This window comes from Anomaloglossus baeobatrachus, chromosome 10 (assembly GCF_048569485.1).
Source record: "Anomaloglossus baeobatrachus isolate aAnoBae1 chromosome 10, aAnoBae1.hap1, whole genome shotgun sequence".
Lineage (NCBI taxonomy): Eukaryota > Metazoa > Chordata > Amphibia > Anura > Aromobatidae > Anomaloglossus > Anomaloglossus baeobatrachus.
In genome coordinates, this window is record NC_134362.1 from 162,642,281 (window position 1) to 162,786,459 (window position 144,179).

Below are 144,179 nucleotides of genomic sequence, written 5' to 3' on the forward strand. Positions count from 1 at the left end.
CCTGCTGGTTTCTGTCGTGACAATGTGTCAGTTCAGTCTTTGATTCCTCTTTCTTTTGCAGGATATCACTGTCTGACTCTTCCGTAGCAGGTGTTACTAGCACCATGTTTTCATTAACCAGGCATATCACTTTCTCTGCACCCTCAGACGGCCTACACTGTGCCCCCTCTCGGCGCTTATTACGTCTTCGGCGTCGGGAGGAAGTTTTGCCCTTCTCGCCCATCTGTACCACACTGTACTCGTTTGTCACCTTACTAGAGTCAGTGTCTTTACTGGAGTAATCATCACTCCCCCTGGTATCCTGGACTATCATGTCCCCACTTAACCAGATATCTGCCTCCCTTTCTGGAGCTACCCCGTTTTTAACGGTCACACTATCGGTTATTCCCTTAGTCCTTATGTCACTAAGTTGGGTCCGTCCATCATTTTCTTTGGTCACCCCTAACTTAGGACAGTCAATTTTAGGAGGTGCTATCTCCTCCTTACCACACATAACTGCACAACAAGGACCCCTTTTCACCTCCCAATGTGGTGGGGTTTCCTTTGGGCTGTTCCGGCTCTTACACAAGCAACCGTATACGTCCCCCTGCTTCCACAAGTGCACAAATAATTTAGAGTCCCAACCTATAATAATTGGGTGCAGTAAATCTGAGACTACACCAACATCATGAGAACCACTGTCCCAGGCTGTCTTAATGACCACTCTGGAGACCGGGTATTCTGTCTCATTACTGTGGGTGCAGCCGACGTGGATCTTCCTTCCAGGAATCAAGTGGACATCAGAGGTGGCCCTCACCAGAGTCACCAAGCTCCTTGAGTCTACGACTCCTGTTACAGATTCCCCATCCACTTCCACAGAACACAGACGTGGCTTCTCATCGGATGGGTGGTCTATATTGCAAACAGGACACTTAAGACATGAACACTGTTGTCCCTGGCTACAGTCCATCTGCACCACTTCACCCTTGGATTTGGGATGCTCCGCTCTCTTTTGGGGGACCACCGCTTTCTGGGACTCCACCCCCTTATGGGCAACCACCCCTTTATGGGACTCCACCCCCTTATGGGCAACCACCCCTTTATGGGACTCCACCCCCTTATGGGCAACCACCCCTTTATGGGACTCCACCCCCTTATGGGCAACCACCCCTTTATGGGACTCCACCCCCTTATGGGCAACTATTCCCTTCTGGGACTCCGCCCCCTTTTGCGGTTTCCATGCAATGTCCTTAGCCCCCAGTTCACACCGTTTGCCCTCGTCTCCCTGGGCACCCAGTGTCCATACTGGCCCCTGAAGGGAACGCTCAAACTGGTCCATGGCTGTGACATCGCTACACACCGACAGCTCCTGCTGTCCCCGGACCAGGAACTGGTACAGCTCCTCCACAGCGTCCGCAGGGACCATTCCCTCTTTTTGGCTTTTAGCCCCCACTGCTGTCACTGGACCTCCAGGCACATGCTGCTGGCTCTGCAGCAGCTGGTTCAGGAGCTCCTCCATGCTGCAACGAAAAGAGGAACAGGAGGGGCGCTCCAATGGGTAATACCCGGTGGTCAAAGACAGGGGGTGTTAGAGAACCACTAACCTTTCCGGGTTGTACCGCCCGTACAACCAGGATCTCCAGCCTGTGGTGTATCACTGCTCACCAAGCAGGGCCTTGCAATTCCGGCTGGCCTGGAACCTCCAGTCGCTGGACTCTCGCCACTGCCGCACGGGTCCCCAACGACCTGCTGATTCACCACCAGGTGCTTGAGAGCGCTGTCCCTGTTCGTGGACCCGCCGATCCACCGCCAGCTGCTTGAGTGCGCAGACAATTTTCGTGGACCCGCCGATCCACCGCAAACCGCTTCAAAAAATTTTCGTGGACCCGCCGATCCACCACAAGCAGTCCGTATCCACAGGAATATGTCCTAGGCCGTTGCCCCTAGCAACCAGGCTGCGTTGCCCCTAGCAACCAGACCGCATGCCCGCATTCTCCACCATATGTAACGTTGCGCCCTGCAACGTGGGGGGGTTTCACTCGCTTGCAGCGGTGTGAGGTAGCTTCAGCAACACACGTACACAGTCTCTTCATAGAAATTCTGGCAGTTTATTAAAAACACTCAGCATAAACTGCCCTCAAACATAAACAATAAGTCCATAATGGAAGTTTAGCAACTTCCCCACTCTCTGGCTCCTGCCAGCATACAACTCTAGCCAAGGTTCCTTCCAGCACCCAGGGCCCTCTGCAGACCCCTGTCTGTCTCTCCTCCTGGAGAGATTCGGCCCTACAGCCCTGGCCTGGCTGCACTCACCTCAGACTCAATATCAGAGCCTTGTGATCAGCCTCCATGCAGGCTGAAACACCCAGAGCTCCTGGCTCTGCTCTAACTTGTTTCCAGTCCACACTGGACATCTAGAGCCAGCCTCTCTCTAGACTGCCCTAGACACACTTCTCCCAGGTTCAGAGACAGGATTGCTTTAACCCCTGGAGCCACACCCACAGGCGGTAAGGAGTGTGTAATCAGCATCACACACCCTTCCATGGCTCTGCATGTAATGCAATCCTGTGGAACCACAGGTCCCAGCCAGCTTCACATTGCAGAGCACCCACGCTTCTGCAAAACATACCGGCCCTTTGTAATACAGCCGGTTGATACCTCACAGTATGTATAGCACTGTTGGGGTTCATGAAAGGAAATCTGACAGTGGGAACTCGCACACCCTCTCAGCGCTGCCCTACTCACCATGGTTAGTCCTCGGGTCTTTTCACCTCGTTGAGTTGCCTTGTGCAGTACTACTCAGCACTGCTGCTTCAGCATGTAGCTTCTATATGGTCTTAGGGGTGCACAATAAGTGTCTGCAGGAATTTAATCTTGCAGTGTCCTGCAGAGAATAGTGTCCCTGACAAATTCTGTGCTAGCTGGGTCTATTTTACCCCTCTTGGTGTTGAATATTGGGTTCTAGATAGTTTGTCTTCTAGTTGTCACACTTGGTATGGAGAAATACCACATATACGGCGAGAGGGACGGGAAGGGAGACCCTGTGTTTAGGAAAGGTAGAGATGGTGACCCCTGACCAAACCTTCCGATGGACCCTGGCTCCCCTGACTCCCCTACATAGGTTCCGCATCTATGCTCTGAACAGGATACCTGGTCCTAGTTGACTCTGAACTGGACCCTAGGTAAGGAACAGATGGGATGAGCACTTAGTCAACCCCACTAAACGCTAAAGTAGACACAGGGACCACAACAGAAAGAATGAACAAATAATTTTTCTCCAAGAACACTCGAAGAGAAACAGCAAAAATTGACAATGTTTCATCAGATGATTGCAAGCCAACTGCTTGCATCCAAGGCCTGTACAGGAATATAACTCTATCACCAGGGAAAATGTGAGTATTTAAGGACAAAAGAGGAGGTGATGATGAGTTGCAACTGAAAGGTTAGGATATCCACAGGGTCCTAAAACGAAAGGGATTAACCCCAAGCATAGAAGATTAATAGGATACTATTTACACCACAGCAGGAAAAATAGAATGTCAGGGAGCAGTTTGTGTAGTCAAACAATGTGACCTTCTACAGCCTGACACCAAGGAACAGTCTATCAACTGTGACACTAATAAGCTGTTTATCCCTTTGTTTGATTCTCCCATTACTGACCCAGTTTGTATACCCATCCATTCCGACCTCTCCATTCCTGACCTCAGCTTTATACTCTGAACCTGTGCTGCCTGCTGTGATTCTAGTCACTACAAGCAGTATGAATAGAAGGATAGTCAGACAAGCCGGGATCATAAGCCAGGAGGTAACGTATAAGGTTCAGGAAGCAGACAGAGACATGGTCAGGAAGATGTCTGAGGTCAGAAGTCGGGAGGTAAAATATCAGGTTCAGGGAGCAGAGATGTGGTCAGGAAGATGTCCAAGGTCAGAGGTCGGGAGATAACGTATAAGGTTCATAGAGCAGAGATGTGGTCAGGAAGAGGTCCGAGGTCAGAAGCTGGGAGGTAACATATAATGTTCAGGGAGCAGACAGAGACGTGGTCAGGAAGAGGTCCGAGTTCAGAAGCCAATATCAGAACACTTACACCAGACAGGAGCCAAGATCACACTGAGCAAACAGGAAGTACAATTTGCAAAGTTCAGACAGAGCATGCCCAGTAAAGAAAAAGAGCAATCACCAGGAACAAGGTGCATCTGTGAAGGCACCTCCCAAAACCAGAGTGGACCCTAGTGTTGAAAGACAACATGTCAGCAAGTGCATTAGACACATAGCAGAGCATTTCCAAATACAAAATGTTCCGCACATCGGAGCCATGACAAAAGCATCCAAATGCTTAATGCTCCGCACAGCTAATACGTGACACCTGCCTTGACTTTTGATTATCAGGCTACACCTCAGTCTTGCCCTCCTATACCTTGTTCCTGTACCTCTGACCCTCCAGTCAGCTACTGCAGTCCCAGGGACTGCCCTGGAGTGGTACCTGGTGTCCCCCGCAGTGGGGCACATACCACCATTACAGGAAGTGTGACCACAGGATCTGACTATACAGTTTGTTTGTTGTCTTTTGTTGTGTTTGTTACCATGGAGACACACGAGTTCCATTAAAGCTATAGAAGCAAAACTGTTTTAAATTTCAAAATTGTAACATTTATAAATTTAGAAAAATAAAAATTGATTTTACGAAGCTGGACACAACCTCAAAAGAAACATAAAAATGTGCGGAGGTGCTAATAGATTCGAGAATATAGAAAAAGACATAAAAGTGTAGGAATATTTGTATTTCTTACAAACACAAAATTATTACAATATGTCCGAATCCCATTTAATACATTATAAAAAAACATATTTTTTTTATTTAACGTGATGGTCTACATGAAATACTTTCACTTTTCGCACGGTAACATAATAGATTATTCTAATGAGAGTGTCACACCATCAGCTTACCAATGCAGAATGAGATATTTCTGTAAGTCAAAGGAACAAAACAATTGTCATTCATTGTGAGAAGCTTTATGGACCATCGCCAGCATGCAAAATAATAGGAGATGTTGACCTTTTTATGATAGACTTTTTCTATCTATTTGCCCTCTTTTCATATGCAGCTCTCCGCACACCCAGCCCAGGTCTCAGAGCTGTATGTTATCTCAAATAATTACCCCGTTCTTGCGCACGTCCCCAGTGACTTATGAAAAAGCTCCTCATTGTCAATGGGAGAAAGAATTTAAAATCGTCTTCCAGTAGGCTAGTGGATCTTAATTAAACCACCCAGGTATTGAGACGCCCCGCTGATGCCCATATGGCAGAACGAGGTTTGTAGTGGAAATACATATGGGAAATCTATTTAAAAAAAAAAAAAGATTCATAGTTATCATTTTCTAACATTTTAATTTATTTTTATGGAAATTGCAGTGTGATCTCATTATTATAATACAATGTAAATCACAGAGTATAAAAGAGCGCTGATGTCAGAGAACAATTACTTATCATGTTACCGGACTAAAAACATTCATTTTTCATGTTTTGCTCAAAGAAAAACAAGTTTTTTTAAAAAATGTTCTTACATTGTTAGTGAGACTGAAAAAGACACAGAGGGTCCGATTCATCATTTGCATTTTTTTTTTGTATCGTGGAATTAACATTTAGAAATTTTACGCAAAATAAAAAATGCTCTCATTTTTCTCTTTGACCTGTTTTGGGACAATTTTGGCACGTTTTCCCTTAAAAAATTTTTAAGGGAAATTTAAATTTTTTAAATTTTCTCTTAAAAACACAAAATTTGCACACAAATAACTGGCGTATACGAAATCATTCAAAAAAAGGGACTGGAGTAAAAAAGGGACAAATTTTGCGGCTAATAAAAAATGCTCTAATTTTTCTCTTAAGGGTGCTTTACACGCTGCAACATCGCTAGCGTTTTCTAGCGATGTCGCGCGCGATGGCACCTGCCCCCATCGTACGTGCGTCATTTGGTGCTCACTGCCATAGCGAACATTATCGCTATGGCAGCGTCACACAAACATACCTTGTCAGCGACGTCGCTGTGACCACCGAACAATCCCTCCTTCAAGGGGGAGGTGCATTCGGCACCACTATTGTAGAGTACTGAAACCCCCCCTTTAAAGTAGTTGGAAATTAAAAGAATTAGGTGCTAATGAAAAACACCAAAAAATAGGTGCAAATGTAATAATGAATTAGGCACAAAGATGGAAACTCAGGCTCAATGCTAAGCAATGATAATAAATTATGGCAGTAAATTAATATATGTAGGGTGAAAATGGCGAGGAAAAAAAGAGACGAGAACAATATAAGTGAAAACTTGGTTTCGTAAGTGTAGCAAAACAGATGGTTGTTCATCTTTTAAGTTGTGAAAGAATAGGTAAAACACTTTTAAGTTGCATATACAGTATATATGTTAATAAAAAAATCATTGTGTATTGCCAATACTAGCATCCCTCTAGGTTCAGGGTACCATCCTTGTGGGGGATGAATTGTTATCAGAAGAAATGTGGTAGTTCACCAAAAAAGGTTGAGTACCAAACAAGTTGGCACTAAACATCCAAATCAATGGTTGTTTAGTCCAGTTTATATAAAGCATCCTATACAATGCATTTCGAGGAACCTAGTCCTTTCGAGTTTTCAAAAGGTGATGCCGAAGCAATGCGTTGGATCGTATTCACTCACTCCTTAAAAGTCTTATTCTGCAGATTGGTGTAGAACCCAATGGTCAACCCTCCACTGACTAGCAGGTTATTATCACCTGTACTCAGGATAGGTGATAGTTTGTTTTCACTGGACTACCCCTTTGAAGATAGTCATTTTGTTTTGCTTTCCTCCAGACCAATGCAAGACAAGACAATAGGGTGAACCTTATGGAGCTGGTCTACATGATGAGATCCCTTTTCGGTTAAAGACCTTCATATACATTAGTCTCAAATCTGCAGGTTTGGACGATAGTCTTATGAGTTTGGGGACCTCACAACTTTTATTCGACAATGATGTCGGGGAGAGAAGGATCTAGCCTGTTGGATTTTTAATGGCAGACTTTCTTGGAAGATAAGCCAGAGGTGTTTGGCAGAAACTTTTATAGAGAACACAGGAGCACCAAGAGATCCGCACAGTCCTGTGCATGGGGGACTCCGGTAAGATTGCTTATGGTTGAACCACCACAGCTTTTCAATGGGAAAATAGGAGGCTTAATTGTATTGGAATATGAATCCTGAAACTTTGTGCCTTGTAAGAAATAGAAATAGAACAATAAGATTTTTCTATGTGGAGATAAGAAACAAGGTTTTAGGGTTTCATGATGGTCCATCCATGTATTTACAATAAGTGTAGGCACACAGTTATAATCGAGAGCTTTACTGAGAAGTCTCGTGAAGTCTCCTAAAGCCCTGATAGACATAAAAATCCCTTAAAACACACCAGGACTGTGCCTACTTGAAAATATAATTGCCTTAGGCTAGAGGCTTCAAAGATACAGCTCCTTTTGAAAAAATTGCTTATCCTTAATAAATATGCCATATTTGCTCAGTCTATAAGTAGTCTGCATATCTATATGTGTCACACTCTGTTATAATTTGCATTGGTAACTTGCCTTTATCTATATATATATATTTAATATAACCATATGGAAGAGTCAAACTTGTTGGGTATCTCCCGAGAACAGCTTCAAGCCAAGAGGCAAGTATTTATACATCCTAATGATAGTTAACATTTCTCTAGTGGACTCTTTTTGATCTGATGAATATAATCAAGGCATCCAAAACATTTTTAGTATCTTTTACAATTTTTTTGCTTTTATTAAAGTGTTTAAACAAGTTTTATACATGAAAGGCCATTGATATTTTAGAACAAGTTGAACGATTTTTGCAATTTATGTATGAGGACAGTGCACTACCAAAGAATTGGCAATGTGGTAGGTCCCAAAGTACAATGAAGACTTCTTTTTCATTAACTAATCCATGACTGTCCATCCAACAATTATTATTCTCAACTTCCCAGACCAAATAATGGAGGGAATATTTTCTGAATATCTTTCCTTAGGTATAAGAGAGATTTTACAAATTCTTCTTGGGAGTAAATGTAGAAGGTCCAATCTTAGGCCTTGCATTTTTCTTGAGGTCAACTCTAAAGTTTACGTCTTCTTTGGTGTCATTACTTAGATGAGATGTCATGGTACTGGATCATGGTACAAAAGTTTTCTATTTTCTAATCTTTCTCACTGTTATGAACTTTGAATATAACTCTTTAGGTGTGAAGTGAAATAAAGAAGATAGCTTAGTAATAAACTTGAGATAACAAATACGTCCTGATTAGTGTTGAGCGGATCCAAACTGTAAAAATCCGGATCCGCGTGGTGTCAGCGTCCGATCCGGGTCCGACCCGGACGCGGGAATCCGGCTGCACGATCCGGATTTTTTTTTCTCTCTCTCTCTCGCTCTCGCTCTCTCTCCCCGGATCCGCTCCCCATTCACATACATGGGTCTGGATCAGATCCGGACTTCTTTTCCAGCCCGCGACAGATCCGCCGGACCCGGATTATTAGAAATCCGCTCAACTCTAGTTCTAATCTTCAGGTATCAGCACCAGACCTGGCAGCTCCACTGTTGGCATGCCATCAGTGAAGTGTGTTAGGTGAGCTGGTTGACTACTTATTGAATTATATAGCCCAGTCCTCTTTCTCTGCTTATGCATCATCCTTGACAGAGAAACCGGCAGGCTTTCTAGTAAAATGAGCTGACTAGCCTTTTGGACAAAACACAGGTTATGAGCCAACACGTTCACCTATGTCAAGTACAACCAGTAGTGAAGCTACCAAGAGCCAGCACCACTGCTAATGTGTAAGATTGTCATACCTTTGTGGAAACTGTTATAATATATTACATTACATTTATTTAAGCAGCTGATTAATGAGGCCCAAGCCATGGGCAGCATGAATCAGAGACTGGTTCCAGTAATGCTTCCAGACTTTAAAACGCTGCCAAGGCATTATGACACTAAGGGTACCGTCACACTAAATGACGTACCAGTGATTCCGACCTGGTCAGGATCGCTGGTATTTCGCTACAGGGTCACTAGTTACTGTCAAACAGTCAGATCTTCCCAATGATGCAGCAATGATATGGCGGTCGCTGGGACCCAGTCACATAGCACAATTAAAATCTTGATTAGTAACATAGGCGTTCATCTACATTGCCTTTTCCGCGCCCCCTCTGCTCCGATTGGTGGTTGTAACTGCGTTGTGACTGGGCGGCCTTGCCTTTAGAGAAGGCAACATAATAGCACTTCCATCCTTCTCCATCCTTGTCCATCCTACGGTCCTGATGCAGAATGGACTGTATTACGATCTGGTGCTACACGCGGTCCGGGACAAGTGAATTCAGCCCTCTGAAATGTTCTGCGATCTACAAGCCAGAACAGATGATGGAAGTGGCCAATCCAAACACAGTAGCAATCACCAATGGGAACAGAGAGGGTGCGGAAAACAACGAAGATGCATGCCTACGTGAGTCACGAACGAGGTCATTGGGTGAGGTGTCAAACACACCGATGCATGCTGCCCTGCGGGAGCCTGACAACCAGAAAATGAACCAGAACAGTGTGTAACAATCAGCGATTTCAAAGCAGGGGCCAGGTCGCTGCTTAGTGTCACACACAGCGAGATCGTTGATGAGGTCACTGGTACGTCACAAAACCTGTGAGTCAGCAGTGATCTCGCTAGTGCTCTCGCTATGTGAGAAGTACCCCTAAGTCCAAGGAGGAATTCTCCCGAGACCACTACATTTGAATGGTCTTTTCTTATGCATACACATAGGAAGGTAGTAAAATCTCTCAACCTTAGGGAGCGGATTGCGGAGAGATTGCAAGAAACCTTGCACATATCTGTGCATTTCTGCACCAAAACACAAAGAAATGTCAGATGTTGATCTAAGTCAAAGCTCAAACTTGCCAATGCAAGTCTATGCGTCCGTGAAAAAAATCAGACAGCATTTGGATGCAATTTGTGTGCCAACCATGTGCTGTCCAATTTTATGCTTGTTCAGTTGTAGAAGCTTGAGAAAATGCTCGGATAACAAAAACTGGTGAGTATCTGATGGTAAAATCTAGACATGAGAGAAAAAATTCACAGAACCCTAATCTAGTGTCCAGATCAGTAGTCCATGGCTGATGAATGAGAACCATGTGAACAGCGTCCTTTTACAGAACCCTCGTCAAGCGGCCAGATCAGTAGTCCATGGCTCCTGGATGATATTCATGTGAACAGCTTCCTTTTACAGAACCCTAGTCCAGTGTCCAGATCAGTAGTCCATGGCTGCTGAATGAGAACCATGTGCACAGCTTCCTTTTATAGAACTCTAGTCCAGCTGCCAGATCAGTAGTCCATGGCTGATGGATGAGAACTATGTGAACAGCTTCCTTTTACAGAACCCTAGTCCATTGGCCAGATCAATAGTCTATGGCTCCTGAATGAGAACCATGTGAACAGTTTACTTTTACAGAGCTGTAGTCCAGCAGCCAGATCAGTAGTCCATGGCTGATGGATGAGAGCCATGAGAACAGCTTCCTTTTACAGAACCCTAGTCCATTAGCCAGATCAGTAGTCCATGGCTCCTGATTGAGAAATATGTGAACAGCGTCCTTTTACAGAACTGCAGTCAAGCAGCCAGATCAGTAGTCCATGGCTGATGGATGGGAACTATGAGAACAGCTTCCTTTTACAGAACCCTAGCCCAGCGGCCAGATCAGTAGTCCATGGATGATGGATGAGAACCATGTGAACAGCTTCCTTTTACAGAACCCTAGTTCATCAGCCAGATCAGTAATCCATGGCTGATGAATGAGAACCATGTGAACAGATTCCTTTGGCATTCCCAACTCATCTTTCGATAAGCGTAGTGCAATGTCATCGCTTTGGAATCTTGTTCCTATACGTCGGCTATCAAATAAATACAAACCTGTCCGATGGACCTAAGATTCGATTCAATCATCTTTGGAAAAAATTGAAACTCTGAACAAATCTGCTCTAAAACACTAATTAAATTCATCTGAATGACCCCTGAGATCTACCATTGGGTAGTGCAAATTAGTAATAGACAGTAAACGCTCATTTTCATTTTGTGGCATCACCAGGCCATTGGATATTGAAGTCATGGAAGTACATAAGACCAAAACATGAGTCAATTCTTTATCTTTGTTTACAATTTATTCACATCTTGGGATAGACTTGACCCGATCTACCAATAAACCTAAAAATACATAGGACAAGACCATCCATTTTTGACATGATGTATACTCCAAACTGCTGACAACATATCAGACTGGTCTTTGTTTAGGATCAACCCTAAATGCTAATTCTCCTCTTCTTTTATGCTGTCAAAATGTATCACTGTGCTTAAAAAAAAATGAGAAGTTCAGAACCCGTTACCACAGAGTAAGGTTCCTGTAACAGCTTCTCTCTGACAGTGGCTGGGCTGTCACATCACAAGGAGATTTTCCTGCGTATCAAGGTGGGTTAGATGTGTGATAATGAGGGGAGAGCATACACATGCTAATTTAACTATTCATGCGAGCGGGCCTTGTCTTCGTTAAGCAGACCCAGGTAGCAGCTGCAAACTGTCAGACTCCTCTGGGCCTTACGCTTTTTGATTCCCATTTAAGTTCAGATTCTCTCACTGTCTGTCAGTGAACTCTCCTCTCCTAGGAGGCTGCGAGATCTCCACTGATTTGCTGCCTTTTGACATAAGTAAATGTCAGGCGAAGTTTAACCCCTTCTGATTTCAATGAACTTGTATGGGAAAAATAACTAAACAATGTTTCCATGTTCAAATTCATATAAATATTCAATTATTTAAGGAATATAATAAGGAATGGAATCGGTGTCGGAATGGAGTGCCAAGGGTCCACCAGTGCCAATGATTCCGAGGACCCACTGTTCAGCTACATGCAATTTTATCTGACCCTTGTTCACTAATTTGTCTCTGCTTGTTAAATGAATGGTGAGACGCTTCCCATATATATATATTTTGCATTAGATGTAAAGTGACAAACACTGTTTTGAAGGGGTTGAGGGACCTACCGGTGGATGCACCTGTTCCCCTGTTAGCCAATCCAAGCCAGTATGGAGTTGACGTGGACTTTTTGATACATAGTTGTTGACAAAGACATGGACCGCACCTCCAAAAATCATAAGTTGATCTAATGTTTAATTTAACATTCTGATCAGATTGTATGAAGCCCACTACCACGTCACGGCTAACCTCTGAGTAGGTCCCTAAATTTGACGCTTTAAAGGTGGGGCGCCGTGTGTCAACCACTGCCACAGCGACAATGCACCACCAGGGTAGGTGACTTGGTGCCTCACAGCGCCCATACTGCAAGGCTGAGTCCTCAAGACTTCAGGCCACGCTGCCCCTCTTAATACTAAATCACCGCAACAATGGCTGACACACAGCACATGGACTTTTTGATGTTAGTATTAGTTGTTGGTAGTAGAGGTGAGAGAACCCGAAATCCGGTTTTCGAACCTCACACCAACCTAAAAAAAAAGGGTTCGGAGTTCAGGGGCTTTAATAACTTCTGCGAGCAATGCTGTGCTCAGGTACACTTGGTGCTCAGCCCTGTTCAAGCCACTTGAAGTGATTGATCGGCTCGAACTTGGGATAACAACAGCGTGATCGGATGTAGTGTTTAACAAAAAACAAATACATTGAAAAAGCCCTTATGGCTAGCTGTATTTGGGCGGAGACTCAAACTGCCAATCAGTGTTTACGAACCTCCTCGGGGCAAGAACGGAACAGTGGAAGTCTCCAGGGTATGGTAGAGTTGCTGGGCTCTAGTAAGCCCAGAACAACATGGGGCTGCTGTCCCCTATAACTAAAGTGCCTATGGATGCCCAACTGTGGAAAAGTTAAAAAAATAGAAGATAAAAATAATTTCAGTAGAAATTTTCCATGGGGACAAAAAATACAAAAATATCAGATTTTTTTTAAAACAAAGCACATTCTGTTACATACATATGAAAATAATGTGTACATCTTAGGTATCCACACGACTGTAATAAAATGCAAAAATTCATTCAATATGTTATTTTGTGAGAAACATGAACAGCAAAAAAAGAAATAAAATTAAAGTAAACCATATATTTACATTGCAAAAAAAATACTATATCTAACTACCGTTAGATATAAAGTTTTGGCTGATAGTGTTGGCCCCCTTGAAATTGTTCCACAAAATGAAGTATTTCTCTCAGAAAACTATTGCAAATACACATGTTTTGTTATACACATTTATTTTTTTTTATGTGTACTGGAACAACTTAAAAAAACAGAATAAAGGTAAGTTGGACATAATTTCAGAGAAAATCCACAAAATGGACAGGACAAAATTGTTGGCACCTTTTCAAAATTGTGGGTAAATAACTTTGTTTCAAGCATGTGATGCTCGTTCAAACTCACCAGTGGCAAGTAACAAGTGTGGGCAATATGGAAATCACACCTGAAATCAGAGAAAAAGGGGAGAAGTTGAATCAATATTTGCATTGTGTGTCTGTGTGTACCACACTAAGCATGGAGAACAGAAAGAGAAAAGGAGAATGAGGGCTTGAGAACCAAAATTGTTGAAAAACATTAACAAACTCAAGGCTACAAGTTCATCTCCAGAGTTCTTGATGTTCCTTTATCCATAATGCACAACATAATTAAAAAGTTTACAACCCATGGCACTGTAGCTAATCTCCCTGGACGTGGACAGCAGAGAAAAATTGATGAAAGGTTGCAATGCAGCATAGTCCAGATGGTGGATAACCCGCCCCAATCAAGTTCCAAAGAAATTCAAGCTGGGTCCTTCGCTCCCTGGTGCTGCGATCCCCGCTGCCCTGTGCTTTGCTCCCCGCTCCCCGTGGGCAGTGGAGCTGGGGAACACGGCGCTGTGTACAACACTCTGCTCCCTGCTCTCCCTGCCTTTTACTCAGCCCCCAGACCACTTTGTAGGGTCCTGCAGACAATTACACACATTTCCCATTGACTTGCATTGGACTCGATACTCATAACAAGTATCCGAGTATTAGGACCTACTCATTATGAGTATAGCGAGCCCGAGTATTTCACTACTCGCTCATCCCTACTAATGGCACATCCTACCTTTCAAATATGAACAGGTGCAAACTGAATATGAAACATAGTAACAAAAAAGAGACAGTTGCTCTCTGTAGTGCTAAGATATGTCCACTCCTAAATTGTAGGTTTTTTGATCCAGAGAGAGGCAATAGTTTGATAGGGACCCAAGAAAAGAGGTTGCCTTGCCGTTGGCTGTTGGGCTCACATAAAACTGGCCATTTTTGTGTGCTAAGTATATACATTTTTATGTTTTCCATAGCAGTAATGCATGTCTATATTCCCATATTCATTGTTCCACATATCTTAGCACTGCAGAGTGCAACTTTCTCCTTTTTGCTATTATGTTTTTATTTGTACATGTGTTATTTGTGTATATGTGACGTCCTGGCCTATCAGGTCGTCAAAGGGTATTGTGCAGTCTGCCCTTCTGCACAGTATCCAATCCTCCTTGGTTACGGATCCCTGTTCTTTGGTGTTGCAAAGATCAAAGCCAGTCAAAACCCTAGGAACACTTTGTATCACACCCACCAGAAACACCATTGGGGGTCCTGAAGGGAATAGGACTGTCCATTTGGGGGGTGGTAGGGGAAAGTGAAAAAGTGAAAGGAGAAGCGAGAAAGGAGTGGAAGGAGTAGGAGTGTGGAGTGGTGGCTCTCTGAGAGGGAGACGTCACCGTGTTGGAGCAGGGTTCCTCCAGACTACTAGGTGGCAGACGTTGGTAGGAGCTGGAACCCCGGTCGCAGGGGATTATGTCAAGGGACACGGATTGCCGAGGAGGGCAGCCGGTGGCCTTGAGCCATCTCCGGGCAGGGGCCAGGGCACGACGGGGTACGCGGACCCTAGGCTGGGAAGTAGCTTCAAGCGTCCTGGTAATTTACCCGACCGGGGTGAAGTCTTCACGATTCATCCCTCACCCGCTCCAAAATCGGGGTACTAGCGCAACAAGGGGATAGGACTTTTCCCAAAACACAGTCCACCAAATCCCAAGCGTGAACCCTGACAGCAAGCTCACTCCGTTAGCGATACGGGTGAGCGGAACCGATTAGTTCCACACTATAGCATCTAACAGTGAGAAGGTGCCACGGAAAAGGCCACAGGCTAACAAGCAACACCAAGGGCACGGGTCCAAGCGTGCTCCCTCCTTGCTGCAGCGGTGCTCAGAATTCTGGTTTACAAGCTGTTGGTGTCAGTATTCCTGGACTGAGTGAGTACGCAGAAAACCCTTCCTTTTCCCCAACGGCATCCCTTTCACCGCCACCACCGGGTCCCGGGGCACAACCCCTACCCACGGAGGGGTTAGACACCTTGCTGCTATACCACCGCCATCGGGCTCCCCCCCAACAGCAGCGGTGGTACTTCATCTTACCACGCACCGTGGTGGCGTCACGAACTTCTAACTCCCCTGTACATATTCCCTTTTTCATACTCGAGTGTCTGCACTAACTCCCGGGTCCGGAGACCCCTCAAGCCACCGCAGTTCCGGATCTGAGCGGCTCGACCACTGACACGGGGGCGGTACATATACATTTCATATACTACATGTGTTAATCAAGTATTATTCTTTTATTTTAGGCTTTGATCAAGATCTGGGAAATATCAGAACTTTTTCTGTCGTTAAACACTGCACCATAAATTGCTTGAATCTGTCATATGTAGTGCAGTAAGTGAGACCTGACTCCTGATAAATATATAATTAATTGTCAATCAGTATTATTATCATTGAGATTTTTGTAAATTAGCAATGGATAAATATATGGATCGGAATTATGGTGAAAATTATCTTAATGGTATCAGAAGCCTCAACCTAAGATATCTACCGGTAACAGAGAGTGGTAGAGCAGGGTATTTCCAAGCCGCGCCAATGACTACCAGATCATGGAGATTTGAAGATTAATGTAGCTTTATTTGTGCACTGGTCAACACGTTTCGGGAGACTCTGCTCCCTTCCTCAGGACAGTCAGGCAAAGAACATTAAATCTGCGGCAGATTTAATGTTCTTTGCCTGACTGTCCTGAGGAAGGGAGCAGAGTCTCCCGAAACGTGTTGACCAGTGCACAAATAAAGCTACATTAATCTTCAAATCTCCATGATCTGGTAGTCAATGGTGCGGCTTGGAAATACCCTGCTCTACCACTCTCTGCTATCTGCCGATTTGGGGACCGCTGCCGTGACTCGGAGTTACTTACATGCTGTCATAGGAGTTGTGACTTTCACAACCTCTATAGGTGAGTTTGACCACCCCTCTTCATACCCCCCCTTCCTACTGGGGTAAGACCCTATTGCGCTCTTTTTTCCACAGTTTTTTCTTCTAAGATATCTACCGGAGAAGGGATCTTGCTGTTAAGTTAAGTAATTGGTTGAATAAGTTCTTAATTTAAAGTTGGGTCTTGAAAATTTTAAAAGTCTCTTGACAGCTTTAAGATTTTAAGGAAAATCTACAGAAGTATTTTAATCGTCTTTACTATTGTGATTCATATAAAATTATAGCGGTACATTTAAAATGAAATCTATCAACCAATCACACTGCAGTACCGCCCTCATCCAGCAGCTGTTTGAATTGTAAACATTCCGCATGCCATGTGATGCTTTCTTTTATTGGCATCTTGTTTTGCTTTTTGTTCCTCAGGGAACGTGATATGTAAGAAAACGCTATTAACTTGCAGATATGGGGTTAATCTATAAGTTATTAGCATGCTAAATCTGTCCAGGTGCCGCACTGAAAGTACAGCTAGAAGGAGAAAATTAACATAATTCTTCCCAGCAGCCTCCGGCTTTCAGTCATAGAGATGTGACTTCAATCACTGCTCAGTACATACTGAGCGGTGGCTGTACCCTGCCACTGATAGGCTGCCAAACTCTGTACAGATGTACTAAAGATCTGACCGTCAGTCTTGACCAGGCAGGTTACAGGTGCCGCTCACTATGTATGAAGCAGTGATTGAAGCTGCGCCTCTTTAACTGAAAGCTGGAGGTGATCTAATATTACTTAGTACCTACAATGAACTGAACCCGATCTCTGGTATATTGCCTTGACATGAATATTGGGCAGATATAGAAATGGTCATTTTTGTATGCTGAATATTTCAATTTTTTTTAGATTTCCTTAAGCAGTAATGCATTTCTATATTCTTACATGTATGGTTTGTATGTTTTAGCATTTCAGAGTGCAACTGTTTTTTATCATTATATGTCATGCTCAGCTATTCACAAGTTCACACTGCATGATAGGGAGTGCCATCAGTCTTTTTGTCTAGATTATGGGGTCATGTCTTCTGACTGTACACCCCTCCCCCATTAGCTACAGGTGACTTTATTCTCTATAGCAGGCTCCTTTTCACTAATACACATGGAGGTTTCTAAACCAAGAGAGAAGGTACAGTTAAGTGTAGGTACCCAGTAATATGAGATTGGCTTAACGTGGCTACTGGACAGATATAGAAATGGCCATTTTTTGTATGCTAAATATCTCAATTTTTCCATAGATTTCCTTTAGCAGTAATGAATGTCTATATTTTTACATTCATGGTTCGCATGTTTTACAACTCTCTTTTTCTGTCATCAATGTCTGATCGGCCAGGGTCCATCACCCGGAACCCCTGCCGATCAGCTGCTCTCAGTGCCGGTGGCTGCAATAGGCAGCTGCAAAGCTCAGTTCCCGCCACATCAACTGATAGGGCTGCAACTGGGTAATGCACATCTACCTCTGTGTCGCCCAGGGTTACTCGGTCCCGGGCAGTGTATTTCTGGCGAATGTCACTTTGATGGCCGTTGCCCGGTTCCGTGCCCTGGGCCCTTTTTAGAAAAGGGGAAATATTTACAGGGATTATAATAGTGTACCATCACCCATTCCCTGTAGACTGTGAGCCCTCGCGGGCAGGGTCCTCTCTCCTCTTGTACCAGTCTGTCTTGTACTGTTAATGATTGTTGTACGTATACCCTCTTTCACTTTTAAAGCGCCATGGAATAAATGGCACTATAATAATAAATAATAATAATAATAAATAATAATAGTGTTTACATGTGACGCCACTTGCGGATTGCGGCTATGTAGATGGAGCTGCAGCTGCACAATGTCCACTACTGGGGCTGGTGTTAATGGCAGCCTGGATGTTAGACCCTCTGCAAGCAGGGCCGGGCGCCAGAGGGTAGGCGAAATGACGGGTGTCAGAAGAAGGTAGTCCACACAAGGGGTTCAGTGCAACTGGTTTCTTCTTTCTGGTGGTAACTGGGCAGCCGAGGCCGGCTGATTTCACCTTCAGGTCCCCTTTATCCCAGTGCCAGTTTAGTAATGTGGTGCCTTCTTCCCCTGCACCTGTCTCTGGTTGGTGGGTACCCATGGGGTAGAGCAACTAGGGGTCCCCATCTGGTGGTTTTCCACTGCAGTCCGTATGACGGTAGCGTGAACCCTGTGGGGTTGGAGTCTCCAGTCATGTCCATAGTTCCCCCTTTGCTGAGTCTCGGATTTTTAAAGTCAGCGAGGTCCTTGATAGTTCTCTCGCTGTACAGGTGTTAACAGGCCTGCCTGGAGCTTCTGCCTGTCCTAGGGTCCTGTACCCCGTTGGTACGTAGTTCCAGGAGTACTCCACCGTACTCCACCGGCAACTACCCTCCTGGACACCAGGTTACTGTTCACTCCAAGTCGGTGCGTCTGCTCACGTCCACAGTCACTGCTAGACTCTCTTCTGTCTTTCTGACTGTCCACAGTCTGCCCCTCCCACCTGGTCAACTAGTGGACTGGACTGGCTCCACCTCTAGGCGGCCATCCATTGGTCCAACCATAGCTTTGTACCATTCTATGGGGGAATGTTGGGGAAAAACTGGGATTTTGTGAACTGTTTGTGTGACCGACACTGGTCTTCCGGGGCCCTATGGGGTAGGCCCTGCATCCTGGTGAGGATGCAGAATCTTGTAGCTCCCTGATGGCTTCAGGGGCGCTACACCTCCAATTCAAATCAATAGGACACGGATGTGCAGTACCCAGCCGCGGCCACTATAACAAGATGGGGGAGCTACAGAACTGAGCATTTTTGGCCAGTTGCATGACGTTGCTGGCACTAAGTACAGCTGATTGGCGGGGATGTCGAACCCTGGCCAATCAGAAAAAACAACTTAAGCACTGGTCATCAATGTAAAAAGTAGTGGACACACTAATCCAATAAAAGTAAATATTCCAGAATTTGAGAATGTCTTAATAAGTTCAAGTAGAAAACATGAAGGTATGAATATAGAATATATTTAATTAAAATTATATATTTAAAACTTCATATTTAGTTAATTAATTTAGGGACGACATGGACAACTTTTCCAGATCTATTCATGAAAAACACAAAGATTTTTCAAATGTTTATTATGTAATAGTAAATAATAAAAACCTTGAAAATTCTGACATCTAACAACTATAAATCGGATCCTTACAAATTGGACTTTGTTTTTTACATTCATGGAACGGCCGCATGATTTTATTAGGTGAAGTATATTTTGCTCCATCGAATGTCTTATTAAACATGGAACGGGGAAGCTCTGGAGTATTTCTGCCTGTTTTGTTTTCTTATTAAAATACCAGGTTAAGCTTCTGTCAATATCCATGTCGGCGTAGGTAGGTTATCACCACAGCAATAATTTGATTTTAAAATTCCTTTCATACCACTATTGACCAGTTAGTGATAAAACTAATTGGTCAAAAAGTAGGTGGTATTTCTGCAAAGCCTTCTCTTAGCTCTCTCTAAATTGGATTTAGGGCAGTATTGTATGTACCATTCTGACTTTTTGGTGCATAGACATACGAGGGGCTGCTGATAAGTCTTTGGCTTTACCCAAAAAGAAACAAGATAGAATGATGAAACTTTACATTTATTCCACATACTCTCCACTGATGTCACTTCTTACATCGATATTCCAAGTTCTGTAAGCCTAGCAAAAGGAAGGATTTCGATTGCGCCTCAAACCAGGCATCCGTAGCAGCCATGGCATCAGAAATGGTGTGAAATTTGGTGCCCTTGAGATGTTTCTTCAGGTTTGGAAACAGATGATACTTGGAGGGAGCTAGATCTGGTGAATAAGGTGGGTGGTTAACCAGCTGGAAGCCCAGCTCTGCCAGGTTTGCCGTGGTCGCTTGTGCAGTGTGAGCGTAGGTGTTGTCTTGCAGGAACAAGATTCCTTTGGACAGCTTGCTGCTCCTTTTGGCCTTCAGAGCTGCCTTCAATTGGTCCAAAAGTTCAATGTAATACCTTGCATTGATGGTTGAACCCTTTTGAAGGTAGCCCACTAGCAGCACGCCCTTCTTATCCCAGAACACAGATGCCATCACCTTAGCAGCTGATTTTTGCACCCTGAACTTCTTTGGTCGAGGAGAACAACTGTGCCTCCACTCTTTTGACTGCTCCTTGTTTTCAGGGTCATACAAATAAATCCAGGTCTCATCCATAGTGACCAGTCAATCCAGGATATTCTTATCAGTCTGGAAACACTGACAAATGGACCTGGAAGTTTTCACTCGCATGCTTCTCTGGTCTGTTGTCAAACATTTGGGGACCCATTTTGCAGATCGCTTCCTCATGTCCAAATGTTCATGGATAATGACACAAACACGTTCCCGGGAAATCCCCATGATGTCTGCTTTGCTTTAGCTGAACTTCGTTGATTCTCTAGTATGAGGTTGTGCACAGCATCCACGATCTCCGGAACAACAACCACTCTCGGTCGTCCAGGATGTTCCTCATCATTGGACCTGAAGTGACCCGTTTTAAATATGGCAACTCAGTTCTTAACTGTGGAATATGAAGGCATTGATCCTCCAATGTCTGCGACATATCACCATAAATATCCTTCATGGATTTTCCTTGCAGAAACAAGAATTTTATCACTCTTCTGCTCTCAGTTGCTGTGAATATCGCATTAGACTCTGCCATTTTGTTTTCAGCACAAAATGTGTCTAATATATGTATTAAAAACATATATTAGACACATAAGGCTTTCATGTGAAGTAACATTCGTTACCATAGAAACAAAAAAAGATCACAAAGAGTTATCAGCAGTCCCTCGTATATTTTGCATCTTAGTCAATAGTTACGAAGGGCCATTTCTGATGTCTAGATATATTACTACTTGTGTCGCTAAATGTATTTCGTTTATATTGAAATTCAAAGCTTTGTGGTACTTAGAAAGTCATCAAGATCACATAAAAAACCGGGCTGAGCTCCACGAGAACATCTGCAGTGCCTTGAAGGACTTTTCAAAACCCTTACATTGCGTTGTCTTTAGAAAGTTTTCTTGGAATAGCTTCTTGGCAAGACTCTTTCCAACTCATAGAAGCTAGTAATACATATCAAGTAATGACAGCTTAACAATAAGTTTATAAAGTGTATAAAAGAAGTTAAAACTTGTGCTCCCAATGTTCCCATACACATTATATGAAAATCTTTTGAACCCTCCAATAGGGGTAGGATGTGATGACCATCGGATGTGTTTGGGGCCTCCAAACTCTTCCCCAACTACATTGGTCAATCTTTTTGCTTTCAGGGGAGATATGCAGCTTCCACAGGTGTCTGTATTCATCTCCCTTCTTCCTGCTGCAAACACATGCACGTTCAGCTGGGGAATTTAGAAAGATAGTTGTCAAATGTTCTGCTGACAGCTATCTAATGTTCAGTGTATGGCCAGCTTAAGACCACATCTGAAATACATTAATCAATTTTAGGATACACATTCTAAAAAGATGTTGGAGATGAAGATCGTTTAAAGAGGACTTGTCATCAGAACAAAAGTGGCCAGTTTTTGCACTATTTTTCTCATGCTACACCAATGAATATTCAGATTTTTTGTCTTTGTTTGTTTTTCAAATCCACCATATGGTTCCAGAAATATGGGCCCAATTGTTAATGGTTTTTACCAAGATGTGTGAGTCACAGGATCCTCAGGGGTGTGGCTTTAGGCTGCTCTGCATTATTAACCTTTGAACCATGCCTCTGGGGAGCAGTGTGAATAAAATAAGAGTAAAAACAGGACACTTTTAATCTGGTAAATGGTTCTCTTTTAGGAGGTTGAATTTTGGGAAACTAGATAAGTTATCTCTTATAATGAATGACTGGAAAAATTGGGCCTGTTCAACATGTAAATAAAGAGTTTATTTTATCTACATTTCTAAGTATACAATATGTGTTGTCAACACAAATAAGTGACACTTGACACCAAGAATTATTACTTTGCAAAGAACCCAAAAACATTTATTACATCTGTCTTGGAAAGTATTTTTTACATTTAGGCTGCAGATACATTAGCATATGGCATCCGATACGAGAGCAACGGATATGATATGCTAAAGACCCTCATCTCAGGCTCTGCTGCAAGTGTGAGCCGAGTGTCAAGCAACTGTGACCGGATTTTGCGATCGGGTCACAGCTGCGAAGCTGAGGGTGGGCGCTGCGGAGGAGAGAGAGGGGTTAATCCTCCCATCTCCTCCATTGTCAGCCTGTGTGTATATCGCACTGCACTGGGATATCATCCGAGTGCAGTCTGATGTTTCTCTCGCACACATTCACTTGAATGGGTGTGAGCGATACGGCTCTCGCAGAAAATCTCAGCATGCTGCAATTTTTTCCTCAGTCCGATTAGGGCTGAGAAAAAATCGCTGATCTGAGCTGCAGCATTGTCTAACATGGGGCCGAGTGCAATGCAAGATTTTGTCACATTTCACTCGTCTGATTTATATGCTCGTGTGAGTGTACCCTTAGCGTGATCATGCTGTGGAATTCTCTACCACATGAGGTAGTAATGGAATAAATTTTGTCAACATTTAAAATAGGCTAAAGGCTTTTCTCATAGCAATGGTTTCATGGGTAGAGATGAGCCAACCTGAAAGGTAAAATTTGGCATTCGTACTGGTCACTTAGTGTCCATGTCTTGAATTCGAACAGGAACCTAAAAATCCAAAGGTAAAGCAAACAGCTGGAGGCTATCAGGCTGGGAAGGGGTCAATATCCATGGCCCTTCCCTGCTTGCTTCATAATACCGGAAACTGAATAGGATAACTGAAGTGAGCACTAATATATATATATATGAGTGCAAGCCAAAAATACATACTATATATAAGAATAAGGCTGCACATCAAACTTAGATAATGGTATAATGCCTCAAGCATATGGAAAAATATTGGAATATACAATGAAAAATGCTACTTGCTAATTTGAACATGTGAATAATGAATTGCATACCTGCTATGAATATTAGGAAAAAGGAGATATTTAGCAATCGCATTGATCAATGTAACTGAGCCCCAAGGCCTCGTCAAGGCATATCTCTATATTGGGGTCCCTAGCTCTGTGACCCTAACTGTGTGTCATCTCATTGCAATTAAAAACTGCTATGGGTGGAGAGGGGTAACTAAGGACTTTCTTATATAGGAGATGGAAAAAACATGGCCGAAAGGGGCGGAGCTGTGTTCACATTCAGAAAAAAAACTACATATAACTGAATAGGATAACTGAAGTGAGCACTAATATATATATATATGAGTGCAAGCCAAAAATACATACTATATATAAGAATAAGGCTGCACATCAAACTTAGATAATGGTATAATGCCTCAAGCATATGGAAAAATATTGGAATATACAATGAAAAATGCTACTTGCTAATTTGAACATGTGAATAATGAATTGCATACCTGCTATGAATATTAGGAAAAAGGAGATATTTAGCAATCGCATTGATCAATGTAACTGAGCCCCAAGGCCTCGTCAAGGCATATCTCTATATTGGGGTCCCTAGCTCTGTGACCCTAACTGTGTGTCATCTCATTGCAATTAAAAACTGCTATGGGTGGAGAGGGGTAACTAAGGACTTTCTTATATAGGAGATGGAAAAAACATGGCCGAAAGGGGCGGAGCTGTGTTCACATTCAGAAAAAAAACTACATATAACTGAATAGGATAACTGAAGTGAGCACTAATATATATATATATGAGTGCAAGCCAAAAATACATACTATATATAAGAATAAGGCTGCACATCAAACTTAGATAATGGTATAATGCCTCAAGCATATGGAAAAATATTGGAATATACAATGAAAAATGCTACTTGCTAATTTGAACATGTGAATAATGAATTGCATACCTGCTATGAATATTAGGAAAAAGGAGATATTTAGCAATCGCATTGATCAATGTAACTAAGCCCCAAGGCCTCGTCAAGGCATATCTCTATATTGGGGTCCCTAGCTCTGTGACCCTAACTGTGTGTCATCTCATTGCAATTAAAAACTGCTATGGGTGGAGAGGGGTAACTAAGGACTTTCTTATATAGGAGATGGAAAAAACATGGCCGAAAGGGGCGGAGCTGTGTTCACATTCAGAAAAAAAACTATGTTTTTTCCATCTCCTATATAAGAAAGTCCTTAGTTACCCCTCTCCACCCATAGCAGTTTTTAATTGCAATGAGATGACACACAGTTAGGGTCACAGAGCTAGGGACCCCAATATAGAGATATGCCTTGACGAGGCCTTGGGGCTCAGTTACATTGATCAATGCGATTGCTAAATATCTCCTTTTTCCTAATATTCATAGCAGGTATGCAATTCATTATTCACATGTTCAAATTAGCAAGTAGCATTTTTCATTGTATATTCCAATATTTTTCCATATGCTTGAGGCATTATACCATTATCTAAGTTTGATGTGCAGCCTTATTCTTATATATAGTATGTATTTTTGGCTTGCACTCATATATATATATATTAGTGCTCACTTCAGTTATCCTATTCAGTTATATGTAGTTTTTTTTTCTGAATGTGAACACAGCTCCGCCCCTTTCGGCCATGTTTTTTCCATCTCCTATATAAGAAAGTCCTTAGTTACCCCTCTCCACCCATAGCAGTTTTTAATTGCAATGAGATGACACACAGTTAGGGTCACAGAGCTAGGGACCCCAATATAGAGATATGCCTTGACGAGGCCTTGGGGCTCAGTTACATTGATCAATGCGATTGCTAAATATCTCCTTTTTCCTAATATTCATAGCAGGTATGCAATTCATTATTCACATGTTCAAATTAGCAAGTAGCATTTTTCATTGTATATTCCAATATTTTTCCATATGCTTGAGGCATTATACCATTATCTAAGTTTGATGTGCAGCCTTATTCTTATATATATATGCTTCATAATACCAGCCCCCAGTAGTTTGCTTTATCTTGTCTGTTTAACAATAATAGAGGGGATCCTAAGTCTCAAATAAATAAATAAATAAATAAATAAATAATTGAAAAAAAATGCCCCTATTTTTTATAACCAGCCGAGGTAAAACAGACAGCTGGGGGCTGGTAACACCAGTCTGCGAAAGTCCATGGTTATTTGGCCCTTCCCAGCCTAAATACACCAGCCCACAGCTGCCTCAGAAGTGGGACATCTATTAGACACGCCAATCCAGCTTTTCCCAGCTCATCCCGATGGCCTTGGTGCGGTTGACTATTGAAGAAATTAATTTTGGGTTAATATCAGCTTTGTAGTGTCAGCTGGCATTTTGCCCAGGGGTTAGTCATGGATAGGTATTTATCATACATCCCAATTACTAATCTCGTAAGTGTAAAGTTAAAAAACACAGACACAGGAAAAAATATTTTATTTAAAAAAACATTTCCAACTCCTTCGTTTACCAATTTATTTTAAAAAAAGACAAAAAATAATAAACAACCATGGAGGTCAGACATAGTCCATGGAATCAGATATGGTCCAATAATTGGAACCTGAAAGACATAAAAAGAGAGAGGTTAGACAAAAAGAAGACAGGTCCCTCAGTCACCATTTTATTAGCTCCCAAAAAATATCCCGCAGCACAGACATAATCCATTGTGAATTGTGATCCCATGACTTCTGGTGATTCTCTAATAAAAGCTTTGGAGCCAGGTTCTGAGAACAAAACTCCATAGGTTACTCCTGGTCAATGTCAGCCATGGATTTTCCCACCGATGCTGATCTCACCGCTTTTTTGAAAATCCGGGTCTGGCGCTGCCCTCTTTGACCGCGATACCCGTTGAGAGTGGTGAGGTCATGTAAGGTTAATAATGTCATCACCGCTCTCTCTCGGGGGCAATGCTGCCCACTGGCAAGAGCAGTGATGACACCAGTAACCTTACATGATCTCCCTGCAGTCACCGAATATTGAAGAGGGCATCACGAGACCAGGAATGTCTCAAGAATGGTGATATCAGGGAAATACTGACATCAACTCTTATGTGAAATGACTGGGAGTAACCTATGGAGCCTGGTTCTCAGAACAGGATCCATAGCTTTTATTAGAGAATCGACGAACATCGTGGGATCACTATTCACAATGGAATATGTGAGACCAGTGGGATTTTTTTGGGATAAAATAGAGGGATTGTGTCTTGTTTTTATTTATTTATTTATTTATTTATTTATTTATTTATTTAACCTCTCTCTTTTTATGTCTCTCAGGTTTCCATTATTGGACTACAGTATATCTGATTCTGTGGAATACACCTGCTCTTCCATTACAAACATAAGGGCTTGATGCGAGCTTACTCTACACAGCTGACATAAACCCCAAGTACCATTAACCCCATTGCCATCGCACCAGGGTAATTAGGAAGAGCCCGGTAAAGCGCCAGAATTGGTGCACCTAACGGATGAGCCACTTCTGAAGTGACTGCGAGCTGCTATTTATAGGCTGGGAAGGGCCCAATACCATGGCCCTCCCCACCCTGATAATACCAGCCTGCAGCAGTGTTCTTTACCTTGGCTGTTTTTTTTCATTTATTTATTTAAGATGTGTGGTCTCCTCTATGGTTGATGACCAGCAGAGGTAAAGCAAACAGCTGCATGCTGATATTATCAGGCAGTGAAGGCCCACGGATATTGGCCCCTTCCCAGCCTGAAATCAGCCCCCAGTTTTTTGCTTTACATTTGGCTGGTTATCAAAATAGGGAGGGATCTAAAGTCATTATTTTAAATGATGTATTTATTTTTACACTGCCTATATGCCTGCTCTGATCTAAAGTCTTCCTCTTACATAAATGTCTTACATAAATGATAGGGCCTGCCAATCACAGTAATGCCAGTAGCCAGCATGGCTACTGACATTTTTGTGATTGGCAAACACGCAGCTAATCAACAAGCTTTTAGGCTGTGGGCACTTCCTGTGCCATCACAGATTTGATAAGTATTGGCATTGCTGTGATTGACTAGCACACCTCGTGACCTGACCTGTAAAGCCACCAGATTACAGGTGGCACCGTTATTCTGCTCTAACTAGTGTAGGGACAGGACGCAGCTGGAGTGAGGGTCAGAGCTAGTATTCATTATACAGGCCTTATATTACTTAGTCAATTTTTGTAAAAAAAATAAATAAATGAGAAGAGCATCAAATAAGGGCCCCGTCACACGCAGCGAGTTATCTAACGATATATCGCCGAGGTCACGAATTCCGTGACGCATATCCGGCATCGTTAGCGATGTCGTTGCGTGTGACACCAACGAACGGCCGTTAACGATCAAAAATACTCACCTTGTTGATCGTTGACACGTCGTTCACTTTCAAAATATCGTTGATTGTTGAGGTTTCAGGTTGTTTGTCGTTCCCGAGGCAGCACACATCGCTACGTGTGACACCTCGGGAACGATGAACTGGAGCTTACCTGCGGCCGCCGGCAATGAGGAAAGAAGGAGGTGGGCAGGCTGTTACGGTCGCTCATCTCCGCCCCTCCGCTTCTATTGGGCGGCCGTTTAGGGACGCCGCTGTGACGCTGTACGAACCGCACCCTTAGAAAGGAGGCGGTTCGCCAGCAACAGCGACATCGCTAAGCAGGTAAGTACGTGTGATGGCTCCAAACGATTTTGTGCACCACGGGCAACGATTTGGCTGCGTGTAACACCCCCTTTAAGCATGTGACTGTGGTGCTGCTGCTGGTGGTGGTGGAGCTCCAGCATGGAGAGGACGTGGTCAGTCTGTGCCTGCTTTGTGCCTAATTGAAACACGTTCCTCTGATGCATGGAAGCAACAGGGTGTTGCATGTTATTTTGGAGCCCTGAATACCACAATTCAAATTGCTGGCCAGAACAAGTTGAGGAGGTTGTAGCTTGGATGGCTGAGAGTGACTCCAATTCATTCACCATGTCTTCCACCCAAGAGTGGCCAGGTACACAACTGTCCAGCCTGGGGACAGTTTTGGAGGATGAGAAGGAGAAACTGTGCTCACAGCAGGGTGGCACTCAAAGCAGCATTGGAGCATGGCTAGGGGGATATGGAGGACACAGATGAGACACCTCCCACCAAGAACATCTTGTCATTGCCTGTGGGCAGCCTGGCACACAGTCAATACTTGCTACAGTGGAATGACAGCTGAGTTACCCATATTCTTACCAGTGGTAATAATTGTGGCCGACCTGCTGCATCCCCATAGGAGAACAATCAATCTGTTCTTCCATCACTGGAGCGTCATGGGAAAATGTGCAAATACAATGTGTCGCCCTGGGCAAGCCAGGGGACACAGGTCATCACACCACCACACCCTACATCCCAGTTAGGAACACCAAGGCTAACCAAAAATCCTTGTTGCCTTCCTCCAGAGGCTGATGATTCACACCAGGGGGTGGGCCAGGCGGTTGGCTCCGCCCACCGAGGAGTTCACAGCTCTGGAGGCGGGGAGAACCAGGCAGATTAGCCCATGCAGGGCTCGAGTGCAGAACAGCTCAGGGGGAGCTAGAGTGAGGAGCTAAGTGAAAGGAGTAAACAAGTAGTGAAAGTAGAAAGAAGTAAAGTGGTAAAGGAGGAAAGCAAGAGTGGTAACAGAAAGAAAGCCTGAAGTAGTCCAGCTGTGTGCAGGACAGGTCAGCAAGGTCAGCAACGGCGGTGACTGTCTGGAGGGGGACCGTTTGGAAGTTCCTAGAAGGACCGCGGACGGGTAGTGGCCCGGCGGTCTGGAGCAGTGTACCGAAGGACAGTCAGCACCAGGGCAGGGGCCTCTCGGACCCTGGCAAGGCTAGGAGTCGCCATAATTTCCCAAATCCGTCAGTGAAGGGGACGTAGATCCCCCAACAACCAAGTCCCGATTGAAGGCAACAGCCCAACCAGAGTAGGAGAGACACCGCCACCGCCAAGGCACCAGTCTCTCAGGGCCAGCGCCTGCGGGCAAAGAGTAGAGCTCCTCCGGTCCAGGTTGAAGCTGGGGAGCGGGTTACCGGTGGGAATCCATCGCTACCAACACAGAAACAAAGGTGCAAGGAAAAGGGACATCACCGTCACCTACTGGGAGAGCAAGTGCAGCCGTCCGTGGGAACCGTCTTTCCAGCCGTGTGGTTTACCGTAAAACTGTGTCAACGTCTCAGGCTGAGTGAGTACCACAGTGCCGCAAGGCACAGCGCTGCCCCCACGTCCCTGCGCCAACCAGGCCCTGCACCTCCCTCACCATCACCGGGCCCCGGGATCACCAACCCCTACCCACGGAGGGGCAACACAACACCTGGCTGCTCCGCATCACCATCCCCGGGATCCCCATATCGAGCAGCGGTGGTGAAATCACCACAACCGTGGGTGGTGTCACGGACAATAAACTACTCCCACACCCAACAACCCCCTTTCACTCACGGGTGAGGAGTGCCGCTCGAGAACCCCCGGGATCCGGCCCACAGCTCGAGCCACCACTGAGCAGCAGCCGCCGGACCCGAGCAGAAGGGGTGAGCGTAGTGTGCTGACACCCTCCTCCCCACCCGCGACAACAACGCATATTGGTAGATGCACTACTGATGGCGTTCAATAGATAAATAAGTAAATAAATAACCTGGGGTCCATCCCATTTTTGATAAATAGAGAAGATAACGCAAACAGCTGGAGATATTATCAGGCTGGGAAGGTCCATGGTTATTTGGCCCTTTCCAGCCTAAATGTGCCAGAACACATCAGCCCCAGAAGTGGCGCATCACATTAGATTAGATGCGCTATTTCTGTTGCTTTGTTCTGGCTCTTTCGATTGCACTGGTGTAGTGGCAATTGGAACAATAGTTTATGGGGTTAATGTCGGTTTTCTAAGGTAAGCTGGCATCAAGCCCAGGGACTAGAAATGGAGAGGCGTCTATCAAACACCTCCATTACTAACTTCAAAAGTAAAATGAAAAAAACACACGTCGCGGGCGGGGGGGGGACGCCACTACGCTCCTCTCGCTAACGCTCGGGTCCGGCGCTGCTGCGATGGCTGCTCGGTGGCTCGAGCGGTGGGCCGGATCCGGGGACTCGAGCGGCGCTCCTCGCCCGTGAGTGAAAGGGGTAGTTGGTTTGGGGGATTTAGTCCGTGACGCCACCCACGGGTCGTGGTGAGGTTGGGCACCACCGCTGCTGGTGACGGGGATCCCGGCAGCTATGGTCGGGAGCAGCTGGGATGTTGTTTTCTCCCTCCGTGGATAGGGGTTGGTGGTCCCGGGGCCCGGTGAGGTGACGGGGAGGCAGGGTTGGCAAGGTGCAGGGTCGTCTGGACTGCGCAGCGCGGTGCCGGATGGCACGGTTGTACTCACTCAGACACAAATGTACGCAAAGTCTCTGGTAAACCAAACGGCTCGATGGACGGGTCCCGCAGCCGGCTGCTGTGGTTTCTCCCGGACGGTTGGTGGTGGCTGCCTTTCCCTGCACCTTTGTGTATGTTCGGTCCCGATGGCTTCCCAACGGTAACCCACTCCCCAGCGTGTATAGGTGCCGGAGGAGCCCTTCTGCCCACAGGCTCTGTCCCTTGGAACTCTAGCTGTGGCGGTAGCTGTATTTCCTTCTATTGGTCGGACGGTTGCCTTCTATCGGGTCTTGGCTGTTAGGAAACCCCTGGGGTTCCGGTCACTAACGGATTTGACCTCTTAACGGCGACTCCAAGCCTGGTCGGGGTCCGCAGGCCCTGCCGGTGTGTGCTGGCTTCACTTCGCTCCCTGCTTCGGTACCGGCGGGCCATCGCCCGACCCCGGTCCTACGGTTCCGCGTTGATTCGCCTCTCCTGCAGACGGCCACCACCGTCTGCCAACCTTGCTCTTAGTGCCCGGGCCACACACCCGGACACGGTCAGTTTACTCCTTCTCACTCCTCACTTCACTCCTCTCACTTGCACTTCCCTAACTGAACTCCCTCCCTTCTCCCGCATCCAGGACTGTGAACTCCTAAGTGGGTGGGGCCCACCGCCTGGCTCCACTCCACCTGGTGTGGACATCAGCCCCTGGAGGGAGGCAACAAGGATTTTGTGTCTGGCTGATGTGCCTGTCTCGGGGTGGGGGTGTGTGTTGCAGTACCTGTGACGACCTGGCTAGTCCAGGGCACCACACACACACCACACAGTAAAACATATTTTATTTAAAAAACAAACAAACATGAAGATCAGACATAGTCCACATAATCAGATGTAGTTGTGGTGCCACTGAGGCACTGGTAGCCACAGGGTACTGCGCCTCAGTTAAGGTGCGGTATCCATCTCAGGTAAGGGGTGGGGGTTAATCACTGGTGTTCCACATTCACACTATACATACAGTTTAGGAGCCTTCACACAGGGTGGGATGGCTCAGGGTAGGCAGGGGGGTGGCCATCACGATACATGTGACTTCCCCGGTCACTGAAGCCAGTCAGCTGGGGGGCGGGTTCCACTGGGGGTAGAAATAGGCGCAACACACTCACAAGATCAGATCCGTCGGGACCAACGTTCTGACAAGACATCACTGGAACTCTTGAACTTTACTAAGCCCGGGGCTTGGATTGGGAGCTCAGCCAGGATACCTAACTGCGGAGGGGGACATCCCAGGAATAGTACATTCTCTCTCCTTCTCTCTTCAAACACTGGTGGTGGCCCCTTTACTTGCCTAAGATTGACCTGAGCCCACGACGGCAGAGATCAGCACCTGGGTGCAACTTTAAATCAGTGAGTAAAAGTGCCTGGAATCGCAGTTGCCGACTCAGACTCTGATTACCGATGCTGTCGCCCCGCGCCCGGCGGTCCCAAGGGACTGCCAATTCCCGTTATCCACCTGGGGACCGCTCCGCCTGTGGGGAGCGACATCATCCCGGCTGCCATAACACCTGCCCCAGAGAGGAATCCTTCAGTGGCGGCTACTCCCTGGCCGCATACCACAGGTGGCGTTACGACAAACTTTCTCCAAACACACCGCTCTCCCTTCATTTCCTGTACGCCTTGGAGAAACGGAACTGGGCAAGGCCACCCGTGACATCGCCTGACCCAACCCCTGACTGCCTGGCGATGAGTAGGTTAACCACCTGCCCCGTGGGGAGCTACATAGTCAAATAATGGGAATTTAAAAGACATAAAAAGAGACGTTGAATAAGTAAAAGGAAGACACAGTCCCTCCTTCACCACCTTATTAGCTCCCCCAAAAATCCCACAGGTCTGATGTAATCCATAGCAAATAGCAATCCAACAATGTTGGTGATTCTTTAGTGGATGCTATGGAGTCTGGTTCAATGATCGAAGCTCCACAGGTCATTCGCAGTCATTTCTCATGAGGATGATGTCAGTTAGCTTAAATGACCATGTAAGGTTACTGATGTTACCACCGCTCTCGCCAGGCGCTGACGTCAGTGAGTTACTGATGTCACCGTTCGTGTGAAATAACTGGGAGTAACCTATGGGGCCTCATTCTCAGAACCAGACGCCATAGCTTTCAATAGAGAAGTATCGTGGAATCACTATTCGCAATGGACTACGTCGGACCTACAGGATTTTTGGAGGGAGCTAATAAAGTGGTGAATGAGTGACTCTGCCTTATTTTTATTTATTTAACCTCTCTAATTTTATGTCTCTCAGGTTACCATTTTTGAATGTGAAAAATTTATTTCGGTCTAATATAGCTCAATAAGGATATATGCTGATATTAGTTATTTAAACTTTATTAATTAGGCGCTCCTATTATTCCAACGCGTTTCAGCGGAATTGCTTTCATCAGGTAAAATAGGAGCAGGTGGTACTTTACCATTTTTGGACTACATCCGATTCCTTGAATTATGTCTGATCTTCATGGTTTTGATTTTTGATTTTTTAAAATACTCTCTTTCCCTTTTTGCATCTTTAGATACTCTCATTCCCCTTTAAGTCCTTAAAAACTACTATTCCCCTTTGTGTCTTTAAATACTCTCATTTCCCCTTGCTCTCTGTTGATGACAGGTTTCACAATCCTTTACAATTCTTGAGTGCAAGCAGGTGGCTTGCATTCATCTGTAGAAACTTTGTTGTTGTTGCAGTTCCTCTTTCTGAGTCAACCAGACAAGGGTTAAAGCAAGATTTGGAGGACTCCATATACGAACTGGTTAACCAATGAATATGATGTATAGTATTATGTAACTCTGTGCCACCAGTTTCCGCGGGCACTAAATGTTCCTCATTGGGAATCTGGACAGCAGAACTCTCATGAGGGACATGGCATCAATGGTTGTCATTAGTTTGCATAATAAATATAACCTTAGTATGTCAACCTATGAAGTTTACGCAGGCACAGGGTGTCCCTCCATAAATGACCGTCGTGTTTCCCGTCACTCATCTTTTTAGGAAACCGAATTGTGTTGGAAACGTGGCAAGTAAAGATCCGTAAATATTTGTGCACAGGAAACTTTTGCTGTCATGGTTTGACACAGGAAGGGTCTCTGATAGTACAATCTTGCGTCTGGAAATTATCTAAGGACCCCCTAATGTGCCTCATTGCAGCGGAGTGTCAGAAATGTCAGAATCTGGCAGTAATGAGAGGCTGACATTACCATGGGAGGGAGATGTTAGAATTACTGAGGTGGTACATGCATTTTCATGAGGGAAAGCACAAGGCGGCAGTCAGATCTCCCCGCCTGTCACTCTCCCTAAAAGAAAACATTGCTTATACCAAAGCACAATGGACAGGATTCAAGACTTTCTATGGGTAGCAAGAACGTGTACTATGTACTGATTTTACAAAAGTTGTAATGGAATGGAAAATTGATTGTTCGCTTTTTTACAATTGGAGCCGTAAACTATTTCCTCATTGGAATATGTACTGATGATTTCTCCGTTTGATCCTCCTAAAATATGCAAGAAGGGTTATAAATTCTACATTAGTGGCATAAATGCTATGGCGTTTTATTATCACCCGGTGCTTTTACGCTTTTTTGTTTTATTGTGTTTTATGTTTTTATTTTAGGCTTTTTTTTTCATGTTGCCCTCTATGGATAAGGAAAGGCATAACCAAGAAATAAGATCAGCAAGTCCCTACCGCGGAGACAAAACGGTAACCTTCTACAAACAGGATCCAGCACCAGCGAACACATAATGAGATAGGAAAAATGGCCGAGGCGTCATGCAGATGTCACTGTGGCTTTGAAGACGCAGCACTCTCTGCAATGAGGCTTTTATCTGTGCATCCCCTTCAGTAGATGATTATGGGGGGTGCTGACAGGCCAGCTCTATTGGCCTCGAATTATTGTGTGACACGTTGGCTTCTAGACACCATTTTTGGCATAGAAAGTGTCGCATTGGAAATTTGTTGCATTTTTTTGATAAAAAAAAAGGATAAAAATAAAAAATCGCACATGCACTGCATTTTGCACTGAAGATGGTTGCGGGAAAAAAAAATCTACATTTTTCAGCAATATGCCTAATATTGCAGCTTATTCCCTTCATTTAATGGGGTTGTGCCATTTAATAAAAGGCAAAGCTAATGGATAATTATTAAGGATGATCGAATATTACAAATGTTCGGCAATATTCGGCTTCGCGAATATCCGATGAATAGTTCGCCGCTATGAGAATATTCGATGCACAATGTAAGTCTATGAGAAGCCCGAATAGCTGCTATTCGGCAACTATTGGGTTTCCCATAGACTTACTTAGCGCATCGAATATTCGCAAATAGTCGAATAGCGGCAACCTATTCGTCGAATATGGGCGGTGCCGAATATTTGAGGTATTCGATCATCCCTAATAATTATTATTTTAAGAATTCATGCAAAGAGCAGAAGCACAAAAAGTATGAAAGAAATTTAGCAATATATATATATATATATATATATATATATATATATATAGCGATAGTCCTTTAATCTATATCTGTTAATCCAAACAATCATGAATGCAAAGATCCAATATAATTAGGAAGGAGAAGATATCCCATTGGGAAACTGACAAGTGTACAACAAATAAATGCATGTAAATGAGATATCAGACAACCCCGGGCACATGTAGCAGAAAAAATACTGTATGTTGCAGGGTTGGAAAAAAATCCAAATGGAAAATTTGTAGTGAAATCAGCCTTAAGGCTTCCTTCACACATCCATGGTGAAGGTGCATACTGTATGTGTGTGTGTTCCATGTGATGTCCATGTGCTATCAGTGTGACATCCGGATAGCATATGGACAGCTTGAACTTGTATACTTACCTGTCTCCGGCGCTGCTGTCTCTGCCTCTGCTGTTGCTTCCAGGTTCCACTCATTATGCTCATGAATATTTACTGCACTCACCATGAACCTGGAAGTAACAGCAGCGCTGGAGACAGGTAAGTATACAAGTTACTTCTGTGTTTGTGGTGAGTGCAGTGAATATGCATGAGCATACTGAGTGGGCCCGGAAGCAACAGCAGAGGCAGAGGCAGAAACAGCAGCGCCGGAGACAGGTAAGTGTACAAGTTCATGCTGTCCATATGCTATCCGGATGTCACACTGATAGCACATGGACAATATTTACTGCACTCACCATGAACCTGGAAGTAACAGCAGTGCTGGAGACAGGGAAGTACAGAAGTTACTTCTGGGTCTGCGGTCAGTGCAGTGAATATTCATGAGCATAATGAGCAGGATCCGGAAGGAACAGAAGAGGCAGAGACAGCAGCTCCGGAGACAGGTAAGTATAAAAATTCTTTATTTTTATGTCTCCTGTATTTTCTTCGATATGTGTCACACTGATGTCACACAGATCACATCAGTATATGGTCCTTGTGACATCCACGCTGCTGGAACAAATGGAAATGTCACCGTGCGAAGCAGGCGGACATGCGTGTGCACCACATGGACACATGATCTGTGTGTAAACAGGGATGTGGGACCAAGCCCATTAATTTTTATTGGGTATGTGAGTCCGTATCTCCAGTACATGTGAAGATGGATGTCACACGTACCAGAGACATGGATGTGTGAAGGAGGCTTAAAGGGCATGCAGTTTATATTGAGGATTTTGGTGCAATGTTTTAGGATGGTTTCAAAGTGTAACTTTTATGCCATATATAAAGTTTCCTCTCATGTACAGGTACTATAAGGGATCATGCAGACAACCATGCAAAATAGCAGTCAGTGCATGGCCGCCATCATTTATGGTGATTCTGATTAACCGCATATAAAGTTTAGCTGTTCTAGGAGGATTTTCCTGACATTTCCTTAGTTTACATTTTACAGCATAAAACAGCTTACAACACAGCAAAGGGATATCATTGTTGAAAGTTATTAGTCTGGACGAGAAAGTTTCCATTTTTTTCCAAAACATTATATCATATAACAGTGCGAAGACAGCATCAAGAAGTGGCTTAAATTTGTCACATCAGTGACATTATCTAGAGCTGAAAGTCCCTCAGAAGTGATGGAAAAAAGAACATAGGTCTGCCACACTTTTAAGAGGCCTACAACAACGTTAAAGGAGCTACAGGAATTTCTGGCAAGTACTGGTGGTGTACTGTGTGTGAAAAATTCTCCCAAATTTTTCATATGTCTGATCTGTGGGGTAGGGTGGCAAGATGGAAGACCTTTCTTACAAAGAAAACATCCAAGTCTAGCTATGTTCTGTCAAAACCTACATCAAGTCTGTATAAAGCACATGGTTAAACATGTTATGGTCTGAGGAGACCAGGGTTGAACTTTTTTTTATCATAATTCTAATTGTTATGCTTAAGGAAAAGCCAACACTATAAACATAAGAACAGCATACACACAGTGAAGCATGGTGGAGGCAGCATTATGCTTTGGGGCTGCTTATTGGCAGCTGAAACTGGGGATTTAGTCAAAGTGGAGGGAATTGTGAACAGTTCCAAATAGTAGTCAATGTTGCATCAAAACTTTCAGGCTTCTGATAGAAAGATGAAGAGGAATTTCATCTTTCAGCATGAAAATAACCCTAAGTGACATCCAAATCAATAAAATAATGTCATTACCTGAAAGAGAATAAAAATTTTGGAATGACCCAGCCAGAGCTCAGATCTAAATCAGGTTGAAAAATTTTGGGTGACCTGAAGAGGGCGCTATACAAAGGAGATCCCTCAGAGTGTGACAGATTTGGAGCTTGTGCAATGAAGAGTTAGCAAAGATTTAAGATTTGCTATACTGATAGACTCCAACCCAAAAAGCCTGAATGCTGTCAAAAATTCAAAAGATACTTCAAGAAAGTATAAGTTTAAGGGTGTGCATATTTATTCAACCACATATTTTAGTTTGATAATTTTTTGTTTTATCCGAAAAGATTTAACCCCTTCACAACCAAGAACGTACTGGTACGTCCTAAGGAGGAATCACCGCCAGCTGCTGCAGTGAGCCTGCAGCTATACCAACATATTTGAACAGCTGACATGTGTGCCTCACAGGCGTTGGTGGATCTGCGAACCACCTGCACCTGTTAACCCTTTAAATCGCGCTGTCAAAATGTGACAGCACATTTTATATGCCCGGAGAAAGGTAACGCACACTTACCTGCCGCCATCAGAAGCCCCGTGAAGTGATCACAGGGAGCCGATGGTTGCCATGGTATCACAGGGTCATGTGATGACGCCTGTACTATTATGACTCCCTTCATGTTTCAACCGACAAAGCTGGCTGTTACAGAAGATGAGCATTTCTGGTAATCTGAGCTGTGCAGATCTGATCTACAAAAATAAATGAGCGATCAGACTGCTGATTCTTATAGTTCCCTTGGGGGACTAGTAAAATAAAATAAAGAAAAAAAAAGTTTTATAAATAAAAAATATAAAAGCCTAAAGGTTCAAATCACCCCTCATTCGCCCCATTAAAAATTAAAAGGTTAAATAAAATAAAAAAAAATATACATGCATTTGGTATTGCTGCTTTCAGAAATGCCTGATCTATGAACATATAAATACAATTCACCGGATTGGTAAACGACGTAGAGGCAAAAAAATTCCAAATGCAAAAATTACATTTTGCGTAAAATGCAATAACAGGCAATCAAAATGTAGATCTGTGCAAAAATGGTATAATTAAAAATGTCAGCTCGAGATTCAAAAAAGTAAGCCATCACTGAACCTCAGATCCTGAAAAGTGAGAACGCTAAGGGTGGCGGAAAATGGCGCAAAAAGTGCGCCTTTTTTTGGGACAAACTTCTGAATTTTTTTTAACCCCTTGGATAAAAGTAAAGCTATACATGCTGTCTACGAACTCGTACTGACCTGAGGCCTCACACTGACACATCAGTTTTACCATATAGTGAACACTGTGAATAAAATATCCCAAAAACCATTATGCAATCACATTTTTTTTTCAACTTTTGCGCACTTGGAATTTTTTTGCCGCTTGCCAGCACTCTATGTGGTAAAACTCATGATTTAATTCAAAAGTACAATTTGTCTCACAAAAAACAAGCCCTCATATGGCACAATTGTTGAAAAATAAAAATGTTACGGCTCTTGGAAGATGGGGAGCAAAAAAAAACACGAAAAAATGAAATTATTATTATTTTAATATTGGTTTAATAATTTTAAATCTCATAAAAATAAGGATATATAATAATAATAATAAGAAGAAGAAGAAGAAGAAAAATATTTTTTTATTATAATTGTTATTATTTGGAAAATCATAAGAATAATTACATATAATAATAACTATTATTATTATTACTATTATTTAATATTTATTTAATAATTTCAAATATAATAAGAATAAAAGTATAATAATAATGATAATAATAATAATAGTATAATATAATATATATATATATATATATATATATATATATATATTATACTATTATTACTACTACTACACTACTACTAATAATAGTAATAATAATAATAATAATAATAATAATAATAATTATTATTATGCCCTTATTGTTATCATATTTTAAATTAGTAAATCAATATGAAAATAATAAGAATAATAATAAATATATTAATAATAGTTATTATTATTATATTCAATTATTCTTATGATTATATATATATATATATACATATAAAATCATAAGAATAATTGAATAATAATAGTTATTATTATTATATTCAATTATTCTTATGATTTTATATATATATATATATATATATATATACATATATATAATCATAAGAATAATTGAATATAATAATAATAACTATTATTATTATATTTATTATTATTTTTATTATTTTCATATTGATTTGATAATTTAAAATATGACAACAGTAAGGGCATAATAATAATAATTATTATTATTACTATTATTAGTAGTAGTAGTGTAGTAGTAGTAATAATAGTATAATATATATATATATATATATATATATATATAATCATAAGAATAATTGAATATAATAATAATAACTATTATTATTATATTTATTATTATTTTTATTATTTTCATATTGATTTAATAATTTAAAATATGACAACAATAAGGGCATAATAATGATAATAATTAATTATTATTATTATTACTATCATTAGTAGTAGTAGTGTAGTAGTAGTAATAATAGTATAATATATATATATATATATATATATATATACATATATATATATATAATCATCATAATAATTGAATATAATAATAATAACTATTAATTATTATATTTATTATTATTTTTATTATTTTCATATTGATTTAATAATTTAAAATATGACAACAATAAGGGCATAATAATAATAATAATAATAATAATAATAATAATAATAATAATAATAATAATAATAATTATTATTATTATTATTACTATTATTAGTAGTAGTAGTGTAGTAGTAGTAATAATAGTATAATATATATATATATATATATAAAAATATATATATATATAATCATAAGAATAATATATTCAATTATTCTTATGATTTTATATATATATATATATATATATATAATCATAAGAATAATTGAATATAATAATAATAATAACAATAATATTTATTATGATAATGCCCTGACTCTTATTATATTAATTATTAAATCAATATTAAAATAATAATAATAATAATAATATTTTGCAAATTATATTTCCCAATCATTTTGTATTTCTATATTTATTCTACGTTCCATCTATATTTTTCAGTCTTTATTTATAATTATTTTACGCCTCTTTCGAGCATCTTGTAAGTAAAGATCTACAGGTATATTTTTCCAGGTGTAATTACCAGCAGAGACTAATGTAAGGTCGATCTACTACGATAGGGACATCTCATGACTTTTCTAGAGAGGCCACTTGCTGCCCAAAAACACTAAAAAAATACACCAGGCCTCTTGATTTATATAGATTTGAAAGAGTTCCCCCGCCATTTGAAATCCCAAACACCCCTTCTTGCTAATCACCCTGTTTCTGAAAAGGATTGTAATTCAGAGATGATCATCAGTAAGTCTTTCACGTTCCAATAGGCTGACATGGTCTTTTTTAGGGGAGAATCACAGGAAAGGGGGTGGGGGCTAACACAGCTTGTCTGACCCAAATTAGAGTGACGCACAAAAGCAGAGGGGTAACCCCTAACACCCTCTCTTCTTTAGGACTAAGAGGGGTGGACAATAGAAGCAGCCGTGGGAAGACGAAAGAAACCCCCGGCTGCCCCATTCTAGAGGACCATATGGAAGTCTTGTTTTGTGTATGCGGAGAGCGCGGCGTAACACCGACCTTTAATGACATCTGCATATGGTACACTAAGGGAAGTAGCCTAATTCCTGACTCATAGCATATGTAATCAAAACAGCTATTCTTGCCACATCTAGCCTATTTAAACCCTTTTGGCTGCCACTCAGAGTTACACTAAGCTGCAAGTTTCGCCAACAGCAAGAGTAAAGTCTCCCATTTCCATTTCTTGGAAGACGAGAAATTCACACACAAACCGCATTGTACGGATCTGCGATCAGACAGAACTAATATATGGATGATTTCTTAAGAACTATTAAGGTATTTTCCTAACCTGATTTTCTTTTTTCCTGAGGAAGAAGTGAGAGCTTTAAGCAGTCGTCCTCCTGAATAATAAATATAGCAAATATTACATGGAACACTCATACACTTTAATTAATAAGAACTGTTTCAACAAATATTTAGTTGTAATTATTAAAACATATTTATCTGAATATATGTCTGTCTATACATCTGCTTTTACATTTACCTATCTAGATGCAGGGCTGAATTTACAGCACATGATGCCCTAGGCACAAAGCCTGAATACGCCTGTCACGCTAGATACGGGGAAGTACCAAGCGAGTGGCAAAAGGGAAGGGGACCCCTGTGTCTAGGGAATGGAGAGATGGTGACCCCCTGACCAAACCTACTGCTGGTCTCTGGGGTCCCTCACCACTCTAGATAGGTTTCAAACCTATACCCCGAGCCAGATCCCAAGTGCTGGACACTAAATAGGGAACGGGTGGGATTAGCACTTGGTCAACCCCACTAAACACTAAAAGAAGACACAAGGAGGACACATGGGAGGAAAATGCATGAGCTATTTATCCACAGATGACTCAGGTAGAAGTTCAGCAACAATACCACAGATGAGTGCAAGCCACCTGCTTGCAACCAGAGCTAGGATGAGCTGAATAATATCACTAGCACCAGTACAGGGAAGAAGGGAGCATTCTAGATAGGTTTCGCACCTATGCGCCGAGCCAGATCCCAAGTGCTGGACACTAAATAGGGAACGGGTGGGATGAGCACTTGGTCAACCCCACTAAACACTAAAAGAAGACACAAGGAGGACACATGGGAGGAAAATGCATCAGCTATTTATCCACAGATGACTCAGGTAGAAGTTCAGCAACAAAACCACAGATGAGTGCAAGCCACCTGCTTGCAACCAGAGCTAGGATGAGCTGAATAATATCACTAGCACCAGTACAGGGAAGAAGGAAGCATTTAAGCACCAAAAGAATACTGATGATCAGCAGAAGGGTAGAAGGCAAGCTCCTGCTGGGTCCAAAAGGGGTAGAGATGAAAATCCAGCAGGAAAGCTACCTATTACAATGAATACTGACAGCAGGAACACAAGAACGTCAGGGAGCATTTTGCAAAGCCTTCTATTGCCAGAAACTATATGATTGTCTGTCACCCATGACAATGCCCCCGCTCAACCACACGTTAAAGGCACATATACATTTGTCAATTATCATCATGATTAGCTCATTTCTGAGCATTTACAGTGAACATAGGTCAGTGATAATAAAGAAGATCAGTGAGAAAACTTGTTTTACGTTGATTATCAATCAGTGGCTAAAGATTATCAAATATTTTAGAGGGAAAGTGAATTCTACTTGAATTCTCCAAAATTCTGCAATCAACAATATGCGACTTTCATTGTAATTCTGGTATCGACGCACAGACTTGTAGTTCGTAGGCAGGCTAGCAAGAGTTAATCTCTGCTGGTCTGCTTGTTGATCTGTTTTAGTCACATGCTATGGGAGAGCTACTCATATTGACTCCCCTCTAATACAGTGCAATGCAGAAGTTTGAGCACCACTGGTCAAAATTACTGTTATTGTGAACAGTTAATCAAGTTGAAAATGAAATGATCTCTAAAAGGCATAAAGTTAAAGATGACACATTTCCTTTATATTTTAGGTAAGAACAAAAAAAAATATTTTCATCTTTAATATTTTAAAAACTACAAAAATGAAAATGGGCCAATGCAAAAGTTTGAACACCCTTGGAGATTTGTGTGCTCAGATAACTTTGACTATCATTTCAGACCATAATACGCCTGTTAGGTTTGTGGCTTGTTCTTTATCATAGTTAGGAAAGGGCAGGTGATGCAAATTTCACAGCTTTATAAAAACCCAGCTTCCTCTAACCTTGTGCAAATAAAACAACAGCCATGGGTTTTTCAAAGCAGCTGCCTAGCACTCTGAAAATAAAAATGGTGAAGGCCCACAAAGCAGAAGAAAGCTAGAAGAAAATAGCAAAGCGTTTTCAAGGTGCCCTTTTCTCAGTTTGAAAAGTAATTCAGAAATGGCACTTACAGAAACAGTGGAGGTCAGGATAAGGTCTGTAAAACCAAGCAAAATTTCTGTGAGAGCTGCTCATAGGATTGCTAGAGAGGCAAATCAGAACCTTCACGTCACTGCAAAAGTCCTTCAGGAAGATTTAGCCGACTCTGGAGTTGATTTACATTGTTCTACTGTTCAGAGACACCTACAGAAAAATGGCCTTCATGGAAGAGTCATCTGAAGAAAACCTCTCCTGCGTCCTAACCATAAAATGTAGCATCAGAAGTATGCAAAATAACATCTAAACAAGACTGATGTATTTTGGAAACAAGTTGTGTTAACTGATGAGGTTAAAATAGAACTCCTTGGCCACAATGATCAAACCAAATGTTTGGGAAAAAAAGGAGACAGAATGTCATGACAAGAACATCTCGCCAACCATTAAGCATGCGGCTGGATTAATCATGCTTTGGGTTGTGTTCTGTCCAATGGCACTGGGAACATTTCACGGGTAGAGTGAAGAATGTATTCAATTAAAGTTTAACAAATTCTTCAAGCAAACATAACATCATCTGTAAAATAGCTGAAGTTGAAAAGAGGATGACTTCTACAAATTGATAAGGATCCTAAACACAATTCAAAATCCACATTAGCCTATGTCAAAAGGTACAAGCTGAAGGTTTTACAATGGCCCACACAGTTCCCTGATCTGAACATCATTGAAAATCTGTGGCTAGACAGTGTAGAGCAGTGTATGCAAGAGGACCCAGGAATCTTACAGAACAAGAAGACTTTTCCAAGGAAGAAAGCATGAAAATCCCTCAAATAAGAACTGAAAGACTCTTGGCTGGCTACAATAAACATTTACAAGCTTTCATACTTGCCAAAGGGGGTGCTGCAGGGTACTAACCATGCAGGGTACCCAATATTTTGCATTGGCCAACTTTATTTTTTGTTGTGAATTTAAAAATGTAAAAAATATATATATTTTTTTGTCTAAAATGCAGAGGATATGTGTTATCCTTCACTTTATGGCTTTTACAGATAATTTCATCTTCAATTTGCTTAATTGTTCAAAATATCAGTAAACTTGACCAGGGGTGCACAAACATTTGCATGCCACTGTATATGCTGGCTGGACACTCCCATTAGTGCCAGCTATAGCTCATCTATACTAGTCTAGAGAGGTAGTTTGATCCAGACTTATCGGTAGTTGCCATGCTATATTTTTTTGTGTGCAGTTGTGCTACTAACCCCTATTGTTATTTGAGGGGCGGCTCAAATTATTGATCAATCATTTGCTAAAAATCTCAATTTGCATTCTAGTACAGTTGGAATAATTGTGAATTTACACTAAAAAAATTTTTTTTTTGCATGCCATTCTCAGGCAGTTCTGGCTCCCCCTCTCTTTGTGTATAGGGGAGGTATAGGGGCTTCATACTGTGTATAGGTGAGGTATAGGGGCTTCATATTGTGTATAGGTGAGGTACAGGGGCTTCATGCTGTGTATAGATGAGCGGTATGTGGCGTCCCTGAGGTTTCAGGTGCCACAAGGTACTGCGCCTGACTTAAGGTACGGTATTCATTCTGGGTTCAGAGGAGGTCAGTGCTGGTTCCACACCATTCATACACACATACACACCATTGCCCTTTTCCAACTGGGGACCAGGCTATGGTCAGGTCTTATGGATGGCAACCTAATGATAAGGCCTTCCCACCCACTAGTCTAGGGACCAGGGAGGGGGAGGTGTGATGTCCGGGGGGGAGGAAGTTAGTCGGTCTGAGAGAGGGAGACAGTGAAGAGCCATCCTGCGACACAGATAGGCTGGAGAGAGTGCAGTTCCATACAGAAAAACAGCAACACCGGTGGATCTGGTGGGACACAGGAGAACACATTCACTGAGGGAATACAGAGTCAGTTCCCCCGGGACCAGCGTAGACGGGGTGCAGAGCCCTAGATTAAGGGGAACTTCAAGTCCTTTTAATAATTCTCCCGGGTAAGGAGATTTCAAGTTTCCTTTGCCCACCTCAAGTGCCCGGGGCACAACTGCACATATAGGCAGAGTTGAGACTACAATCCAGCCCCATAAAAGGACTCGCGCTGCCTGCTAGACGGGACGGTACCTAAAAACCACAGAGAGGTGACCCTGTATAGCTACAGGCCACGGGGACCCATTACAAACCGCGGAAATAGGAAGGGCTCACCATCCACAACACCGGCACTGGCTTCCGAATTATCCGGGATTGGCTGGAGCCCATCTTGGTGAAAAACGGCACTCCAGGGGCTATAATCTAATAGTGAGTAAAGAAATTCAGCCGCAGACCATGTGTTGTCCCTTGCATTGCCGATGCCGGCGCCCCTGCGCTCCAGCGCTATAGACTACCACCCTCATCATCCTCCCTGAGGCGAGCTCTACCTGTGGAGAGCTGAAACGCCTGAGCTGTGTCACACCATCAGCCCCAGAAGTGAGCAACATCCCGCAGTGGCAGCTCTCCTCATAGCCGCAGACCACAGGTGGCGTCACGAAAGACAACTACTTCCAATATTGCCATCCTCAGCCATCATTGTATTGACACCTCTGGGCCACAAAGCTGGGCGAGGCCGCTGTGACATCCCAAACCACCACCGCTGGCCCGGCAACGAGTACAACCCCTTGCCCCGTTGGCCGTCATGTACATGGAGGGACATTATTAACTGTTAAGTGGACACTTAAGAACCATTATTGTTATGGGGCACTCAGGGAATTGTGACCGTCACAGGCACACTGGGGGAATCATTACTTTCTAAGAGCAAAATTTGGGCACATTTCTAGGGCACTTATACAGGGCATTAATATTTTCTAGGGGAAATTCTACCATCTAGAGGGCTCAAAGGAGGCATTTTACCATGTAAAGGGCACAGTGGTGGCATTATTATGTGGGGGCACAGTGGTGGCATTATTATGTGGGGGGCACAGTGGTGACATTATTATGTGGGGGCACAGTAATGGCATTATTATGTGGGGGCACAGTGGGGGTATTATTATGTGGGGGCACAGTGGTGGCATTATTATGTGGGGGCACAGTGGTGGCATTATTATGTGGGGGCACAGTGGGGGTATTATAATGTGGGGGCACAGTGGTGGCATTATTATGTGGGGGGCACAGTGGTGACATTATTATGTGGTGGCACAGTAATGGCATTATTATGTAGGGGCACAGTGGTGGAATTATGTGGGGGGCACAGTGGTGGCATTATTATGTGGAGGCACAGTGGTGGCATTATTATGTGGGGGCACAGTGGGGGTATTATTATGTGGGGGCACAGTGGTGGCATTATTATGTGGGGGCACAGTGGTGGCATTATTATGTGGGGGCACAGTGGGGGTATTATAATGTGGGGGCACAGGGGTGGCATTATTATGTGGGGGCACAGTGGTGGCTTTATTATGTGGGGGCACAGTGGGGGTATTATTATGTGGGGGCACAGTGGTGGCATTATTATGTGGGGGGCACAGTGGTGGCTTTATTATGTGGGGGCACAGTGATGGCATTATTATGTGGGGGCATTAGTATGTGGGGGGCACAGTGGTCGCAATAGTATGTGGGGGGCACAGTGGTGGCAATAGTATGTGGGGGGCACAGTGGTGGCATTATTACAATGAGGGGGCACAGTTGGGGCATTACTATGTGGGGCAGTAAGAGGAGCGTGGTTTTGTGCCACACAGCAGGTGCAGTAATAGGGACGCATACAACAGCAGCGGCTCAGTATTGGGGTATCAAGAAGATGAGAAGGTTGTGCAGGTTGAGGATAGATGAGGACGGTGCCAGAAATCTGAGAAGTCAAATGTGTCTTTGTTGTAATCTCTGTAGACGAGTTGTGGCTAGAAGAAATTGTCATGTCGGTCTGGGCCAGATAGAAAAGATGGAAAAGGTCAACAATTCCATCCGAAAGCACTCCAGCTGTAAAGGCTGCTTTACACGCAGAAACATCACTAGCAATGTCGCTGGTGCGTCACGGGTAAATCGTTGACCGTGGCGCACAACATCGCTAAGACCCGTCACACGAACTTACCTGCCTAGCGACGTCACTGTGGCCGGTGAACCGCCTCCTTTCTAAGGGGGCGGTTCGTGTGGCGTCACAGCGACGTCACACAGCAGGCGTCCAATAGAAGCAGAGGGGCGGACAGCAGCCGCATTATTGATACGCCCACCTTGTTGCCGGCAGGATGCAGGTAAGCTGTTGTTCGTCGTTCCCGGGGTGTCACACGTAGCGATGTGTGCTGCCTCAGGAACGACAAACAACCTGCGTCCAGAACAACCAACGAGATTTTGAAAATGAACGACATGTCAACGATCAACGATAAGGTGAGTATTTTTGATCGTTAAGAGAGCTGTTTCACGCAACAACGCCGGATGTGCATCACGAATTCCGTGACCCCGACAACATATCATTAGATATGTCGTTGCGTGTAAAGCCCCCTTTAGTCTTCATCTATATCTGCACTGGGATCTCTTGTATGTGCTGCAGGACTGATATCTATTACTATATAGTCACCACATAGCAGTAATATAAGTGTCATCTGCTGAGATTCCCCTATACCCTACGATTAGCCTGTGCCACCGTAGTTTTTATGGTTACCTGATTAGGGGCCAACTCAGCTGTTTCACCCCCCTTGATCTGAACCCTTAGCTACGCCACTATATTTACTGCTTGTTGAATGACATTAATGCACAAACCTCAAGGTTCTAGAATAAATGAAATTATACTCTAGTAATATGCGGTATTTTTAGGATATTTCAATTTCTACTCTTTCAGTCACGACTGGAATAATTTTCCCACCTCACTGTGAGGTTCAGCCTGCCATCACTCATAATGAACATCTAAATGACGCACAAAGCATGTTAGAATAGATTTGGAAATTCGAGATGTGGCAAGTTATCCCCAGGGGGCTGGTGAATCCTAGTGGAAGAATACTCCCATGCACCTCCACCCAAACAGGAAGCTATTCTCTACTAAATTGTCGGAAGCCGTTTTATGTGCTATATTAAAACATTTCTATCCTTCCTATTATTATAGTGTTTGATGTTAAACACCACACATGGCAGATAAACCTCGGAGAACGCATACAGTAGACAGTGGACTCAAGAATGAAAGAAATGAGCATCGAAGAACCGAGCCATGTGCAGAACATAGGCCTTTGTCCTCTTTTGACCTCTATATATGTTTCTCCCATCCACCTTTTCCAAAAACCAGCCCTTTCACTCTCTTACTAAACCCCCGAAGGATCCTGCCCTTGCACGGCCCTGAGTGTCCACAATAGCAATGGGTGAGTTGTAAATGCCAGGCTCCGTCATGTGCTATTTTTCTCACAGTCAAGGGCGTGTTCCACATTGGACTCATTTTTGAAAGTATGTATTCATTCCCTGTGTTATTTTCCTTTAGAAAGGATAAAGAGACTATTTAAATGGCATTTTACTAACAGTAAAGACAATAATTACATTGAGATGTAAAGTAAAACACTTAGTGTAATTGGATTTAATATTTGGAGGTGAGAAAATGCCGTAATGCTACACCCACCAGTACCTAGATGTATTGTTTCATGTGTTTGGGTGAAGATAAACCTGAGAACATCATTGTTGAACGAGGGAAATGTAACAAGGAAAATGTCAGGACCAATATTACAGTATTCTGGTAATGCTGAAATATATACAGTATACAGTATACGCGAGGAGCTGCTGATAAGTCTTTGGTTTTACCCAGAAAGAAACAAGGCAGGATGATGAAACTGTACATTTATTCCACATACTCACCACTGATAACACACGTCTTACATCGGTATTCCAAGCTCTGTAAGCCTAGCAAAAAGAAGGATTTTGGTTGTGTCTCAAACCAGGCATCCGTAGCAGCCATGGCATCAGAAATGGTGTGAAATTTGGTGCCATTGAGGTGTTTCTTCAGGTTTGGAAACAGATGATAGTGGGAGAGAGCTAGATCTGGTGAATAAGGTGGGTGGTCACCAGCTGGAAGCCCAGCTCTGCCAGTTTTGCCGTGGTTGCTTGTGCAGTGTGAGCGGAGGCGTTGTCTTGCAGGAACAGGATTCCTTTGGACAGCTTGCCGCACCTTTTGGCCTTCAGAGCTGCCTTCAATTGGTCCAAAACTTCAATGTAATACATTGCATTGATGGTGGAACGCTTTTGAAGGTAGTCCACTAACAGCACGCCCTCTTTATCCCAGAACAAAGACGCAATTACCTTAGTGGCTGATTTTTGCACCATGAACTTCTTTGGATGAGGAGAACCACTGTGTCTCCACTCTTTTGACTGCTCCTTGTTTTCAGGGTCATATAAATAAATCCAGGTTTCATCCATAGTGACCAGTCGATCCAGGAATTTCTTATCAGTCCAGAAACGCTGACAAATGGACCAGGATGTTTTCACTCACATGCTTCTCTGATCTGTTGTCAGACATTTGGGGACCCATTTTGCAGATCGCTTCCTCATGACCAAATGTTCATGGATAATGACACAAACACGTTCATGGGAAATCCCCATGATGTCTGCTATTGCTTTAGGTGAATCGGCGATCTCTGGAACAACAATCACTCTCGGTCGTCCAGGATATTCCTCATCATTGGTGCTGAAGTGGCCCGTTTTAAATTTGGCAACCCAGTTCTTAACTGTGGAATATGAAGGGCATTGATCTCCCAATGTCGGCGACATATCACCATGAATATCCTTCATGGACTTTCCTTGCAGAAACAGGAATTTTATCCCTCCTCTGCTCTCAGTTGCTGTGAATATCGCATTAGACTCCGTCATTTTGTTTTCTCGCGTGCGTAAAACACTTTTACCGTAAGCAACAAACACACAATTTTGAAAACATATATTAGACACATAAGGATTTCATGTGATGTAACATTCATTACCATAGAAACAAAAAAGATCACAAAGCCAAAGACTTATCAGCAGTCCCTCGTGTATATATATATATATATATATATATATATATACACACACATGCTGCTCAAAAAAAAAACTAAAGGGAACACTTAACAAGGATTTTGTATTTTGGTGCTCCCTTTATTTTTGAGCAGTATATATTGGCATATATATATAAATATATATATATATATATATATATATGTATATATATATATAGTACTGACCAAAAGTTTGGATACACCTTCTCAAAACTATGAATTAACACATGTGGAATGAAATACTTAAAAAGTGTGAAACAACTGAAAATCTGTTTTATATTCTAGGTTCTTCTAAGTAGCCACCTTTTGCTTTCATTACTGCTTTGCACACTCTTGGCATTCTCTTGATGAGCTTCAAGAGGTAGTCACCGGAAATGGTTTTCCAACAGTCTTGAAGGAGTTCCCAGAGATGCTTAGCACTTGTTGACCCTTTTGTCTTTATTCTGCGGTCCAGATCACCCCAAACCATCTCGATTGGGTTCAGGTCTGGTGACTGTGGAGGCCAGGTCATCTGGCGTAGCACCCTTCTTAGTCAAATAGCCCTTACACAGTCTGGAGGTGTGTTTGTGGTCATTGTCCTGTTGAAAAATAAATGATGGTCCAACTAAACGCAAACCGGATGGAATAGCACGCCGCTGAAAGATGTTGTGGCAGCCATGATGGTTCAGTATGCCTTCAATTTTAAATAAATCCCCAACAGTGTCATCAGCAAAGCACCCCCACACCATCACACCTCCTCCTCCATGCTTCACGGTGGGAACCAGGCATGTAGAGTCCATCCGTTCACCTTTTCTACAAACACACGGTAGTTGGATCCAAAGATCTCAAATTTGGACTCATCAGACCAAAGCACAGATTTCCACTGGTCTAATGTCCATTCCTTGTGTTCTTTAGCCCAAACAAGTCTCTTCTGCTTGTTCCCTGTCCTTAGCAGTGGTTTCCTAGCAGCTATTTTACCATGAAGGCTGCTGCACAAAGTCTCCTCTTAACAGTTGTTCTAGAGATGAAAAGGTGTGTCCAAACTTTTGGTCTGTACTGTATATATATGTATATATATATATATATATATATATATATATATATATATCTATATCTATATAGTCATATGAAAAAGTTTGGGCACCCCTATTAATGTTAATCTTTTTTCTTTATAACAAATTGGGTTTTTGCAACAGCTATTTCAGTTACATATCTCTTAGGCTCTGTGCGCACTGGGAAATGAAATTTCCTTGCGTAAATTCCGCATGCTCTCAAAGATTACCGCACCCGCGGTAATAAACCGCGGGAAACCGCACCCGAAAACCGCATGCGGTTTGCCGCGGTTTGCTGCGGTTTTACCGCGGCATTGTTCGCGGTATTGCCGCGGTTTTGCCGCGTGCGGGTTGGGATGTGCTTTATTGCATTCAATGCAATAAAGCACATTGAAGAAAAAAAAAAAAATACATTTAATTCTGATAGTGGATAGACAGAAGAATAGATAGAGGGATAGATAGATAGACAGACAGAGGGATAGATAGCGAGATAGATGACAGATCGCTGCATTTCCCACGGTCGGCAGTGAGTTCACATTACCGGCCGTGGGAAATGACCGGTAATTACCTCTGCTGTCTGCTGCTTTCATTCAGCCTGTGTCTGTGACAGTCGCGGCTGGATGTCAGCAGTGCAGGACGCCGGAGCCAGAGCTGTGGACTACGCCGGAGCTTTGTTTGGGAGGGGTTAATAAAATGGTGAACGAGGCTTGTTGGTTTTATTTAAAATAAAGGATTTTTCTGTGTGTGTGTTTTATTCACTTTACTTACGGGTTGATCATGTCAGCTGTCACATAGACGCTGCCATGATCAAGCCTGGAGTTAATGGCGGTGGTCCCCCATCACCATTAACCCCTTGTATTACCTTGCCACCACTGCTACACGGTGGCAAGAAGAGCCGGGGACACGCCGGTATTGCCGCATAATGCATGCGACAGTCCCGGGGCAGCTGCGGCTGATATTCTCGGCTGCGGGAGGGGGAGTGAGGCGGGGGACATTATCCCTGCCCCTCTCCCTCCCCAGCCTGAGAATACCGGCCCGCCGCTGTGTGCTTACCTCGGCTGGAAGGTAAATATACAGCGGAGCCCACGTTCTTTTTTTTCTATATTTCCGTTTTCTTTCTATGTGTGTTCTATGTGTCTGTGTCTATGTGATCTATGTCTGTGATGTCTGTGTGTGTCTGTGATGTGTGTGTTTACTCTCTGCACGACTTCCTCTTCCTGTAATGACATCACTTCCCTGCAAAACCGCAGACAAGCGATGCACATTACCGGAGGTAAACCGCAAAATACCACAGGGAATAACGCAGGAAAACGCAGTGAACCGCACAGAATTTGCTGCCTGCGTTATTCCCTGCGGGATTTCATGATTAACATTGAGTCAATGGAGTGAAATCCCGCAGCGATGTGCGGAAAAGAAGTGACATGCACTTGTTTTTGCTGCGGGATTCCCGCAGCAAAACATGCAGCTGTCAAATTCCGCCTAGTGCGCACAGCATTTTTTTTCTCCATAGGATTTGCTGGTGATTCACTGCAGAGATGTTATGAACATTTTCTGCAGCGAAACATGCAGCAAATCCGCGGAAAATCCGCGGCAAAATCCGGTAAGTGCGCACATAGCCTAATAACTGATGGACTGAGTAATATTTCTGGATTGAAATGAGGTTTATTGTACTAACAGAAAATGTGCAATCCGCATTTAAACAAAATTTGACTGGTGCAAAAGTATGGGCACCCTTAACAATTTCTTGATTTGAACACCCCTAACTACTTTTTACTGACTTACTAAAGCACTAAATTGGTTTTGTAACCTCATTGAGCTTTGAACTTCATAGGCAGGTGTATCCAATCATGAGAAAAGGTATTTAAGGTGGCCACTTGCAAGTTGTTCTCCTATTTGAATCTCCTATGCAGAGTGGCATCATGGGCTCCTCAAAACAACTCTCAAATGATCTGAAAACAAAGATTATTCAACATAGTTGTTCAGGGGAAGGTACAAAAAGTTGTCTCAGAGATTTAAACTGTCAGTTTCCACTGTGAGGAACATAGTAAGGAAATGGAAGAACACAGGTGCAGTTCTTGTTAAGCCCAGAAGTGGCAGGCCAAGAAAAATATCAGAAAGGCAGAGAAGAAGAATGGTGAGAAGAGTCAAGGGCAATCCACAGACCACCTCCAGAGACCTGCAGCTTCATCTTGCTGCAGATGGGGTCAATGTGTATCGGTCAACAATACGGCGCACTTTGCACAAGGAGAAGCTGTATGGGAGAGTGATGCGAAAGAAGCCGTTTCTTCAAGCACGCCACAAACAGAGTCGCCTGAGGTATGCAAAAGCACATTTGGACAAGCCAGTTACATTTTGGAAGAAGGTCCTGTGGACTGATGAAACAAAGATTGAGTTGTTTGGTCATACAAAAAGGTGTTATGCATGGAGGCAAAAAAACACGGCATTCCAAGAAAAGCACTTGCTACCCACAGTAAAATTTGGTGGAGGTTCCATCATGCTTTGGGGCTGTGTGGCCAATGCCGGCACTGGGAATCTTGTTAAAGTTGAGGGTCGCATGGATTCAACTCAGTATCAGCAGATTCTTGACAAATATTTTGCCCCATCCATTTTATCAGGGTGTATCCATAGTTATGGCCCACCCTGTATATAGGTCGAGTGAAATAAGTATTGACATGATTCTCTCAACCTCCATGGCCAGTATGCACGCTCCTGTATGCAAAAAGCATGTTCCAGCGCATTTCAATTTTGCACAACAGCATTTAGAAAAGCCTGTGAAATACTGGGGGAATATAGTCTGGTGAAATGAGACCAAAACTGAACTTTTTGGATGCCATAATACACATCATGTTTGCAGGCCAAAAGGCAAATCACTAAAAAAACACCATACGAACAGTAACGTTCAGAGGTGGGAACATCATGGTGTGGGGATGTTTTTCAGAACATGGCACTGGCAAATTAATTGAAGAAAAGATGAATGGACAAATGTACTGAAACATTTTTAATAATAATCTGCTGCCATCTACCAGGATGATCAATATGAAATGGGGGTGGACATTTCAGAAACACAATGATCCCAAACACAGCCAAGGAAACTCTCATTTGGTTTCAGAAAAAAAAAAATAAAGCTGGTAGAATGACCGAGCAATCACCGGAGCTTAATCCAACAGAAAATGTATGTAAGTAACGACTAAAACTCAGAGTTTGTAGAAGGAGCCCAAGTAAGCTTTAGCATTTGAAGAATGATTGTGTTGAAGAATGGGCCAATATCACACATGGGCAAAGCATGAGACTAGTTTCTCCATACAGGAGGCGTTTTGAGGCTGTCATCATCAACAAAGGCTTTTGTATGAAGTATAATATACATTTCACTAAGTTTGCTGAATACTTTTTCTCCGTATTATTTATCATTACTACACATAAGCTATGTCATGAACATCTATGCTTTGATTTCTTTGCCTGTTTGGATTAAATGGGTTGTTATCGACATCTGGTGAGAAATTCATGCCAATAGCACAATTAGAAACATATTTACTTGGAAAATTGGTGGCGTGTTTAATAATTATTCCACCTACCTAAAATGTTAGTGCATGCCCTCATAATCTCCCGCCTGGATTACTGCAACATCCTCCTCTGTGGCCTCCCTACTAACACGCTCACCCCTCTCCAGTCCATCCTTAATTCTGCTGCCCGACTGATCCACCTCACTCCTCAATACCAACCCGCTTCTCCTCTCTGCAAATACCTCCATTGGCTCCCAATCTTCCATCGTATCCAATTCAAACTACTAACACTGACCTACAAAGCCATCCACAATCTGTCTCCTCCGTATATCTCTGAACTAATCTCTCGCTACACTCCAAAATGTAATCTCCGGTCCTCCCAAGATCTCATTCTCTTCTCCTCTCTCATTTGTTCATCATGGAACTGCCTCCAAGACTTCCCCCAAGCATCCCCTGTCTTCTGGAATTTGCTGCTTCACCATATCAGACTATCTGCTACACTTGCAAGCTTCAAACGGAACTTGAAAACTCATCTCTTTAGGAATGCCTATAATCTTCAATGACCCCACTGCTTCACCACCACCACATCTACTGCCTCACCACCATGCGGAGCTGCCGCTGCCTCACCACCATGTGGAGCTGCCACCGCCTCACCACCTTGCGGAGCTGCCGCTGCCTCACCACCATGTGGAGCTGCCACCGCCTCCCCACCTACTGTCTCCTCCCCAAAATCCTATAGAATGTAATCTCGAAAGGGCAGGGTCCTCCTCCCTCTGTACTAGTCTGTCTATTGTAACTTAGATATCTATTCTGTATGTAACCCCTTCTCATGTAAAATCAATGGTGCTCTATAAATAAATATTATTAATAATACTAATAGAGAGAGAGAGAGAGAGAAAGATTTGAAGAAATGCTGTAAAGAAAACTTTCAGAAATAGAAGTGTTAGTGTCGCGGGCGGAGGAGGGGACGCTGCGCTCTCCCACTGCTCGGGTCCGGCTGCCGCTGCTGCTGCGGCCTGCTGCTGCTCGGTGGCTCGAGCGATGGGCCGGATCCCGGGGACTCGAGCGGCGCTCCTCGCCCGTGAGTGAAAGGGGTTTGGTTTTTTGGGATAATTTATTGTCCGTGACGCCACCCACGGTTGTGGTGATTGTGTGGACACCACCGCTGCTCTGTCTGGGGATCCCGGGAGTTGTGGTATGGAGCAGCTAGTTGTTGATTGACCCCTCCGTGGGTAGGGGGTTTGGTGCTCCCGGGGCCCAGTGATGGGGTTGGGATGGTGGACAGGCGGGTTATGGGGCCTGTGTAGGTGCAGGGACGCAGAGGCAGCGCTGTGCCGCACGGCACGGAGGTACTCACTCAGCCCAAGGATGATGACACAGTTCACGGTAAACAAACGGCTGGTTGGACAGGTCCCTCGGACGGCTACGGTGCTGATGTTCCCTGCAGTTAGCGGTGACGGTCACTTCCCTGCACCTAAGTACGGTTCTTTGGTAGCGATGGATTCCCACCGGTAACCCGCTCCCCAGCTTGGATTTGAGCCGGAGGAGCCCCTCTCTTGCCCGCAGGCGCTGGCCCTGGTAAACTGGTGCCTTGGCGGTGGCGGTGTCTCCCCTTCATGGTCAGACTGTTGCCTTCAATCGGGACTTTGCTGCTGGGAGACCCGAAGGTCCCCTTCACTGACGGATTTGGCAAATTATGGCGACTCCTAGCCTTGCCGGGATCCAAAAGGCCCCTGCCAATGGTGCTGGCTTCTCTTCGTATACCGCTCCGGTACCGCCGGGCCACCACCCGTCCACGGTCCTTTCGGCAACCTCCAAGTAGCCTCTCCTGCTGACGGTCACCGTCGTCTGCCAACCTTGCTGTCTCAGTCCGGGGCACACACCCGGACTAACTTCAGGCTTTTCAACTGTCTCTTTCTCTGTCACTACTCTCACTGTTTACTCCTTCACCTCTCTAACTGATCTGCCTGGTTTTCCCGCCTCCAGAGCTGTGAACTCCTCGGTGGGTGGAGCCAACCACCTGGCCCACCCCTTGGTGTGGACATCAGCCCCTGGAGGAAGGCAACAAGGATTTGTGTTCTGACCTTGGTGTTCCTGCAGGGAGTGTGGGGTGCGTGTGGTGTTGTGACCTGTGTCCCCTGGCTTGCCCAGGGCGTCACATTAGTAATTTATTTTATAAGTCATGGGAGAGCGTGGCTGCCCCTGCTCGATGCTCAATGAAACAGTGGGGGGCTCATGAACCCCCGGTACTCACTTGAGTATCGCGAATGCTCGAGCACCATGGCCGAGTCACAGCCTTGCATATTTTGCTTCTGTTTTTCATTCACTTAACATGTTGTGATTGCCTGCCAATTATGGTGATGCTGTAGCCATGTTGGCATTTTTTTTTTCTTTTACCACTAGAGTTGTGGTTTAAACCTTAGTCTCCTGTTCCTAGTCTTAAGGCCACTTTACACACAGAGATAAATCTTTGGCAGATCTGTGGTTGCAGTGAAATCATGGACATATTGTTCCATTTGTACACAGCCACAAATCTGGCACTGATTGTCCACAATTTCACTGCAACCACAGATCTGCCAAAGATTTATCTCTGTGTGTAAAGTGGCCTTTATACTCACCCTTCAGTATCTTCATCTTCTATCAACGCCAGTCCAGTCGTTCTTCATCAGTTTATGACCTGTCAGCTGCGCCAGTGTTTCATGGACCACACCAGAGGTCACAATTCAGTGCAAGTCTATGAGAGTCTGATTCTGGCTCCAATCTGGCTTTCATAATGTTACATTGAGCACTTGTGATGTAACTTCTGACTTCTGGCAATCCAGAAGTTACAGTCACAACATGGCACCAAAGGACTGGAGCAACGCCAAAAAAAGATGAAGACGCCGGGGGGCACGGGACTTAAAGCATCACTCCAGCCCTGAAAAAAAAATGCTTGAGTGGTACTTTAAAAAACAGAAAAGATAATTATGTAACTTTGAGTTTGGATGTAGACCTAAATAAACTCTATGTTCCTAAAGCTTCTTCTCTTGAATACTCCAAGATGATCTAGAGTTGGCGAGAATTTGTACCCACTTGCCTGTCCTCCACTCCGACTCCCCATTTTGGCCAATCAAATAGCTGCAACAACCTATCACATAGATAACTCTCCACAACTCTTCATAAACTCTCACATAAGCCTAAAAACAGTTGAAACATGATTTCACTGCCACTTGCTGTAATATTCACATCAAAGCTTTATTGTACCAATTTCCTTACAATTTTAGCCAACCGGGCTGGCACGCTGTGTTGATAGTAAAATTTTTCCAAAATCAAATCAATATTAATTTTCATCCGTTGCGTGAGGTCCCAAATAACGTAGGGCCCATAGGTCGGTGGCTTTAGTGCCTAATTGGTAATTTGACCCTGAGAATGATTGAGAGATAGGTTTCTTTCACAGGTAAGGAAAAGGCCATGTGAATTTCAATAGCTGTTCATTGCTTGAATTAATGATTATACAATGATCAAGAAAATAATACAAAAACACCAGAATGGGACTTTAAAGGGAACCCCTCACCAGGTTTTTCCCTTATATGCTGTGGCCACCACCAGTGAGCTCTTATATACAGTATTCCAGAATGCTGTATATAAGAGACCAGGCCGCTGTATAGAACGTAAAAAACACCTTTATTATACTCCCCTAGCCGTCGATCTGGCCCGATGAATGTCACTGGTCTCAGTCAGGCTCCTCCTCCATATTGTTTGATTGACGTCCTCCTTCTCAGCCCAGTTTGGATGACACGTCCTATGTCATCCACAGAAAGGCCACCGTTGCGGTCCTGCGCACACGCACTTTGATCTGTCCGGCTGAGGGCAGAGCAAAGTACTGTAATGCGCAGGCGCGAAAAAAAGATCAAAGACCACCCGCGCATATGTAGCACCCAGGGGGAAGGGGGAATCAGGCATTGGGGTGTCTTGTACCTGAGTTACTCGTCGCCGGGCTGATGTGATAATCTCGATTGTCGCGGTGGCCTGCCCGGCTTCGTACCCCAAGGTGTACACCAACAAGGAGGGAAGACGATGGGGATAGTAGTAGGATGAATGTCGTGACGCCACCTGTGGTGTGCGGCCTGTGTGTGTGGGTGCCGCGGCTCTTCTCTTAAAGGGCCAGCACATCATTCCTGGGAAGTGCCTCTCAACCTATTGCTGAGAGGCACTGAATACTTAAGGCACTCTCCCCTAGGTTAGGTGCCTGTTCATCATGTTCAGTTAGTGGTTCTGTACCCTAGCCAGCTAGTTGTCAGGTCCCCTTGTGCCCTGTGCTTCCAATACAGTGTACAGTACCCTTGCCTGTTTCCCTTGCTCATCGGTACCCTGTGTCCATCCACCCCTGCCATGCCTCCAGCCTTAGCTACTTCGGAGTCCCTTGCTATACTAGAGACTGTGTCCATCCACCCCTGACCTGCCACCAGCCTTAGCTACCTCAGAGGACCTCGCTATACTAGAGACTGTGCCAGTCCTGCTCGGCCATGCCACCCACCTCAGCTGCCCCAGAGGTACTTGCTATACTAGAGACTATGTCCAACTACCCCGGCCATGCCACTAGCCTCAGTTATGCTGGAGATTCTTGCTACACTAGTGACTGTGTCCGCTTGTCCCCGTGTCCGTCCCTGCCCAAGGAGTCAGCTGCCACAGTTTTGGTCAATGCCCTGGGGGTGCTACCCGTTGTCTATATCACGGTGGGTGCTTACCAAAGCTGCTCCTACTAAGGGTAAGCCCGGGTCCACCTGTTGTGCAGTGGGTCCACTCCTGCTCACCACTTTACCATCTCCTGTGGCAAGCGTTATAGTGGCTAACTGGAGCATAAAAGAGACCAATTTTCCTACAGATGTAGATTTCACTTTCAGGATTCCAATCTATCAAAGATTTACTTTTGATTAATATGCCATTAATGTCACAGATAGTAATCTACCTTTTAGTTATAATTTGGCTCTTGAGATTGTTTTGATATGACAATGTGGCCCTTAGATCAGACAAGGTTGCATATCTTTTGTGTAAATCCTTTGAGTATGTTCCTTTTCACATATTGCTTCCCCACATCAGTGGGTATGTTGGTGCCTCCATCTGAAGCCCTAAAAAACCCTAATTTATGATGAACCACTGGTGAGACTATTGATTTTAAAGAGGCAGGCTACGTCATTTTGAGCTCCGGCATTTGTTTTGTAATTATCCATTTCGAGAGGGGCACAAAAGCGTGGTCAACTGCACTTCTGTGCAGACCTCCAGAAGGCAGGCCCTACCGAAATGGAGATCAAACAATGTACAAAGTCACTGCATCTGCCTGATAAAAGTCAATGGCTCCATCAGGAGTTACACACAAACCAGTTTTTTTAGGGCATCAGACGACACACCCAACAGAGCCACTAACGTGTGTACGTGTGTGCGGGAAGGTGTGGATGCCGGGCCATCGACTCCCACATCAGAAAGAGTCCGTGCCTGTGGATTACTTCTGGCGTGGTGTGTGGCACTTACTGTTCTCATCAGGGTGGTATCTATCACCCCACAGCCGGTCACTGTCATAGATGTAGTAATGAAACACTTGACACGGGAGTTCTTTTGGCAACCATAACTTGAACAGTTTGTTTCCTTTTCACCATTATGACAGAAATGGCCTCACTCCTACGGTTCTGCTGTATTATTCCTTTTGGTACTCTCGGCCTATCTCCGCTATCTTGGAACTAAGCTGCCGGGCACCTGTGCCTCCTTTCCCCCACCTTTTTTACTGCTGTCCAATTCTCTGCCCTGACAGCTCTCTAATCGCTTTGACTCTATAAGCCCGTCAGGGTGAGCTGTAGGCTCCGGACCTTGCAAAGATACCTCCAAGTTTCCTGACTGGCTCGAGTACATAGCTACCTCCTCCTCTCTTGATCCCTCACAAGGCCCGTCTTCCTGACCAGCCCACTGGCCATCTGTCACTCCTCCCCTCAGTGAATTGACCCTGACACAAACTGTTTCCGTTACCAACAAAATCTATTTAAATAAAATTCCAATGCTTTACTGTCACGGTCACCTCTAGGTGAGATTAGTGACAGTCTCGGGCCCTCATTTATCATCTAAAGCCTTACACATGAAACATATGTTTCTCCTTTTGCTGTCGCAGAGTTAATGTCAGTTTTACTTGCTAGCAGCAAGCTCATTAACTTTGTCGAGGTGACTTTCTTATTTAGAACACTTTCAGCATGCATAAAAAAAACCTGCTCACAGTAAAGCATGCTGGTCATTCAGTTCAGTCTGATCCAGGCCAGGAGCTGTGAGGAGGTTCTTTTTGCTGCTACTGCTGTCTGTTGCATTGGTGTGTGTGATGGTAGCTTGTTTTGTTATTTTCTTCTTCTATGTTTACCATCCCTGTACACATTTTGTTGTCCCCTATTGTTGGTATTAGGTGTGAGTGAGGTTTTTTTTTGTACCCCTGTCTGTCAGTTTTGTCTGTGAGGTTCTCCACTTCTGTCCTTCCTTTTCCCCCAGGTGGTGGGTTGTGAAGTGGGGGTCTTACCATCAGGGTCAAAGACAGGAGACAGGGTGATGTTGGGGGCCCAGGCCTTGCTACCATTAAGGGTACCCCTGAGTTGAGGGAAAGCATAGGTTACACTTAGTTATAGGGTCAGCCAGGGCCGGCTCCAGGTTTTTGTGGGCCCTGGGCGAAAGAGTCTCAGTGGGCCCCATCCACACATAGACATGCACAGATACATACACATACAGGCATACGTACAGATACATATTTAAAGAGAAATTCACAAAAACACATATAAATAGACATAAATCTATACGCAGTCATATACACTGACACACAGACACATGATACACAAACACACAGACACATTAGAGAGATTTCTAATATTGGGAAGCCAGCAACAGCCTCATTTACCTCCCCCGCTTGTCTCCATCCAGCTCCTCCTGGGCATGTGTCTGTGCCACGCTGATTGGTGGCCGTCACTAACAGACATGGCCACACATAGAGCACACTGACACTGCTTGTATATACATCACAAGAGAGGCTGGGGACATACACATTATTGAGAAAAGGGGTATACAGCAATGGGGGGAATACAGCTCCAGAGGGGGACAAACAGCTCTGAGGTGGGGGGGTGACATGCATCTCTGGGGGTATACAGCTCGCGGTGTATACAGCACTGGGGTTGAGGTGACATACAACTCTGAGGGTATAGTAGTATGCAGCCCCCATATTCCTCCATATAGTGTTATGAAGCCCCCAAAGTCCTCCATATAGTATTATGCAGCCCCCATATGGCACTATGCAGCCCCTATATGGCACTGTGCAACTCACATATGGCACTATGTAACCCCCATATAACATTAAGCAGCCCGATATAGCCCAATGCAGACCCATATAGCATTAGGCATCCTCATGTAGTATACAGCCCCCATATAGCACAGTGCAGACCCAAATAGCATTAGGCATCCTCATGTAGTATACAGCCAGCATATAGCACAATGCAAACCCAGAGAGCATTAGGCACCTTCAAGTAGTATACAGCCAGCATATAGCACAATGCAGACTCAGATAGCATTAGGCATCCTCATGTAGTATACAGCCCACATATAGCACAATGCAGACGCAGATACCATTAGGCATCCTCATGTATTATACAGCCGCCATATAGCACAGTGCAGACCCAGATAGTATTAGGCACCTTCATGTAGTATACAGCCCACATATAGCACAATGCAGACCCAGATACCATTAGGCATCCTCATGTACTATACAGCCGCCATATAGCACAGTGCAGACCCAGATAGCATTAGGCACCTTCATGTAGTATGCAGCCTGCGTATATCACAGTGCAGACCCATAGAGCATTAGGCATCCTCATGTAGTATACAGCCAGCATATAGCACAGTGCAGACCCAGAGATCATTTGGCACCTTCATGTAGTATACAGCCGCCATATAGCACAAAGCAAACCCCGAAAGCATCTGTCACCTTCATGTAGTATACAGCCCACATATAGCACAATGTAGACCCAGATAGCATTAGGTATCCTCATGTAGTATACAGCTCACATATAGCACAATGCAGACCCAGATACCATTAGGCATCTTCATGTATTATACAGCTGCCAAATATCACAGTCCAGACCCAGAGAGCATAAGGCATCCTCATGTAGTATACAGCCGGCATATAGCACAGTGCAGACCCAGAGATCATTGGGCACCTTCATTTAGTATACAGCCGCCATATAGCACAGTGCAGACCCAGATAGCATTAGGCACCCTCATGTAGTATACAGCCTGTATATAGTACACTGCAGAACCAGATAGCATTAGGCACCCTCATGTACTATACAGCCACCATATAGCACACTGCAGACCCAGATAGCATTAGATATCCTCATGTACTATACAGCCTGTATATAGTATAATGCAGACCCAGATAGCATTAGCCCCCATATCATTTAATGCACCCCCATGGTTGTCTGGCCACCACGATTACATACATACTCACCTTTCCTCATTCCCCCGCTGCTCCGGTCTCCTCTGCTTTTCCACTGCTGTCGCTCTGACCTCGCTGCAGGAGTGCAGTCCAGGGCCCCGGCATTTGATCGAGTTTGCCAGGTACTGACGCCGGGCCTGGGGTCAGCGTAGGGTTCCCCATCCAGTCTCCCCCCCATTCCTGTCATTCTGCGTGACATTTACATTCTTGACCTTAATATATCTGACGAATACACATTGTTAACACATGTACATCACATAACACATTACATAAACAGACGCTTTACATTTTTGGGCATTAACGTTAGGTGGCGCTGGCCGCTATACAGCTCTGGCTCTGCTACATCAAGAAAGCCCATCATACTAGCAGCAGTATGACAATTCAACGAAATTTGCAAAACAGAGGACAAAGTAGGGGTGGAGGTGAATGTGACCATCAAGGTGGAGCCGGCCGCAATACAGTCCCAGCTCTGCTACATCCAGGAACTGCAATATACTAGCAGAAGTACATTATGACAATTCAATGACATTTGCAATATGAGGGAATAGCGTAACACAGTAGGGGTGGAGGCCAATGCAATCACCTTGGGAGCAGCATGGTGGCTATTCAGTCCCAGCTCTGCTACATCAAGGAGCTGCATCATAATAGCAGCAGTACATTCTGACAATTCAATAATATTTGCAATATGGGAGAATAGCGTAACACAGTAGGGGTGGGGGTGATATGGAGGAATTGCGTAACACAGTAGGGGTGGGGTGATATGGGGGAATAGTGTAACACAGCAGGAGTGATATGGGGGAATAGTGTAACACAGTAGGGGTGATATGGGGGGATAGTGTAACACAGTAGGGGTGATATGGGGGGATAGTGTAACACAGTAGGGGTGATATGGGGGAATAGTGTAACACAGCAGGAGTGATATGGGGGAATAGTGTAACACAGTAGGGGTGATATGGGGGAATAGTGTAACACAGTAGGGGTGATATGGGGGAATAGTGTAACACAGTAGGGGTGATATGGGGGAATAGTGTAACACAGTAGGGGTGATATGGGGGGATAGTGTAACACAGTAGGGGTGATATGGGGGAATAGTGTAACACAGTAGGGGTGATATGGGGGGATAGTGTAACACAGTAGGGGTGATATGGGGGGATAGTGTAACACAGTAGGGGTGATATGGGCGAATAGTGTAACACAGCAGGAGTGATATGGGGGAATAGTGTAACACAGTAGGGGTGATATGGGGGAATAGTGTAACACAGTAGGGGTGATATGGGGGAATAGTGTAACACAGTAGGGGTGATATGGGGGAATAGTGTAACACAGTAGGGGTGATATGGGGGGATAGTGTAACACAGTAGGGGTGATATGGGGGAATAGTGTAACACAGTAGGGGTGATATGGGGGGATAGTGTAACACAGTAGGGGTGATATGGGGGGATAGTGTAACACAGTAGGGGTGGGGTGATATGGGGGAATAGTGTAAAACAGTAGGGGTGGGGGTGATATGGGAGAATAGTGTAACACAGTAGGGGTGGGGGTAATATGGGGGAATAGTGTAAAACAGTATGCGTGGGGGTGATATGGGAAATAGTGTAACACAGTAGGGGTGGGGGTGATACGGGGGAATAGTGTAACACAGTAGGGGTGGGGGTGATACGGGGGAATAGTGTAAAACAGTATGCGTGGGGGTGATATGGGAAATAGTGTAACACAGTAGGGGTGGGGGTGATATGGGGGAATAGTGTAACACAGTAGGGGTGGGGGTGATACGGGGGAATAGTGTAACACAGTAGGAGTGATATGGGGGAATAGTGTAACACAGTAGGGGTGATATGGGGGGATAGTGTAACACAGTAGGGGTGATATGGGGGAATAGTGTAACACAGTAGGGGTGATATGGGGGGATAGTGTAACACAGTAGGGGTGATATGGGGGAATAGTGTAACACAGTAGGGGTGATATGGGGGAATAGTGTAACACAGTAGGGGTGATATGGGGGGATAGTGTAACACAGTAGGGGTGATATGGGGGAATAGTGTAACACAGTAGGGGTGATATGGGGGGATAGTGTAACACAGTAGGGTTGATATGGGGGGATAGTGTAACACAGTAGGGGTGATATGGGGGAATAGTGTAACACAGCAGGAGTGATATGGGGGAATAGTATAACACAGTAGGGGTGATATGGGGGAATAGTGTAACACAGTAGGGGTGATATGGGGGAATAGTGTAACACAGTAGGGGTGATATGGGGGGATAGTGTAACACAGTAGGGGTGATATGGGGGAATAGTGTAACACAGTAGGGGTGATATGGGGGGATAGTGTAACACAGTAGGGTTGATATGGGGGGATAGTGTAACACAGTAGGGGTGATATGGGGGAATAGTGTAACACAGCAGGAGTGATATGGGGGAATAGTATAACACAGTAGGGGTGATATGGGGGAATAGTGTAACACAGTAGGGGTGATATGGGGGAATAGTGTAACACAGTAGGGGTGATATGGGGGGATAGTGTAACACAGTAGGGGTGATATGGGGGGATAGTGTAACACAGTAGGGGTGATATGGGGGAATAGTGTAACACAGTAGGGGTGATATGGGGGGATAGTGTAACACAGTAGGGGTGATATGGGGGAATAGTGTAACACAGTAGGGGTGATATGGGGGGATAGTGTAACACAGTAGGGGTGATATGGGGGAATAGTGTAACACAGTAGGGGTGATATGGGGAATTGTGTAACACAGTAGGAGTGTGGGTGATATGGGAAAATAGTGTAACACATTAAGGGTAGAGGTGATTTGGGTGAATAGTGTAAAATAGTAGGGGTGGGGTGATATGGGGGAATAGTGTAACACAGTAGGGGTGGGATTGATATGGGGAATAGTGTAAAACAGTAGGGGTGGGGGTGATATGGGAGAATAGTGTAACACAGTAGGGGTGGGGGTAATATGGGGGAATAGTGTAAAACAGTATGCGTGGGGGTGATATGGGAAATAGTGTAACACAGTAGGGGTGGGGGTGATACGGGGGAATAGTGTAACACAGTAGGGGTGGGGGTGATACGGGGGAATAGTGTAAAACAGTATGCGTGGGGGTGATATGGGAAATAGTGTAACACAGTAGGGGTGGGGGTGATATGGGGGAATAGTGTAACACAGTAGGGGTGGGGGTGATACGGGGGAATAGTGTAACACAGTGGGGGTGGGGGTGATACGGGGGAATAGTGTAAAACAGTATGCGTGGGGGTGATATGGGGAATAACGTAACATAGTAGGGGTGGGGGTGATACGGGAGAAAAGCGTAACACAGTAGTAGGAGTAGGGGTGAGCGCAACCACCACCTACATGCAAAAATGCCTACTAAAAAAATGCTACTACAAGGTAATATAATAAACATTTTGCAGATGCAAAGGCTACTGAGAAAATGTGGCAGCTCATCTCTATAATAGCAATCAGCTCTCTGGGTCTTCGTAGCCTCATAGTATCTTTAAGTGTCACTTTTGGGGGCAATTTTGTTAGAAGAACATATGAAAATACTTTACTTTTATCTCCCTGACCTCAGGATGAATAAACCTTTGATGCTTCCCAGTAACAAACAAGTGGCCGGTTGTGAAAACTGATATTGCGATGACAGAAGAGGCCGAGCAAACTCACTAAATCTGTCATTACAGGAAATGGTGGAAGAGTTTACTTTGGTTTTGCTCTAAGACACAAAAAACAAGAGATTGTGTGATCAATCGGTGTCGTAATTAATTCTCTCTTTGTCGAGAAACCATCACGGACCGATAGATTGAGTTATATAAACATCCAATAGTCAGCAGTGTTCATGGGATTGTGCCGACGTTATTGACCCGTTGACCGGTTTCGAAGAGTTGACTTCTGAACGTCTTGTGAATTTTAATATAAAACGACCCATTTACCTTGATGATTATTGTTCATTTGTGTTTCGCCGAGCCCTTATGTATAATTACGTCTGACAGGTGACATGCACACTTAGTTATCTTACTTAAACTGATTACAGGGACTTTCTTGGGAAAAAAAAAGTTTTCACTGGAGGATTGTGAACAATGCCTCGGTTATTCAACGTGCAGTTACACTCAGACATATTATTATTTGGACAGATGTGAAGATTATCTGTGAACTTATCTGCCAGTGATCAAAGGAACTGATGATATGCAACACATTCATGGGCCATGTCCCATCAACCATCGCTTTACCTGCAATCCATCATCCTTTCCGAGCTGTTATTTTGCACCCTAAATACATGAAATTAATCATTTCTGTGGAGTAGCCAGGTGTTTCGCCTCTGGAAATTATTATCATGGCAAAATGAGGATGACTTCTTTTTTTTATTAGAAACTTTAAAGACAGAGAAATTTAGGAAATGTCGTAGAGTAAGAAGAGTCTTTGGATCAAATAAAAAATACTAAAAAAAATTACTTGCAATGATATTATTTTTCTTTATGTTTACGAGTTATGAACATTGTCAGTTAAGGAGGCCATATACATTAAGTTATTGTTGACTGAGCCCAGTGAATTCAATGGGACTAACCAGCCACCTAATGTGCCCCTGGTGGCACACATGTCACGTCAAGGGAATAAAGGATCAGGCATTTGGATTGTAAAGAAGAAGAAAATGTCCGGAATCCCCTGGAGATGTTGCCATTGATTGTCACGACTGTCTCTAGATTATGAGACCAGCGAGTCGGGACTTGAGAGTCATTTCTATTCTTGACTCTCAATATTACATGGATTTCCTTTTCTTTAGCAGTCAGAGGGTTAATGTCAGTTTGCTTTCTAGCAGCTTCTGAATCCTGATCAGATGTTTCCAGTTTTGGACCAGTCCTAGTCTTTTTATATACCCTCTGTTACAAGCAAGGGTGCCGGTTATTCTTTTTGCCAATTGGATGCTGGATCAGGAGGTGGAAGGAGCTACTGCAACCCTTTGTTGAAGTTGCTGTCGTGGCTGCAGTCTTGGTGCTGACTGCAGCAGTTCATCATTGCTTTTCCCCCCTGTTTGCCTTCCTTTCCTGGTGTGTTGTTTCAATGCAGCAGTGGGGCTATCATCTCTTACCTGCCCACTCACTAGCCAGGCCTATTGTAGGGTCACTCAGGGCTTTAGGTTCCTGCTCGGTGACAGGTAAAGAACCCGTATAGGAACTGGCTAGGAGTGCAGGGTACAGCGGCAGATAAGTGGAGTAGGTGTCCATCTTCCCTTTCACTAGCGCTAGGGCGCAACGTTGTTAAAGTGTCCTCGGTTTACCAATAGTTTGTTGTGGTGTTACCCCTGTTAAGTTGTATGTCTGGCCTCGCACTAAACCTTTCCTAGTTTGCGGTGTAAGATTAATGTGATGCTTTATACATTGCAATCTTTATATGGCCTGCTTGATGCAACAGTTTATTGTATTTTAGGCGTGGAAAATATAATGGGAAGAAGTTAAGGTAAAATTACAAAGGGGTTAACAGTTGGTCAGGACCTGCAGCTAGAAGGAGTTTTAGAGCAAAAGAGTAAGTTACTAGTAAAAAATTACTCACAGATGATCTCAGCTTCTGGGGTGCAGATCCGGAGGTCCAAAGGTATACTTGTGGATAAGTGGGGACCATGAGACGGCAAAGGAGCATACTGGGACAGAGGTTATGTGTAGGCCTGACCTGGAAGTTTATTGTAGACCAATTGCATCAGCCAGGCCGGAGCATGGAAATGAGGGTCCAACATTAAGTATGTTGTATCATTGAGATTTGTCTCGTAAATAATGAACCACCACCTATAAACACAATATGTGTACCTCTTACCATAAGGCCTTTAGGCTCTTTAATGCTTGTATTGACTTGGTACAGAAAAAATTAAAGGGGCTGTCTGGCTACTTATGACACACCCCAGGGTCTTGGGGTACTCGGTCCCGGGCCTTGAGTAACAGGGACGTATCATGGGTGACCGTTGGCCGGTTCCGTGACCCTGGGGGTTGCTTAAAAAGGGTAAAATAAAAAGGAAAAACAAAGTTTTTCGTGACGCCACTTGCAGTATACGGCTATGGGAGGAAAGCCGCCGCTGCAAAGTCTCTCACTGCTGGGGCTGGTGGTATTGAGCAGCTTGGATGTTGTGGTCCTCCGCAAGTAGAGCTAAGCCCCAGGGGAGGATGATGGCGGTTGTAGTATGGTGATGCAGAGGTGTAGGACGAATTCAGACAACACAAGGGCTGCGGTTTAACTTGTGCTTTACTCACTGGTTTGGAGTAGCTGCAACCCTGCTGGTGCTGGTCTCTACCAATCTGAGCCTCAGGTAATTCGCTATTCCTTTTGTCCCAGTGCCGGTTTAGTGACCTAGTGAACTTTACTTCCTTGCACCCGTCTGTAGTTGGTGGGTCCCCATGGCCTGGAGCGCTCTGGGGTCCCCTCCTGTTGTCACAGTCCTAGCCCTTATGGCAGGCAGCTTGAAACGCTCTTGGGTTGGACCTCTGTCCCTGCTCCCGGGTTCCTTCTTTGCTGCTGTGCCCCGGACACTAACGTTGGTGAGGAAGGTGAGCTTGAAGCATCTTCCTGAACTAGGACTCTGCACCCCGCCGGTGCTCAGTCTCGTGAGTACTCACACCATACTCTCCCTGGCAACCGTGCTCTTTTTAGCCCAATAAGTCACTTTACACACTCCGTCTGTGTAATGACTTCTGACTGACTGGATGACTTACTGCCTGAACGTCTTCCGACTTACTGTCTGACAAGATGTCTGTCTCCCATCACTCCACTGTGTAGCCCCTCTTCCCAGGTTTCTGATTAGTGGATTGGATGAGTCCCGACCAATAGGTGGCCATCCATCAGATCCGTCTCTAGCCTGTTACCCAGTCTGGGGAAAAAGGGGATGGATGTGTGTGTTTAAATGCTATTTACCGACACTGGTCTTCCAGGAAACCAGGGTAAGATGCAATACCCTGTGGCACCTGACACTCAAGGGCGCCACACTTACATTTAACAAAAAAAATGGTCTAAGAAAGATAAACAGAAATAAAAGTTATATTTATTCACCCTGATACCCTGCCTCCCTGTCCCTAGGTCCCACACCTTTCTCAATTTTTGCTTTTGCTCTATCTGGATTTACCTATTCATGTGACCCATTGAGTTTTTTCTTGGTGGCACCAGTCATGTGTCCCCCACTGGTCTCTGTTTTTAGTGCTTCCTCTGGACAGACATGTGACGTAATGGTGACCAATGATTGGCTGCTGCAGTCACATGTAACAAAAATTACAGAAATCAGTGGGGAACCCAGGAAGTTTCAGAGCACGAATGCTGAGAATTACTGATTATATTATTTTACACTATTTTGAAAGAAGCCAGACAACCTCTTTAAAAAAGGCTTCATCATAGCAACATGATTCATAATCCATGGCCTTATACATCTCTTCAGGCATATACAATATAACAACAGAACCAACTTATGTAGACACACTACTCACAAAACGTTCGGGATATTTGGTTTTCGGGTGGAATTTCGGGATGATCCTAAATGCCCTCTAACCTTTTCAGGTGAACTTAATGTGACCATCTCTAAAATGTTGATTGCACATGTCCAACAATTCAATATTTCAGGACTTTCTGCACAACTTGCTGTTCTCTAACAAGGAGCTTAATTGCAAAATTCACAACAGGTGTTTGATCCATGAATCGCCCAATAAACAGAAGTGATATATAAACAGTCCTCTTCATCATGCATTTCACATTTTGACATTATGATATCAAGACGACACATAGGAATTGATCAACAGTACATTGCGAGGCTTCAAGCAGGATGTGCTCAAAGGGAAGTGGCCATTGAGCTTAGAGTGTCACAGAGTGTCATCAGTAGGTTACAACAGAGATACAGAGAGACTGGAAGAGTCATGGAAAGGCATAGAGGTGGATGTCGTTTGGCCACATCCCACACTGATGACTGCTTCATTGTGATCAATGCTCATCAGAACCGGACGATGAATGCCACACAACTCCAGGCACATTTAAGGGAGGTGAGAGGCACCCAAGTGTTATGTCAGACCATTTAAAACCATTTACAATAGCGTGATCTCAGTGCTAGATGACCTGCAAGGTACCTAACCACGCCCCAGGGGACAGGTGTCATCGTCTTGCATTTGACAGCAAGCTTCTACGCTGGATGAGGGACCAGTGGGGCTCAGTGCACAGTGTTCACTGATGAAAGTTGATTCACGCTGAGCAGACATGAAGGCCATCAGCAATGTTGGAGATGTCAAGGAGAGAACTATGCATCAGCAACTGTTATCACCATACAAGCCTTTGGTGGTGGTGGTGTTACAGTGTAAGCAGGTGTGTCTAGTCATTACAGAACTACCCTACACTTTGTGAATGGTACAGTGACAAGACTATACTACTGGAATAACATCCTTAATCCAGTCATTCTGCCTCTGCATGAAAAACACAAGCCTAATTTCATCTTCAAGAATGACAATGCTTCAGCTCATCGAGGTCGCATCATTAGGGAACGGCTGCTGGAGACTGGGGGACCTCAAAATGGGGCGGCCTGCACTTTCACCAGACCTGAATCTCATAGAAAACCAATGGGATCAGCTAAGTTGCCATGTAGAGGCTCGTTGTTCTGTACTCCAGAACCTCAATGACTTAAAGGATGCCCTTCAAGAAGAGTGGAATGCCATGCTTCTTCAGAGAACAACTCCACTTATGAATAGCATGAGACATTATTGTCAAGCTGTAATTGATGCTCAAAGTTACATGACAAGTTATTGAGACAGTGACATTTTTTGATGGGGTATATGGGGTGCACCCACCACTGGTGTCGGCTTTTGTTTCAATAAACTGTTTGCAATGAGAAAATCACCACTGCATGATTCTACTTAAAAACCCTACTTTCATGATAAAATATCACTGCAGAGGGAACTTTTTACGTTTTAAATATATTTTTTGTGAGTAGTGTATGTTGACCTGACCTTAGCTATTGTTAAGAACAAGGCCTCAGCGCCAAACCTTTTATACTGAAAATGAACCCCTGAAAAACCACCTTGTACAAAGTCCTGTAGCCAAAAAGGTGAATTGAGCTACTCGGTGTCACGGGTGACAGTCATGTGGTTTCTGGCCATTGGAGGTCACAGTGTTTAGCTGCGCAGATTGCTCCCTTACTTTCCATTGTTCCTGCTGTCAGTATTCATTGGTATAGGTAGCTTTCCTGCTGGATTCATCTCTCCCCATTTTTGGACCCAGCAGGAGCTCGTCTTCCGCCCAGCTGCTGATCTTCCACATTATCTTGATGCTTCAATACCACTTCCTTTCTTGGACTGATGCTGGGGATATTTTCATTCAAGCCCAGGGTGCAAGCAGGTGGCTTGTACTCTTCTGTATCGTTGCTAAAAACTTTGCTGAACAGTCTACCTGTGTCATCTGTAGATAAGTAGTTCATGCATCCCCCCCCCCCGTGTATCCCCCTTGTGTCTTCTATAGTGTTTAGTGGGGTTGAAAAATGGCTCATCCCATCCGTTCCCTATTTAGGGTCTAGCACTAGGGATACCTAGGGTCAGATATCCTGCCCGGCGAATACGTGCAGAATCTATCTAGGGTGGTGAGGGACCAAAGGCACCAGCACTAGGTTTGGTCAGGGGGCACCATCTTCCCCTTCCTTAGACACAGGGTTTCCCTTACCTTACCTTTCCTTTCACTATTCGCTTGGTACTTCCCCGTACCTAATGTGACACATGGTTTATCAAATGCTGGTGGTCTCAATGGTCGAACACCCAGTAATCTGAAAGGTAATCTCCTCCTTTTGGACCCAGCAGGAGTTCGCCTTCTACCCAGCTACTGATCATCAGTATTCTGTTGGTGCGTAAATACCCCTTCCTTACTTGGACTGGTGCTGGTGATATTTTTAGTCCATTCAAGTCTTGGTTGCAAGCAGGCGGCTCCTCTGTGGTATCATTGCTGAAAACTTTGCTGAACTTCTACCTTTGTCATCTGACGATGAATAGTTCCCGCATTTTCCCTCTGTGTGTCCTCCTTGTGTCGTCTGTAGTGTTTAGTGGTGTGACAAAGAACTCATCCCACCTATTCCCTATGTAGGGCGTAGCATGAGGGATACCTAGGGTCAGGTACCCGGCTTGGCGCACTAGGGTGGTGAGGGACCACAGGGAGCAGCAGTAGGTTTGGTGAGGGGGCACCATCTTCCCTTTCCCTAGACACAGGATTTACTTTCTGCTTCGCCATTCACTTGGTACTTCCTTGTACCTAACGTGACACATGGTTTATCAAATGCTGGTTGTCTCATTGGTTGAATACCCAGCGATCAGAAAGTTAGTCCCAATCTTATAGATTTTGGGTAACTTGCAGTTTTGGAAAACCATATTGTAAAATAGCTAATTATTATTCATTCCTATACTACAACACTCTAAAAATGCGAGAAACAAGAATGTTTGGCTGATGTTCCCCGTACCTTGCGTGACAGTTGGACATCTCTGAGAACATTACACCTACAGTAAACCAGTGATTGGCATCTTTATATTTCGGCAGACAATGGAAATATTTTTTAACATCTCGAGTGTTTTTTTTCCATTTTTTTTTCCGTCTCTTCTTCTCGATCTTCCTGGTGAACAGTGCCACATTAGGATGGAGAAAAAAAATGTGGCGAGTTGATACATATGGCACTTCTGGGGTGGTGCTCAAGTAGGGTCTCAAGTAGATGTAGAAACATGGCACTCAGGATAAATGTGAATAGTGGTTTTTTATTGAGAAGAAATTGTAGGACGAGCACAAGTACAGACATTTTGGTGAAAGACCTTCATCAGTCTGCGTTCAGAGGTTTCTCAGAAGGTATAGCAACTTGGCAAATGGTGTAGTCGGGTATGATGCGGTGTTCATTGCATTGCCACATAGACAGCGGTGGACACCATTTGCCAAAATGCTATGCCTTCTGAGAACCTTCTGCACGCACACAGATGAAGGTCTTTGACCGATACATCTGTGCTTGTGCTGGTCCTACAAGTTCTTCTCAATAAAAGACCACTATTCACATTTATACTCAGTGCCATGTTTCTACATCTACTTGAGATGGTTTTGGACCTTACTTGAGCACCCCCCAGATGTGCCATGTGTATCAACTCACTACATTTTATTTCTCCATGAAGGTCTTTGACCGATACGTCTGTACTTGTGCTGGTCCTACAAGTTCTTCTCAATAAAAGACCACTATTCACATTTATCCTGAGTGACATGTTTATCTACTTGAGACGGCTTTGGACCCTACTTGAGCACCACCCCAGAAGTGCCGTGTCTATCAATTCGCTACATTTTAGTTCTCCATGAAGGTCTTTGACCGATATGTCTGTGCTTGTGCTGGTCCTACAAGTTCTTCTCAATAAAAGACCACTATTCACATTTATCAGGAGTGCCATGTTTCTACATCTACTTGAGACAGTTTTGAACCCTACTTGAGCACCACCCCAGAAGTGCCGTGTGTATCAACTCGCTACATTTTATTTCTCCATGAAGGTCTTTGACCGATACGTCTGTGCTTGTGCTGGTCCTACAAGTTCTTCTCAATAGGAGAAAAAACAGTAGACATATAATCATAGATCAGAAATGGGGTCAAGAACTTAATTTCCCAGTGACAGCAAAGTCATCTGGCTTAGAACATTATTTTCTCGATTTCAGATTTGTTAGGAGGGAATAATACGCGGTGGCGAAAAGGCTGCTGTCGGAGTCCTCGATGGTTGCATGTGGCTCTAGTATTTATGGGACAGTTTACAAATACATTAGAGATGTCAGAGTGAAATAAGTGACATACTTACATACCAAGGGAAGCTGGACCAAAGGTGTTGGCATCGGGGAGCTGGAGATAAGCAGACGCGTAATTAGCACATTTATCTTTTTTATACTGTCATTTTTCAGGCATATACGATCGTAATGTAAATTAGAAATAAAAGAGGGTTCATGGAAAATAGAATTAATTGCCGGGAGGTCAATTACAATGTAATAACAGAGTTACAAGCAGCGCATAATTTATGGCAACATTGTTGGATTTTCGTTTCCTGCTGCCGGTGACAATCTTTCCTGATCTTTACTATCAAGTGAAAGTCAACTCCTCAGACAGTAATCTCTGCCCTAATGAATTTCATTTGCCGTACAGAAAAACTTGAGTGAATCACAACATAAGAGCTGTTACAGCCCTTAATGGCATTCTATGGATTATTGATTTTTGATTTACTTTCCGCACGCCAAAAGCCCATTTTAGCAGCACCATTACCTCCATAACGATTAGAGACAAAAAGTTAATTATGTAATTATAAAGCCAATAACAGACTTGTCTGGTTTACTTTGCCTTAGTCAGTTTAAACATTATCTCTGGCGCACACATCATAACAGGCGGGATGTGAGAAGAGAGATTAACGTCATAAAAGAAGATGTGAAATTTAATTTTCTAGGCCACGGCTGTCTCGAAAACCATTAAGTAATCAGAGTTTTGCCTCTATTAACAGCATCTTTGCTTGGTAAAAGGGGGGGAAGAGGAGGGTGGTAACAAATTATACCGTTATATATATTGCTTCTTACCCACTTGGAGGGTAATGCAGCATTTCATGTTAATACCGTTTAAGTCTATCATCTACCATAGTTTAATTAAATACACTCCAGATTATTTGCCTTAAAACCTAGAGAGCTCACAATGGCGACGTTTTGTTACATGATGTAATTCCGGTATTACGATATCAAATAGTAGGAGACGTGGGAAAAGTGATATTATATAGGTTGGTCTGTGATTTCTACTTTAATGGTATATATATATGTTACCGGCAATGTATAAAAACAGGCATTTTATAAAATACTTAGGCGATGTATACAATGTCAGAAATGGGTCGTCAAAAGTATGAAATACATCAGATGTTCATACATTTCCTAGTCATTCTATAGAATACCTAAATGACAAACAGGCGGAGTGTAGAATACTACAGGGGTGGTCCATGCAAAAGTAGGTGGACAGGCAGGCAGCAGCAGATCTGTGAAACTGGCTCAGTTGCCCTTAGCATTAAAATGCCATTCTAGCCTCCCGTGCTGCAACAAATAGTCAGGAATGACACTTCTGATTACTTTTTTTTTCCCAGCAAAGATATCCTGTTGTTCATTTTGCATTTCTTCTTTCGTGTTTTTGACTGTTTGTTACTAAAGACTAATAGGAATGACACTTTTGTTTCTTTGTGTTTTTCCCAGTAAATATATCCTGTTGTTCATTTAGGATTTCTTCTTTCATTAGCTTTTTGACTGTTTGTTACTTCTTTCATTAGTTTTTTCACTGTTTGTTACTAAAGACTTCTCCAATCTGAGCATGATATCAGACTTTGCCCTGAGCAGCTCTTGTCATTGTTTATAATATCTAGCCATTTTATGCAATGGCTAACTTTTCGAACCTGGGCACCTAGACATTTTATTTAATGGCTAACTTTTCCAATCTTGCAATTATATCAGACTTTGCCCTGAGCAGCTCTTGTCATTCTTTATAATACCTAGACATTTTATGTAATGCCTAGGAAAAGTATAGAACAACGCAGATACTTCATACCTTGCCTGAAAGCGACAAGGATTGCATACATTGCCTAGCTATTCTATAGAATGCCGGGTTTTCATACATTGCCTGTAACATATATATGTATATATATATATATATATATATATATATATATATATATATAAAATCAGGATGAGTGGAACTGTGGATATTTGGGTTCGGGTTTTTGCCTAACATGCTGTAAAAAAAAAGTTTGGTTCTCGAACCAAACTTAACCCGAACTCGACCTTGGACAATGAACCCCATACAAATTAACTTCTGTGCTGTAAAATGTGCATAGTAAATGCTTATGGGCTGTAAAAGCAAGCAAGATGCAGGTAAGAAAAGGACAATTGTACATACTGTAATTCCCAAAAGATAAGTCAGCGGTCAGACTCTTTTCTGGGCTGTTCATTAAACTACATGAGTATTCCCTGCTTTCCCTGCCCACCCTCTGTGCCAGATTGGCACAGGCAGATTAATTGGTTGTAGTTGGACTGCTATACATGCCCCCACCGCCCATCCTCTGTGCATATATGTATAGAAATAGCTTTAAAAATTGACATGGGCTCCCACCCTATTTTTGATAATAAGAATGGCTAAAACACACAGCTACAGGCTGCAACCCACAGCAATCTGCTTTACCTTGGCTAATTATCAAAAATAGAAGGGATTCTACATCATTTTTAAAAATAATTTCAATAAATAATTAAAAAATAGCTTGAAGTCCCTCTCATTTTTAATAACCAGCCAAGGTAAAGTAGACAGCTGTGGGCTGGAATTATCAGGCTGGGAGGGCCCATGGTAATTTGGCCCTTGCCAACCTAAAATAGCAGCCCACAGCCACCACAGCAGTGGAAAATCACATTAGATGCACCAATTCTGGCAATTTACCTGGCTCTTCCCAACTGCACTGGTGCCGTGGCAATCGGGGTAATAGTTAATGGGATTGATGTCAGCTGTGAATGGAAAGCTGTCATCAAGCCCAGGGGTTAGTAATGGTTAGACGTCTATCAACCACCTCCATTACTAACCTAGCAAGTGAATGGTTAAATAACACAGACACAGGTAAAGGTAGTTTATTTGACACCCCCACACATTGCCTTATTCACCAATTTAATAAGTACAAAAATACTGGAAGTTCCTATGATAATTGAACAAGTAATATCCCACAACATCCATCAATTCTTGTCACGCTAGGTACGGGGAAGTACCAAGCGAGTGGCGAAAAAGAAGGGAAGGGGACCCCTGCATCTAGGAAAGGGGGAGATGGTGATCCCTGACCAAACCTACTGCTGGTCCCTGTAGTCCCTCTCCACCCTAGATAGGTTTTGCACCTATGCACCGAGCTGGATACCTGATGCTAGTATCTCTAGTGCTGTACCCTAAATAAGGGATGGGTGGGATGAGCTCTTTGTCAAGCTCACTAAATGCTAAAGGAAGACACAAGGAGGACTCACGGGGGAAAAAGCATGAACTACTTATCCACATATGACTCTGGCAGAAGTTCACCAAAGCTTCAACAATGATAATACAGATGAGAGCAAGTTACCTGCTTGCAGTGAGAGCTAGAATGAACTGAATAATATCACCAGCCCCAGTCCAGGGAAAAAGGAAGTATTTAAGCACCAAGAGAATGCTGATGATCAGCAGCTGGGTGGAAGGTGAGCTCCTGCTGGGTCCAAAAAGGGAAGAGATGAAAATCCAGCAGGGAAGCTACCTACTACAATGAATACTAACAGCAAGAACAATAGAAGGTCAGGAAGCATTTTGCGCAGCCAACAGCTGTGACCTTCTATTGCCAGAAACCACATGACTGACTGTCACCTGTGACACACCCATGACAAGTCCTATGGAGTCTTGTTCTGAGAAGCTTCTCAGACAGAGGGTCCATAGGGTTACTGCTGGTCAGTGCCAGCACCGGATTAACTGATATTAATAACCTTGCATGACCACACCGCTCTTGCTGAGTATCGCGGCCGCAGAGGGCAGCGCCAGACCCGGAGTTTCCCGGGTCTGACAGTTTGCGACCCTTTCTCATAAAATAAATTCTCCAGTAAGCATGCAAATTTCATCCACTTTGTAATAGAAAAATTCTCTAAACTAGTCAAAGAATGAAAAATACCTTTTTCTAAGCTAAAGAAGATATTTTCCCACAACTGATCTCACATATTTATTAACACCCACCATCAATACATCTGCAGACATGCAAGTGATCAGTGTTGAACAGGAGATCCAAATAACTTAATAATAAGGGATACCTCTTGCTACAACCAAAATGATTTCAGTTCAGTGCATTCCCAAAACACTTTACAAGAATATGGGAAACCAGGCAGCAATATAACAATTTAACCTAAGCAATAAATTCCCACCCAAAACCCAATTTCAGCAGTGTTTCCCATAGGAAGTTCTATTCTTCTATATCAAACGACTTAGAGGCATCTAATATAGGTATTGCTCTTCCCGCTGGATCAGAGGAAGCCATCTGGGGTCTAAAAGAAGAGAACAGCTAATATTATCTCCCCACCTTTGGTCTGGATGTATTTTCTCATTGATACCCTTCTGTACACCCAGAATTTTGGACAATAATTTAATATCAGTATTGCTTAGAGATTATAGTCCAACTAAGTATTTCAAACCTCCTGTATGGATGGGGGAGTCTCACCTTTGGCCTTCAGGGGGCTTTACACACAGCGATATCGCTAGCGATATCGTTGGTGAAAGCATCCGCCCCCGTCGTTTGTGCGTCACGGACAAATCGCTGCCCGTGGCGCACAATATCATTAGGAGCCGTGACATGGACTTACCTGCCTAGTGACATCGCTGTGGCCGGCGAACCACCTCCTTTCTAAGGGGGCGGTTCGTGCGGCGTCACAAAGCAGCCGCCCAATAGAAGCGGAGAGGCGGAGATGAGCGGCCGTAACATCCCGCCCACCTCCTTCCTTCCTCATTGGCGGCAGCCGCAGGTAAGCTGTAGTTTATCGTTCCCGAGGTATCACACGTAGCGATGTGTGCTGCCGCTGGAACGACGAACAACCTGCGTCCTGCAACAATCAACGATTTTTAGAAAATGAACGACGTGTCAACGATGGACGATTTGGTGATTATTTTCCATCGTTAGCAGTCGCTCGTACGTGTCACATGCAACTATGTCGCTAATGATGCCGGATTTGCGTCACGGAATCCGTGACCCCGGCAATATATCGTTAGATACGTCGCTGCGTGTAACGGGGCCTTTAGTTTTGGTCTAGAGCAGGGGTGGGGAACCACTGGCCTTTTTCTGCAGGCCCCGGGCAGATTCCTGGGGGTGGCAGTGCTCGGGCCACTGGCCCTTTAAATCCCCACATGCCCACGTGCACTGTGTGCACGTACCAATAGGACCTCCCACCGGCCAGTGCCAGCGTGCTTAGGATGTACTTTGTGGGCTGGTTAGCACTCTGCGCTTCCACCCCACGAAGAAGAGCAGCAGCTTTACCGCTTCCAGCGGTATCTGCCTGCTACCCGGTGCTGTGTGCCGCCTCCAGTGCTGTGTGCCACCCTCAGTGCTTTGTGCCCCCAGTGCTGTGTTAGTCCCCAGTGCTGTATGTCCCCCTAGTATTGTGTGCCCCCTAGTGCTGTTTGGCCCCTCCTAGGGCTGTGTGCCACCCCCCCAGTACTGTCTGCAGCCCTCAGTGCTGTGTGCCTCCCCAGTGGTGTGTACCCCTCCAAAGCTGTGTTCCCCTAATACTGTGTATCACCACCCAGTGTTGTGTTCCACCCAGTGCTGTGTACCTCCCCAATGTTGTATACCACCCCTAGTGCTGTGTACCTCCCCAATGCTGTGTACCACCCCCAGTGCTCTGTACCTCCCCAATGTAATTAATTGTTTGACCAAATATAGCAAGGTGATTTTCGCATTGATAATTTTGTGTGACCCTGGAAGTTTGGTAGAAATTTCCAAATTGCCCTTGGCAGAAAAAAGGTTCCCCACCCCTGATCTAAAGGGTATTGGGGTTCCTCAATTCTTGTTGAATTTCAAAGTCAATCTTTTTGTTTTTTCCTGGAGATAATCTTTGCCGGAGAAGACTGTCAGTGGCTCTCTCATAGAGAGCACAGGAACAGAGTCAGGTTTGACAGTCTATGAGGCCTTGGGATACATAGCTATCAGTTGAACAAACATTTGGACAACAGCTATCTAATGTGTATGGGGGGTCTTTAACCAAATGCTGCATCTTTGCTGGCCTATATGGCACTGCACTGGACTCTAGTGTTGTATCTGTGCTCCTGAGGGAGACCCTCTTCCTTTCTGGACCTCATCATGGCTGCACCCTTGGTATGTAGCAACTATGATAAATGGGAACTTCACAAATCTGGTGTAAGAAATGTAATTTTACAAATGGTAATTGAAATGTCTCACCAGAATACCATCGGCTCTGAAACAATGATACCCCCTAATAAACTTCAAAGGTCTCTAAGGAGACAACACTAATTGGAGATGACATTGAAGCCAATCACTTGGGTCTATTTCTTATTCGATGATTTACAAATATCAGGAATCTTGGTGCTGAAGTTTTGAAAGTCAGAAGGAATCCCTTCTCTTAGTCAATAAATTAAGAAAACAATGCAACTTTTTTAGATTTTAAAAGAACTTATGCATAATGGGAAAAAAAGAACCCAACGCTTATTTTAATAGTTTGGTAAACTTGGTTAAATGTAGCTCTTTTTCTTTGTACAAGACCAAAATGAGTCAGTTGCTTAAAGGGTTAAACTGTTCTAATTCCACGATAGCTTCTTCCTACCCTTAGGTAATGTAACGTGCAGCAGTAGAAGCGATGGCCTCGCCATGTGATGTGCCTCATTCCCACCTGCTCAATCTTTCCGTTGAATCTTCTGATATTGTTAAATTAATAGAACCTTTACATGACGATCCAGGCCCTTTGCTCATTTTATGGCTAATCTTCACCGAAACCCTCATCATCACTTCAATTCAGCAGCTGCACTTTCATTTAGAGAAGACAGAAAGAAGGGTCCCTCGGGCCCTCCTCTTTTATTGACTTATACATGGAAAATACGCCTGTGGCACATACAGACTAAACTGCTAAATAGACTGTGTCCTGATGCCTGACAGTCAACATATGTGTAAAACTCTATGTTCCGAGCGTGCAATGTGCCATGTGTCATGTACCATTTCTTCCCATATTGTAGATGTTGTATGAAGGAATTTTCACTTTTGATTCAGCTGTAAATTTATCAATGTCATGGAGAATTTATATTTTTTGTAAGCCTTTTTATTGATTTATTCCATAACCCAAGATTCATCATTTCAACCAATGATGAGCAGCTGGCCAAGCTTAATACATATCTTCAAGACCTTATAGACAAGGTCAACATATTTTTCATATCTTGACTTACATTATCTAGTTCCTTGACGGGTTTTTGTCATATGTCCTCTAAGAGTATGTAGAGGAACCCAAGCAATACGGGTTTATGTCATATGTCCTCTAAGAGTATGTAGAGGAACCCAAGCAATACAGGTTTATGTCATATGTCCTCTAAGGGTATGTAGAGGAATCCAAGCAATACGAGTTTATGTCATATGTCCTCTAAGGGTATGTAGAGGAATCCAAGCAATACGAGTTTATGTCATATGTCCTCTAAGGGTATGTAGAGGAACACTAGTAATACAGATTTATGTAATATGTCCTCTAACAGCATGTAGAGGAACTCAAGCAATACAGGTTTATGTTATATGTCCTCTAAAAGTATGTAGAGGAACCCTAGTAATACGGGTTTATGTAATATGTCCTCTAAGAGCAGGTAGAGGAACCCAAGCAATACGGGATTATGTCATATGTCCGCTACGAGTATGTAGAGGAACCCAAGCAATACGGGTTTATGTCATATGTCCTCTAAGAGTATGTAGAGGAAGCCAAGTGATACAGGTTTATGTCATATATCCTCTAAGAGTATGTAGAGGAACCCAAGCAATACGGGTTTATGTCATATGTCCGCCAAGATTATGTAGCGGAACCCAAGCAATACAGGTTTATGTCATATGTCCTCTAAGAGTATGTAGAGGAAGCCAAGTTATACAGGTTTATGTCATATGTCCTCTAAGAGGATGTAGAGGACCCCAAGTAATACTGGTTTATGTCATATGTCCTCTAAGAGCATGTAGAGGAACCCAAACAATATGGATTTATGTCATATGTCCTCTATGAGCATGTAGAGGCACCCTAGTGATTAGGGTTGACAGGAATATTCGAAAAATCACCAAGTAATAAAAGGGATCCGACTTATCCACACTTTACATATGTGACAATTAGATGGGAGTGAATTCTTTCGTACAACCACGGGCCAGGTCAGAGCTCTCTGTGGATGAATTTTCTTGCCCTCCAGGATCCCAGTCTCGGGTTATGATTGGCTGGCTAATGAGATGTCACCTGTTTGTCATACGACAGACAAATAATGTTAAATCAAGCGCCATGCTTCGAAACCAGAAAGGTCATGGAATTTGTGCAGCTCCTGTTGATGGCCAAAGAGCACTAACCTGGACCATGGACTAGGATTGGGCATATTGATCCACTCATATCTACAATTTGTCTACAAACTCATGTTTACCATTCCTATGGACCCTAAAGTATAGAACATCTTGTGTCAATGTAATAGTGACCACAGCTGTCAGAATTAGCTGACAAGCATCTTGCAGTGGTTTACACAACCAGCACCATTACACTAATGATGACATCTACAGGGTAAAGGTGGTAATTGGGAAATGCTTTTCTGTTTTCCCTTGTTACTATTCATATACAGTGGGTACGGAAAGTATTCAGACCCCTTTGGAATTTTCACTCTTTGTTTCAATGCAGCCATTTGGTAAATTCAAAAACGTTAATTTATTTTCTCATTAATGTACACTCTTAACCCCATCTTGACAGAAAAAACCCCCAGAAATGTAGAAATTTTTTTAAACAAGAAAAACTGAAATATGAAATGGTCCAGTATTAGATCAGATTGAAAGGCTTGACAGCAGTATGAGCAGTCTCTTCTTACCTCAGCACCACTGATATCTCCAGTATTACATCAGATAGACAGGTGTTATGATCCGGAACCATGGAAGACCACCACAAATCATTGGCAAAACCCCTTACTAACTATCACAACTAGAAGTAGCCGAGGGGTGAACTAACATCCTGTGCACCGCGAACCCAGCCGGAGAACTAACTATCCTAAAGGTAGGAAAGATGAATAACTCTCTGCCTCAGAAAATAGACAAGAATAGCTAGCCCCCCACATTCAAAGACTGCGGTGATATAGGAAAAACACAATACACAGGTAGATGACAGGATTAGCAAAAGGTGAGGCCCCCGCTAACTAAAATAGGAAAGGACAGGAAAGGGACTGATGGTGGCCAGAGAAAAACCCTGCAAAATACCAACTTCCTGATAGTACAAAAAGGCCCCTGACCCTGTTTTGGTTAGTTTCTTGGGACTGAAACAATTTTTCGTGAATACTGTTATGATCCGGAACCATGGAAGACCACCACAAATCATTGGCAAAAGGTGACAAGAACATTGGCAACTAATCTGGCCGCCATCCCCTTACTAACTATCACAACTAGAAGTAGCCGAGGGGTGAACTAACATCCTGTGCACAGCGAACCCAGCTAGAGAACTAACTATCCTAAAGGTAGGAAAGGTGAATAACTCTCTGCCTCAGAAAATAGACAAGAATAGCTAGCCCCCCACATTCAAAGACTGCGGTGATATAGGAAAAACACAATACACAGGTAGATGACAGGATTAGCACAAGGTGAGGCCCCCGCTGACTAAAATAGGAAAGGACAGGAAAGGGACTGATGGTGGCCAGAGAAAAACCCTGCAAAATACCAACTTCCTGATAGTACAAAAAGGCCCTCAGATCGCACGATCTGAATTCCGTCCTATACCAGGTGCCCTTGTCATACCAATGAACAGAAAACAAGAATCATAACAAAGTCAACAAGCCACAAACACATGGACCCAAAGGACCTATACTCCACACAGAACTGCAGGGAGTTCCTCAACAATCCACTAAGGGGGAAAATCCCTGCAAGCGAATAAACTGAAAATAACCACAGCAAATGACAAACCCAGATAAACAAAATAACCAGACAATAAATAAAGAGAAAGCACTTATCTGGGGAAGATGTGGTGTAGAGCAGGATTAAGCAGGCTAGAGATACAAAGAACAACTGTACAACACACCTGGTCCAAGTCCAAACCATTCCTGGCCACCAGAGGGAGCCTCCCAGCAGCCAAAACATAACTAACATTCACAACAGACAGGGTGGATAGCAGTGTGAGCAGCCTCTTTTTACCCCAGTACCCACTATCTATATTATTACATCAGATAGACAGGGTGGACAGCAGTATGAGCAGCCTCTTCTTACCACAGCACTCCGAATGTCCCTAATATTAGATATGAATATCCAGTAAGCACACCTTGGTACACATAATGAGAGGGAGCTTCTTACAGCAAACTCTAACAGACATTGGTCCTATTAACACTTTGGGACAAGATGTTTTTTCATGCAACAGGACTATAACCATTTTTATGCACTTCTTGCTTTCTGTCTTTCTTTCTCTCTCAGGAGAGCAGCTAGTACAGTGCATTGAAAAAGTATTCATACCCCATGAACTTTTCAAAATTTTTTCACATTTTATTTTACATTCACAAACTTAAAATTATTTTATTGAAATTTTATGTCACAGGAAAACACAAAGTAGCAAGTATTTGTGATGTATAAAGGAAATGATATGTTTTATTTTAATATTTTAAAAATATTAATCTGAAAATTGTAATGTGCATTTGAATTCAACCCCCTGTGGTCTGATACCCTGGAATATAATCCTGAGTAACCAATTGCCTACAGAATTCATCTAATTAGTAAATTGAGTCTATCTGTGTGTAATGTGTTCTTAGTATAACTACAGCTGTTCTGTGATGGCCTCAGAAATTTGAGAACATCAGGGACCAAACAGCATCATGAAAACCAAGGAAGACACCAGACAGGTCAGGGATAAAGTTGTGGAAAAGAGTAAAGCAGCGTTAGGTTATAAAAAAAAAATAGCCCAAGGTCTGAACATCTCACAGAGCTCTGTTCAATCCATTATCCAAAAATGGAAGGAGTATGGATCAACTGCAAACCTACCAGGGCACGGCCGTCCACCTAAGTTGACATCCCAAGCAAGGAGAGCACTAATTAGAGAAGCAGCCAAGGTCATTGTGGAGGAGCTGCAGAACTCCACAGGGGGGAGAATCTGTCGACAGGAAAACTATTAAGGCCACTTTACACGCAATGACATCACTAACGAGATGTCGGGGGTCACGGAATTCGTGACGCACATCCGGCCTCCTTAGCGACGTCGTTGCGTGTGAAACGCAGGAACGACCGTTAACAATCAAAAATACTCACCATATCGTTGATCGTTGACACGTTCTAATCGCAAATATCGTTGCTGCTGCAGGTACGATGTTGTTCGGCGTTCTTGCGGCAGCACACATCGCTATGTGTGACACCGCAGGAACAAGGAACATCACCGTCCCTGCGGCCGCCGGCAATGAGGAAGGAAGGAGGTGGGCGGGATGTTACGGCTGCTCATCTCCGCCCCTTCACTTCAATTGGGCGGCCACTTAGTGATGCCGCTGTGACGCCACACGGACCGCCCCCTTAGAAAGGAAGTGGTTCGCCGGCAACAGCAACGTCACTAGGCAGGTAAGTTCGTGTGACGGCTGTTAGCGATGCTGTGCACCACAGGCAGTGATTTGCTCGTGACGCACAACCGACGGAGGCGGGTGCTTTCACCAGCGACATCGCTAGCGATGTCGCTGTGTGTAAAATGCCCTTTAGTATTATACTCCACAAATCTGGCCTTTATGGATAAATGGCAAGAAGAAAGATATTTTTGAAAGCCAGCCATATAGCTGCTGTGCAAAAATGTGCATGTGGAAGAAAGTTCTCTGGTCAGATGAAAACAAATCAGAACTTTTTGGTTTAGGCTAAATGCAAAACGCTATGTGTTTTGGAAACATAACGCTGCACATCTCCCTGAAAACGCCATCCCCACTGTCACACATGATGGTGGCTGCATCATGCTGTGGGGAGACTATTCTTCAGCAGGGGCAGGGAAGCTGGTGTTGGTAGATGGGAAGATGGATGGAGATAAATACAGGGCAATCTTAGAGAAAAACCTGTTAGAGGCTGCAAAAGACTTGAGACTGTGGCATAGGTTCACCTTCCAGCAGGAGAACGACCTAAACATCCAGCCAGAACTACAATGGATGATTTACATCAAAGCATATTCATGTGTGTAACGGCCCAGTCACAGTTCAGACTGAAATCATTGAGAATACTTGACAAGACATGAAAATTGCTGATCACAGACGTCTCCATCCAATCTAACTGAACGAGAGCAAGTGTGCAAAGAAGAACAGGCAAAAGTTTTGGCCTCTAGATGGACAAATTTAGTAAAGACATAACCCAAAAGACTTACAGCAGTACTTGCAGCAAAAGGTGATCCTGCAAAGTATTGATTCCTTTGTGAAAAAATGCAGAAAAGTTCTTAGGGTTTGAATACTTTTTCAAGGCACTGTATATCCTTAGGTCAGCAAAAAGACTTTCTGATAAGAGTCCTTCCCACATGGGAGATAAACCTGTGCTCCGCAAACAGATATTTCCTACAGGTTTGATGGGCCAATTACACTACCACTAATTAAGTGTTGGCCTCTGTAACAGACTGCATCAAACTGGGAATTTGATGGATGAGGGTTAAGATGTATGTGACAAGGCTTAGTCCCAGTCTTTGTGTCCGTGCTATTTTAGCTGTGACACTTGCAACACCTCATCTCAGAGTTGACACATCTCAACAAGGAAGAATCTTTCTAGCCATACAGTCAACATTAGTAGCCTACAAAAACTTTTTTTAGCCCAAACACATCTTTGAATTATATTGAGGTTTTTAGGTGAAAACGTAGGTGGATCAATGAGGAAATTTAATATGTCCTGTGTTGGAGCAAAAAGATTTAAAGGAGTTTGACCAAATTTACAAATTATCACTAGGGATGATCGAATACCTCAAATATTCGGCTTCGCGAATATCCGACTAATAGGTCACCGCTATGCGAATATTCGATGCGCAATGTAAGTCTATGGGAAGCCCGAATAGTTCAGAATAGTTGTTATTCGGGTTTCCCATAGACTTACATTGCGCATCGAATATTCGCGAATACTCGAATAGCAGCAACCTATTCAGCAAATATTCATGAAGCCAAATATTTGAGGTATTCAATCATCCCTAATTATTACCTATTCACAGAATTACAGGACTGGGGTGCTGTAATTACCCGCCTTAAGAGCGCCGCCATCACATATGTGCACCGCTCTCCAAATACTGTCTGTGTGCCGGCAGGAAATCGTTGAGCTCTGTAATTGGTAATTGGCAGTTCCGTAGGCCAGTGTTCCCCAACTCCGGTCCTCAAGGCCGACCAACAGTGGAATCATCACCTGGGCAATACTAAGGAAATCCTGCAAACTTGCACTGTTGATGGCCTTTGAGGACTGGAGCTGGGGAACACTGCCGTAGGCAATAAATGGAATTATCATATGATCGGTGTAGGGTGCGACATTTCAATAATTTAGCAGCAGCGACAGGTACGATGTTGCTCCTCATTCCTGCGAAAGCACACATCGCTGTGTGAGAAGCTGCAGGAGCGAGGAACATCTCCTACCTGCGTCCCGGCTGCAATGCGGAAGAAAGGAGGTGGGCGGGATGTTTACATCTCGCTCATCTCCGCCCCTCCGCTCCTATTGGCCGCCTGCCATGTGACATCGCTCTGACACTGCACGACCCGCCCCCTTAGGAAGGAGGCGGTTCGCCGGCCAGAGCGACGTCGCAGGGCAGGTGAGTGCATGTGAAGCTGTCGTAGCGATAATGTTCACTATGGCAGCAATCACAAGATATCGCTGCTGCAACTGGGGCGGGGACTATCGCACTCGGCATCGCAAGCATCGGCTTGCGATGTCGTAGTGTGCAAAGTACCCCTTAGGATAGGTCATCAATATCTGATCGGCCAGGGTCTGACACCCTGCACCCGCGCCGATCAATTGTTTTTGGTTCCAGCGGCGGCAGCAGGCAGCTGGAAATGCTCAGTTTCGAAGCTGCTCCATCTTCTGATAGTGGCCAATGCCGGGTACTGCACATCCGACTTCTATTTTAATCAATGGAAGAAGACGGAGCAGCTCCGGAACTGAACATTTCCGGCTGTCTGCTGCTGCCGCTGATCGGTGGGGGTGCGGGGCCAATCAGATATTGATGAACTTTCCTAAGAATAGGCCATCAATGTCAAAGTAGTGGACAACCTCTTTAATGTGATCCCTAAATTTGGGAGGGGTCTAACGACTAAAATTGCTAGATTTGAGCTAGTTTAGTCCAATTTCTAATGGGATTGTTGAACATTACAATGAATGGGAGTTAAATTAGAAAAATAAAATCCAATTTTGGCAACCATGATGATATTGAAGTTGGGCTCAAAAAGTCAAAACTTATGACCAAAATAATTAAAGAATAAATAAATATAATAAATATAATAAATAAAAATAAATATAAAATAAATAAATGACATATAATAAATACATTAAATATAAAATATAATAAATACAAATAAATTAAATTAAATATAATAATGATAAATTAAAATAATAGATAATAAAAGATTTTGCAGTAACCAGGAAGCTTAATGCAACCTAAATGTAGACACTTGATGTAATGATGAAAGGTGATTTGTATATATAAAAATAATATTTATGTACATATATCTAGTAGTTCAATTATTACATTGCATAAAGCATCATCATCATAATAAAAACAATGAATAAAAAAAATAAAAATGTAAATAATTAGTAAAAATGTTCACACAATTTTGACATCATAGATGCCATTAATATTTTTATTTACATGACTAATTAATGCTTATATTGCACAAAAAGAAGAATTAAATCTCAAATCAGCCTTCCACAAGACTTGTCATCAGGTCCAAGATAATAAACTTAATGCTTTAAAAAAAAATTGGAACCCTCCTCAACCAACACACAGGAATTTCTCCCAAGGGCTTTCCTCCCGGGCAACCTTCAAAAACACACTGCAGAGACATGTAGACATTGCAGAAGCTACCAGGAAAACGCTTATCTATAATGAGTTCATGACTTCCAATCTAGAAGGGAAAATTTCCTGCCCTCTGTCAAGGCGTTTGTATGCACAACCCCAGGCAACCTCTCCTGAATGTCTCTACTGTATACATGGAGCCTTATCTGTGTTAAGACCCTCATGAGCGTTTTGTCACATTTCGGACTGATAAGATTTTTAAGGAACCCACAATTGACACATATGATAGTCTTCTGCCCTATCCCTGTATTAGATGAAAATTGCACCTTGAATAAAAGATTTTCTAAAACGTTCAAAGCTTGGATCCTGAGCATTGGTTTGTATATAAAGATATATGGATCCAGTGCTCCCACCATCAGTGGCGAAACTAGAGTTCGATGGGGCCTGGTGCAAGATCTGTTGGTCAGATGTATTGGTTCTTGCAGTATTCTAAACCCTATAAAGACATATGTGCTCCCCCCCATTATGAAGTAGTCTCCTATCCTGTTCTAATGTCCCCCTTCTTAGGCCCCTTCCAAATAGAAATGTTCTTCATCTTGAGCTCCTTCCTGGTACATATGATCCTCATCCTGGGCTCCTTCCTTTTATAAGTTACCCATTGTGGTATATTTGTCCCTCATTATCAGTTCCTTCCTGGTGTATATGTCCCCCATCCTGGTATATATGTCCCCCATCCTGACCCCATCTGGGATATATGTTCCCCATCCTGGGCTCCTTCCTGATATATATGTTTCCCATCTCCATCCTTTTCTATTTATCCCCCATCCTGGTATTTATGTCTCCCATCCTAGCCTTATCCAGTATATATGTTCCCCCATCCTAGTATTTATGTCCCCTCTCCTGGGCCCATCAGGGATATATGTTCCCCATCCTGGGCTCCTTTCTGATATATATGTTCCCCATCTCCATCCTTTTATATTTATCCCCCATCCTGGTATATATGTCCCCCATCCAAGCCTTAGCCAATATATATGTTCCCAATCCTAGTAATTATGTCCCCATCCTTGGCCCATTCTAGTATACATGCCCTCATCCTGTTATTAATGTCCCCCATCCTGAGCCCATCCATTTTATATATGGCCTTCATCCTAGTATATATGTCCCCCATCCTGGCCCCATCAGGGATATATGTTCCCCATCCTGGGCTCCTTTCTGATATATATGTTCCCCATCTCCATCCTTTTATATTTATCCCCCATCCTGGTATATATGTCCCCCATCTAAGCCTTATCCAATATATATGTTCCCAATCCTAGTATTTATGTCCCCATCCATGGCCCATTCTAGTATACATGCCCTCATCCTGTTATTAATGTCTCCCATCCTGGGCCCATCCATTTTATATATGGCCTTCATCCTAGTATATATGTCCCCCATCCTGGCCCCATCCTGGTAAACAAGTTCCTCATCCTGGTATATATGTCCCCATCCTGGGCCCAATCTAGTATTTATGTTCTCCTTCTGGTATATATGTCCCCCAGCCTGGGCCCATCTTAGTACACATGTCTCTCATTCTGCCACTGTTTTCTAACACTTAAAACCCCCCATTTTTCTCACCCTCACACTGCATCCTACCTGTGCAGAGGCCGGTAGTTGACATCGGGGGGGCCTGATATGGAAAATACATGATGTCACTGCCATGTGACTCTAATATCTGGCACACTGATATCAGCTAATGCCCTCTATAGGCCAGTGGCATGTATTGCAATGCAGGGATCTCTGCACCACAATACATTTGAGCTGAATGTGCATTCTTGGACACACATCCAGCCCAGCTGAGCCCACCATGTTGCACATCTCAACCACTGAGGGTTTGTACTATAATAATACTACTACTACTACTACTACTACTGCTACTAATAATAATAATAATAATAATAATAATTCCATGATGAGTCGTCTGTTTCAGTAACTTGATCTACAGTTAGGTCCAGAAATATTTGGACAGTGACACAAGTTTTGTTATTTTAGCTGTTTACAAAAACATGTTCAGAAATACAATTATATATATAATATGGGCTGAAAGTGCACACTCCCAGCTGCAATATGAGAGTTTTCACATCCAAATCGGAGAAAGGGTTTAGGAATCATAGCTCTGTAATGCATAGCCTCCTCTTTTTCAAGGGACAAAAAGTAATTGGACAAGGGACTCTAAGGGCTGCAATTAACTCTGAAGGCGTCTCCCTCATTAACCTGTAATCAATGAAGTAGTTAAAAGGTCTGGGGTTGATTACAGGTGTGTGGTTTTGCATTTGAAAGCTGTTGCTGTGACCAGACAACATGCGGTCTAAGGAACTCTCAATTGAGGTGAAGCAGAACTTCCTGAGGCTGAAAAAAAGAAAAAATCCATCAGAGAGATAGCAGACATGCTTGGAGTAGCAAAATCAACAGTCGGGTACATTCTGAGGAAAAAGGAATTGACTGGTGAGCTTGGGAACTCAAAAAGGCCTGGGCGTCCACGGATGACAACAGTGGTGGATGATCGCCGCATACTTTCTTTGGTGAAGAAGAACCCGTTCACAACATCAACTGAAGTCCAGAACACTCTCAGTGAAGTAGGTGTATCTGTCTCTAAGTCAACAGTAAAGAGAAGACTCCATGAAAGTAAATACAAAGGGTTCACATCTAGATGCAAACCATTCATCAATTCCAAAAATAGACAGGCCAGAGTTAAATTTGCTGAAAAACACCTCATGAAGCCAGCTCAGTTCTGGAAAAGTATTCTATGGACAGATGAGACAAAGATCAACCTGTACCAGAATGATGGGAAGAAAAAAGTTTGGAGAAGAAAGGGAACGGCACATGATCCAAGGCACACCACATCCTCTGTAAAACATGGTGGAGGCAACGTGATGGCATGGGCATGCATGGCTTTCAATGGCACTGGGTCACTTGTGTTTATTGATGACATAACAGCAGACAAGAGTAGCCGGATGAATTCTGAAGTGTACCGGGATATACTTTCAGCCCAGATTCAGCCAAATTCTGCAAAGTTGATTGGACGGCGCTTCATAGTACAGATGGACAATGACCCCAAGCATACAGCCAAAGCTACCCAGGAGTTCATGAGTGCAAAAAAGTGGAACATTCTGCAATGGCCAAGTCAATCACCAGATCTTAACCCAATTGAGCATGCATTTCACTTGCTCAAATCCAGACTTAAGACGGAAAGACCCACAAACAAGCAAGACCTGAAGGCTGCGGCTGTAAAGGCCTGGCAAAGCATTAAGAAGGAGGAAACCCAGCGTTTGGTGATGTCCATGGGTTCCAGACTTAAGGCAGTGATTGCCTCCAAAGGATTCGCAACAAAATATTGAAAATAAAAATATTTTGTTTGGGTTTGGTTTATTTGTCCAATTACTTTTGACCTCCTAAAATGTGGAGTGTTTGTAAAGAAATGTGACAATTCCTACAATTTCTATCAGATATTTTTGTTCAAACCTTCAAATTAAACGTTACAATCTGCACTTGAATTCTGTTGTAGAGATTTCATTTCAAATCCAATGTGGTGGCATGCAGAGCCCAACTCGCGAAAATTGTGTCACTGTCCAAATATTTCTGGACCTAACTGTATTTATAAGGTTGTGTAAAACTTTCCTTGCCAAGGTTCTCATTCTCATACAGATTGTGTAACTTAAGTTTCATTTCTAATTTATCAGACCTTCTTAAATGTTGGAAATCTTCTTGGTTTGTCCATTATTGAAGGAAATAGACATTTAAAGAGTTTCAAAGTCACCAATTTAGAAACACTGCACAAAGCAGAAATGTCAAATCTGTCTCACTAGTCATCATCTAAGAAGTGGAACATAACAGCTGTTGTATGGGAGATCTACCCCTTCTCACAATGGCATACTTGCATAATTCCAATTTAAGCAATGATTTTTAATTTAGAAACTATGCCCTCCCTTAATGGTGGCCATAGCAGCTGCCTACTTTGGCTACTTCCCAACCATCTAGGGATTTCACTTAGTTTTCCCATTGCCATAAATGTCTTGTAGACTCTGGTTATACCTCTGAGAGCCCCAAAGATCTTCAAAATGACAATTGGAGAACACTGTGAAATATTTTGGTCTACGGTGTATTAGAAGTGCATAGTTGAACTTGAGTGGGTGCAGAGAAGAACAACCTAGATTATTAAGGGAATGGGTGGACTGCAATGCCAAGACAGGTTATTAAACTTGGGGTTATTATGCTTTGAAAAATGAAGGCTTATGGTACACTCTTACTATAATGTACAAATATATGTCACGGGTGTGTCACAGACAGTCATGTGGTTTCTGGACATAGAAGGTCACAGTGTCTGGCTGTGCAGAATGCTTCCTGACTTTCTATTGTTCCTGCTGTCAGTATTCATTGGTATAGGTAGCTTTCCTGCTGGATTCATCTCTCTCCCTTTTGGACCCAGCCGGAGCTCGCCTTCCACCCAGCTGCTGATCATCAGTATTCTCTTGGTGCTTATATACTCCTTTTTCCTTGGACTGGTGCTGATGATATTTTTCTGTTCCTTCAAGCCTTGGTAGCAACATTTATTTGAGTCATCTGTGGCTAGGTAGCCAATGCTTTTTCTCCCTGTGTGTCCCCCTTGTGTCCTCTATAGCGTTTAGTGGGGTTGACGAAGAGCCCATCCCATCCATTCACTATTCAGGGCCCAGCACTAGAGATACCTAGGGTCAGGTATCCAGCTCGGCGCATAGGTGCGGAACCTATCTATGGTGGTGAGGGACCTCAGGGACCAAGAGTGGGTTCTGTCAGGAGTCACCACCTTTCCTCTCCCTATTTCCCTAAATACAGGGTTTCCCTTTCGCCGTGCACTTGGTACTTCCCTGTACCTAGGGTGACAATATATGAGAGGATGGTACAAAGATCTTTCTACTGAGGTTTTTTCACCTGGCCCTCCAACAAGGACCATGAAGCATCATCTACTTCTAGAGGAATGAAGCTTTACAGATGATGATTCTTTACTATACAAGTAGTGAGTTTATGGATTCTTTACTGTAAGAGCAGTGAAAATATGAAACTCTCTGCCACCTGATGTTGATTCATTAAATTAGTTAAAGGAGGCCTGGATGCCTTTCTTGAAAAAGATGATATTACAGATTCTGTGATGGGACGCTGATCCAGGGAGCTAGTCTGATTCCTGTATGCGGAGTTGGGAAGGAATTTCCCCCCTAATATGGAGCAATTAGCATCTGTATACATGTTGTATGTACATGTTGAACTTCACAGACTTATGTTTTTTTTTCAGCCTTAAAACTATGAAACAATGAATAAGTATCTGCCTGAAGTTTTCAAAGACAACAAGGTATTTTCCATCTAACCGTAAGAGTCAGAATCCCCCAAACACATAAGATTATTGCATATCCTTCCGTAATCATCAAACTCGCCTATTATCTGATGTGTATGGCCAGTTGTGATATTATATGATATTATCTTGATTTTCTTTTACTGTCTAATATACTGTTTTTATTATTTATGCCTTGAACTAAGAATAAAATATGAACCTACTCGCCTGTCCCCTAGGGTGAGGGATGAGATGTGTCGAATATCACCGATAATGCTTTTCGAATCCAGAATCAGAAAAAGCAAAATGTTTTGGCTGAAGAGCTTGTGACAATATCAATTATTTGTAGGTGCTAAAAGCTTAAAGACAAGACTTGCAGAAGAGAACTGTTGGGAGTTCCACTGTCAGGCAAGTCGGAATGAGATGGCAGGTGACAAGGACATTAATGCTACATAGACCAACGAGTCTTAGCGGAAAAGACAAATGGCAGCACAGAATCATAAAATCACACCATGGCCTGTTCCTGTCAAGAGGAAACTTTAAATTACAATCCCAGGCTACAATCTCTGACCTATGAAGTATTCATTGTGGTCAGGGAGATATCTGCATACAAAAATAAGATTAAATACTCATTAGAAATACTCCAAAAAGGGACATCAATGGGCGGATGCCACGTCCCAGGTCCTTGGGATACTCGGTTCCAGGCGGTGGATAATGGGGATCACCGTCACAGGTGGCCGTGCCCGGTTCCGTGACCTGGGGGGCGCTCGGTAACAGGGTTATTTTGTATGTCACTCATGACGCCATTGACGGGTTGCGGTAATAAGATGTCCCGCCGCTGCTGTGGTTTTAGGGACAGATGGTATAGCAGCAAGGCTTAAGTCCCATGTAGGTGTGCTGCGCCTAGTGGTGCGCCAGTGATAGACACAACACAGTTCTTGCAGATTAACCGGTATTTACTCACTGGATGTTGCAAGTGCAGTTTGGTATGGCTGGTCAACCGACTTTCCTTTGTCCCGATGCTGACTTGAGTCCCAGTTGAGCCCTCCGTGCACATGCAGAGCTGATTGTCCCCTTGCCTGAAGCTGTTGGTGACCTGCGGCGCTCCGCTCCTTTGTTTTCCGGGCCCAGTATGACAGGCCTCGCGGTCCCTTGTGGGGTAGGCTACTTCTCTGTGTCCTCTCCCGGGTCCTATAAATGAAGCTGTGTCCCTGAGCCTATGGGTGGTGTGGTACCCTGGATGTCACCACACACGGCTGGATCAGCAGACTGCCTGGAGCTGTTGTCTACTCTAGGGTCCAGTACCCCGTAGTGCGTAGTACCTGGGATCTTCTGTCTACCCTCAGGCTACTACCTCCTAGTTGCCCTTTGGGGTCTCCTCACAATCCTTAAACCTTTCTCACTCACTTACTCCTTTCAACTGTCCCCCCTTCAACTGTCGTTTTTCCTCTGCCTACTCTTCCTACTCTGCCTAGCAACCCCTATCGCTTCCCACAATCCACGCCCCTTCCCCAGGCTAACAGCTAAGGGATTGGTTCTCACAGCTGCCTACTGTTAACCCTCTACATGCTGCGCCCAGTTCTCAAGGAATGTGCCCCTACCTATGTGTGAGGTATGGGTTGTCAGCAGAGGGCGTTCCAGAAAGCCTTAGGATCCTGCAGACCACTGGGGTAGCATACCCCAGGGTGCTGCACGGACACAGAAAACTCAACCAAAATACCTAAATGCTGAAAGGGTGAAAACACTTTGATTCCAAATACTTAACTTTTAATTAGACGCCGACTGACTTTCCCCCCCATAGTCACCCTGCAAAGGTTTAATGATCTGTATGATAATGCATACCAGAACTTCTAAAATTGGTGATGTAAAGAAGAGGACTCCTAACTACAGTATAAGGACTCTTTAATGGCTGAGTATATGGAATACCAGAGAGTAGAGATGATCGAACCCGAACTGTAGACATAAGTGTCGGAGTTCGGATGCTTTACGTATGCTAACCAATCGATTGCACATCGGGGTGCTCCGGTACGCTTAGCGTTTGGCCCAGTGCAAGTCATTTGCATTCCATGAATGGCTCTCACTGGGGGTAAAAAAAAACATTTTCAGATGTAGTGTGTCCAAAAAGGAAAAAAAAACATCCTCTCTCCCATGGAAGTGTGGGCTGTATATGGGCAGAGAGCCAATCTACCCAATCAGTGACTTCCAATAGAGTCCAGGCTTCATGATCAAATTCAGGTCAAGTTTAGGTCCTAAACGAAACTTTATTTAAAGTCCAGCTGAAGCTGACGAACCCGAATTTGAACGGGTCCGTTCATCTCTAAAAGTGACCAAAGAAAGAAGGTGAAATTCACTCACCGATCCTGCTGTTCACCGCTCCCTATTCTGACCCAGCGCATGGAAGCTTTGGCTGCCAAGAATTCAGGAAAAGTAGAAAAAGACATCCAGCGCAGTCCTCAGGTTATAAAATTCAGGTTATAAAATAAAATCCATGATTTTTATTATTATAATTCCATTAAAAAATAGCGGTATGCAGGGTGACAGGAATGGTCTAATGCCCCATCAAACTACACGTTTCGACACATAGTGTTAGTCATGTTTTTGAACATGACTAAAGGCCGCTTTACACGCTGCGACATCGCTAGCCGATGCTAGCGATGTCGAGCGTGATAGCACCCGCCCCCATCGTATGGCCGATATGTGGTGATCGCTGCCGTAGCGAACATTATCGCTACGGCCGCGTCACAAGCACATACCTGCTCTGCGATGTCACTGTGACCGGCGAACTGCCTCCTTTCTAAGGGGGCAGTACGTTCAGCGTCACAGCGACGTCACTAAGCAGCCGCCCAATCAAAGCGGAGGGGCGGAGATGAGCAGGATGAATATCCCGCCCACCTTCTTCCTTCCTCATTGCTGTCGGGAAGCAAGTAAGGACATGTTCCTCATTCCTGCGGTGTCACACGGAGTGATGTGTGCTGCCGCAGAAACGAGGAACAACATCGTTACTGCAGCAGCAACGATATTTGGGAAGAGGGGGGCATGTCACCGATTAGCGATTTTGAACGTTTTTGCAACGATTTAAAATTGCTAATAGGTGCCACACGCAACGACATCGCTAACGCGGTCGGATGTTCTTTACAAATTCCGTGACCCCAATGAGATCGCTTTAGCGATCTCATAGCGTGTAAAGCCACCTTTAGACTATGTGTTGAAACCAAGTACCCCCTGTGTGCATGGTTTCCAGGTCGGTTCTCCGGTGTCGGTACCGGCGGGCTACAACCATTCCCCGGTCTATCTCGGATCTCCGGCAGCCGTCTTCCCGTCTCCTGCAGACATGGACCACCATCTGCCACCTAGCCAGCAAGCCAGGGCTCCAACCCCGACGCCTGTCAACTTGAAATTCACACCTTGACACTGATCTGAACTCCACTTGAGCTACAGACTTGACTAACTGTTTTTCCCATTTTCTAGACTCATAGGTGGACATTCTCCAGCCGCCTGGTCCTGCCCACTGGTGTGTCCTACCCTGAGGGGAGTGACTAAGATTTTGTTGGCTGTTTGAACCCTGTGGGGAAAAGGTGTTATGCGGGGGCCTATGTGTGACTACCTGGTTTTGCCAGGGCGTGACATATATTTTTTAATGCCTTTATTTTTAATGGAGGAAAATAGGGGTGTTTTGAACTTTTATATATTTTTTCTTTTTTTCATATTTATAAAAACATTTTTTTTCTTTCACTGTATTTAATATGTCCTTTAGGGCAGAGGTCTCAAACACGTGCCCAAGGCATGCGGCCCCCTCAGGCTGCTTCATGCGGCCCCCAGGCCTGTGCCCCTGTTGACTATCGTGGCCGGTGCAGCCACTGTCTGCACTTTATGTCAGATGAATGTTTTGCCGGCGCTGCGCTCTCAGAATCCAGCGCTCTGTGCTCAACTATTCCTCCAATGGAAACTGTCTGACCTTAGCTGCTTACCTCTGATTGGCGGACGGCTGCGTTGGAAACGTTGTGCACAGAGAGCTTGACTCTGCATGCGCAGCGCCGGCAAAACAATCATCTGACATAAATCGCTGACAGTGGCTGCGGCCCCTGCACCTGCCGCGATAGTCAACGGGGGCACGGGCCTGCAGACAGCAAGAAGCAGAGATGAGGCAGCCAAGGGAACTCAGGACAGGTGAGAAGAATGGTGGTGTTTTTGTGTGTGTATGTGAAGGATGGCACATTAACCCCTTAACGACCTATGACGTACTGGGTACGTCATGGCTCCTTGGTACTTAAGGACCCATGATGTACCCAGTACGTCACGGCGAAATCACGGCCCCGGAGCACCGGTGGCTGTGATCGGTGTGCAAATACCTTAGATTCGGGGAGGAGGTGACCTGTGCCTGATCTCAGGAGGGTTGGTGTCTCCTCCCCGGTCCTACGGAGGCTGTGATTGGCTGACGAACGCTGCTCAGCCAATCACAGCCACTGTAATGTTTCAACCATTGAAAATGGCTAAAACATTGAAATCCACTCATGATCTGTGCAGCTATAGCACTGATCATTGGCTGGAGCTGGGTGACCTCTGTTTCACCCGCCCCCAGCTCTGATTGGAGAGACCGGCCTTGTGACCGATCACTCCAATCACTGTTGATCTGGGGCCGGAGACCACTCCCCTCAGCTTCACTCCGGCATCTGTGGAAGCTGAGGAGAGCAATCGGTAAGTTATAGCGCTACTGCCCCCTTTCAGCCGCCGCCACATTACTATAGGATGGGGACAAGGTGGGCACATTACTATAGAATAGGGACAAGGTGGGCACAGACATGACTATAGGCTGGGGACATTACTAAAGGATGGGAACATTACAAGGTGGGCACAATACTATTGGATGGAGACATTACTATAGAATGGGGACAAGGCACCAAGGAGCGATGATCAAAGATCACAAAAGCGTCAAAAATCGTTGATCGTTGACACGTCGCTCCTTTTCATAATATCGTTGGTGGTGCATGCACAATGTTGTTCGTCGTTCCTGTGGCATCACACATCGCTATGTATGACGCCGCAGGAATGATGAACATCTCCTTACTTGGGTCCACCAGCAATTAGGAAGGAAGGAGATGGGCGGGATGTTCCGGCCGCTCATCTCTGCCCCTCCTCTGCTATTGGATGGCTGCCGTGTGACCAGAGTGACGTCGCAGGGAAGGTAAGTCCATGTGATGGGTGTTAGCGATGTTGTGGACCACGGGCAGCGATTTGCCCGTGACACGCAACCGACGGGGGCGGGTACGATCGCTAGCGATACCGGTACCAATATTGCAGCGTGTAACGTACCCTTTAGTCTTCTGTTTGGTGATGCTTGTTGGTCTCTGTTATCTGTGCTCTTGGATTTCATCTTTCGCTGCCTGACCATTGATTTTGTTTGACCCTCCTTTTTACTGTGTCTCTTTGTTCTGATCCGTTATCCTCCAGGTATTCTGCCTTCAGACCGTGACCTGACTACGCCTCTATCTCTTCCCTTAATCTTGATATGCTCTCCTGGTACCTGACCTCGGAACGTTTGACTATGCTACCTCACGACATGGCCGTGTAGTGATTAGCATCACACTCTTCCTTTCCTTAGTACTATGCATGCCCCAACATTACATGGCCAAGGGAAAGAAAGTAGAAGTACTGAAACGTCTTAAGGAATTAATCACAGGGAAACTGGGTTCTGTTGTTATCATCTGAATGGAATGGTAGTGCGCATGGACGCATGGAGCCCATTCACTGTACAGGAGTTACACATGGAGTGAATGGAGCGATTATTACACATGCGCATTATTGTTCCATTCATATCAGACTTTAGAACCCCCATTCTTGGGAAAAATAGAGGTCCCAACAGTCAGACCCCCAAAGGTTATGCATTTATTACTTATCTGTTGCCATTCCATTGAATTGCTATTGTGTAAAAATTATTGTGATTCGTCCTGATGAAGGAGTCTTATTAACTCCGAAACGCATTGACATTAAATCACTTATCCAGGACTCTGGTCTCATTGGTTCTTCATTTCACAGCAGAGCAGATAAACCCATTCCTTTCCTTTTCCCTGTAAGCAATATTTTCTTCAAATCTTCTCTTTAAAAAAACAATATTCATACATCATAAAGATTTTATACACACACACACACACACACACATATATGTATATATATATATATATATATATATATATATACATATGCGCACATATATACAGTATTTATGTAAATAAACCCTTTGTCAGAATAAAGATACACATACTGTATATATCTGCACACATCTAATATATAAAGCTGAGTATATGTATGTAATTGTATGTATGTATGTATGTGTGTATGTCCACTAAAGGAATCCGCACCGTCGCTTGAACAATCATAAAATGTTGCACAGCTGAATCCTTTGACTCAGGAAATGTCATCATAGACTATGTTTTGAGGGAAAACTTTAACCCTGCCCTTTACAGTTATTCACCAAAAAAACGCTTACATTAAAGTCAATGGAGCTGGGAACGGATCTGTTATTATAGACTTCTATCACGGAGAGAGAAAGAGACACACAGAGAGACCCACACACATAGAAAGGGACACAAACACAGAAAGAGACCCACACACAGAAAGAGACACATAAAGAAACACACACACACACACACACACACACACACAAAGAGACACACACAGAAAGAGACACACACATAAATGAACATACACACATAAAGAGACACACACAGAAAAAGACATACAGAAAGAAATACACATACAGAAAGAGACACACAGAAAGAGACATACACAGAGACACACACAGAAAGAGACACATACACAGAAAGAGACCCACACACAGAAAGACACACACAGAAAGAGGCACATGCAGAAAGAGAGACATGCAGATAAAGACACACAGAAAAAGACACACACACAAAGAAACACACACACACACACACACACAGAAAGAGCCACATACACAGAAAGATACAAACACACAGAAAGTGACACACGCAGAAAGAGACACACACACATAAAGAGACACACACACAGAAAAAGACACACAAAGAAAGAAACACACACAAAAGAAAGAGACACATGCACAGAAAAAGACATACACAGACAAACACAGAAAGAGGCACATACACAGAAAGAGACACACAGAAAGACACAGAAAGAGACACACAAAATGTGACACATACAGAGAAAGAGACACACAGAACGAGACACATACACAGAAAGAGACATATACACAGAAAGAGACATACACAGAGACGCACAGAGAAAGAGACACATACATAGAAAAAGATGCACACAGAAAAACACACACACAAAAAGAGACACACAGAGAAAGAGACACACAGAAAGAGATACATACACAGAAAGATACATACACAGAAAGAGACACACAGAAACTGTTTGGATGTTTGAGGTAATACATTGCCTGACTGTTACTCTGGAAATTTATCAGGTGGCCTATAGCAACCAATCACAGCTCTGCTTCTATTTTATTTTTATTAGAGGTCAAGGAGCTCTGATTGGACATTGTTAGTATAGGACAGCTTATGTGTGAGTTAATATGATTTTGATGCTGACTGCTGTTTAGTTTGTGACTTTTATGTGCAAGATAATTTTCTGGTAATGCATTGTATTTGTTATAGTTAAGAATAGTTACTTATTATCCCGAGCAATGACAGGTAAAGTGGCTGAGCTATATATATATATATATATATATATATATATATATATATATATATATATATATGTATATATATATATATATAATGTTATGTACTTAAACAATTATACAGTTTATAGTAGGTAGTGTACAAAAAAGGGAATTCCTCCAGTTACCATGGAAAGAGTACACTGAGTAAATCATCCATGCACATATAGCAGTATTACATAGACTGACAGTATGTTTTAACTTTACATTTATGGACCCGGTGTTATATATGTTAGTGGCTGGCAAGGTCTCCAAGCTGGGTTGTCACATTGATGAACTCAGTTAAGAAAGTAAAATGACACTGCTAGAATTAAAGGGACATGAGCATGTGACTCCTTTCAGATGGGAATGCGCTCATGAATGGGCTGCATGTAATGCATCAGATAGACCCTCACTCCATCAATCACGGACACAATGATTACTGCCTGCAATGGTTTGATGAGTGAAGACCTAACCTATCTTGATTTCCCCAAGCATTTTGTGTTTGTATTTAGCTAAAGCCAGGGAAAGGCTTGTCTTGTGGTAAGATAAGCAAATGTGACACAGAGGACACAAGGAAAAAAAAAAAGATTGATGTCAAATCCGGGACACCATTTCACCATTTCTTGGTTCTAATTTTCTATGGGTTCATTTGGAGTGAAATGCAAAAAATATTGAAAGGAAAATATCTAATCTAATCTTGGAAGATTAAATATTTAGTGTAAAATGATTTAAAAAAAAAAATGTAATACTGTTATTACGGATATTCGGAGTTGGACATTGTCCTCCTATGTAAAGATGGACTTGTACCAGGTCAAATAAGAATACCTAACACTTGGTTTGGCCTAAATCCATCCTTTGTGCTGGTGACTGAAGAAAAAAAGAGACATTCCACCAATATAAGTCCCTTTCCTTGGGTCCTGACATTGGGTTTATCCCAAAACCACCCTTCGACCTGGTGCCTGAAGACGAAACAGACATTCCATCAAAATAAGTCCATTTCCTTACGTCCTCCAATGTATGAAGGTTTTAGCCAATACCACATGGAAAGCTCCTTAAGGAAGTCTCCCACCATATTAAACTTTAGTACATTGTTATAAATTATATAGCATAAATATACTCGTGTCCTTTTCTCTTGGCTTGAGATATCCCAAGATGGGTGGTGTCAGTGGACAACCATTAAAAAAGATGCCATTAGTCTATCACAGGTCCACTTCTATGAGTGGATATAACAATCTTGCTTGAAGTTACATTCTTAGGTGACTCTAATAGGGCAACAATTTGCCCCTACCCAGGAAAGAGATTTGTCTGGTTTGTCGACCCAACTGGTTGTAGAACGCTGGTTCCCCACTGTCTGAATTCAATTGTGTGCATGCTTCAGGGGCATTGTCACCTCATTGCTCTGCTGATGTCACTGTTGAACCACAGAGAAAACAAAGACAACAAGAAGATGACCACTCCATTGAGAGAAGGATTAAGGGAGTTTTACTGTGTGTTTTTGTGTGAGGGGGAATTAGTATGAGGAGACAATATGGATGGAGGCAACTGTATACCGAGGGGGTAAAGTGTGAGGGCACAATATGGAGAGGGCTCAATGTGAGGAGGGGGCACAGTACAGAGTTGGGCAACATGAAGATAGGAACAGCATGAGGGGGCAATGTGAAGAGGAGGAAAGAGAGGGACAGAGTGGAAGGACATTATGGAAAGGGGAAATGTGGGTCAAGTACAATGTGGGGAGATAGTATGGAGATATGTCAACATGGAGGTACAATGTGAGAGCACAGTGTGAAAAGGGGGTAGCAATGTATAATAATTTTTATTTATATAGCACCAACATATTCTGCAGTGCTTTACAATGTACCCTAGGAAAGACAATGTGTGGAACATATGTTGTGCAAGGAGCACAGTGAGGGGCCAATAGTTATATAGTGGCACAGCATAAGGCAGGTATTTTAATACAGGGGGAATTAAAATGACAGTGTTATTTTAAAGGGTACTGAGTTGATACGTGCTGCTGCAAACCAGAGAAGGAGAAAGTCTGCAGAGATGAGCTGTGAATATGGACTGAGCACTCCTTCCATCCACTTATGGTGTTTTTAATTAGAGCAGCATTTTTCTTGACCTTAAAATTTTTGGCTTTCAGCCCAGGTAAAGGTATATAGGGTTAGGATGCCAATGAAGGAGTATGCCTTGTCACTAGCTGTTGATCTCTCATGAATTGGTCAATTTGTATGCTAAGTAACTAAACCTTTCATGAACTAGGACACAACGGTACATCCTAAATCATGAAGGGGTGATCACCACCGGCTGCTGCGGTGAGACAGTGATGATTCCCGCACATGTCTGCTGATTTAAACAGCAGACATGTGTGCCTCACAGACGCAGGTGGATCAAGATCTCTGCCTCTCCAGAATATCATGCAATGCTCAGATGGGGCACCATAAACCTAGTGATATATTCCTTTTAATAGAACTGAGCTCTCAAATGGGTCTAAGAGATGTTTCGGAAAACTTTAGGTTCCAGGTCCTAGTGTGACTGCAACCTTTGAACCCATTATACTTATGACCCTGTTTGCCAGTGCACACACTAACATGTGAATATACCATTATAGACACAACGGTCACAATGTGACTGCACCTGTTACGCCAGCGATCTGAGAGGACACCCAGCGAGTAGCATAACACATAGTGAACACCAAGGTAACAATACAATGGAAGGACCTGACGCTAGGGTGAGAGGTGCGGGATCATCTGCTAACACTCACTTGAGGCTAATCTCTGCACTCCCTAATGTTCCTAGATGGGTCCTTCCCCCCAGTCACCATCATCTGCCTACACCCTCGCCAGCCCTGAACTCACCAACTAGTGAAGACCAGCAAGACGCTAGTTTTGTCACTGCAAGAAAACAACAGAAAGTAGGAAAGACAAACAAGTGGGGAAAGACACAACAAATAACACACTATAGCAGGAATTTCTTAGCTGCAACTGAAGTGACACCTCAGCTTCCTCCAGAAACTGGCTCCTTACAGGTGGACAGCATAGGTATGAGCTATGGCCAGCTTAGAAAAGAGTGAGAAGTGGAAATTTATAGCAGAAGGGAGTCTCTGCAGCTGAGGTTGCAACTACCTGTTAGATCACTGCAGGATAGAAATGGACCTTAACCTCCTCAGTACTGGAAGGAATTAAATACACTCCTACTCACGGTAAACAACGAGTGTACATTACAGCGGATCTGTGTTCAACTACACTCTGTGACCTTCTGATCCCAGATCCCGCGAGATCACATCGGACTGTGACACACCCGTGACAGCAACAATATAAAGGACAGAATTTTTGTTAATAGTTGTGACTTATGGTGGCCTGCAGGTGGGAAAGGGTAAGTTGGGAATGTTACTAAGGAGATGGTTCTTGTCTAAGAAACATCAGTATATGAAATTAAACTGCATATTATTATTATTATTATTATTATTTATTATAGTGCCATGTATTCCATGGTGCTTTACATATGAAAAATGGGCATAAATAGACAAGTACAATAATCATGAATAGTGATGAGCGAGTATGCTTGTTACTACTCGGTACTCGCACGAGTATCACTGTACTCGGGCTACTCGGCGGGGACCGAGTAATCTCGCGATACTCGTGCTGTACTCGTGGTCTTCATCCCTGCATGTTGGCGCTCTTTTGAGAGCCAGCCCTCATGCAGGGATTGGCTGGCAGACCACTGCAATGCCACAGCCCTGTTAGTTGTGGAATTGCAGTGATTGGCCGGCCTGCACAGCGTGACCGAGCCTTTATACCGGCGGGCGCGCTGTGCTCTCTACACAGCCATCTCATATTCCCTGCTTTCCACGCCCACAGGCGCCTATGATTGGTTGCAGTGAGACACGCCCCCACGCTGAGTGACAGGTGTCTCACTGCACCCAATCACAGCAGCTGGTGGGCGTGTCTATACTGTGCAGTAAAATAAATAAATAAATAATTAAAAAATCCGGCGTGCGGTTCCCCCCATTTTAATACCAGCCAGATAAAGCCATACGGCTGAAGGCTGGTATTCTCAGGATGGGGAGCTCCACGTTATGGGGAGCCCCCCAGCCTAACAATATCAGTCAGCAGCAGCCACCCAGAATTGCCGCATACATTAGATGCGACAGTTCTGGGACTCTACCCGGCTCTTCCCGATTTACCCTAGTGTGTTGGCAAATCGGGGTAATAAGGAGTTATTGGCAGCCCATAGCTGCCACTAAATCCTAGATTAATCATGTCAGGCGTCTCCCCGAGAAACCTTCCATGATTAATCTGTAAATTACAGTTAAAAAACACACACACCCGAAAAATCCTTTATTAGAAATAAAAAACAATAACAAAGTCCCTCATCACCAATTTATTAACCCTGACAAACCCTCCATGTCCGGCGTACTCCACAGTCCTCCAGCGTCGCATCCAGCTCTGCTACATTCAGGTGACAGGAGCTGCAGAATACACCGCCGCTCCGGTCAGCTTCACACAGCAACTGAGGTGAGTAGCGCGATCAGCTGTTGTCAGTCAGGTAACTCACGGCCACCGCTGGATCCAGCGGTGCCGCGATTAACCTCAGTGACAGCAGCTGATCGCTATACTCACCTCAGTTGGTGCATGGAGCTGACCGGAGCGGCGGTGAGTAGCGCGATCAGCTGAGCTGTCACTGAGGTTACCCGCGGCCACCGCTGCATCCACCGCTGGATCCAGGTAACCTCAGTGACAGCTCAGCTGATCGCTATACTCACCTCAGTTGCTGTGTGAAGCTGACCGGAGCGGCGGTGTCTTCTGCTGCTCCTGTCACCTGCATGCAGCAGAGCTGGAAGCGGCGCTGGAGGTCCGTGGATTACGCCGGACATGGAGGGTTTGTCGGGGTTAATAAATTGGTGATGAGGGACTTTGTTAGTGTTTTTTATTTCTAATAAAGGATTTTTCTGGTGTGTGTGTTTTTTAACTGTAATTTACAGATTAATCATGGAAGGAATCTCGGGGAGACGCCTGACATGATTAATCTAGGATTTAGTGGCAGCTATGGGCTGCCATTAACTCCTTATTACCCCGATTTGCCAATGCACTAGGGTAAATCGGGAAGAGCCGGGTACAGTCCCAGAACTGTCGCATCTAATGTATGCTGCAATTCTGGGCGGCTGCTGACTGATATTGTTAGGCCGGGGGGCTCCCCATAACGTGGAGCTCCCCATCCTGAGAATACCAGCCTTCAGCCGTATGGCTTTATCTGGCTGGTATTAAAATTGGGGGGACCCCAATGGACACTTAATGTTTTGAGGCCCTCATGGGCCAACGTGGAGCCTCCCAATTTTTGGCTGCCTAAGGGCTATACTACAATAGACCCACTTCCTTACAATGGGCACTTCAGGTTTACAGGCCATCATGCACGTCTCTATCCAGGGACAACGTGGAGCCTCCCAATTTTTGGCTGCCCTGCCTAAGGGCTATACTACAATAGACCCACTTCCTTACAATGGGCACTTCAGGTTTACAGGCCCTCATGCACGTCTGTATGCAGGGGCATTGGTGAACCTCACAATTTTAGACTGCCTTGGCAAAGGAAAATACTACAAAGACTCACTTCCTCAAAATGGGCACATTAGACTCAGAGGCCTTTATGTACGTCTCTTCTCAGGGACATCGGAGTGCCACACAATGTTTTACGTAAAATCTTTCATGTATTAATCTCAAAAAGTAACATACATTAGCTCTATCTCACTATTGGGTATGTGCCCTTAACATTTCCGCCATGAAAATTCATTTTGGTGTCATTTTGGAAGGTTTTCTGGTGAGTCCGTAAAAATGGCGTAAAACGCGGACAAAATTGTTCACAGCTGTGACTTTTGAGTGATAAATGCTTCAAGGGGTCTTCCCCATGCTGTTGCCATGTCATTTGAGCACTCTTCTGAGACTTTTGTGACATGTTTAGGGTTTCTACATGCTGCCGGGGGTCATTTCACAAAAATACTCGGGTCTCCCATAGGATAACATTGGGCTCGGTGCTCGGGCTGAGTACACGAGTATCTTGGGATGCTCGGCCCGAGCCTCGAGCACCCGAGCTTTTTAGTACTCGCTCATCACTAATCATGAACAATACAAGGCACATACTGGAACAGGAGGAGAGAGGAACATGCCTGCGATGGCTCACAGTCTATAGGAGGAGAGAGGACCCTGCCTGCAAGGGCTCACAGTCTACAGGAGGAGAGTGGACCCTGCCCGCGAGGGCTCACAGTCTACAGGAGGAGAGAGGACCCTGCCCGCGAGGGTTCACAGTCTACAGGAGGAGAGAGGATCCTGCCCGTGAGGGCTCACTGTCTACATGACAGAGGACCCTGCTCGCGAGGGCTCATGGTCTACAGGAGGAGAGAGGACCCTGCCCATGAAAGCTCACAGTCTACAGGAGGAGAGAGGACCCTGCTCGCGAGGGCTCACAGTTTACAGGAGGAGAGAGGACCCTGCCCGCGAGGGCTCACAGTCTACAGGGAATGGATGAGGATACATATCTATTTCCTTAGAAGGCACTTACATCCAGGTCAAGTTTTTGGTGACAATATTTCATGAACTGATAAAGAAAAATACCTAAATAAATCTAGAAATACAAAAGATCTAAAAAAATATAAACAATGTAGTAAATTAAATTTGTGTCCAGACCACAATGTCCGGTTGTGTCCCTAATACTGCGAGCTGGAGGAAGGTGTCAGTAGTAACATGTTGAAGTTTGACACCTCGCTCCGACAGCACAGATATGACTCGCCCACCCCAGGGCTGTGGGACACCCGGTGCCGGGCCGGACTAGTCCGGTGGTAGTCAGTGGTGGCTGGGCCCGGCTCCGTGGCCCTGGTGGGTGTCAGTATAATATGTGGCTAGATGAATAAAGTTTGTGTTCATGACGCCACCTGTGGTATGCGGCTAATAGGCCGCCGCTGCTGTATGAGGCCTACGGGGATGTTATAGCAGCAATGGTGGTACTGCTCACCACAGGTTGAGCAATGCCCGGGGCACTGTTGGTGCTTGTGAATGTCTATGCAGCTGAAATGACTGAGACCACTCCAAGAGTGCAGTTCAAGTTCTTTACTCACAATTCTTGTCGGGCCCCGGGAACCCTTGGACTGCTGGGACCACTGTCAGGGACCTCCGCCGTTTCTGAGTGATTCTGAGAATAAAAGCCGGTACCCTTCTCTTAGTGTCTCTATCTTCTGCTGTCTTCCTTAGCCTTGCCTTTGATAGGATAAACCTGGCTTGGCCTCCACTACAGCCTCCAGGCTGGGGGGTCACCTGTCGGCTGATTACCCCTTTTCTGGAAGTTCTGCTATGGGTTCTGGCCCGGGGAGCCTGCAACGTTCCCTGGGCCTCGGTTTTTACCGTTTGGAGATGATCTTTGCACTCCTCCAGTCTCTAGGGACCGTCCCCTGTAGCAGCTTAATCTCTCCACCGATGTTCTTGTGGACCAGGCCACCGCAGCTCTAAACTGCCCTGGACAGCTATACAGACTGCCTGTGGCCCTGCGACTCCTTCTGTTTTCTACGTGGTGTCACCTGGACCTCTGGGTCCCAGGGTCTTCACCAGGAAGCATCTCTTTTCTTCTTTCTAGCCCCTGACTGACTTGGGACTTTTCTCTCCTCTTTACTTCTCCTCCTTGCCTGCCTCCAGCAGGCCTCCTTCTCCTTCCCCTCCCTCTCTTCGACTCCTTCTCACTAAACTAGACCTTCCTCCCTGTGTCTGCTCTCAGATGGCTCCTCCCACCTCCCCAGTTGCTCTGATCTACCCTATAGGAGCAGGGACGTGTCTTATGACCCCCTCCCAGCATGCAGCATGGGAGGGTTGTCTGCCACTTTCCCTGGTCCCAGTGTGTTCCTAGCAATGGGTGTAGTGTGGATTTACCAGGGGACCGGAGTTCACTCTCTTCCTCTCTCAGAATGGGGCATCACACCACTGGATGGGGTGCAATGACCTGTGGTGACGGAAGCCTCAGGGGCGCCACACTCCCCCACAGCAAATAACAGCACGTCCTCGGGCTGAAAAACAACAAAAACATGTGGAAGAACTGCAAAACATTTTTACATGCATATAACAACAACAGTAAAACATTTCTTCCCTTTATGGGAGGCACATATAGGTAAACATTGCAAACTTCCTATAAAGAAAAAAAACTCTAAGTGTGCACTTCCAGTCCATTGCACGGTTCGGGCACATCCCCCATAATTCTGGTAGGGGGCACAACGGGTGCAACTATATACATTTCTTAGCTACCACAAGTCCAGTAGCCTGGCAGTTCGTTCAGCTTTTCAAATAACAAAGGGCAAATACACAACCAGCCACTAAGTCCAGTGGCCTGGTTACACAGACACAAAAACATTCACCGGGGACCACATTCCAGTTCCGTGGCCCGGTACACATAAACATGGGGGTGACATCTTCGAAAAGCACAAGGGGCAGTACAAAAGGGACATCTTCACAAAGAATGAGGGGCAGACAGGGGCTATTTACAGTTCAGCTTCTTCTTTTCTTTACTTTCACTTTACTCTTGCATTTCTGTGCTGGAGTCCCTTCTTGGCAGGGCCCTAGGCAGCATATAAGCCATGGAGATCCGGGTCTGCGTCTCCTGAGTGGCTGTTGCAGGACCGCTGCTCAGTTCTGCGGCCTGGGACTGCCTTGAGCTAGTGCTGCTGCTAGGGGAGATGCTGCGCGCTTGCGTCGTGCGGCGCCACTCTGGTTCTTCTGGGGCCGCTTCTTCCCTTAGGATACGCACATGCAGCGCATACCAGCCACGGCTCCCCATCAGCCATGTGTATTCCACCACATCACCCGGTTTAGCATCTCTCCCTGGGTGGCCTCTGGGCAAGTGCTCCTTGATGTCGTGTCGGGCCACAAATACGTCTTTGCCCAGACCGGGCTCCCTGATGAAGCCCCAGCCGCCTTTTTGATGGAAATCGAGGACTAGGCCCCGTCTCACGGGGCCCTCGGATCCCTTCAGGGCCTTCCTGACCTGTTCCTTGGAGGCCAGGTTAGCGGCTTCTTTGGCCTTCCGCTTCTCCTCCCAGACCTTCCGCTCCCTTTGGTACTCTGCCACCGGTCTCCGGCAAGTCAGCTCGTTTGCTAAGGGAGTCTCCTTGGGGCGCAGTGGCTGCTGAAGTCCCCCACTTGCAATGGGCGCTGCGTCCCAGTTCACTCCCGGGGATGTCGTTCCCAGGAGGCTCACAGGGGGACTCGGTAGGGGGCCCGCTAGCTGTTCGGGGTCCACCCCACCCCAGGCGCCGTCTGCGGGGGTCTCCGGCAGGCCTCCGGTACCCCACCGGGCGTCAGCGGGCCTGGCGGGGAAGGCCAGTGGGTCGGTGAAGGTGCTAGGCGATGGCGTTTGGCGGGGCCATGGGTCCGGACGGGTCGGGGGTTCATTTTGCTCACCCTGCTGCTGCTCCGCGGCATCCATCCACTGACCCAGGCCCTCCGGCACCAGCGGTGTTTCTCTCTGCCGGTCCGCTTCCACTTCCACGTTGCTCAGCCTTTGCGCCAAGGTTCGCATCTCCTCCCGGAGCAGGTCCAGCTCAGGATCCATTCTTCCAGTCCCTGGTGCACCTTGCTGCAGCTTCTCCGCCATGCTGCCGACCTGGGGAATGCTGACTGGAACACAGCTCGGGTGCTCGACCACGCCACTCGGCTGCACCCTTTCCCTTCTTGGAGGCGGGGCCGGAGGCTGCACTAGTATCTGGCGCCAGACTGGCGCCCAGCCCATCACGACCGGCATCACTCTGCTTGCGATAAGGTACATTTTCTTTATCTGCTGGTCTGGCATTTAGACTCTTTCTGCCAGCCGGCCAGCTTGTCTAGTCGCCATTTCTTCTTCTTCCTCCGCCTTCCATGGTGGGCACTGCTTCGCGCTCTTTTCTTGGACAAGGGGGCGGGGCTTCTCTTCGCGCCCTTTCTTCTTGCACGCCCCCCTTCTTCCCGCGCTCAGTGGCTTCAATGGCGGCAGTTTCTCACAGTAAACAAAGGCTATTTCACGATTCTTCAGGCGCACAGTACCCGGTGTGACCGGGCACGAAATCCTGTTCGTGACGCCAAAGTTGACTCGCCCACCCCAGGGCTGTGGGACACCCGGTGCCGGGCCGGACTAGTCCGGTGGTAGTCAGTGGTGGGTGGGCCCGGCTCCGTGGCCCTGGTGGGTGTCAGTATAATATGTGGCTAGATGAATAATGTTTGTGTTCGTGACGCCACTGTGGTATGCGGCTAATAGGCCGCCGCTGCTGTATGAGGCCTCCGGGGGATGTTATAGCAGCAATGGTGGTACTGCTCCCCACAGGTGGAGCAATGCCCGGGGCACTGTTGGTGCTTGTGAATGTCTATGCAGCTGAAATGACTGAGACCACTCCAAGGGTGCAGTTCAAGTTCTTTACTCACAATTCTTGTCGGGTCCCGGGAACCCTTGGACTGCTGGGACCACTGTCAGGGACCTCCGCCGTTTCTGAGTGATTCTAAGAGTAAAAGCCGGTACCCTTCTCTTAGTGTCTCTATCTTCCTTAGCCTTGCCTTTGATAGGATAAACCTGGCTTGGCCTCCACTACAGCCTCCAGGCTGGGGGGGTCACCTGTCGGCTGATTACCCCTTTTCTGGAAGTTCTGCTATGGGTTCTGGCCCGGGGAGCCTGCAACGTTCCCTGGGCCTCGGTTTTTACCGTTTGGAGATGATCTTTGCACTCCTCCAGTCTCTAGGGACCGTCCCCTGTAGCAGCTTAATCTCTCCACCGATGTTCTTGTGGACCAGGCCACCGCAGCTCTAAACTGCCCTGGACAGCTATACAGACTGCCCGTGGCTCTGCGACTCCTTCTGTTTTCTACGTGGTGTCACCTGGACCTCTGGGTCCCAGGGTCTTCACCAGGAAGTGTCTCTTTTCTTCTTTCTAGCCCCTGACTGACTTGGGACTTTTCTCTCCTCTTTACTTCTCCTCCTTGCCTGCCTCCAGCAGGCCTCCTTCTCCTTCCCCTCCCTCTCTTCGACTCCTTCTCACTAAACTAGATCTTCCTCCCTGTGTCTGCTCTCAGATGGCTCCTCCCACCTCCCCAGTTGCTCTGATCTACCCTATAGGAGCAGGGATGGGTCTTATGACCCCCTCCCAGCATGCAGCATGGGAGGGTTGTCTGCCACTTTCCCTGGTCCCAGTGTGTTCCTAGCAAAGGGTGTAGTGTGGATTTACCAGGGGACCGGAGTTCACTCTCTTCCTCTCTCAGAATGGGGCATCACACCACTGGATGGGGTGCAATGACCTGTGGCGACGGAAGCCTCAGGGGCGCCACAGATACATCTATACAGGACAGAAGCCAACATATATATATACAGGACAGAGGCCAAAGTAAATTTCATCCCCAAATTGCATCAGTGAATCTCACATTTGTCTAAATTGTTTTACTTCTTTTTTTTTGCCCAAGTTCCTTCTGCAGATTAAAAGCAAAGAGACTGAGCTCTGGTGCGCGCGGCTAACGGCATTAGCATCGATTCTGGAAGCGGCTAAGTACTAAATTAGCAGCTACATGTGCAGAAAAGAGGTTGACATGTCAGGAGATATTAAAACTGTCCATTTAATGTAAAACTCAGATAATACATGAGTTAAAGTGAGAGGATGAGAAAAAGCTTTTAAGCATCCCCATAAGATTGATGGCAGAATAATATTATTGAACACACAATTGGTATCTCCAGGATGCTGTTAGGTAGCACACTATAAAATAATTATAGTAAAAAGCATACGTTGGGGCTGAAGACAGATAGCAGAAACATATAATGAATTATCAATAGAAATCAGGAGATTCGGGTTACACTCCTCATGGACAAAATGCTTCCTGGTCCTGCCAATCTGCCAGAGAGATGAATATTTAATGCTTTCTTCCGGGACAGGCAATTTCTCATCATTTGATCAAGCTAAAAATGTTTCAGAAGTCTCGGTCTGGGCTGGTGTTGTGGTTTTGTATGGGAGACAAATTGAAATTAAAACTCTCATCTTACAAAATGATTTGTGCTTTGTTGGTAGATGTGCGGAGAGAGTTTACATTACATGCACTGCTGCCCTGGGAGTGGTCCGATATCAGTCTACCGGATAGCAGTCTCTTCATGCTAGCTCTGCCATATTGCTCACCCAAAATAAACTCTTTGTTGATTTTATTGGTCCTGAGGAAGGGGACTTGATCCCAGAAACATGTCAACCTATAGAACAAAAATATTATGATTAATCAACAAGTTTTTTCATTGGCGGTAGCGCGGCATGACACCCTATCCTCTCTCCAGCACCTAGTTTTGATCACCCAAGAAAGCAGCTTATTTGAAGGATAATTACATGATTACATTTTACTAATATTTATATATATATATTTATATATATATATATATATATACACAGTACAGACCAAAAGTTTGGACACACCTCCTCATTCAAAGACTTTTCTTTATTTTCATGACTCTAAATATTGTAGATTCACATTGAAGGCATCAAAACTATGAATTAAAACATGTGGAATGAAATACTTAACAGAAAAGTGTGAAACAACTGAAAATATTCCTTATATTCTAGGTTCTTCAAAGTAGCTACCTTTTGCATTCATTACTACTTTGCACACTCTTGGCATTCTCTTGATGAGCTTCAAGAGGTAGTCACCGGAAATGGTCTTCCAACAGTCTTGAAGGAGTTCCCAGAGATGCTTAGCACTTGTTGGCCCTTTTGCCTTCACTCTGCGGTCCAGCTCACTCCAAACCATCTCAATTGGGTTCAGGTCTGGTGACTGTGGAGGCCAGGTCATCTGGCGTAGCATCCCATCACTCTCCTTCTTAGTCAAATAGCCCTTACACAGCCTGGAGGTGTGTTTGAGGTCATTGTCCTGTTGAAAAATAAATTATGGTCCAACTAAACGCAAACCGGATGGATGGAATAGCATGCCACTGCAAAATACTGTGGTAGTCATGCTGGTTCTGTATGCCTTCAATTTTGAATAATTCCCCAACAGTGTCACCAGCAAAGCACCCCCACACCATCACACCTCCTCCTCCATGCTTTACGGTGGGAACCAGGCATGTAGAGTCCATCCGTTCACCTTTTCTACAAAAACACGGTGGTTGGATCCAAAGATGTCAAATTTGGACTCATCAGACCAAAGCACAGATTTCCACTGGTCTAATGTCCATTCCTTGTGTTCTTTAGCCCAAACAAGTCTCTTCTGCTTGTTGCCTGTCCTTAGCAATGGCTTCCTAGCAGCTATTTTACCATGAAGGCCTGCTGCACAAAGTCTCCTCTTAATAGTTATTCTAGTAACAGAGAGAGATTGTAGAAATCGGGTTTCTAAAGCCGCGCCAGTGATCACACCAGGACATCAGATTATGTGACTTTATTGCAGCATCGGTCTACGCGTTTCATGAGCTCTGCTCACGGCCTGACTAGTATTCAAGCATTTAGCGGCGTCGATATACAGTTAATATTTGCAATCGGTAAAGACTGTTACTTTATGTCTTCCACCCTCCTACCAATGCCTCCATTCCTTGAAAGCTCCCGATTGCCTATATCAAAATTGGACTCCACTTGTGGAATTTCTTCTACCAGATCCCTGTATGTGAACTGAGAGCAAAGAAAAGGCAAACTCCTCTCAGAGTTTCACCGTGACATGTCAGTGGGCTTCATACAGCCTGATCAAAATGTTAAACCAAGAACCTCATGTTCAGGTATTTAAATTTTGCCTAGCAGCTTTAGATCAACTTGTGATTTTTGGATGTGTGGCCATGTCTTTTTCTACTACTATGTGGCATTGCAACATAGTAGTAGAAAAAGACATGGCCACACATCCAAAAATCACAAGTTGATCTAAAGCTGCTAGGCAAAATTTAAATACCTGAACATGAGGTTCTTGGTTTAACATTTTGATCAGGCTGTATGAAGCCCACTGACATGTCACGGTGAAACTCTGAGAGGAGTTTGCCTTTTCTTTGCTCTCAGTTCACATACAGGGATCTGGTAGAAGAAATTCCACAAGTGGAGTCCAATTTTGATATAGGCAATCGGGAGCTTTCAAGGAATGGAGGCATTGGTAGGAGGGTGGAAGACATAAAGTAACAGTCTTTACCGATTGCAAATATTAACTGTATATCGACGCCGCTAAATGCTTGAATACTAGTCAGGCCGTGAGCAGAGCTCATGAAACGCGTAGACCGATGCTGCAATAAAGTCACATAATCTGATGTCCTGGTGTGATCACTGGCGCGGCTTTAGAAACCCGATTTCTACAATCTCTCTCTGTTATCAGCCGCTTGGGTTGCCGCGGCCGGGATCCATTGTTACATGCGAATATAGTAGTTGTGACTGTCACAACTACACATGGTGAGTAATATTGCTCCCCCTACCCGTGCCCTGTACCTATAAGGGTAAGACCCTATTGCGCTTAATTTCCACAGCTCCTGTTTTTAATAGTTATTCTAGGGATGAGAAGGTTTGTCCAAACTTTTGGTCTGTACTGTATATATATATATATATATATATATATATACAGTGCTGGCCAAAAGTATTGGCACCCCTGCACTTCTGTCAGATAATACTCAGTTTCTTCTTGCAAATGATTGCAATCACAAATTCTTTGGTATTATTATCTTCATTTAATTTGTCTTCAATGAAAGAAAAAAAAATTGTCATAAAGCCAAGTTGGATATATTTCCACACCAAACATAAAAAGGGGGTGGACAAAAGTATTGGCACTGTTTGTAAAATCATTTGATGCTTCTCTAATTTGCGTAATTAACAGCACCTGTAACTTACCTGTGGCACCTAACAGGTGTTGGCAATAACTAAATCACACTTGCAGCCAGTTGACATGGATTAAAGTTGACTCAAACTCTGTCCTGTGTCCTTGTGTGTACCACATTGAGCATGGAGAAAAGAAAGAAGACCAAAGAACTGTCTGAGGACTTGAGAATCCAAATTGTGAGGAAGCATGAGCAATCTCAAGGCTACAAGTCCATCTCCAAAGACCTGAAAGTTCCTGTGTCTACGGTGTGCAGTGTCATCAAGAAGTTTAAAGCCCATGGCACTATGGCTAACCTCCCTGGATGAACAAGTTCAAGCTGCCCTGCAGTCCGAGGGTACAACAGTGTCAACCCGTACTATCCGTCGGCGTCTGAATGAAAAGGGACTGTATGGTAGGATACCCAGGAAGACCCCACTTCTTACCTCGAGACATAAAAAAGTCAGGCTGGAGTTTGCCAAAACTTACCTGAGAAAGCCTAAAACGTTTTGGAAGATTGTTCTCTGGTCAGATGAGACAAAAGTAGAGCTTTTTGGGAAAAGCCATCAACATAGAGTTTACAGAAAAAAAAAGAGGCATTCAAAGAAAAGAACATGGTCCCTACAGTCAAACATGGCGGAGGTTCCCTGATGTTTTGGGGTTGTTTTGCTGCCTCTGGCACTGGACTGCTTGACCGTGTGCATGGCATTATGAAGTCTGAAGACTACCAGCAAATTTTGCAGCATAATGTAGGGCCCAGTGTGAGAAAGCTGGGTCTCCCTCAGAGGTCATGGGTCTTCCAGCAGGACAATGACCCAAAACATACTTCAAAAAGCACTAGAAAATGGTTTGATAGAATGCACTGGAGACTACTAAAGTGGCCAGCAATGAGTCCAGACCTGAATCCCATAGAACACCTGTGGAGAGATCTCAAAATGGCAGTTTGGAGAAGGCCCCCTTCAAATCTCAGGGCCTGGAGCAGTTTGCCAAAGAAGAATGGTCTAAAATTCCAGGAGAGCATTGTAAGAAACTCATTGATGGTTACCGGAAGCGGTTGTTCGTAGTAATTTTGGCTAAAGGTTGTGCAACCAAGTATTAGGCTAAGGGTGCCAATACTTTTGTCCGGCCCATTTTTGGAGTATTGTGTGAAATGAACAATGATTTGATTTTTGTTTCATTCTCTTTTGTGTTTTTTCATTGCAAGCAAAATAAATGAAGATAATAATTCCAAAGAATTTGTGATTACAATCATTTTCAGGAAGAAACTGAGTATTATCTGACAGAACTGCAGGGGTGCCAATACTTTTGGCCAGCACTATATATATACACACTGATAAGGAATTTAGATTGTGAGCCCCAATGGAGACAGTGTTGCCACTGTATGTAAAGTGCTGTGGAATTGATAAAGCTATATGAATGAATAAATATTATTATTATTTAGCATTTTATCTTGTGTATTTAAGCAATCAAAGAATACTTCAACCATTTTTGTATAAAGGGGAAATACATTAAGAAACTAATTTTTTGTTTTAATATTGTTTTAAGATTTTTTTGTGATATTTATTTAATTTTTTATTTTTTTTCATAAAATATTCTGTGTCTAAAAACGTAGAAATCTTGCAATTTTCACACTGGCCACTGGGGATATTATAGACTCCTACTTCCTGTTCTTTCAGGAAGTCCACACGAACATTAGATCTGCTGACCTACTGTTTAAATCAATTTTTTATTATATATCTTATTATATATCTTTCTCATATCACTGTCTCTACAGTCATATGAAAAAGTTTGGGCACCCCTATTAATGTTAACCTTTTTTCTTTATAACAATTTGGGTTTTTGCAACAGCTATTTCAGTTTCATATATCTAATAACTGATGGACTAAGTAATATTTCTGGATTGAAATGAGGTTTATTGTACTAACAGAAAATGTGCAATCCGCATTTAAACAAAATTTGACCGGTGCAAAACTATGGGCACCTCAACATAAAAGTGACATTAATATTTCGTAGATCCTCCTTTTGCAAAAATCACAGCCTCTAGTCGCTTCCTGTAGCTTTTAATGAGTTCCTGGATCCTGGATGAAGGTATATTTGACCATTCCTGTTTACAAAAGAATTCCAGTTCAGTTAAGTTTGATGGTCGCCGAGCATGGACAGCACGCTTCAAATCATCCCACAGATGTTCAATGATATTCAGGTCTGGGGACTGGGATGGCCATTCCAGAACATTGTAATTGTTCCTCTGCATGAATGCCTGAGTAGATTTGGAGCGGTGTTTTGGATTATTGTCTTGCTGAAATATCCATCCCCTGCGTAACTTCAACTTCGTCACTGATTCTTGCACATTATTGTCAAGAATCTGCTGATACTGAGTTGAATCCATGCGACCCTCAACTTTAACAAGATTCCCGGTGCTGGCATTGGCCACACAGCCCCAAAGCATGATGGAACCTCCACCAAATTTTACTATGGGTAGCAAGTGCTTTTCTTGGAATGCCGTGTTTTTTTGCCTCCATGCATAACGCCTTTTTGTATGACCAAACAACTCAATCTTTGTTTCATCAGTCCACAGGACCTTCTTCCAAAATGTAACTGGCTTGTCCAAATGTGCTTTTGCATACCTCAGGTGACTCTGTTTGTGGCGTGCTTGCAGAAACGGCTTCTTTCGCATCACTCTCCCATACAGCTTCTCCTTGTGCAAAGTGCGCTGTATTGTTGACCGATGCACATTGACACCATCTGCAGCAAGATGAAGCTGCAAGTCTTTGGAGGTGGTCTGTGGATTGTCCTTGACTGTTCTCACCATTCTTCTTCTCTGCCTTTCTGATATTTTTCTTGGCCTCCCACTTCTGGGCTTAACAAGAACTGTACCTGTGTTCTTCCATTTCCTTACTATGTTCCTCACAGTGGAAACTGACAGTTTCAATCTCTGAGACAACGTTTTGTATCCTTCCCCTGAACAACTATGTTAAATAATCTTTGTTTTCAGATCATTTGAGAGTTGTTTTGAGGAGCCCATGATGCCACTCTTCATAGGAGATTCAAATAGGAGAACAACTTGCAAGTGGCCACCTTAAATACCTTTTCTCATGATTGGATACACCTGCCTATGAAGTTCAAAGCTCAATGAGGTTACAAAACCAATTTAGGGCTTTAGTAAGTCAGTAAAAAGTAGTTAGGAGTGTTCAAATCAAGAAATTCATAAGGGTGCCCATACTTTTGCCCCAGTCAAATTTTGTTTAAATGCAGATTGCACATTTTCTGTTAGTACAATAAACCTCATTTCAATCCAGAAATATTACTGAGTCCATCAGTTATTAGATATATGAAACTGAAATAGCTGTTGCAAAAACCCAAATTGTTATAAAGAAAAAAGGTTAACATTAATAGGGGTGCCCAAACTTTTTCATATGAGAATTTTCACACTGACCACTGGAGACATTTTATACCTGTACTTCCTGTTATTTCAGGAAATTCACATTAAAATTATTGACCCACTCTTTATATCAAATTTTTGTTATATACATATTCATTACTTTATTTTTTTGCCATTTTTTGTATATGTATTTTTTTTTAATTTTTTTTTCATATCATGATCTGTATAAAAAAACCTTAGAAATCTTGCAATTTTCACACTGGCCACTGGGTATATTTTATTTTCCTACTTCCTGTTCTTTCAGGAAATTCACTTGTACATTAGACCTATTGACCTACTTTTTAAATCACATTAAATGTATTGACCTACTGTTTAAATCAGTTTTTTGTTATATGTATTTATTTATTTATTTTATTTTTTTTTGCTTTTTTTAATTTTTCATATAACAATCTGTTTCTAAAAAACATACCAATCCTGCAATTTTCACACTAGCCACTGGGATATTTTAGACTCATACTTCCTCTTCTTTCAGGAAGTCCACACATAAACTAGATCTATTGACCTATTGTTTAAATCATTTTTTGCTCTACAGTATGTATTTATCTATTTAATTTTGGGGGCAATGTTTTTATTTTTTCATATCAAAATTTATTTTTAAAAAACTTAGAAATTTTTTAATTTTAACACTGGCCACTAGGGAAATTTTAAACTCATGTTTCCTGTTCTTTCAGGAAATTCACTTGTATATTAGACTTACTGACCTACTGTTTAAATCAGTTTTTTTTTGTTACATTTATTTATTTATTTATTTATTTAATTTTTTGGCAATTTTTTTTACAATTTGTTTCCAAAAAATCTTAGAAATCTTGCAATTTTCACACTGACCACTGGATATTTTAAACTAATATTTCCTGTTCTTTCCGGAAGTTCACTAAGTTCACTTGTATATGTGACTTATTGTCCTACTGTTTAAATACATTTTTGCTATATATGAATTTATTTTTTGCATTTTTTTACTGATAAAAATTTTAGAAATCTTCCAATTTTCACACTGAAAACTTGGAATATTTTAAAGTTGTGCTTCCTCTTCCTTCAGGAAATTCACTTGTACATTAGACATACTGACCTACTTTTTAAATATTTGTTTCTTATATATCTATTAATGTTTATTTTTTGCATTTTTATGTATAAACAACTTAGAAATATTCCAATTTTCACACTGGCGATATTCTAGCCTCATACTTCCTGCTCTTTCAGGAAATCCACACGTATATTAGACCTATTGATCTACTGTTTAAATTATTTTTTTTTATTATTATTACTATTATATGTATATCTATTTATTTTTGGGGGCAATGTTTTTATTTTTTCATAATTTGTTTTTAAAAAACTTAGAAATATTTTCATTTTTACACTGACCATTAGGTATATTTTAAACTCATATTTCCTGTTCTTTCAGGAAATTCACTTGTACATTAGACTTATTGACCTACTGTTTAAATCAATTTTTTGTTATACTGTATATGAATTTATATTTTGCATTTTTTGCGATAAAAAACTTAGAAATCTTACAATTTTCACACTAACCACTAGGGATATTTTAAACTCATATTTCCTGTTATTTAAGGAAGTCTACACGTACATTAGACCTATTGACCTACTGTTTAAATCTTTTTTTTTGTTTGTTATATGTATTTATTTAATTTTTTGGGGCAATGTTTTTATTCACTTTCTGTTGATTAACTTTGGTCCAAAGGTAGGGACACAGAAGCTGGCGCTGATTGGACACAGGGCTCACGTGACCTCACAATCTCACGTTAGCCCTAAAACCGCGAGCCTGGACTCCACTGGAAGTGCACCAGTACAGAAGGTGAGTAATAGCCTTTAGAAATTTTACCTGTGGTAACCATGTGGAATCACAAGGGGTTGTCCTTTTAGTGGACAACCCCTTTAATTGCTTCAGAAAGAAAGCAGAGACTGGTCAATCAAGAAGGCTGGAATAGCTAGGAACTGGAGAACCTTTGGTGTGCCATAACAACCTTTGGTGTGCCACTGTTTGTGTGGGTTTCCTCCGGGTTCTCCGCCTTCCTCCCACACTCCATAGACATACTGATGGGGAATTTAGATTGTGAGCCCCGATGGGGACAGGGAGGATGATGTATGTGAAACTGTGAAGTGTGACGGAATACGACACATTAGATTCTCAAAATATTTCTATTAAAAGCCATTTTTTTCATTAGCTCATTTATAGATTGGTCTGTGAAATAGCGATCTTTACATTCTAATAAGCCAAATGATGTATATTGAGAGCAATGTATACACAGGACTATTGGTGTATTATCTCCATGCCTGACATGTCGGCCTTATTATCATAACTTGCTTGTGCTTCAGACCGCACTTATTTTATTTGGATTTTGCTTGTGTATCAATGGAATATTAGGCCAATTTTCTATGCTGTCATCCAAGCACTTATGGAAAACCATTAACCTGACTGAGAAGACAAACAAGGATTACCCCGGTGGAATACCCTGCTCTCGGTGTATGCTTTGCACTCAGCTTTTGGCCTCTTAATCATTGTATTCACTAAACAACAATGGAAATATAATCTCCTCTCTGCCATCCCTGACATAACGCCTCCACGCTGCAAGCTCCAGATCCGGATGTGCGTTTGGCACAGGGTAATGCTTTGCCATTTACGGTTGTGCTAAACCTTGACATTTACCTGATTATGATATAAGGCCAAATGTGTCTTTCATTTATAAGGAGACAGTGACAAAAGCAGAATCCCCTGCAGCCTGCACTGTGCATCGATCAGGCGGAATATTACATTGCTTGTCACATTTGTCTTGTAAAGTTATACCGGTTACATTGTAATAATAACTTATAGACAGAGCCGCAGCGATACACTAAAGATCTCAGAGCATCCAACAGGAGCACTAAACCTAGAAGTAAAATAAGAAGAAATATGGTCACCCTCATGGTTTGTTAGTTTGCAGCATTTTCCGTACATTGAAATAGTTTTAGTAGAAATGAGCGGATAAGGAAAATTCCAATTCGCGTAGGTGCAATTTTTCCACATTATATTAAGGGATCTAGAAAGCCTCCAGAGCATAATAAATGTAACTTTTTAAAAACGAAAAAAACTTATTATGACCTTGTGGCACCCAAGTGGTCATGGGAGCCACAGTGGCATAGTTCTCTTCACCTGGAGGACAGTGCTATGCCTGGAATTAGCGGGGAAGATCTCAATTTCATGTACCATTGCACACAACACTTCCTGACTCAGACCAGACGGGGAGCTCAAGTCCTAGTTGGGAAAAGCCTCCCCTGTGCATTCTGGGATAGGAAGGGATGGGTCAGAAAAACAGAAAGTGAAACCTCAGAACCCTGGAGGAGAGGAAAGAGACCGGTTAGTGTTAGGAAGCTATCAGCAAGCTTTCCAGGACCGGGCGCATTGCACAGGACACGGAGTCCTAGATTAATGGGTACTAAACGTTCAGTAAAACCCGGAGGGCAGGAGATTCCATGTTTCCTGCCCCACCAACAAAGCTCTAAGGCGAAGTAGCAAAATAGAAGCTCGAGCCATGGAGGAACAAGCGGGCCCCATACCCGGCTCGCGCTGCCCATCAGAGAGAGACATAGCACCAAGCAACCAAGAACCACGGTCCCCAAGTAGCTTCAAGCCACAGGGATCCAACATCCAAAGCGCATAAAGGAAGACATCCAACGTACCTGGCAAAGAGACATTCCTCCCTGCTACCAGGCTGACCGGACCACAGTAACCTCAGGACTACAACCTGTTACGAGTAAAGGTAAAAGGAAACTACCAATCTGTGTCGTCTGGTTACTGTCGGCGCCTTCAGTCCTGCACCCCAACACACTACTGCTACCTACATCATCTCCCTAGGGCCCGCTCCACCTATGGGGAGAGAAACCATCTCTGTTGCTAGCACTATCCGTCCCAGAGGAGAGCATCAGCGGCTAATCCCTGGCCGCATATCGCAGGTGGCATCACGACAATCATCCCCAACCTCCACTTCCTATCCCCTTTTATTGTGGACACCTCGGGGCACAAAACCAGGCAAGCTACCACGACATCCCAGACCTCTACACCAGCCTGGTGACGAGTAAGGCCCCCTGGGTACCACAACCTCATCACTTACTGCTTCAGCCCTTCCGCTCATCATCATCACTCGTCCAGTCCTCTAATCCTCCCGCTAGACTTTCAGACTGCTCTCAGTGAACCAGGACTTTCAGCTCTGATGAGTCCCGAAGGGTTCTGCGTTGGCAGCCACAAGTTATGATGTCACTGTAAGAAAGTGGACACAACAACAACTCATTCACTCAGACCAAACTAATGAGACTAGTGACAGAACACTGCCCTCTACTGGCCAAAGATATCGCTCAGGAACAGAGAGGAAGTGGATCTGCAGAGGATCGGGTCAGAGGTGAGCAGTGACGCATCAGAAGGAGGAAAGAGCCCAGGAAATGACCGGAAAAGGGGTTTTGGCACCAAATAGAAGAAGCAGAGATGCATATGCAGGGGTGAGGAAGATTGCCTCCCCTGCAGAAGAGTCGAGTGGTCTGATGACTGCACCCAGAGATCCCTTGCAAGGTAGTTTGCTGGAAGAAAATCCAGAGCCCCATTGGCGCACTCAAACTGCAGATGCTACCTGCCAACATGTTGAGCACAGACTACGAGGTCAAGCTGCAGACACCGCCTGTCAAGCTGAAAATGCTGCATGTCAAGCTGCAGATACCGCCTGTCAATATGCCGAGCACAGACTACATGGTCAAGCCACAGATATCACCTGTCAAGCCACAGATGTTGCCTGTCAAGACCATTGCCTGTGGGTGATTTCAGTGAGCCAGGTTGTTGCTTTTTGCTCGGCTGTGTGGTACCTTATGTGGGGACTGTAATTATACTGCAGCAGACTTAATCTGTTCTACAATATATTGTTTGCTTTTCAGAGATGCAAAGTATGGTATTCCTGGCGCTATACAGAGATGACAGTATGATACCATGGCCTTGACATACACAAGGTCATCAATGTCTGATTGGCTGGGGTCCAACACCCAGCACCAGTGCCAATCAGATGCTTAGGGATCCTGCGGCAGCAGTAGGTGGTCGGAAATGCTCAGTTCCAGAGCTGCCCCAACTTCTGATAATGGCCACTGCCGGGTACTGCATATCCACCTCCTATTGATTTGATCAGTTGATGGGTCTGATTCAGAACCGCTGCTGGCAGCTAGAACAGATCAACGGGGGTGCAGGCTGTCGGACGCTAGTTGATCAGACATTGGTGACCTATTCTAAGGGGCACTTTGCACACTACGACATCGCAAGCCGATGCTGCGCAGCCGTGCGCGATAGTCCCCGCCCCCGTTGCAGCTGCGATATCATGGTGATAGCTGCCGTAGCGAACATTATCGCTACGGCAGCTTCACATGCACTCACCTGCCCTGCGACGTCGCTCTGGCCGGCAAACCGCCTCCTTATTAAGGGGGTGGCTCGTGCGGCATCATAGCGACGTTACACAGCAGGCGGCCAATAGAAGCGGAGGGGCGGAGATGAGCGGGACGTAAACATCCCGCCCACCTCCTTCCTTCCGCATAGCCATCGTGAGCTGCAGGACGCAGGTAGAAGATGTTCCTCGCTCCTGCGGCTTCACACACAGCGATGTGTTCTGCCGCAGGAACGAGGAACAACATCGTAACATCGGTATTTCCCAATTCATGGAAATGCCGGACACTACACCGATGATACAATAACAACGCTTTTGCGCTCGTTAATCGTATCAAAAAGGATTTACACACTACGATATCGACTGCGACGCCGGATGTGCGTCACTTTCGATTTGACCCCACCGACATCGCAGCTGCGATGTCGTAGTGTGCAAAGTGCCCCTTAGGATAGGCCATCAATGTAAAAGCAGTAGACAACCTCTTTGAGTGAAACATTTTGTTAATTTTTGTTCCTTTTCTATTTACTGTTTCTTTAAATAATTATTTCCATAGTAAATATTTGTCCTTATTCACAAGATACGGCATAAATGATAATGGCAGACTCTTAGGTGTTATCGAAAAACTCAAAGTAAAGTGGCTATCTCTTCCAGGAGGGAAAAAAAGATAAAGGTGGCTGTCCTCTTTCCTACAAGATTTACAGTAACAACCACCAAAAATCACCAGGTGGGATGGAACCCCTATTCTGGAGATAGGCAAGGGCCCCATACCTACCACCCTTTTACAGCATGCCCTAAATGCCTATATTGGTTATACCCCTTTGACATATAGTTAAAATAAATTTTGTTTTGTGGACTACATTTTCTCATTAAGATAGAATTCAAAATCTATAAGGTTGAAAATTCTATTTTGAGAACCCTCTTTTTGGGGCTACTTTCATTTTATTGTATATTTTTAGATGCATTTTTCCCAAGGGTAGAACCAAGTAAAAACTACAGAAAAAAGCAAAAAGCCTACAAGGTAAAGCAAAAAAAAAAAAAACCCAACTCACTACAAACTATATCCACCACTATGGCGACTGTAGAAGAATTCTCTAAATTGTTTCATACTCTCTTTTCTAGTGCAATTTATAGCAGTGAGCAATAAGTGTTCAAATGAGTATTCTGGATATAATTAATAGTGTTCATATACTGTATTTTCCTAATATAATATGTAAAAATTTCAGTGTATGCTATAAAAAATGTATACTTTTATGGTGCATTTAGCCCATTGTTTTTTTATTGTTACCCTCGAATATGCCCTGCTGGGAACATTTTATAGAATTTACACACACTGTCCAGCGCATGCGCATTTAGGGTAAAAGTTTGGTCTTTGCCAATATCAAACATGTGCCTGCCAAACAGTGACTCAGGTCTGCGTATGACAGTGACACCATGCGTCGCTAGAAATCGGACGCCGATGTCAGCTGCCGGCCACTGTGCACTGGCTACAGAGGAGGGAGCCGCTCCACGTGGGAACCAGGCAGGGTGAGTACAATTTTATTTTTTTTCTTGTGTTAGAGACAGGTTGGAGACATATATACCAGGAAGGGGACATATTTACCAGAATGGAGACATATATACCAATAGGGGCTCAGAATGGGGGCAAATATACTAGGAGTGGCCCAGGTTGTGAGACATATTTACCAGGAAGGTAACATATATACCATAATGGAGACATATATACCAGGAGGAGCCCAGGATAGAGACATATATACCATGAGGTGAGGGGCCCAGGATTAAGGACATATACCAGAATGGGGACATATATAATAGGATGGGGCATATATATCAGGAAAGGGGCCTAGGATAAGGACATGCCAGGATGGGGACATATACTGTATACCAGGATGGGGCCCAGGATAAGAACATATATAGCAGGATGAGGACACATATACCAGGATGTGGCGTAGGATGGAGAAATATATACCAGGATGGGGCTTTGAATGTGGGACATATTTATCAGGATTGGAACATATAACCAGGATCGGGGACATATATACTAGGATAGGGGACATATATTTCAGGATGCGAGACATATTTACCAGGAAAGGGCCAAGGATGGGGTACATTAGAACAGGATGGGGGACATTACTACATCACGGAGGGGAGGGCAACTCGTACATCTGATCAAGGGGGGCCCAGGTCCAAATTTTCCTCCAGGGCCCATCAACCTCTAGTTATGCTACTTGGTAATATGTACTATGGCATTGATGGAGCATGCTAGGAGATTATTGTGTTGGATTAATAAAGAATCCATCAGAAAAAAGGCATTTTATGCCTGTGTTTGAAATGAAAATCATTGAACGGTACAGTACAGCACCGTTATAGTTTATAGGTGCGGTAATATAGCTGTGTACAACTCTACAAGTATGGACAAACATTACTTCTTCTATATATATCATGTAATTACACCCACAATTTCCATCTAACCTCATAAAGATCAATTAGTGAGTGTTTTTTCAGCCACAGTCTAATTTTCTAAGTCTCAGGAAAAAATGTTGATGAAGACTCTCTTTCACCTTGGAAGACTGTGTACCCTATATTCTCATCATCGTCATCATCATTCTGCTAAGTCCTGCACACCGCCTTAACATAATTCTTTTTACCCTTTTTGCTTATATAATGTTGTGTTATTTTATCCCGTGAGACCTTGAATGCTCCAAGTAGACCTGAATGTGTCGTAAACTGGATTTACCAATATTATGTCCACTGATTGCAGAGCCGCAGGGTAAATAGTACAAGTCTATATAACCGAAGTAAGCTCATAATTCAAAACTACAGATGGGGAGACAAAGACCAGAAAGTTGCAGCTCATGTTCAACATTTATATGAAAAGTCACTTTGATGAGGCCTCGCACCTATGTGAGGGTGCACCCCAGAGGTGTATCGGTTTGACATGTTTGTCATATTCATGACATGTTTATTATGTTCTTAATAATCTAGTTGCCTTTTCACTGCATATAGGCAGTCTACAGATGAGCGAATAAATTAAAGAGGAACTTTTTAACAAAAATATGGATTCACCAAAATGCATTTTTCTTTATAATTCAATCCATCATGGATTCAACAAATGGTGCCATTTTTCTGAGCCATAAAGAACTTAAAAAAAATCCTTACATCCACCTCTCCAACCCGTTAGTTTCTCACCACCATCCATCCAGTCCTCAAGCATCTTCTGATCCTCCACGGCTCATGCTTGAATTTCAGGAATCTCAAGATGTACTAGTATTACTGGCTTTTATGGTGTCAAAAAGTTCTACAGGAAGATCAAGGTACACGTCATAACGCTATGATGCTATGACCTCCCGCGCGCTTGCACAGGCCCATCCAGGCCTCATGAAAGCTGGAAGTACGCACAGCATGAGAGGTCCAGAGAATCCAGTGCAAGCAGTGGGGGATCAGAAGATGTCACGAGCACCAAACGGGTGGCGTTGAGAACCTGAGGGGCTGGAGAGGGGAGGTGAGTATAAGAATTTTCTGTATTTTTGTTATATTACATTTATTAAGCTCAGTGGTATAGAAAGAGCATATAAAAGGGAATCTGTCACCAGGTTTTTGCTACTTCATCAGGGAGCAGCATGTTGTAGGCAAAGAGATTCTGAAAGTGACCATGTTTATCTTAGATCACTGTGTGCAGCTGTTCTGACTTTATCTCAGAATTGAGTGTGGCAGAGATGGGAGCTGTCTACGTCCACACCAGGCTCTCAATAGAGATTGGCAGGCAGAAGTCCTCTGCGATATGTAGAGTGCAGTGATGGGAAGGTCATGGTCCTGAGTGAAGAGTTAACTTAGGGGTGGTATGGAGGGAAAGACAAGAATTAGCAGTAGAAGTGCTGGAATTAGGCTACTGAGAGCCAAGCAGGGCACAAACTGCTGATGAGGAAGGAGTGATGGTACAGAAGGAACACAGTAGAGACCCTTTGACTGAATCCAAGGAAGACACGGGATAGAGCATAAGCACCACAAGTGACTTACAAAGTCAAGACTGTGACAAACATCATCAAGAGATTGCCTAACTGGAAGATGATGAAATGTCCTTGACAACACAACATACCAGTAACTTAATTTGGTGCCTTCACCATGATATGGATGGTGCAGATGTGGACATATCATTGGTGTAACCTGTGCTGACACTAAGGGGCCCAAGAAGTTGGGGGGCCCATTTCCACTTCCAAAATATGTGTAATTTTGATGAGTTATTGGATTGAAAAGGGCCCAAATACTGTTCTTGCACAGGGGCTGTTTTCTATCTGTCCATAATCTAAAGGAAACAGGGGTGGGGAGAAAGCTCATTATTAGTGTAGCGCCCTGGAAAACCAGGTAGATACACCTGTAGGCCCCCGCAGAACACCAGTCCCACAAAGGGTTACAGCAGCCAACCTGAAACCCTAGTCCCCCCCCTCAGGGAAGGAGAGACACACCAGTGGGTGGGACCAGGTGGTTGGGAACGCCCACCTAGGGGTCTGGAGAGCCCGGGCGGGAAAACAGTCAATTAAGAGATTAGATTAAGTTGGAGTAGAGGTCCTAAGCTGACAGGGACAGGGTTGGAGCCCTGACACCTTGGCTAGGTGGCAGACAGTAGCCAAAGTCTGCAGGAGACAGGGTTGGAGCCCATATCACCACACACCGTGGATGGCATCACAGACATTTTGCAAACAACCCCCATATAAATACGTCCCTTTTATTCGGAGTGTCCACGCGAAACCCCGGGTCCGGAGAAACCCTCGAGCCGCACCGTAGATCCGTATCCGAGTAGCACCAGCTGCTGGCACGGGGGCGGCACATTAGTTCTGCAGACCCACAGGTGCACAAATGTGGATGACTAGCAAGGACTAGCAAGTCAAATAGAAAAAAACAAAGGTCCAGCACCAACATTTTTCATACATTTTTTTTGTCTTCTTTATTGCAAAATCACATACATGATAAAATCAAATATGTCCCATGATGTGGACCTAATAAGGCCCTCGCCTTACACGTTTCGGAGATGACTCCTACTCATAGGCATACAACTATGTCCACCAGTGGGACAGCGGAAATAATTTCCAGCTAAAAATGCTCATGTATTTCATTGTTGAGGATTAATGGATCTTTCCCATCCTTGTCGTGACAAATTGAGGTCTGAGTATGAGGACCTCCACTAATTTTGCCTCTGAATGAGTCTTTGTGGTTTGGCAACAAGGTTCCTGCACAGTTTTTCACCACGAAATAGCATTTGTGTTGCAGTACCCAACAAAGGTAAGTTGGAAGTTCCCAACCTACAGTCGTAGAGTTCAGGAAAAAATATAGAAGGGTTCCCAACTCTAAACCACCAATGTAGCCCCATGATTCTGAGGATTGGTGGGGTCTTAGAGGTCAAACCCCCACTGATCAAGCACTGATGAGCTGACCTACAGATAAGCCATCACTTTATAGGTTGGGAAACAAAAGGCTTAAACTCTATGCACTATACAAATGTTAATCTATCAAGAAGTCAATAAAAAGAAAGTCTTGGCATTGCCACCCTAGAACGTCCTCTTTGTAATCCTCCCTTGTGCATAAACATTTACCGCGGACATTGACACTAAACTAAAAAAAATTCTCGAGGCCACTTGGACATATGTTCCCATGTCCTCCATTGCTTCTTATACTTACATTTTCTATAAATTTAAATTTTTAGCCGGAGGGATTTTGGGGACTGCCAACAAAGGAGATAAGGGAAGACGGACTGTTTATTTTTGTACTGTTTAAGTGGAATTGGCATTTTAAGAAGCCCGGGCATATGGGTAGAACTAATACTGTTTTCTCTCTCGAATTTTAAAGCTTTCCTGGAACAAGACTTATTGTTTTCAAGCCTTCACTGTTTAGGAAACATATCTAATTTGTAACAACTGTAGGGCTGTCGGGAACATATTACTTGGATTCACACCTTCACAATGGCAATAGGGTAACTATCCTTGAATTTCAGCTCTTTGTGATACATCAATGAGCTTACAATGTGCTGAATTAGAGGCATATTAATGGCCAGATGCATTGCAAGCTCATTCATTCCAGCCTAAATCTTCTTATGCAAATACCCCATGAATCGAGTTCAAAGCGTAAGGTTTTAAATTGAGCTTCAGCACACACTAAGACAAGTCCTCACTGCTTTTCAGCAGAAGCAGCAGGGCTTAGATGGAAAGTGACATGAGAAAAGTTTGGGAACTTGTTTTGATAACTGAACATGATCTTGTTATCATAATCTGGTGCTGGTAACTCGCACAGAATTCGAAACCTCAGAGAGAGAGAGATAATCTCGCCCATTGTCGTTGTATGTAGTGAATTCTTGGCTTGGTGAAAGCTATCATTGAGTAGAACAGTCTGAGGCTTTTCAAACACATCTTTTCATGCTAAGATCTTTTTATCCGATGGTAATTACTGAAGCCATTATAGCAGAGCATGAAGTGTTGCAGCATTGAGAAGAAAAAAATGGTCCTACAAAAATATCAAGGGGACTATTAATACGCTGGTCTTTTTACGAAGGGGAGGAACTGATAAAAGAGCAACGTAAATATTTTGGATGGGGAATCCCTATGATAAGTTGCCCAGTCATGGCTCGCTATTATAAGGATTGCATTGAGCGATGACAATGACACAGGGGAAGTTGTGAACGTTGCCAACATCGTTCTGTAAAAATCAGCTTTGTGTATTTATTATAGCAAACTTCATCCCCTTTTATATGGGCCAGTAATTGGTTCGTAAAAACGCTCATTCTTGATCATTAGCCAGTGTAAACATGGCAGTGATCAGCCGACGAATGAGAAAATCCATTGTTCATCCACTGATCGCATTTTTGCCTAAAGCCATTTGTTGTCTGTAAAACATTGCCCTAAAAATTGTTTATGAGATTGGAGTTTGCATTCGCTTGTGCACACAAGTTTTCACACAAATGCAGGTAACCTTTTTGTATAATCAACTAGCTGCAGCACCTGGCGTTGACCGGGATAGTAACTGTCTCTCAGTCTCTCTCCCAATTTTTGTCTGTCTGCCTTTTGGTCTGTCTCTCTTTCTCTTTGTCTATCTGTTTCTCTCTCTGTCTGTCTCTCTTTGTCTATCTGTCTCTTTCCCAGTCTGTCTCTGTCTCTATCTCTTTGTCTGTCTGTCTCGGTGTGTCTGTCTCTTTCCCTGTCAGTCTTTGTCTGTCTCTCTATCTATCTCTTTTCCTGTCTGTCTCTATCTCTGTGTCTATTTTTTTCCCTGTCATTTCCTGACTGTCTCTTTCCCTGTCTGCCTGTCTGTCTTTGTCTCTTTGTCTGTCTGTGTATGTTTGTGTCTATCTGTGTGTCTCTCTGTCTCTCTCTATCTCTTTGACTGTCTCGTTCCCTATCTGTATCTCTATCTCTATCCCTGTCTGTCTCTGTTCCTGTCTGCCTCTTTCCCTGTCTGTCTCTGTCTGTCTCTTTGCCTGTGTCTCTCTTTGCCTGTGTCTGTTTCTTTGCCTGTGTCCGTTTCTTTGTCTGTCTGTCTCTGCCTGTCTCTTTCCCTGTCTGTCTGTCTCTGTCTGTCTCTTTCCCTGGCTGCATTGTGACATGCCAACATTCCATTCAATGGTGTGGCTGCAAATTCTTCTGAAGTTCTGGCTGTATTGTGGCTCCCAGCTCGATTGACTTTAATGGGGGCAGGTTTTTTGGTGAATAACTGTAAAACGCGGGGTTAAACTTTCCATCCAAAACATAGACTATGAAGTTCTCTGAGTCACATGGGGTGTCTGTGCAAAATGTTGTGTTTGTACATGCGACGGTGCGAATTCCTTTAGCAGACATACATACATACATACACTCAGCTTTATATAATAGATTATTGCTTTAATGGAGTTGTCTGGGAGTTTAACATTGATGACCTATAGGTAGTGTTGAGCGAATAGCTAACTATTTGTACTCGCTATACTCATAACGAGTACTGTTTACTACTTGCGTATTTGTTCCGAATAGCGTATGCAATGCAAGTCAATGGGGAAAAACTGGCAAAGTAACGAGTAATCCAAATGCCGCACTATTCATGCGAGTAGCGAATAGTGCGGAATTCTGGTTACTCTTACATTGCGAGTTTTTCCCCATTGACTTGCATTGCACACACTATTCGGAACGAATACGCGAGTATTAGACAGTACCTGTTATGAGTATAGCGAGGACGAATAGTTAGCTACTCGCTCAACTCTAGTCATCAATATTAACCCCTTCACCTACGGCACTAAAACACCTTCATGTGTGGCCATTCTTTACGATTTTGACTAGTGTCTTTTTGACAGGTTATAACTCTGGAACACTTCAACGGATCCCGGTGATTCTGACATTGTTTTTTTCGTGACATTTTGTACTTCAGGATAGTAGTAAAATTAGGAAAATATTTTTGCATTTCTATGTGAAAATATTGGAAATTTGGAAAAAATTGCGCAATTTCAAACTTTGAAATTTTATGCTTATAAATCTGAGAGTTATGTCACAGAACATAGTTGCAAAATAAGATTTTGCACATGCCTACTTTTCACCAGCGCAATTTTTGAAACAATTTTTTTTGTTAGAAACATTCAAAGTTTATCAGCAATTTCTCATTTTTCCAACAACATTTACTAAACCATTTCTTTTAGGGGCCACAACACATTTGAAGTGACTTTGAGAGGCCTACGTGACAGAAAATACCCAAAAATGACACCATTCTAAAACTGCACCACCTCACACTGCACCAAACCACATCCAAGAAGTTTATTAACCCTTTAGGTGCTTGCCAGGAACCAAACCACTGTGGAGAACAAAATGAAAATGTTACTTTTTTACACAAAAATGTTGCTTTAGCCATAAAATTTGCATTTTCACAAGGTTAGCAGAAAAAAAGCACCATAAAATATATTGTGCAATTTCTCCTGAGTTTGCCGATACCTCATATGTGGTGGAAATCAATTGTTTGGGTGCACGGAAGGGCTTGCAAGGGAAAGAGCACCATCGAGGTTTTGAAAGCAAAATTAGCTGGAATCATTTGCAAACGCCATGTCGCGTTTGGAAACCCCATGGGGTGCCTAAATAATAGAGCTCCCCCACAAGTGACCCCATTTTGGAAACTAGACCCCTGAAGGAATTTATCTAGATGTTTGGTGAGCACCTTGAACCCTCGGGGGCTTCAAGAAGTTTATAACATTGAGCCGTAAAAATAAAACATTTTTTTTTACTGCAAAATTGATGCTTCAACCAGGTAGCTTTTTTTCATTAAGGGTATCAGGTAAAAATTTACTGTGAAATTTATTGTGCGATTTCTCCTGTGTACACTGATACCTCAAATGTGGTGGAAATCAATTGTTTGGGCACACAACAGGGCTTTGAAAAGAAGGAGCACCATTCGCATTTTTTACAGTAAAATTAGCTGGAATCATTAGCGGACCCAATGTCGCGTTTGAAGACTCCCTGAGTGCTAAAACAATGGAGTTCCTCCACAAGTGACCCCATTTTGGAAACTAGACCCCACAAGGAATTAATGTAGATGTTTGGTGAGCACCTTGAACCTCCGGGGGCTTCAGAAAAGTTTATAACGTTGAGCCATGAAAATAAAGACATTTTTTCACCACAAAATTGTTACTTCAACCAGGTAGCTTTTTTTCACAAGTGTATCAAGAAAATATGCACCATAAAATGTATTGGGCAATTTCTCCTGAGTAGTCAGATACCCCATTTGTGGTGGAAATCAATTGTTTGCGTGCACGGCAGGGCTTGGAAGGGAAGGAGCCCCATTTGATTGCAAAATTGTCTGGAATCATTAGCAGATGCCATGTCACATTTGGAGAGCCACTGATGAGCTTAAACAATAGATCTACCCCACAAGTGACCCCATTTTGGAAAATAGACTCCTCAAGGAAGTTATCTAGATGTTTGGTGAGCTCCTTGAACCCCCGGGGGCTTAGGTTTTTCCTTTTTCAAATGGATACTGTTAGACTATAGATGTCCATAAATTAAGTTATGTGTAAGAATGAGAAATGACACAGGGAAAAGGTGTTGAACACATGAATAAAGAGTGGTGCAAAAAGCCATGGAAATCTATCAGTAATTAGAAAGCAATCCAGTCACTTATTGAAAAATAATATCAGCTGGTTCACATGATGGACAATGAAAAGGTTTTTCATTGTGGCACACAAAAAACATCTAATGATAAGTAAAAGCAGAGAGCTGTCTTTAAACATTCACAATCATATTGCAAAACATATTGATTGCATTGGCTACCAAATAATTTGTAAACTACTGGTGGTTCAAGTGAGCACTGTTGGGTCCATAATTTGGAAGATGAAAGAACATAATTTCAACATAAATCAGCCGCAACCAGGGGCCCCTCACATGATTTCAGACAAAGAAATGACATTAATTATCAGAAGAGTTGTCCAAGAGCCAAGGACCACCTGAGGAGAGCTAGCGAAAGACCCAGAATCAGCAAATACAGTTGTTCGAAAGAAAACAATAAGTAATGCACTCATCCTCCATGGCCTGTATGCACGCTCACCACACAAGACACAATTGCACTATATTCAAGTGCGTTTAAAGTTTGCTCAACAACATTTAGACAAGCCTGGGAAATACTGGGAAAATATAGTCTGATCAGATAAGACCAAAATTGAACTATTTGGATGCCATAATACACACCATTTTTGGAAGCCAAAAGGCACTGCATATTACTGCAAAAACACCATACCAACAGTCTGGCACTGCCAGATTTCATGTAATTGAAAAAAGGATAAATGCACAAATTTACTGAGACATTCTAGATAAAAACCTGCTGCCATCTACCAGGATGATCAAGATGAAACAAGAGTAGATATTTCATCAAGACAATGATCCTAAACACACAGCCAAGGAAACTCTCATTTATTTTCAGATAAAAAATATAAAACTGCTAGAATGGCAGAGCCGATCACCGGACCTGAATCCGATAGAAAATTGATAGGTGGAACTAAAGCTCAAAGTTTATAGAAGGAGTCCATGGGACCTTCAGGATGTGAAGAGTGTTTGTGTGGAAGAATGGCCAAAATCACATTTGAGCAATGCATACAGCTAGTTTCTCTATACAGGAGGTGTCTTGAAGCTGTCATCATCAACAAAGGCTTTTCTACAAAATATTAAATACTTTTCAATAAGTGTGTTCACTACTTTTTCATTGTGTCATTTCTAATTATTACACAACTTAATTTATGGATATTTATGGTGTTTGATTTCTTTGCCTTTGTGGATTGGAGGGGTTGTCACCAACATCTGGTGAGAAATTCAAGTCAACAGCAACTTTATAAATATATGTACTTTGAAATTTGGTGACGTGTTCAATACTTATTTATAAGGGTTGTAACTGAAAATCTGTTGTTTAAAATCTTGTAAGGGTATGGGGTGATTTTCTTCAAGAAGTGGACTTTTGGAAAGCTTGTACACCATATATATATATATATATATATATACAGTGCCTACAAGTAGTCTTCAACCCCCTGCAGATTTAGCAGGTTTGATAAGATGCAAATAAGTTAGAGCCTGCAAACTTCAAACAAGAGCAGGATTTATTAACAGATGCATAAATCTTACAAACCAACAAGTTATGTTGCTCAGTTAAATTTTAATAAATTTTCAACATAAAAGTGTGGGTCAATTATTATTCAACCCCTAGGTTTAATATTTTGTGGAATAACCCTTGTTTGCAATTACAGCTAATAATCGTCTTTTATAAGACCTGATCAGGCCGGCACAGGTCTCTGGAGTTATCTTGGCCCACTCCTCCATGCAGATCTTCTCCAAGTTATCTAGGTTCTTTGGGTGTCTCATGTGGACTTTAATATTGAGCTCCTTCCACAAGTTTTCAATTGGGTTAAGGTCAGGAGACTGACTAGGCTACTGCAACACCTTGATTTTTTCCCTCTTGAACCAGGCTTGGTTTTCTTGGCTGTGTGCTTTGGGTCGTTGTCTTGTTGGAAGATGAAATGATGACCCATCTTAAGATCCTTGATGGAGGAGCGGAGGTTCTTGGCCAAAATCTCCAGGTAGGCCGTGCTATCCATCTTCCCATGGATGCGGACCAGATGGCCAGGCCCTTTGGCTGAGAAACAGCCCCACAGCATGATGCTGCCACCACCATGCTTGACTGTAGGGATGGTATTCTTGGGGTCGTATGCTGTGCCATCCAGTCTCCAAACGTCACGTGTGTGGTTGGCACCAAAGATCTCGATCTTGGTCTCATCAGACCAGAGAACCTTGAACCAGTCTGTCTCAGAGTCCTCCAAGTGATCGTGAGCAAACTGTAGACGAGCCTTGACATGACGCTTTGAAAGTAAAGGTACCTTACGGGCTCGTCTGGAACGGAGACCATTGCGGTGGAGTACGTTACTTATGGTATTGACTGAAACCAATGTCCCCACTGCCATGAGATCTTCCCAGAGCTCCTTCCTTGTTGTCCTTGGGTTAGCCTTGACTCTTCGGACAAGCCTGGCCTCGGCACGGGTGGAAACTTTCAAAGGCTGTCCAGGCCGTGGAAGGCTAACAGTAGTTCCATAAGCCGTCCACTTACGGATGATGCTCCCAACAGTGGAGACAGGAAGGCCCAACTCCTTGGAAAGGGTTTTGTACCCCTTGCCAGCCTTGTGACCCTCCACGATCTTGTCTCTGATGGCCTTGGAATGCTCCTTTGTCTTTCCCATGTTGACCAAGTATGAGTGCTGTTCACAAGTTTGGGGAGGGTCTTAATTAGTTAGAAAAGGCTAGAAAAAGAGATAATTAATCCAAACATGTGAAGCTCATTGTTCTTTGTGCCTGAAATACTTCTTAATACTTTAGGGGAACCAAACAGAATTCTGGTGGTTTGAGGGGTTGAATAATAAATGACCCTTTGAATAAACTTTTCACAATTTAAAAAAAAAAAAAAGAAATAACATTATTTTTTGCTGCAGTGCATTTCACACTTCCAGGCTGATCTACAGTCCAAATGTCACAATGCCAAGTTAATTCCGAATGTGTAAACCTGCTAAATCTGCAGGGGGTTGAATACTACTTGTAGGCACTGATATATATATATATATATATATATATATATATATGTGTCGCCCCCATGCCAGAAGCCTGCCGCTGCTTGGATCCAGACCTTCCGGTGGGTGGCTCGAGGGTCTCCGGACCCGGGGAGTCCCGCGGACACTCCGAATGAACAGGGTGGGGGATGTAGGACGTATATGTACGGGCTGAGCCGTATTAAGTTCGTGATGCCACCCACGGTGTGTTGAGGTTGGACACCACTGCTGCAGTTACGGGGCACCCGGGGGATATGTTATGCAGCAAGTTGTTAAACCCTCTATGGGCAGGGATGGTGGCCTCGGGACCCATTGGGGTTTGGTGCAAGGAGATGGGCGACCACAGGGTGCTGGTGTACTCACTATTAAGGAAACACACGAGTCTCTGGTAAACCAATGAGATGGTGGTCGGTGCCCGCACCCGGCTGGTGGTCTCTGTCTTTCTCCTGCACCTTTTTAGAACGGTGGACTGCCTGTGCTTGCAACTTCAGGAGTCCGCTCCCAGCTGGATGTGGCCTAAGGAGCCTTTGCCCGCAGACGCTGGCTTGTGGAATCTCTGAGCCTTGGCGTTGGCCTTTTATCCCCCTCGGTGGGCTGTTGTCTTCTAATAGGGACTTTGGGTTGGACAGTACCTCTAGTCCTGGCCTCAATCGGTTAATTAACCAGTTCTAGTCGCTTCTGGTCCTGGCTTCAGGGTCTGAGTACCCCCCTGTGTGCTCCGGTTTCCGAGTCGGTTCCCCAGGTCGGTACCGGCGGGCTACATCCCTACCTCGGTTCCACCGAGCCGTCTTCCCAACTCCTGCAGACGGAGACCACCATCTGCCTCCTAGCCAAGGGCACCAGGGCTCCTGCCCTGACGCTGTTCAATTTGGGGGTATTCGCCTCTGCTGGAGCTGGACACAGCTCCAGCCCACACGCCTCTCCAACTTGAACTCTGACACTTCTCTTCTCTTTCCCGCCCCGGGCTGTCTAGACTCCTCGGTGGGCGTCTCCCAACCGCCTGGTTCCGCCCCCTGGTGTGTCTATCTAGCCCTGAGGGGGGTGACTAGGGTTTAAATGTTGGCTGCTGTTACCTGTGAGGGAAGGTGTTGTGCAGGGGCCTACTTGTGACTACCTGGCCCGGCCAGGGCGTCACACATATATATATATATATATATATATATATATCTGAATATCTTATGTAAATGCATACTGTCCTTTACTTTTTTTTATAAACATAAGGTCACCACGCTTGAGCCACACAAGTCATCATATGCTGTCCATGTTCAGTTTCTGACCTGACAAAATCTGGCGACTGTCAGCCGTCTGCTCGGAGCATCCTAGAAGCTGGGCATTTTCCTGGCAGTCTGAGAGGTCCGGAGGGTTAAGGCTTTGCTCCTTAAACAGCAGGGAAAAGAACATCAAAAAGGTGTAAATTTCATTTTCCCAGTTTTGATGAAGTCAGGCATGAAATGAAATGTAATTCTCTCAAGTGGTGAGTGTTTATACCATTCAGGCCATTACTTCTGCTCCACAGAGCCCAATGGGCTAACAGGCATTTGAACACGTTAACAGACTTTTAGGATGGCCAGATGGAGCCCCTTTTTTTTCCTTTTTTTCCCCCCTTTTCTTGCTTTCTTTTTAAACTCAGGATGAAAAGACAGCTTAGTACTGGCCTCCTCAAGTCTTCCTTGTGCCAACTGTGTGAAATGTCAGCTTTGCTGCTACTTCTTTTCCTTTATCCTTCGATGCTGGTGGTAAGACTCTTAGCCCTCTTGAAGGTGGAAGACACACGCATAGAAACAATGTCTTATATGCACCATACAAACACATACACTATATTATATATATATATATATATATATATATATATACACATATATATATATATATATATATATATTTACAAATATGAATCTATAAATACAAATAGATTTATCAACACAATTCAAGACTCTAAAGCGGGCTTTACACACAACGACATCGCTAACGAGATGTCGTTGGGGTCACAGAATTCGTGACGCACATCCGGCCTCGTTAGCAATGTTGCTGCATGTGAAATGCACGAACGACCATTGACGATTAAAAATACTCAACAAATCGTTGATCGTTGTCCAGTCATTATAATCCCGATTATCGTTGCTGTTGCAGGACGCAGGTTGTTCATCGTTCCTGCGGCAGTACACATCACTACGTGTGACATCCCAGGAACGAGGAACATCACTGTACCTGCGGCCGCCCGCAATGAGGAATGAAGGAGGTGGGCGGGATGTTCGTCCCGCTCATCTCCACCCCTCCGCTTCTATTGGGCGGCCATTTAGTGACGTCGCTGTGATGCCGCACGAACCTCCCCCTTAGTAGGGAGCAGGTTCACCGGCCACAGCGATGTCACTAAGCAGGTAAGTACGTGTGGTGGGTCCTAGCGATGTTGTGCGCCACGGGCACAATTTGCCCGTGACGCACAACCAACGGGGGCGGGTGCTTTCACATGTCGCTGTGTGTAAAGCCTGCTTAAAGGTACCGTCACACTAAGCGATGCTCCAGCGATCCAACCAGCAATCTGACCTGGCAGGGATCGCTGGAGCCTCGCTACACAGGTTTTGTGACGTAACAGCGACTTTGCTAGCGATCTCGCTATGTATGAAACATAGCAGCGACCGGTCCGCCGCTGCGATATCGCAAATCGAACCTGAACGTCCTGGTTCATTTTTTGATCATTGGTGTCCCGCTGGGCAGCATGCATCACTGTGTATGATGCCATAACAAAGACGAGCGACCTCATCGGCACGCCTGGGTGGAAACACTACGCCTCTATCGAGGTCTGAGTGAATAGCTGCTGTGTGACAGGGTCCCAACGACCGCCGAGGTGGGAAGACTCACACATACAAACAATGTCTTATGCACACCATATAAACATATGCACTATATATATATAATTTTTTTTTTTTACAAATATTAATCTAGAAATACAAATAAATATATCAACACAAACCTTTCAATGCTGGTTATAAGACTCTTAGGGACACTTTGCACACTACAACATTGCATGCCGATGCTGCGATGCCAAGTGCGATAGTCCCCGCCCCCGTCGCAGCTGCGATATCTTATGATAGCTGCCGTAGCGAAAATTATCGCTAAGGCAGCTTCACACGCACTTACCTGCCCTGCGATGTCACTCTGGCCGGCGACCCGCCTCCTTCCTAGGGTGGCGGGTCGTGCGGCGTCACAGCGACGTCACACGGCAGGCGGCCAATAGAAGCGGAGGGGCGGAGATGAGCGGGATGTAAACATCCCGCCCACCTCCTTCCTTCCTCATTGCAGCTGGGACGCAGGTAAGGAGATGTTCCTCGCTCCTGCCGCAGGAACGAGGAACAACATCGTAACATCGGTCCTTCCGAAATTATAGAAATGACCGATGCTACACCGATGATACGATTTCGACGCTTTTGCGCTCGTTAATCGTAGTAAAAAGGATTCACATACTCCGATGTCGACAGCGACGTCGGATGTGCGTCACTTTCGATTTGACCTCACCGACATCGCACCTGCGATGTCGTAGTGTGCAAAGTACCCCTTAGCCTCTCGAAGGTGGGAAGACTCATACACACAATGTCTTATAGGCACCATACAAACATATGCACAATATGTATTTACAAATAGGACTCTATAAATATTCATAAATACAAATAGATATATCAACACATCTTCCGGTGTTGGTGGTAAGACTCAGTCTTCTTGAAGATGGGAAGACAGACAAATACAAACAATATCTATACAAACGCATGCATAATGTATATATTTACAAATATGAATTTATATATACAAATGAATATATCAACACAAACATATCCCTCTGTGTAACTGGTACGGCTTGTATCTCTTGCACAATCTTTATATGCAGGTAGCAAATTTTCAAAATGACTTCATGTTTTACACAGCTATGAGCCATCCGTAATTACAATAAAATGTGGAAGGAGGAATGTGAAGAAGTAAAACATTTATTGCTTTTAATGAGCTCGTTGATAAGCTCTTCTGTACTCGGAGTCTCTCTTGGCTCATGCTAAAGTGTTTGTTTTCTTATAAACCGAGCTTTCTATCTACGGCCTGCAATGTGATCTAATGACTTGGGCCAAGGATAATTTAAAAGGTGCATTGCGTAGAGGCAATTGTTTCAAGTGTGTGGCCTGTATGGGCTTCGTTGTGAAACCTTAGAGTAATAGCTTTGGATGGCTTTCCCCAATTAGACGGATTTTTTTTTTGGGAAGTGTATAATGACCTGATTTTTGAAAAAGCTTTAAGGTGGTGATGACCCAGCTGGACATTGCTAGAAGAAAAAATAATAATAAAAACTTTTTTTTTATTTCTTTTGCCTGCATCTGCCAACAAAAGCATTTTATGAATCATACCTCACATAATGATATTATGCTGCAAATAGGTAAAACCGGATCACGGTTAGTCACAATAGAATTACTGAGGGCAATAATATTTGTCTATTCTCGGAATTTAAAATTAGAGACTATGTGTATGTATGTGTATATATATATATATATATATATATATATATATATATATATATATATATATACATATATATACAGTACAGACTAAAAGTTTGGACACACCTCCTCATTCAAAGAGTTTTCTTTATTTTCATGACT

General features: G+C 43.8%; 1 long non-coding RNA gene across 1 annotated transcript; it reads right to left on the reverse strand.

Annotated features, from left to right (window-relative positions):
- Positions 1-25,800: 25,800 nt before the first annotated feature.
- LOC142255276 (uncharacterized) lies at positions 25,801-115,075 on the reverse strand. The gene is made up of 4 exons (XR_012727393.1): positions 115,013-115,075; positions 74,979-75,015; positions 41,193-41,244; positions 25,801-25,835 (listed from the first exon to the last, which is right to left on the reverse strand). It is a non-coding gene; the product is annotated as an uncharacterized LOC142255276 (long non-coding RNA).
- Positions 115,076-144,179: the final 29,104 nt, after the last annotated feature.